The sequence below is a fragment of the Prionailurus viverrinus genome, unplaced genomic scaffold, assembly GCF_022837055.1.
Source record: "Prionailurus viverrinus isolate Anna unplaced genomic scaffold, UM_Priviv_1.0 scaffold_53, whole genome shotgun sequence".
Taxonomy (NCBI): domain Eukaryota; kingdom Metazoa; phylum Chordata; class Mammalia; order Carnivora; family Felidae; genus Prionailurus; species Prionailurus viverrinus.
The window spans coordinates 2,129,564-2,268,785 of record NW_025927616.1 but is presented as its reverse complement, the minus strand read 5'-3'; the positions used below and the strand labels follow the sequence as shown (position 1 = coordinate 2,268,785).

Here is a 139,222-nt window from a genome sequence, read left to right as displayed (position 1 = left end):
CGCTCAGCTCTGCTCCGCGCGTTTTTCCGTCCTGCCGGTGCGAGAAAGATTAGAAGCGGCGTCTGATCTGGTTCCAGCCGCTTGATGAAAATCACCGGTTCGGTGCGATTGTCGATCGGTGAAACGATGTCTGTCGTGTGTGCATCCGGACACGGTAGAGTTGGTTTTATTTCGCATTTGCCCCCAGTGGGTTTGGCGTTTTCTTGAGTGCAGTCAGAGGGAAATCCGAATGTTCCCCAGCAGCCCCAGCCTCCGTGTCCTGGGCCAAGGAGGTGACGCAGTTCCTGCTTCCTCTGATGACGCTCATGCCCTCGTGTCCGTGGCTGGAGACACCGTGTGTGTGGGAACACTTTGCTCGTTGAATTAAAATCTTCCGGGGCGCCTGGGTGGCGCAGTCGGTTAAGCGTCCGACTTCAGCCAGGTCACGATCTCGCGGTCCGGGAGTTCGAGCCCCGCGTCAGGCTCTGGGCTGATGGCTCGGAGCCTGGAGCCTGTTTCCGATTCTGTGTCTCCCTCTCTCTCTACCCCTCCCCCGTTCATGCTCTGTCTCTCTCTGTCCCAAAAAAAATAAATAAACATTGAAAAATATATATATATATATATATATATATAAAAAAAAAAAAATCTTCCTCGCTTGGGGGGGCGCCTGGCTGGCTCGGGAGAGCATGTGATCTCAGGGTCGTGAGTTTGAGCCCCGCGTTGGATGGAGAGATTGCTTAAAGATAAAATCTTAAAAGGGGGGAGAAAAAGACAGTTAAAGTTCTCACTTGGTGCAGAGAGCGTCCCCATGGGGCGGGAGGGGCCGGCATTTTCACCTCTGGTTTGCAGGGGTGCGGTCTGCGGCCAAGAGGTGAACAGTTTGCCCGTGGCCCTAGCAGGGAGGAGGCTCGCCCCGAGCGCCCTGATGTAGGGAGGCTGGTGCCATCCTGGGCAGGGTGGTGGTGAGGATAAGCGAGATGTGGAGCGTAGGCACTGCGTGAATACGGCCCCTGAGACTGAAAACTCCATCTCCCGAGCGTAGGTCTGTTCTGTGCGATCCGCTCGCCATCAAGGTGAGCGGGGGTGCTCGTCCCTACTCACCTCCGGGTGGGAGAACACCCACCCCCGTCGTCCCTGAGGCGTGAGTGTCGGGGCGGGGGGTGAGCCTGCCGCGCCCCGGCTCTTCCCCAAGGGAGTCGGTCCACGGGGGGCTGGTTCCAGGGACGGCTCCGGGTAGAAGCGGGATTCTCGGAGCGGGGCCGGGGCACTCCCCTGTTGCTGACGCCAGCTTGGAGGTGCGGCTCCGCTGATGCGCCAGGACGCCGCCGAGACCGAGCAAGGTGGGGGCCCCCGGTTGGGTCTCTGGACGGAGCCGGTCGCTCAGCCGCCTGGCTTTCGTCCGCAGGCCCAGAACGAGCTGATCTGGAACATCAAGGATGAGCTAAAGAAAGCGTGTTCGACAAATGACTTAAAAGAGCTGCTCATCTTCAACAAGCAGCAAGTGCCCTCCGGGGAGTCGGCGGTGAGCTGCCCTCTGCTGAGTGACCTCGGGGCAGCGGGGGGGGGGGGGGGGGGGGGGTGTGTGGCCACCGTCCACATGGCCACCGTTTCCAGGGCTGTGAAGACTTCTATACGTCACTCCGCATCTAGGGTTTTGGGGAGACTGGAGTGGGCCGTGTGTCTGTCTGCCTTGTGCATTCACACCACACACTTTGGCCCAGGTGCCCGGGGCCTCCAGGTGTTGGGGGAGTGGAGCCGCTTCGTTTCCCCTGGTTTCCCCGCTGGCTCTGGGGACGCCCTGGCCCTCCCTTTACTCCTCAGCCACCCAGGGGCGGGGACTGCGGCATGTCACGTGGACACAGCAGTCCGAGCTCTGCTGGGAGCCCGGGTGGTGGGGGGGGGGGGGGGGGGCGAGCCCTCCTCTCTGACCCGCTTCTTGCCGGCTTCAGATCTTGGACCGAGTGGCCGACGGCATGGTGTTCGGGGCCCTCCTTCCCTGCGAGGAATGCTCGGGCCAGCTGGTCTTCAAGAGCGACGCCTACTACTGTACCGGGGACGTCACTGCCTGGACCAAGTGTATGGTCAAGACACAGACACCCAGCCGGAAGGAGTGGGTGACGCCAAAGGTAAGGGGGGTGGTTCCAGGAGCTTAGCCAGAAAAACAGCCTCACCCCCGTCTGGGCTTGTCCACACCACGCGTCCCCACGACTGGAGTACAGCGTTCCCCAGGCTCCCTCACGGCGAGGTGGTCCTCGCGGTCTGAACGCAAGATGGCATTGTCAGGTCCATACGTTTGCAGACTCCCAAGTCTTCTAACGGGAGGACAGTTCTGTCCGATAGTGTGAAACCCTCCTGCCAAGATACCTGCCGATGCGGTGCTGCCTCTGTGCTGGGCGCTGTTCTGGACACGGCTGGGGGGGGGGGGGGGGATGGCAGATGCGTGGACGAGAGTTCCTTTTCCCGAGGCCACGTTCTTGTCTTAGTGCTGGGGGGGGGGGGGGGGTTGGGTCCAGAGTTCAAGTATCTCCTCTCGGTCTTGGTTGGTTGTTTGTTTTAATGGAGCTGCATGTCCTCGATGCAAAAAACTCACCTGGGGCCCTCGGCTGGGACTCCCTATACCCGCAGACCCGCGCGAGGTGGCGCCCGGCCGCTGGGGCAGAGCAGTGGCGCCGCCTCTGCCGGGGACTGGGCTTCGAGCCAGGTCGGCTCATCTCGCTGCTGTGCGCACAGAGGCCCGTGGGTGGACTCCGGAACCGTCCCCCGCACCCACGGCCCCCCGAGCGCCGCTCACCCCTCCCCTGCCGTGGTTACAGCCCCGCCCCGCCCCACTCTGTCCTGTGTACTCGCTCTCGAATGATTGCTCGAAATCAACTCTGACCTCATCGTTTCTTGCACCCTTAAAACCTTCCGGTGATTCCACAGGTCACGTGAAGCATTTTCCCGGTTTTTCTGAGTGTGCAAGTACTGCACACCCGCCTGTGGTCTTCGTGTTCCTTTTGCTGTCTTTGAGGAAACAATAAGGCCGTAAGGACAGGAACTAGTTTGTGCTTTATATGCCAATTGCGCGGCATTTGTGTATTTCTTTTAAGTTTATTTAATTCGGGAGAGACAGAGACCCCTTGAGTGGAGGAGGGGCAGAGAGAGAGAATCCCAGGCAGACTCCACACTGTCAGCACAGAGCCGCTGCAGGACCTGAACTTGGAGCCGTGAGGTCACGACCGGAGCCAAAATCCAGTGTCTTACTCTTAACTAAAAATCCAGTGTCTTACTCTTAACTAACGGAGGCGCCCCTCTGTCTCTATTTTTGGAGGGTTAGTTTTCGAAGCCACCTGCACGTGTAAGACGTGTTTTCAGGCCGACGGTACCTGCCGCCTGTGCGGAGTCACAGAGTCACGGAGCCGAGTGAGACCGCAGCCCGAGGGCCGCGGCCAGAGTCGAGGGCACCTCCGTAGCTCGGCCCTCCGGGCCACCCGCCTGGCTCCGTGGGCCTTCTGCGGCCTCTCCGCTGCCCTTGTCCCCCTCGAGTACCGTTCCCCCCGCCCCCGCACACACACGCGCTTCCACGAAGTCTTCAGCCCCCGGCAGTAGGGAACCGAGCACGCCACGTTCCCCGAGCCCCACAGCGCGCCGGCCACGAGGCTTTGCGTGCGCCCTGCTTTCTCGGCCCTGGCTGCCTAAGCGGGTCACCGCCTCCGAGGAGCCCGCCCTCCCAGAGCTCCTGTGTGGGTCACGTTGGCCTCGGTGGTAGAGCTCAGCTCCTGTGTTAAAGTTCCCCTTCAGGCATCTGGCCCAGTCAAGACCGACCTTCTTGCTCGGCGGGAGAAACGGTCTTGAGAACGTCGCTGTGAGACGTGGCATGCCGGGTGCCCAGTGTGTGGGAGGCGGTCTGCGTCCTCTCTTGTCCGCGGGCGTTCACTGAACCCGGGGGTAGGTAGCAGGGACGGGCCTTGAGCGAGTGACGCAGGAGCACGGCCGCTGTAAGTCGCCCGGGATGGAGACGGACCTTGCTTGGGACAGGATCCGTGGGGACACCGTCATCGGGCTCTCTGTGGCCACGGTCCCTTCTCTTGTTTTTTAGTATGTATTTTGAGAGAGTGCGCGGGGGAGGGGCACAGAGAGAGTCCCAAGCAGGCTCCGTACTGTCAGCTCGGTGCCCGACTCAGAGCTCGATACCGCGAACCGTGAGATTGATCATGACCTGAGCCAACGTCAAAAGTCCGATGCTCAACCCCCTGAGCCCCCCCTCCCCGGGTGCCCCGGCCTCGTTCCTTCCTAGGAAGGGAGAGGAATTGCCTGATTTCCTCTCGGGAAGTAATCTCTTTCCCAGTGTGGACAGTCCCCATAGGCTTTCCGTCGGGAGAGGGGCATGTGACCCTTGAGGGGCCACTTGAGGGTGAGGCTCCAGCAGTGGGCCCCCCCACCACATGGTCAGCTGATGGGGGAGGGGTTCGTGTTTCGTGTTTTATTTAAGGAAACCGCTTACGGCGTCCACGTGGCAGCTTTATCATCCACGTGGAAGCGCCAGAAACCAGTGCCATATTTGCCATAACTGTGTACTTCGTGCCGGAAGCCTCACGGCTCCTAGGTCGCTCCTTGCTGCGAGAGGGGGAAAAAAAATTGCTTTGTTTAGACGAACCGAATCCCCTTTGTTCTGTCGGGTGGTTGTTTCAACGTTTATTTATTTTTGGGACAGAGAGAGACAGAGCATGAACGGGGGGAGGGGCAGAGAGAGAGGGAGACACAGAATCGGAAACAGGCTCCAGGCTCCGAGCCATCAGCCCAGAGCCCGACGTGGGGCTCGAACCCACGGACCGCGAGATCGTGACCTGGCTGATGTCGGACGCTTAACCGACTGTGCCACCCAGGCGCCCCTGTCGGGTGGTTGTTTCAAGGAAGAACCGGTTTCTTAGCTGAACCTTACGTGATTTCAGGAATTCCGAGAAATCTCTTATCTCAAAAAACTGAAGATCAAAAAACAGGACCGAATATTTCCACCCGAGACCGGAGCCCCGGCACCGGCACCCCCACCCTCTGCAGCCTCGGCGCCCACTGGCGTGAACAGCTCCGCCCCGTCAGGTACAGCCGGGGCAGCCTCGGGGAGGGTCCCCGGGTCCCCTGGGTGCCGTGCCGGCCTGCTCCCCTTCGCCCAAGGGGGACGCTCGGGAGGGGCGCCCTAGGGAGGGCCGGGCCAGCAACCCTGTTGGGGCTTCCCGTTCTGGGGTCCGTGCCGGATACCCGAAGCGTGGGAGGGTTACTTCCCTCGGTGTCGCGCGGGCCGAGCTTTGAGTGACCATCCTTGACGGGGCTGCTTCGTCCCATGGGGTTAATGAGTGTCGTGTAAGAAGCTGCGGTTTCAGACGTGAGGTGGGAAAAGCAGAAAAGTAGTTGGGGGCCCACGTGGTCCCACCGCCAGCCTCCTGGGCCCTTGTCCCCGCACAGCCTCGCCAGTCTGCCCGGGGGGGGGGGGGGGGGGGGGGGGGGGGGGGCAGTGTCCTGTGGCTGCCCCCCTTCCCTTGCCTTGTGTTCTATCCTCTGCTTCCCTGCCGGCCCTGGGCCTCTGCCTTCATGGACTCTGCCCTTGGGGGATGCTGACCAGAGGGGAGCCCGGGCTGTCCTGTCCCCCCCCCACCCCGGGACCTTGCCGCCTGACGACAGCATTCCTTCCAGATAAGCCGCTGTCCAACATGAAGATCTTGACTCTGGGGAAGCTGTCCCGGAACAAGGATGAGATGAAGGCCATGATCGAGAAACTCGGGGGAAAGCTGACGGGCACGGCCAGCAAGGCATCCCTGTGCATCAGCACCAAAAGTGAGTTCGATCCTGATGTGGGACGGGTGTGCACGCACCTCCTGAGGCTTTGGGAACGGTGGTGAGGTGGCGCGGGGAGCAGGGAGGGGTGAGGTGCAGGGCCGCATGGGGCACTCCGAGTTGGCTCTCTTTGCTCAGCACTGTTGTCGAGGTGCTTTGTGGAGGGAAGCCAGCCTGGGTACTTGGCGAAGCTGGCATGAGGTCGTGTGCATGTTTGCGGGCCTTCTGTCCCGGCTGTGGGCTGCCGGCTGCTCTTTGCCGGCCTGGGACCCTCCCCTGGGGGACTCTGATGGCCTCGGTGCAGCCCCGGCCGCTGTCGGCTCCTAGTAACGACCGCTCAGATAGGCTCGGATTTGAGAGCGAGGCTGGGACGGCACTGAACGACGGGGGCTGCCCCTCGAGAGCAGGAGAGGTTCTCGTCCGTCCACCGGCTGGAAGCCCGGGGAAATGGGGTGTCCTGAGTGAAAGAACGAGGTAAAGCCTCGGAAGTCTCGACGAAAGGGAGGTGAGCAATTCGCCTGGTCAGCGGTTCAAGATTAGGGTCTAAGGTGCTCGCTGAACTGGGAGAAGAGTGGGTGAAGAAGGGATAACGCTCGAAAGTACTGAACGGAAGTCACCGAACTGCAGGAGGCCATACCTGAACAGAAAAGTAGCTCGCGGGCTCGACGTCTGAGTCCGTGAAGCAGACAGGACCGTGGAGCTCAGAGCGGCGGAAAGAAAGGAAAACCAGGAAAGATGGCGTGAAGGACGGCAGAGTGGCATCAGAGGGACTCAGTGCGCATTAGAGGCTCCCAGAAGGAGACCGAGAGAAAGGGACAAAGATCTTTTTGTGAGTAGGCTTCTTGCCCAGCGCGGAGCCCAGTGTGGGGCTTGGATTCGAGAGCCGGACGCGTAACTGGCTAATTCGCCCAGATGCCCCGAAAGAGGGGGAAATCTTTCTCGAAGGAATAATGGCTGAAAACTTCTCCGATCAGGGGAAGGAAACCGACATCCAGACCAGAGGGTCCAGAGACGAACCCAGAGAGACCCACACCGAGACTCATTCTAGTTAACGTGGCAGAAGTTAAAGACAGGATGCTAGAAGCTTCCAGAAAGAGCATTTTGTGTGCAGGGGAGCCCCGTGGGATCCTCAGCTCCTACCCAGGGCAGTACAGACGCACGGGTTCCCTGTCGAAACCCGAGGGGTGTTTTTCACAGAAATGGAGCAGATGGTCCTAAAATTTGTGTGGAACCACCAAGGACCCCAGAGAGCCAGAGCAGTCTTGAGAGAAGGACGAAACTGGAGGCATCGCGCTCCTCGCTTTCCGGCTGTCCCGCGTGGTACGGAGCTGGAGGAAGCAAAACCATGCAGGGCCGGCCTGAAACCTCACAGAGGTCGGTCAGCGGAGCAGACCGGGGAGCCCAGCGGTAAACCTGGCGTAAAGGGTCGATTCACCTACAGCAGAGGAGCCGAGATGACCCAGCGGGAAAGCTGGATCCCTAGCTCGCCCCGCTCACAAAAATCTCCGAGTGGATTACAGATCCGGCTTCCCTCACCTCCGTCTTGTTCGATTGCCCGTCTTCTCCGCTTCTCTGTTCAAGTCGGGAGAAACGGCCGAAGCGTTAGCGGGACGCAGACGGCAGCGCGTTTTTACGGTGTCGTGAGGCCCGAGGCCATAAAAGTCTTCGAAGAAAACCCAGGCGGTGAGCTCGGGTCTTGACTCGGCCTTGGCGACGGTTCTCTCCCACCTGACACCAAACGCAGAAACGAACCAGCGGGACTAGTGGAACTAAAAGGCCCCTGTGCGTACGGGAAACCGGGACGGAATACGGGGGCCCCCGCAGAACAGGGGAAGTGACCCGAGTCCCGCGTGTGGCCCGGTGCGTGGCGGTGCGCTGGGTGATGCGCTGGGGGAGGGCGGCCCGGCAGAGGCGGGCTCGGGGTTCCTTGCCCGGTTGTGGCGCTGCCGACCGCGCAGCAGGCGGCCCCGGCCCCGAGCGCTAGGCGACGAGGACGGGGCCACGGTGCCCGTGTCGGAGGCTCGGGCTCCGTCGACCGTGGCGTCGTGCGTGTCCCCGCTGACGCCTCGGCTGTCTCTCCCCCGACTTGAACAGAGGAGGTGGAGAAGATGAGCAAGAAGATGGAGGAGGTGAGGGAAGCCGGCGTCCGCGTGGTGTCTGAGGACTTCCTCCAGGACGCATCCGCCTCCACCAGCAGCCTGCAGGATTTGCTCTTGGCCCACGTCCTGGCCCCCTGGGGGGCCGACGTGAAGGCGGAGCCCGTGGAGGCCGCGGCCCCCAAAGGGAAGTCGGGGGTCGCACTGCCCAAGAAGAGCAAGGGCCCCGCCAAGGAGGAAGGTGAGGCTTCCCCGGCCCCTGGGTGCCCTCGCCCCCATCCCCACCCCCACCCCTCGCCCCGCCCCGCCCTGCCCTGCCCTGCCCTGCCCCTGCCGCCTCCCAGGCACTTTTTATTCGTGCTTGAACCTGTATGTCCCTTTCCAAGGCGTCAACAAATCTGAGAAGAGAATGAAGTTAACCCTTAAAGGTGGCGCCGCCGTCGATCCCGATTCTGGTGAGCGTGAGCGAGCAGGCGGGAGGCCGGGAGGCCGGGCTGGGCCACGTGGCGCCTGGGCCCTCCTGTCTCCTCGGGCTCCCCCGGTCCTGAGGACACCTGTGTTTCACGGGGAGCCTCCTGAAGGCGGTGGGTGTGAACCCCACACCCGCAGACCCTCTTCTCCCCGCGCGCTTCAGCCCCTCGGAGAGAAAAGCAGGCGCCTCCCCTCCATGACAGGTCTGGAACATTCTGCGCACGTCCTGGAGAAAGGCGGGAAGGTGTTCAGCGCCACCCTCGGCCTGGTGGACGTCGTGAAGGGAACCAACTCGTATTACAAGCTGCAGCTGTTGGAGGACGACAAGGAAAGCAGGTGTGTCCCGGGGGCGGGACAGAGGCCCTGCGGGGCTGCGGAGCCAGCCTCCCCGCCGAGAGCGCTGGTGTGGCTGGGCCTTCGGTGGGAGGGAAGCCACCTTCGCCCCAGACGGCCCGGCCCCCCAGCGTCCGGCCCCCGACTTCGGGGCACGAGCTGGCACTGCATCTCCCAAGACTTCTCACAGCCCCCCAAAGATTCCCGAGTCCTGATCCCTTCACGTGCGCTTGAAGGCTTCTTGAAGCAGATGAGGTTGGGCAAGAACCGAACCCGCTCCCTTTTGTTTTTTTTCTCAAGGTTCATTTATTTTGAGAGAAAGAGCGGGTGCGCACAGGGGAGGGGCAGGGAGAGGCCCAGGCAGCGTCCTTGCTGTCCACGCAGAGCCTGACAAGGGGCTCGAACTCACGAACTGTGCGATCGCGACCCGAGCCGAAACCAAGGTTCGGACGTGCAACCGGCTGAGCCCCCAGGCGCCCCGCGAACTTCCTTGTATCGTGTTCCTTGAAACCCCTGGTTCCTCTCGGGGGTCAGCTTCACCGTCCTTGCTGGCACACGGACGCCGTTGACCCCCGGCGCTCCAGGGGGCCTGGAAGCTTTGCTGGTTGGGAGGCAGGCCCTGTGATCACAGCGACCCCGGGCCAGTTCAGCCAGCCCCTAGTGCATCTTGGCTGGCATCTGTCTGGCGGCCCGAGGGCTCGGCATCTCCCCGTCGTTCCCGCTTTCCTCAGAGCGCTCACCCACCAAGTGAATCCCAAAGTGACCCTGAGAGAGACCAGTGGGCTCCTTAGATTTTCTGAAGAGATGAGCCCCACGTCACGTGGCTTCCCACCTCCCCTGGTGGACGTGTTTTTCTGGTGGCCCAGATTCACTGGGGCTCACAGTGAAGGGGCCACGTGGGCTGTTGGGTCGGGACGGCTTTTCAGGACAGCTCAGTATAGCGCCTCCCAAGCGTTTCCAGGGAAAGAAACGGAGCAGAGGATGAATTTCTCTGCCTTTGGGCCACAGCCCAGAAAACTGCCAGGAAGCCCCAAGTTTTCTTTGAATTCTTTGGTTTTACTTTGAAAGCGCATACAAATCTGGCGTTTGGGGTTCTGATTACGTCTTTGTATGTCGTGAAGTAAAAGTTAGGTCACGTGTTCTTTCCCCTGAGGATAGTTAAGTCCCCCAGAGGTAAGCGGCGCACCTAGGGGACCCAGTGCGTGTACCCCGGTTGACGTGGAAACGGAGAGGGGTGGTCAGGTCTGCAGGCTCGGCCGGCTTGCCCCCGTCATCCCCACGTGCCGTCCCATCCGAGCCCAGCGGTCCCAGTGTCTTCGGGCGCGTCGGCAGCGGTTGCATCTGTCGAGCCGCAGGACTCCCCGACAAAGCTTGTTGTGTTTCTCTGAGGAGCAAAACCGGGCATTTTATGTAAAAGTTGGTAAAGCCCGGGGCTTGCTCCACAAGCTTGGCTGCCAGATGCAAGTGTTTAAACTTCTAATTCTCAGTTGCATACAACATAAAGGTGCTCTGTTGTAATAGTTCCCTTTACTTCTCCGTGTTGTTTTGCGCCCAAGCAGGACGGACGGCAGGGAAGGGGAGACCCCTGAGTGTGAGTGGCTGACCCACAGGTCTGTCTGATTCCCCCACCCCCACCCCCGCCCCAGGTACTGGATATTCAGGTCCTGGGGCCGCGTGGGCACCGTGATTGGCAGCAACAAGCTGGAGCAGGTGCCGTCCAAGGACGGTGCCATCGAGCACTTTATGAAATTATACGAGGAGAAGACCGGCAACGCCTGGCAGGCCAAAACCTTCACGAAGTTTCCCAAAAAGTTCTACCCTCTGGAGATCGACTACGGCCAGGTAATTGCGGAAGGTCCGGCGCCGTCTGGTTGTAGCGAGAGGGAGGGACGCCCCGGGCGGGTGGCATCGTCACTGGGGAGTGCTGCTGGACGCTCAGAGTGAACACCGGCCCTTCCCAAACGATCAAGAGGGGGGAGCGCTCCCCAACGGAACGACGCGGCCAGCGTCACGTGGAGAGCAGAACCACACGAAGTCGTCGCCAGGAAACGCCAAAAGCCTTACGAGCGTGAGCGCAGCACGCTTACCGGCGCGGAGGGCTTGTGCGGCACCCCGTGTGTGGGACCAGCCCCCAGGAACGGGAGGTCGGGGCAGCGCGCGCAGACGGGCGGACCGCAGAGGAATCGGACGGGTCGGGGCATGCGGTCGAGTTAGTAGACACAGAAGAAGCATCTGCTAAAACCTAGCAGCCGTTCACAGGTGAAATGCACGCCCTCGAGGGTGAGGTGGAGCTTAGGTGAGGACCGTGTGCCGCGCCGTGGAGATTGCGGGTGTGGCTTCTGTCGCGTGACCTGGCTTAGGTTCCAGGTAGAGTTAAAGTGACAGTGACTTGGGCTCTGCTGGGTCATGGTTTGGGCCCCACGTTATCTCCTGACGGTTTCTGTCGTGTGTTGGTAGCTCACCTGTTCGGTCACCGGAGAGTCTTCCGTTGTGCCTTGCTGGGTAGTTTGTGGACATCTGGACCTTCGTTCTGGCAAAATGCCTTACCCTGTTTTTTATGCAGAAATCTGTTACGCTTGACCCTTGGCCAGCGTGGGGGTCGGGGGGCACAGCGCAGTCTGCCAGTGCGGTCACGGATCCACGTGAAGTTTGTTTGTGTTTATTTTGAGAGAGAGAGAGAACCTGCCCTCGCGCGCGGGGGACGGGTAGAGGGGGGAGACAATCCCAAGCAGGCTCCGCTCTGTCAGCGCACGCAGAGCCCAGCATGGGTCCGAACCCACGAACTGTGAGACCGTGACCCGAGCTGAGATCAGGCGTCAGACACTTGACCGGCTTGACCACCCAGGCACCCCAAGGGTCAGCTGCACTTTTAAAGGAAAGACGTTTCTTTTCACAGAAGGAAAGATTTATGGATAAGTAGAGATTTTGATTCCCAGCCTTCGAGGCCTGAAGTGTCTCAGATGGGAGCTCTCTAGCTTAGAGAGTGCCGTGAGCTCTCACCATTAAAAATAGAATTTATCGAAGCCTGGCAGGCTCCGTCTGTGGGGCATGTGACTCTTGGGGTTATGAGTTCGAGCCTCACGTTGAGTGTGGAGATTACAATCAAATATCTTTATTAGAATTAAACTGGTGTGTCGCGTTGAGGTTGAGATCGCAGAGATCGTCTGGCTCGGCAGTGCCCCCTACTGGTTAATTTTCCTGGTTTCAAAAATACATTTTAGAAATTTTTGAGAATGACGAAGATACAAAAAAAATCACGATCGCCCAGAATTAAGTGCAGTTAAGATCACGGTGTATGTCTTCCGTGCTCCCCTCCCTCCACGGGCACTTGTCCCCACCAGAAAATTGGAGCCTTGCCTTGCCAGCTGTGCTGAGACCACCCGCTCCTTCCCTGGACAGACCTGGAGCGTTTCCCCGCTGTCCAGGTGTGCGACCACATCGTACCTGTCTCAGTAGCTGCGTTTTGTTTGTTTCATTTAGAGAGAAAGGGAAGGTCGCATGGGGGAAGGGGGGAGGGGGGCAGGGAGAGCAAGCGGGGGAGGACAAAGAGAGAGAGGGGATCCCAAGAGAGAGAATCCCAAGCAGGCTCCAGGCTGGCAGCGTAGAGCCCAGTGTGGGGCTCGATCCCACGACCTTGAGATCATGACCTGAGCAGAGATCAAGAGTCAGACGCTTCACCGACTGAGCCACCCAGGCACACTGCCCCGCCCCAGTAGCGACATTTTAAAAAGCAAAAAGAAACTGTAAAACTAATTTTAGTACTTTATTTTCCTTTTGTTTTTCTTCCTTTTTTCTTTTGAAACTAAAGTTCTGAAATTCGCTGTATTTTTAGCCCTTGCAGCCTGTCTCAGCTCCGACTGAGTACATTTCAGAGCCAGCGGCTACTGAACGAGGCCGCGCTGATCTAGAGCAGCATCTGTTGAGGCCGCGCAGGTGGTCAGAGGTCACGGTTCATAGGCTGCGAATCGCCTGTAACTGCGCGAACGGTTACATAAACGTTTCTGTGGTTGTTCCCGTCGGTGGCGGAGGCACCGGGTTACGGAGTAAATGCAGATAAATAAGGCTTCTAACGCGTGGCCGGTTTGCTTTCTGGTGAAGTTACGAGTGCACGAAGCGTGGATCCGCCGTGTGTGGACAGCAGCGGCCAGGAGCAGGAACACGACGCGGATGACGCGGATTCCAGGATCCGTGTCCGGTGCCAGTTAGGCTCACTCAGATACTAGGGACACCGTGACGGACAGGGCGCGGTCCCTGCCCTCATTCGAAAGCGATGAGCGTTCAGGCGCTCTCCGTGCAGCGTGGTGTTGACTTAGCCCGGGTCCTCCAGGCTTTGTGCGGGAGTAAAGCTTTGTGCCCTTAGCTTCTCGGGAAGTGCGATCCCAGGGAGCGGGGGTGAGGCGGGGAGGGTGGAGGGTTCATGCAGGAGTGGGTCTGCGAGCGTGATCCTCTGGGACTGCGTGGGAGGCTCTAGGCGCTCAGCCCTGGGGTTCGGCAGCGTAAGGGGGGGGGGAGCACTGGTCCGGTGTCCCCTTGGTCTGTGGCGGGCCCTGGGCAGGTTCTCGGGTAGGAGGTGACGAGTAGGAAGGGGTGAGGGCACCAGGGGGGCACGTGTGCCTGCGGGTCAGGCTGCGCCGAGCTGGGTGCCGCCGCGGGGGTCGGAGGAAGGGTCTAGAGCGGCCGTAGGGACTTAGGGGCGCTTGGGGGGCGTCCGATCGCAGTGCTCCCGCTGCGGCCCTCCCCACGCCGTGGTTTCCGTGCCCTTGGTGCTTGGATCCCGCCACCTCTCTCTGCGGCTCGGGCGCCACCGCCGCTCCTCTTGGCTTGTCGCCTGGGGTCTCTCACCGGTCCTCTTCCCTCCAGGACGAAGAGGCGGTAAAGAAGCTGACGGTGAACCCCGGCACCAAGTCCAAGCTCCCCAAGCCGGTGCAGGACCTCATTACGATGATCTTCGACGTGGAGAGCATGAAGAAAGCCATGGTGGAATACGAGGTGACCGCGCCTTTCTTTGATCTGCGCTTTGCCCCTGGCGCTGGGAGTGTGACGCCCGGTCGGAGCTCGCAGGCTGGTACGCAGGGGCTGGCGCGGGGCCCCGGAGCGTTCGTGTCGGGAGCCCGATCCTCAGCCCGAGGCCGACACGGGGCCGCTGGCGCTCCTGAGAAGATGGTTGACTTGCTGTGAGGCCTGTGGTATGTAGGGAGCCGGCCCTGGGCCCCGTCCCCTCGCGCCAGGCCCCTCGATGCCGAGCACGCTTGCCCTGCAAGCCCGGGGTGCGTCTGCTTACGGCGAAAGAATCGGGCAGTACTGAGGAGGCTGGAGAACTTTCTGCGGGGGCCACGGGACAGAGCTCCTCCTGTTTTCAAGAAGAGGGCAGGGGTGGGTTTGCCGTGTTCCCGCTGCCCGGGGCAGGGCCGGGGGCTCTGAGGGTGCGGCCGGGTGTCCCCGTTCGTTCTCCAGCCTGGCTCCGCTTTGCCCCGGGGGTGAGCGCGGATCCCCTTGTGGGGCTCGGCCCAGCGGCTGTTCGAGAACGCGTCTCGTTCTCCTGGAGGTTCCTTGGTGGGTTTGCCAGCGGCCGGGCTGTGCCATCCCGTTCCCGTAGACCCCCGAGCCGCCTTCTGTCAGGATGGCCAGCCAGCGTGGCGGCTTGGGGACAGGCTCACGGGGTCGGGGGTGCATGAGGAGCAGCGAGGAGGCGCCCAGGGAAGAGGGTCTTGTCTCCGTTTGTTTAATGTTTTAAAAGAAGCGCCCCGTGGGTCATTTCTGGCTCCCTGTGCTCTGGTTCGTGGGATTTCTCGACTCCGGGCGGAACAGGCGTCTCCCTGGGCAAAGCCGGTTTGGGGCTGGCTTTCTCTCACACGGGAGACTCAGTTTCTCAGGAAGAGCAGGGCCCCTGGTGGGGAGAGAGCCCGTGGGGAGTGTGTGGGGAGTGGGGGGCCCGCACGGGATAGGGTCTCAGGTAGATGGGAAAACGTGGCGGCCTGGGAGCTCTGTCCCGGCGGGCCCGCCTTCGTGTCCCCTGTGGCTCGCTGTCCCGGCCGGGTCGGTAGGGCTGGGCCCCTGGTTTCTCTCGTCCCCACGGCCGGGGTGGGGGTTTTGAGGGGTGCAGGCCAGGAGACCGGTCTCTTCAGATGAGCACCAGGGCCCCACGGTCGGGGTGCCGCTCGCTTCAGAGAACCGGCCCCCCTCGGAGCCACTTTCCTCAGCGGCTTCCAGCCCCCGTTTCTGGTCGGACCGGAGATGCTGCGCTCAGTCCCATGCCCTGTGCTGGCCTCGGGGTAGATCGCCCACCTTCTCCCCCAGACCCAGCTCCGGCTGCTCAACCTCCCGGAAACTGGCCCCACCCCTACCAGGGTGGAGGGGAGAGAAGCGTGTGCCACGGGGGAAGGCCATTACTGGCCGCCGTGGCCGCCGCCCCACTTGTGCCTGGCACGTCCTCGTACCCCCGTTAGTCACCGCGGGGGCTCCGTTCCTGGGATGCCCGCTCGGCCCTGCGGGCTCAGGTGGGACCTGGGGACTCGGAAGGGTTCGGGACGCGGGAGCAAGGAGCACGGGCCCAGTGTCTCACAGGCGGGGCGGGGGGGGGGGGGGTGCCCTCTGAGGAGTGTGGTCCCTCATACAGACGGGAGAGCGGGGCGAGGGCAGGTGCGTCCCTAGATGTGGGCCCTGTGGAGCCGCGTCCCCGGTCTTCCCACGACAACTCAACACCTGTGTTGGTCATTCCCAAGGCGGTGTGAGCGGGAGTGGTATTGCTGGAAAAGTGTGTGACCTTTCGGGGTAACTGACGAAAAGGGACAGCGTCAATTCGAACATAAACGCGTATGCTCAGAAGCATGTGCTTTGGGAAAAACATCTTCCGCCGCTTTACGTTCCCACTCAGCTGGGAGCAGCCTTAGCCGTGCGGGGGGACCTCCTCCTCCCGACGGGGATTGGTGGGAGTCGCGGGGGCCGGGGGGACCTCATCCGGGCTCTGCCTGCAGCGAGCGAGATCCTTCTCGCACGCAGACCCCGGGTGCGGGCGGGGCCGCGAGCTGTAGCGCTGGGTCCCCGATCTCCCGGGAAGACGGGGCGCTTGCCCACCGTCCCGTCTCCACCGCTGAGCGGCTTTCGGAGGGAAAACGCCCCCTGTGTCCTCAGATTGACCTTCAGAAGATGCCCTTGGGGAAGCTGAGCAAGAGGCAGATCCAGGCGGCCTATTCCATCCTCGGCGAGGTCCAGCAGGTAGGCAGGGCCTCCCAGGCCTCTGCACCCCGCCTAGCAACGTCCCACGCCGCGGCGCACGGGGCTTAGGTTTCTTCAGATAAGCGTCACAAGCGTCTGCTACGTGCCAGAGGTGGGTGCGAGACTAATGAGTTAGCCGTGTTTTCAGTGATGGCATACGTAAGTCTAGAAACCGGATTAGGTGTTTGGTTCTCCCGCCTCATAAAAATGACCTGATTTTGTGTGCGCTTCGGAGTCAGGCTGAAATTGGGGGCGCCTGGCTGGCTCAGTCGTGGAGCGTGCGACTCTTGATCTCGGGGTCGTGAGTAGAAGCGCCAGGTTGGGTATAGAGATCACGAGGTCGCTCAAAATCCTAAAAAAAAAACGAGAAGTTGAAATTGTTTTGCGGTTGCTAGGAAACCATCAACCAGAGAGCGAAATGTTTTCTCCGTTTCGTTCGTGCTCATTGGACGTCACCCCTCCTGGTCCCCGGTCCCTCCCTGTGTGCCCTGATGGGCAGGGTGCAGGCCTGGCCTGTGAGGGAAGAGCACCGGGAAGCTCAAGTCGGACCCCAAGGGCGGAAAGTGCTGGAAAAGAGCCCTTGAACCGGAGCCCGTCAATCCAGCTAGCAGCTGCGCCTTAGCCCTGGCCCCTTTCCTTGTCGCCCGCCGGCTGGGACATAAAGCGTTTGCTGTTCCAGAACCCCCAGTGGAAAGGCTGGGATGCCCCGCCCCGCCCCGCCCCCCCCTGCCGTGTCTGCCGAGTGTCCCAGTGGTCCAGCTCCTCCGTGTCTGCATTTATTGAGCACTTCCTGCATACGGGGCTCTCGCTGGCATTGCGACAGTAGGGGAGCTAAGCCTTTCTGCATCTGGACCTGCGGGTGTGATAGAAACGAGTCCCTGCCTTAAAGCTGAAGGTCGGTGGGTAACGGGCTTGCCAGAGTTCATGGCGGTGGGGTCTTTCCCTTCAGCGTTTTATAGTGTAAAAATCCCAGGCGTTTCAGAAAGAGGAGTGTCTCGGGGGTGCCCGTGAGGTCGTCACCCGGCCGCTCCCGTTGACAGCTCACGTGACGGTGGGGTGTGACAGGTCCACAGGTGCACAGTTCTTCCTAGAAACGGAAATTCACGTGGGGAGGGGTCCTGTGCTCGGGGTGGAGTGGCACCAACTCTAGCTGGTCTTGGAAATTTCCGGGCCACTCCGGAGCCGGCTCGGACCTGCCGCACGCGGGGCCCTGCCAGCTGCCGCCTCAGTCCGTGTCCCCTCTGTTCCGTCCCCTGAAGGCGGTGTCCCAGGGCAGCAGTGATTCCCAGATCCTGGATCTCTCCAATCGCTTCTACACCCTGATCCCCCACGACTTTGGGATGAAGAAGCCTCCGCTCCTGAACAACGCGGACAGCGTGCAGGTAGCTCGCGGGTCCCGGCGGGGGCCCCGGGTCCGCTGGGCGCGGATGCACCTGGGTGTCACTCCCTGCCGCCGCTCCTCCGTGTCGTGACCCCTGAGGGCCGGGGGCAGTGCCGGGAGGACCTCGGGGCCCTCGCTTCAAAGTGGGATTTCTTCCCACGTCAGTGGAGACAGACCCCAGGCAAAACAGATGGGCTTTCTGCCCTGGCTGCGCCACGCGGGGCTGGCGGCAGGAGCCGCGGGGCAGGACAGCCTCTCCTGACAGCATTGCTCCCCTGCTTTCCCTCCCTGCCTCAGGGAGCCGGCCCCCGGTCCCCACCTGTCCCCACCTGTCCGTGTGTGGGGTTGGAAATGCGTTCTCACCGCAGGCTTGTAGCTTCCGGACGTCCCCTCCCCCGGGGAGCAAGCCGCCCCCACCCCACCCCCGGCATCCCGGAGGGTCCTCGGTAGTGTTCACTGAGCGGCGGGTGGGTGACAGGCTGTCCCCCCACACACACACCCAGCTGGAAGGTCCCCCCACCCTGGTGCCAGCCCGACGTGTGCCTTCTGTTCCTCCAGGCCAAGGTGGAGATGCTGGACAACCTGCTGGACATTGAAGTGGCCTACAGCCTGCTCAGGGGTGGCTCGGACGATAGCAGCAAGGACCCCATCGATGTCAACTACGAGAAGCTCAAGACTGACATCAAGGTAACAGCCCCCCTCTGGCACACCTGACCGCTGTCCCCGGGGAGCGGCGGGCCCTGAAGCAGATGGCCGGTGGCCCGTACGGAACCGTGGGGCAGCTCACCTGTAAACAGGCACCTTGGTGGCCGGGCAGCCTTCCAGGCCAGGGCCTCTGCTATAGGATTTTGAGGGGCCTTCCAGAAAGTTCCTTCTTCCTCAGTCTAGAGAGGATCTGTTTTGGACGCTTGCGTGGTGTGAACCCTAGAAGGTGACGGCAGCCGTGACAAACGTACGGTGCCGGGTCCGTGCTCTGGGGCCGAGGGACTGTGCCGCAGGCCCCTCAACTTTCGGGGGGCCGGGGCTTGGGCAGAAGAAGTCCCCCTGCCTCGGGCCCGGCAGGGTTGTAAGTGTGAGCCTGGAACGGGGTGTTTACGTCCCTGAAAAGAGCGTTTGCTTCCCGCTTGGGACAAAACGCGTCTGTAGGGCCAGGTAGAATAAGTCACCAAACGCCCCTCGATGGGTCCCGGGGGCACCTTCTTGACCGTAACGCTGTGGGCCTGGTTCTTGGTGTGGGACTCGTTCTCTATTTTAATTAAGCGGAGGGAACCAGAGTTCCTAGAACACCCAGCCTTTCCCACGGCGCGTGTTTGAAGCCGTGTGTGGCGCCTCGTATGTGGCCGTTACTCCGTCGGGGGCTCTCCGGGGTCTCCCTCGCTCTGATTCCAAGACACGATGTTCTAGGTGGTGGACAGAGACTCCGAGGAAGCGGAGACCATCAGGAAGTACGTGAAGAACACTCACGCGACCACGCACAACGCCTACGACCTGGAAGTTGTTGACGTAAGAACCTCTCCCTCCCCCGCCCGCTCCCTCCAGCGTGGGCCTGGGTGGGAAAGAATCGTCGACTTCGCCTCGAGTAATGGGAGGAAGCGGCTCGTTTGTCGAGCAGGGACAGTAGTGGTCTCACGGTTGAGGGTGGCTTCTTCCTTTTCCTGTTTTGTTTCTTTTTTTATTCGTTTTCTGTCCCAAAGCCAAGTTTGGGAATCGGGAAGTTGTATCAGACACGCATGGAGGGTCCGCTGTGGGCTCCCGTGCCTCCCGTCCCCACCCCACCGAACCACCTGTCCTACCGGAACGGGCCGCGCCCTCCGGCGGGGGGGGGGTGGGGGGACGGTGGCCGGTAGATGTGTGTTAGGCGGAGTAACAGGTGGCGTCCGTCTCCTCGGGCAGATTTTTAAGATCGAGCGTGAAGGCGAGAGCCAGCGCTATAAGCCGTTCAAGCAGCTGCGGAACCGGCGGCTGCTGTGGCACGGATCCAGGACCACCAACTTCGCCGGGATCCTGTCGCAGGGGCTCCGCATCGCCCCGCCTGAAGCGCCCGTGGTACGTGCCTGGCCCGGGGCGCGGGGGCGGGGCCTCGTTGAAGGGTGGGCTCGGGCTCCGCCACGGCCGACAGGTGGCCATTGCCAGACCCTGAGCCCTGCGTTTGACTCTCGGGAGGAGGTGAGAGTAACGGCCGACGTTATGAGGCGTTGACACGCGCCAGGCACTGAGCTGAACGCGCACAGACTCGTTGGGTTTTCACGAGAGCCCCGTGAGGTTCTTGCCCAGTTCAGAGGAGAGGAGAGGGGAGTCCGGAGGATATGTAGCGGCCCCGCGTCCCTGGTGCCTGGCCCCGGTCGGCGGTGCTCCGGATGTCGGCTGGCAGGTTTCAGTGTCCCTTTTCCAACCCTCCAGACCGGCTACATGTTTGGTAAAGGGATCTACTTCGCCGACATGGTGTCCAAGAGCGCCAACTACTGCCACACGTCCCAGGGAGACCCCATAGGCCTGATCCTGCTGGGAGAAGTTGCCCTTGGAAACATGTGAGTGAGCCTGGCCTCGGGCGGGTCTCAGAACTCCCTTGGCCACCACGACGGGGGGACCGGTTCTGGCCGAGTGAACTAGGGAGGCCCAGGAGCGCCTCACAAAACCCAGGATCGGGGATCCAGCCTGGCCTCGGGAACCGGCGGCGCCCACCTTCCTGTGCCCCGAGAAGCCGGGCCGGCTCGCGCAGACGACGGTCACCCCGTAGCGCGCACGCCCCACCGGTGTTTAGATTTTCCGTCCAAGTCCATCCCAGTTTCAAGTTCCCCACAGAGAAAATCTGGTGGGTCCCGTGTGGGTCGGGCGTCAGCCTTGATCCTGCGATGTCACACGGAAAGCAGGGTTCGGTAATGAGCTGGGGGCCTGGGGATCGTGGCCCGGGCAGAGAAGCCTCGAGAGCGGCCGGCCGCGGCTCTAGACAGACCCTCTCCTTCGTAGTGGCCCCGGAGCCGTGGTCGCGGACGCAGTCGATGCACGAAGAGCACACCCTCGCTTTCTGAAGCCGGGCTGGGAGGGAGCTCCGGCGGCGAGGGCGCGCTGGGTTCTCGGGGCGCTTGTCGGTTCTCACGTGGCTTCCCGCCGGTCAGACTGTTGGGGTGGGAGCCCTCGGGCCGTGGAGGCCGCTGACACTGACCTCTCCTGAACAGGTACGAGCTGAAGCATGCCGCGCATATCAGCAAGTTACCCAAGGGCAAGCACAGCGTCAAAGGTAGGGTGGCTCAGAAACTGCCCCAGGCTCCTGGGACACCACCGGGAGGGCGCTTTCTCCCCCCAGAAGGCTGTGTTCCCGTAGCTTGTTGTAGAAACTCCGCTCACGCTCTGTGGCTGGCGTCGCAGACGGCAAAGGAGGGTCTTGGCGCGGGCGGCAGCAGGCAGGGGCATTGGTTTCTGACCTGGCTCCGCTGCGGCTCGAGAGCGTCTCGTGACCTCTCCACGCAGTGGGGCTTGGGGCGTCTTGGATCGCGCGGCTCACGGCCCCTGATGATTTGGGGGCTCCACCTGCCAGGCAGAAGTGACTGCAGTTCTGCTCAGCAGAAAGAGGATCCCGGGGGGGGGGGGGGGGGGGCTGTTCTTGAACTCAGTAAGGCTCGTGCCCCGGGAACGTGGCGTGTAACCTACAGGCTTCTCTATCCAGAAGAAGGACAGAGCGCGGAATTTGCCTGTGGCTTTAAAACGGACGCGTAGACCCAACATAACACGGACCGCCTCTCCTGGAAACATTTTCCGCCTCTGTCCTCACAATCCGTATCACTCCGGCCTTCTCTGCAGGTTTGGGCAAGACGACCCCCGACCCTTCAGCCAGCATCACCATGGATGGCGTAGAAGTTCCCCTTGGGACGGGGATCCCGTCGGGCGTTAACGATACCTGTCTGCTGTATAACGAGTATCCTTTTCCGCGTGGGCCGTGGGCCACGCTGTCCACGCAGGGGCAGCAGTCCCTCGCGCGCCCAGCGTCCCGGGCGCAGCCTGACCGGAGACCCCGGCCGACATGCCTTCGGCGGTCCGCCCTGGGGGAGAGGGCGGGCGCTCCGCGTCCGGGGGGCCTGGTCTGCGGGGTGTGACCTTGGCAGCCGCGGGTGCTCGCTCCGTCGTGAGACCGTGTGCTCCTTGACGCGCCCCCTCCAGGTACATTGTGTACGACGTCGCTCAGGTAAATCTGAAGTACCTGCTGAAGCTCAAGTTCAACTTCAAGACGTCCCTGTGGTGAGCCCGGGGACGTGTGGCCGAGGCGCAGCCGGGGGCGGGGGCCGGTGCGCCCCCGCTCGGCGGCCGAGAGCGCGAACCTTCCTAAATCCCCTCAGAAAGGATTCTCTGTGAGCGTTTGGTCACGTGTGAAACGATGTTCCTAGCTTTTCAAACCCCTTGTTTGTGTGGGTCTGGGGGTGGGACGGGCGGTGGGGTCCTGCCAGCCAGAAGCCGGGTGGCGACAGCTGACGAGACACGAGAGGCTGGGGCCAGGTATTCGTCCAGACTAGTCCCGCGGGAAGAGCCAGGCCCGGTCAGAACGTCTGCCTTAGTGGTTTCCCCAGGGGAGGAAAGAATAATCTTCCGACACTTCTAAGCGTCTGCCTTTAGTTCGGGTTTTGGAAAAATGTTAAGCGTTTATTTTGAGGTAAAAATAAAAACTAATTTCATACTACTTAGATTTTCTTTATTTTGCATCAATTCCCTTTTTTTTTTGGACCTTTCTCCCCCCTTCCCCGCCCCCCCGTGTGTGAGTTCTGTGGGGAGACCAGGAGGAGGGAGATCAACAATTTCTTCTTATACTTAGACCAAAAAAAAAAAAAAAGTGCTTTCCTTTTCTAGAGACATGCAGACAGGGAAGCTCTTAGAATCTGTAGCGTAGAGGGGCCTGGGGGGCTCGGTCGGTGAAGCGTCCGCCTTCAGCTCAGGTCGTGATCTCACCGTTCGTGAGTTTGAGCCCCATGTGGGGCTCTGTGCGGACAGCTCGGAGCCTGGAACCTGCTTCGGATTCTGCGTCTCCTCCTCTCTCTGTCCCTCCCCTGTTCGTGCTCGCTCTCTCTCTCTCTCTCTCTCTCTCAAAAATAAACATTAAAAATAGAGCGTAGCGACTTAACAGCTGCATTTGAAATTCCCGAGCCTCCCGCAACAGCCCGTCTGGCGAGTGGAGACTATCGCTGACACCCCCAAGGGCTCGTCGTAACTCTCAAAGCGGGACCAGCTTCTGCGTTTGTGTCCGCGCGTTTGGTCTCATTCTGGCTACAGTCTGGTTACTGTTCACGGTACAAGGTCCGCGAAGACCGGAGGGGACTTGGTGCCTGTGTCCGTGGGACCCCGGAACGGCCCGGGCGGTGCCCCATCCAAGTGGCCGAAGAGCAAACCCCAGACGTCGGAAGGCGGCTTGCTTTCTCTGGCGGTGGACCCGTCGCGGGGCGGGATGTGCTGGCGGCTTGAGGCTCCGACCCGAGGGGCGTGCGGAAGTGATGCTGGGGGGGGGGGGGGGGCGGGGGAGGCGGAGGGCCGTGACACGTGGACCTCCGACGGAAGGAGAACGGGGAGTGGGCGGCGCGGGGACCGCGGTCTGAAACCTTGGGTCAGACACGGGGTCTGGTGAGGGAGACCATGCAGGGGTCCCCCGGTGTCCTCCGCGACGGCAGAGACGCGAAGCAGGTGTTCCCGGAGCTGAGCTACACGGAGCCACGGTAATGGGCTGTGTGTGGCCGGGGCTGTGTCCCACGGTAGCCGCGGTCGTGACTCCACACGGTTACCTGAGGGCCACGTGAACAAGTCAACTTGATAACAGTAGAGACCTCGACCAGCCGAAAGCCCTCGGCGCCTTTGACCAGAGGCCCGCTGCCGATGAGAGCCATTCAGTCAGGCCCGGCTTCCTGGATCCCGACTGTTCTGTGTCCTCGGCACCCCGGGCGGCCCAGGGAAAGGCAGTTTTACCCTCACAGCCCTTGATGGGACAAAGTAGTTTCAGGCTGGAGTGACTGCTCAAGGGGTTCCCTGTAATCAGCACTGGTGGTTGGTTTTTTTTTTTTTAAGGGGACGTTAGGTCTGATAGGATTTATTTATTTTTAACGTTTGGGAGAGACAGAGCAGAAGCAGGAGAGAGGCAGAGAGAGGGAGACACAGAATCCGAAGCAGGCTCCAGGCTCCGAGCTGTCGGCACAGAGCCCGACGCGGGGCTCGAACCCACAGATACTGAGATCATGCCCTGAGCCGAAGTCAGACGTTAACCCACGGAGCCCCCCAGGCGCCCCGGTCATAACTGACGTCTTCAAGAGATTTGCGTTTCGGAATTCACGTTTTTTTCTGTAAGGGAACCTGCTGTGTTCTCCGCTATTTATAGTTTGGGTGTCTTTCCTCCCTTAGAAAACAGGTCCCAACCCAGGGTGGAGCTAAGTGCATCCCGGTGGTTAAGCCTTTCACAGAAACCCAAGCGAACAGGTGCGGCGCCGGGCCTCTGCCCTCTGCGCTGCCCTCTGCCTGCAGCGGGGAGCCGTGCACACGAGCTCGGCTCACCGGCCCGACCACGCCGGTCCACCCGGTGGCGTGTGCACGCACGCTCTGGCCTTCGAGGCCTGTCCCTGCAGGGTGTCGGCCGGTGGATTCGCGGTGGCGGTTCTGCCTTGCTGCACTTGGGGGGTCGCCCCGCCGACGTCCCAGAGCCCAAGGACCGTCCCCTGAGGGAGAGGACACCCTCCCGCCAAGTCTGCCAGCCCTCACGCTGCAGCCCGCCCCCGCCGCCTCCTCCCCACATCGAGTGTCGCCGTTGAGGCTTTTGTCTCGGGAGTGGCTTCTCTTGTACCTGCCAGGTTTGTCCCGTTAACACTGCGGCATCACCCACGTTCCTGAGGGGCTTCTGTTCCCAAGGCCCCTTCCCTTAAATTCTGTGTCAATTCTCAAAAGGTTAGAGTTTGCACATTTTCTTAAGCAATGGTATTTCCACCATTTGCAGGCAAGACCTTCAAATGGCAGGTTTAGGGAGGTCTGCCGATTAACCGCACCCCACGGTTTGCCCTTTTTCCTGGCTGAGGACCAGTCTCTAAAGTGGGTAATCTGGGGGCACCTGGGTGGCTCCGTCGGTAAAGCGTCCGACTCTTGGTTTCGGCTCAGGTCATGATCTCACGGTTCGTGGGATCGAGCCCCACGTCGGGCTCTGTGCTGACGGTGCAGAGCCTGCTTGGGATTCTCTCCCTCTCTGCCCTTCCCCTGCCCATGCTGTCTCTCTCCCTCTCTGTCCCCCCCCTCTCTCTCACACACACACTCTCAAAATAAATACACTTAAAAAAAAAAAGTGATGGGGCGCCTGGGTAGCTCAGCTGCTTAAGTGTCTGACTTCGGCTGAGGTCATGATCTCCCAGTTTGTGGGTTTGAGCCCCGCGTCGGGCTCTGCGCTGACAGCTCGGAGCCTGGAGCCTGCTTCGGATTCTGTGTCTCCCTCTCTGTGCACCTCCCCACTCATGCTCTGTCTCTCTCAAAACTAAACATGAAAAAAAATGAACAATAAAAACGGACTCCTGTCTGTTGGTATCTATAAATGTTTAGGTAGGTCTGTCTGTAACCCCGGATTCCTCACCTCCTAGCTCAATGCATTTTCAACTCAGGACCTTTGGAGAACCAGTGACAGGTTCCATGTGGGGAAACGGAGGCAGGACTCCAGGTGCACTCCTGGGGGTCGCCTGACCCATGGCCCCGGTCTGGCCCTTTAACCAAGTCTTTCTCCCTCATTGACCAAAAAGATGGCTCGAGCCATTCAGAATCCCTGAACTTTATTGGTACCTACCTCTTCGAGTTGTTTAAGATTTTATTAAAAAAAAAAAAAAAAAAAGATTTTTTTTTTTAAGTTGTCTCTACACCCAACGTGAGGCTCGAACTCACAACCCTGAGGTCAAAAGTCTGACGCTCCACCGACACAGCCAGCCGGGCGCCCCCTTTGAGTTGTTTTGAGAATGGGTGTGCTGATCCCTGCGAAAGATTCGGTGTGGTTCCTGACCCTGATGCGCCCTCAGTGCGTCTCCACCGTTACCGCTGAAATCCCAGCCCAGGTCTGGCCGCGGCGTGAGTCCACGCAGGAAGCTCCGGAGGGAAGAGGGGAAGCCGGGGACCAGGACAAAGACACCAGCCCTTGTGCTTCGTAGGGGGGACTTGGACGGTCTTGGGAGGAAGAGCCCAAGGCTGTGAAGGGGCCACGGGCGCCCCTTCCATCCATCACGAAGCCTCGCCGTGACCCTGGCCCTCCCGCTCCGCCTGGCACCGTCCTCGTCTGCCTCCCCGCATCCACCTTGACTGACGGGACCAGTCCCCGCCACTGGCCTCACCAGGCCGGCCCCGCTTCCAGGAGGCAGGCCCTGCCAGGGCTCAGAATAGCCCAGCCGCCGCCTCAGCAGATGACCGGGCTAATTTTAGCCGTGTGGTGCTCACCCGGGGACCCGGCCGGGCTTTGGAGATTTGAATAAGCCGGCGCGCCGCTTTGCTCTGCAGACGGCAGCAAAGCTTTGAGTTGTTGTGACCCGCGTGTCCGCCCAGCACTTTCCCGGCATCCCAGAAAGACGGTCTTTGCGGGATTCTGTTTGCTCTGAGCCAACAAGAGCCCGAACTACAGAGCCAGCGGGCAGGGAGGCCCGTGGGGCGCTGGGGACGAGCCTGGAGCCCGAGCGCCGGTGGGGGCGCGGGGGTGGGAAGCAGGGTCCTGCCTCGCTGTGCCCGCTAACAGGCAGGCGGCGGGGTCCTTGGTGTCCTGGGCGAGGGCTCTCTCGGCAAAAGGAAAGAAGAAAGCCGATTCTCTAGCCCCCCCCCCCCCCCCCCCCCCCCGGTTCCTTCTCTGGGCCACATCTGGCCGATGGGCTGCGTTTTCCGGCCGCGGAAGGACCGACCAGGAAGAAATCGGCCACAGGTGGCAGCAAGGACCCGGTGACAACCTAGTGTGGAGTCGGCAGCTGTGGAAACTGAGGCTCAAGGAAGTAGCAGACTCTGCCCGGGGTCCCCACGCAGGTCAGAACGGAGCTGTTTTGGGGCGCCTGCGGGGGCTCAGTCGGTTAAGCGTCCGGCTCTTGATTTCGGCTCAGGTCACGATCCCACGGTTCGTGGGTTCGAGGCCTGCGTTAGCGCGGAGCCTGCTTGAGATCGTCTCTCTCCCTCTCCACCCCTCCCCCTGCCCAAAATAAGTAAACGTAAAAAAAAAAGAATTGAGCTGGTTTTTCCAGCGTGATGTTCCTCACGAGTCCCCTTCGGACGGACCCCCCCGCCCCCCGCCCCACTCCCAGAGGGTGAAGAGCCAGCCCCATGTGGCCCGGAGGCCTGCGTCGCGGCTGCCTCGGCCCCTCTCTCGGCCGATGACTAGCCCCTGGAGAACGGTGAGGACAGAGCCAATGACAGGAGAGTGAGGAGCCCGGGATCTGGTCCACGGCCTCCTCCGCTGGGTCCGGGAGCTCCTAGAAGGTGCTTCGCGGTCATCGGTGCTGGGGTTCTAATTCGGCTCCGTTCTCTGGGCTTTCCCTCCACGCTGGCCACGCGCCGACAGCAGGGAAGGAGACAGTCGCCCCCTCATCGTTCTCTTTCTCCCGAAAAAAAAGGGAAAAAAGAGACTTTTCTCCGTTGGTCCCCGGGGACTGATAGGCCAGGTCGGGCCACACGCCCGAGCGCCAGCCGCAAGGGAGGTGGATGTGGGGTGTCGGGCATCAGCAGCCTGTTTGGGCCGAGGCAGGCCCCTCCAGCAAGGACCGAGGCGGCGCACGGGGGCGGAGGGGGCGCAGAGGCGTGGGTTCGGGCCCACGTCCTCTGGGACTTCTCTGGACGTTCGAAACCACGGCTGCAGAGCATCACGAAGACATTCTGTGATTTTTTGTGAAGATGGAAACCACGGAGACAGAGCCCGCGCCCGGAACGGTTCAAGTGGCGGTACTCGGGCTAATCTCACAGCCACCGTCCGGCTTCGGTGACGCTGCCCAGGTCACGGCCAGACGCTCCTGGGACAACTGAGCTCTTATTTTCCTCTTGGTGTTTTGCCGTGAACTTGCCCCGAGGATGGCCCGTCCTCCCCTGCGTGTCTGGAGTGGGAAACCTTTGCCTGAGCAGTTCCTGGGTCCCGGTTGTCATACTGGTGGTGATTCGGTGCCACCGCGGTGCCCAGGACACCAGGGACAGTGTGACGGGCCGTGACAGGCGGTGAAGACCCCAGGGCGGGGCCGGCGGCCCTCTGCGGGCAGGGCGGGTGGTCCCGGCAGGGACTGGGCTCCGGGCAGCTGGCTAGTGGCAGACACCCGCCAAGCGAACACTTCACCCAGCACGTCTTATCTTCATCGTGTCCAACAAGCACAGCATGTGATCAAAACCATTTCGTTTTCTCCCGCTGCCCTTTGAAAGTTGTTCGGTGGGTGGGGGCGCCTGGCTGGTCGGTCGGTGGGGCGTGCATCTCTTCGTCTTGGGAGTGTCAGTTCAAGCCCCGTGTTGGGTGTAGAGATTACTTAAAAATAAAACATTTTCCTTAAAGCTTATTTATTTTGAGAGAGAGAAACAGAGAGAGAGAGAGAGAGAGAGAATGAGCGAGGGGCAGAGAGAGGGAGACACAGAATCCGAAGCAGGTTCCAGGCTCCGAGCTGTCAGCCCAGAGCCCGACGTGGAGCTCGAACCCACGAACCACGAGATCATGACCTGAGCCAAAGTGGGACACTTAAGTGACTGAGCCACCCAGGCGCCCCAAAACATTTTTTAAAAAATAGGGGCGCCTGGGTTAAGCATCCCACTTTGGCTCAGGTCATGACATCACAGTTCGTGAGTTCGAGCCCCGTGTCGGGCTCTGTGCTGACAGCTAGGAGCCTGGAACCTGCTTCGGATTCTGTGTCTCCCTCTCTCTGCCCCTCCCCTGTCTCTGTCTCTCCCAAAAATAAACATTAAAAAAAAATTGGGGCAGGGAGCACCTGGGTGGCTCAGTCAGTTGAGCATCTGACTTCAGCTCAGGTCACGATCTCACGGTCTGTGAGTTCAAGCCCCGTGTCGGGCTCTGGGCTGACAGCTAGGAGCCTGGAACCTGCTTCGGATTCTGTGTCTCCCTCTCTGTCCGCCACTCCCCTGCTCATGCCCTGTCTCTCCCTCTGTCAAAAATAAACATTAAAAAAAATTTTTTTTTAAATAAATAAATATGGGGCGTCTGGTTGGCTCAGTCAGTAGAGCATGTAACTTGACCTCAGGGTTGTGAGTTCAAGCCCCATTTTGGGCGTGGAACCTACTTATAAAATAGAATAAGATAACATAAAAAATTAAATAGTTCAGCAAGGGAACCTTTCTCCTGCCCCCGGAAGAAAAGTCCGGGTCTCTTTCTTTCCATAAAAGACAAATGGCCTTTCACACCCCACGATGACCCTGAGATTCAAACACAGTTTTGGCTTCTCCCCAGGCACTGACCCCTGACCTGGCGGGAGGTTCTCAGAGGCCTGGGACTCTTCTCAGACTGTTTTCCCTGCACACGTGCTGTGTTTTGAGGTCTCCCTCCTAACTTCGATCTTAACACCCCATTGCACACCATTTCATTCCACCCTCGCTCCAACCCTGTGACGTAGACATTACTGTCCACAGTCTCCAGGTGGGAAACTGAGGCACAGCTGAGTCACTTGCCAAAGGCCGCACAGTCACGTACACGACGGGGCTAAGTTCCGGACATGCCTTTCATTGCCCGAACCCTACAGGCCGTGCCTGACAGGCAGACCGAGCGACAACCCCCATCACCTACCCCGGCAGCCGATGAAAGTTGGGTTCGGTCTTTTGTACAAAGGAAGGATTATCGCACCTCCGAGCAATCTTCTGGGGGGGGGGGCGGGGAATGCTCTGTATCTTAGTTGTGGTATCAGAGTCACTGAGTTGCTCATTTTAAGTAGATGCTTTTGGGGGCGCCTGTGTGGCTCAGTCGGTTGAGCGTCCGACTTCGGCAAAAGGTCATGCCTCTGAATGGAGCGAGCCCCGGGTTTGCCCTCTTCTGACCTCTTCGTAGCCTGCAGGGTGGGGGGCCCGACCCGGTGACCCCCGGGGGTGAGACTGTGGTCCCCGCCACACTGCCTGGACCTGGCTGGTCCAGCCGGGAGCCCCAGACAGCGTGCCGACCCCTGTGTCCCCCTTCTTCTTCATCTGTAAAGTGGGGCTCACGGCACCTGTTCATGGAGCTCTTCCACGGACTGGTGGGTGTTTTTCCTCTCCAGTTTTCGTGACTTAGTAGATACCAAGGACTTAGATCGGTGCCCGGTACGCAGTTACTGGCGTGGGGCCACGGCAGCCAGACCCACGTGGCTTCGGAAAGTCTCCCCGACACCCGGTCATCACGGAGCCCTTCCGGCCCCCCACATACCCCTCTCGGCGGCCTCTGTCCGTGTCAAACGTTTCAACCATTACACTTGCTCATCAGATCGTCTGCATGTATTAACTTTATTACAATTGGAGTTAGATGTAGAATTAGTTCAATACCGCATCTTAGGTTTCCGAAAATCTGTGTGGTACAGCACGATGCAATTCTGTGGGAAAAACATTTAACTGTACGTGCCTAGAAGAGAAAAAAAAAAAAAGATCAAGAAGACAACCCCCCCAAAATGTAAAAACGTCACTCTCCAGCTGGTGGACTGACGGGGGATTTTTAATCTTTGGGGTTTTTCAGGGTTTTTCACAACAAGGCTTTCGATTCAGGTCATAGAAACAAATGAATGTTTTGATTTTTTTTTTTTAAGCTTATTCATTTGTGAGAGACAGTGAGTGAACGGGGGAGGGGCAGAGAGAGAGGGAGACCCAGAATCCAAAGCGGGCTCCAGGCTCCGAGCTGTCAGTGCGGAGCCCAACGCGGGGCTCGAACTCACAGACCGCGAGATCACGACCTGAGCTGAAGTCGGACGCTCCACCGACTGAGCCCCCCAGGCGCCCCAACAATGAATGTTTTTAATATGGTTGGGGAGTCTCCGTGTTCCGGCCACGCTCTCCTCGTCCCTACACTCGGTCCCCGGTATCCCAGTCTCTCCTGAGTTTTCCCCAAGGCAGGCCTGAGACACAAGACACTGGCGGGGGCAGAGGGCACCACGGTGGCTCCCTGCCGGGGCCTCCTTCACCTGCTGCCCCCCCCCCCCCCACCGGGGCCCATTAGCACCTGCGGGGCTTCATCCCCAAGAGGCTCCTGGCCCTTAGTCCCAGAACGCTGCCTGACAGAGGGCTGTGGCCTCGGTGCCCGAGACAACTCCTTCCGGGCCTTGCACCCGGACATCGCCCGCTGGAGAGACGTCTTTCTGCACTTCCAAAGCACCGTCGTCTTTTCCGACTGGGAGGTTGGGTTTTACAGAGGGAAAGGCCCACCTGGTCGAGGGTGGACCCCGAGGCGGGGGAATCGGTGAGCCCTCTGGCTGATGGAGAATAAAGGACAGCGCAAGAGGGGCGAGTCCCCACTGTGAGACCCCGACAAGCTCCAGGAGCTGAGGCAACGTCCCCCAGATGGGCCCTGAGTGCTGACGCTTACCGGCTCGCGTGATGAAAACTCTCGAAACGAAAAAGCGTCGATTTGCTCGTCCTTAATAGGGGCAAGAAGGAGCGAAGCAGGGGTGTCCGGGCCCCTCCTCCGCTCCCCGAGGGGTGGAGGGGTGGAGGCCCCCGGGGAGGGGCGAAGCCTGCGCCCAGCCTGGCCAAGGGTGTGCTGGGCCTGGGCAGTGGGAAGTCCAGAACGGAGTCCCCAGCAGAGTCCCCTTCACCTTAGAAGTCCCCGTCCTGAGTGACCCCCGAAAAGGTGGATTGAAACCCAGGACGTCGCCCGTGAGGGTGCAGTGAACCCACCGGCCCCTGGGTGCCCACGCAGGGTGATGCATGGGCACAGAGGGACCAGTGGCTGAGCCTGAACGTTCTCTCCACACCCCCTGCCGGTGCCCAACGGGACTAAGGGGCAGCACGGGGTCAACCCGGCACCTCTTCCGGGCCCCGACAGACGCCCGGACCCAGTTTGGTTGGGTTTGATTTTGAATGTTTATTTACTTATTTTGACAGAATCCCAAGCAGGCTCTGTGCTGACTGACGCGGGGCTCGAACTCAGGAACCGTGAGATCATGACCTGAGCCGAAATGGAGAGCCGGATGCTTCGACTGAGCCGCTCGGGCCCCGGGCCCCAGTTTTTAAACACCTTGGCTCCATTGATATTCTGCCCCAGGTGCTCAGCTGAGGCATTTCAAGGGCAAGGAACCACCTGTCTTAAGAGTTTTCCCCCCTTGATCTATGGAGCCACCGGACTGAGAAAGCCATTTTATATCCCGAAGCCTGTAAGCACTTCCTTCTCCGTTTCGAAGAGAAAACCATTTCGAGAAATGATTTCAGGGGTGCCTGGCTGGCTCAGTCGGTGGAGCATGTGACTCTTGGTCTTGGGGTTGTGAGTTCGAGCCTCACATTCGGTGTGGAGATTACTTAAAGATAAAATCTTAAAAAAAAGAAGAAGAAGAGGAAGAAGAAAAGGAAGAAATGATTTTATAGAAAATCTTTAAAAAGACCTAAGTCAAATGTTTAAATATAGCCTGTTCTTTGTCATTCTGAGAAACCGTCTCGGAATCACCATCTTGGAAAGAGCTCGTATTTAATGAAATGGAAAGCAAATAAATTAAGGGACTGAAATGAAATAAGGCTTCTCAACCTTGACACTATGAACATTTGGGGCTAGATAATTTTTGTAACGGAGCGGGGGCCGTTAACAGCATTCCTGGCCTCCACTCACTGATGCCAAGGGCATACGTACACTGCCTTTGGTGACAGTCACAAATGTCCCCTGGGGGGACAAAGCCACTGCATCAGATGACTGCAGCCGCGGTCAAAGCCTCAACTTCCCTGTGAATCAAATCATGAGCCACAATCACCCAGTTAAGCTGCTTCAGAATCCCTGACCCACAGAAACGGTGAACTCATAGACTCTACACGATAGGTAAAATACATAATACACACTTGATACAATGTATAACGTGCATAAAGTTCTTGGGGGTGTTTATCGTGCTGCCATAAATAATCAACTCAGCAGGCATATGAGCTGTTCAGAGGAAAAGCAGCGTCCTCACGTTTCTTCAGGTTCTCAGGAGGCACCTGACCCCAAACCGTTTAAGAACCCCGATCTGGGCCAGCCTCCCTGCCAGTGTAAAAATCCTTTGCACAACACGCCTGAGCGCTGGTCAGCCTCGCGGTGCTTGAATAGTCCACTGCCTCGTAAGGTCACTCCGTTCACCGTTAAAAAATGCGGCTGTACTGAACCGAGCCAAAGTCTGCTGCCTGAGCTCCCGGCCCTGAGGCTGACCAGTTTTTTTCAGGTTTCCTTACCAGTTCCTGGAGCCCTATCAAAACTTAGCTTCTCTGGGCCCTCCTCCCCCTCTCTCTCTTCTCCCTCCCCCCACCCCAACCCCTACTCACCTGTTGATCTGCCTTTCCTGGACTGTTTCCTTCAAGGCCCCTTTAGCGTCCGTTGGAATCCAACAGGATACTTCCCTTGGCTCCTCTGAAACAGGTCCGGCCCCACTACTTCCAAAGCCGGCCACCGTGGCTCAGAAACAAAACAGACGCAGAAGGAGAAACCACAGGGCAACGAACCTCTTCCCAGAACGCGCGCAACCAGGTGGACGCGGGATTTTCATTGGCCGAGAGCTCGTGCAGTAGGAGGTGCCTGCTGGCGCTCATTGGCTCAGGTGGCACGGCCCGGCCCACTCTCACTGGCTAACTGCACGGCCCGCTCTCATTGGCTCACCGCACGGCCCGCTCTCATTGGCTCAGGTGGCACCGCTCAGCCCGCTCTCATTGGCTCACCGCACGGCCCGCTCTCATTGGCTCAGGTGGCACCGCTCAGCCCGCTCTCATTGGCTCACCGTGCCCGCCTGGTGGGCACTCTCCGAGCAGGGAAAGGAATGTTACGACAAAAATACTGTGCAAGTTGGGGGGGGGGGGGGGGGGCTGTGATTTAAAAGAAAAACGTTTTTCTTTTTTTTTTTTTTTTAACGTTTATTTATCGAGAGACAGAGGGACACAGAGCGTGAGCAGGGGAGGGGTAGAGATAGGGGGAGACACAGGATCTGAAGTAGGATCTAGGCTCTGAGCTGTCAGCACAGAGCTCGACATGGGGCTGGAACTCAGGAACCATGAGATCATGACCTGAGCTGAAGTGGGACGCTTAACGACTGAGCCACCCAGGCGCCCCGATGTTTATTTTTGAGAGAGAGAGGCTGCGAGCAGGAGGGGGGGCGGGGGGCGCGGGCAGATGGTCCGGAGCAGGGTCTGCAGTGACAGCAGTGAGCTGGATGTGGGGCTCTAACTCATGAATCATGAGATCGTGACCTGAGCCAAAGTCAGATGCTCAACCTACTGAGCCACGCAGGTGCCCCCATAACAATTACTTGCCGATGCCTCGTGCTCTTTGGCCACCTCTGATAAACTTGATAAACCATCAAAAACAGTGGGTATGCCTGCCTGTGTGTTTCTCCATTGCAGACTGAGATCCCAGCAGTCAGGACCCATGTTCTGTTTATCTTTATTCTTCGGGCCTCCATGTACGGTTAATGAGTGTGTACACTGCACAAGGGGGATGCCCAACCAGGGGGATGAATGAGGGCTGAAATCCAGCCTGCTCTTCCCTAATCAAGCTCCACGACTGGGGGTTGTGTCTACCCAGAGGAGTGTACTTCTTCTATTTTATCTGACCTGTAAGTTCTCCTCATTCCCCAATAGTGCTCTGTGACTCCTCATCTCCTGCACATCGTGGGATCCCAATAAATGTTTGCTGAAACAGGGAATAAATCAAGGAAAGAATCAATGGACGGGGCGCCTGGGTGGCTCTGTCGGTTAAGCGTCTGACTTCGGCCCAGGTCACTGTCTCGAAGTTCATGAGCGCATTGGGTTCGCTTCTGTCAGCATAGAGACCGCTTCAGATCCTCTGTCCCCCCCCATCTCTCCCCCTCCCCCACTTGCCCTCTGTCTCTCAAAAATAAATAAACATTAAAGGAGGAGGAGGAGGAGGAGGAGGAGGAGGAGGAGGAGGAGAAAATACAACATGAGAACAGGGGACGAGAGGGGAATAAAAAGCCAGAGCTAGCGGCAGCCCGGGTGGCTCAGCTGGTGGAGCATGAGACTCCTGATCTTGGGGTCATGTGTTCAAGCCCCATGTTGTGCAGAGAGCTTACGTTAAAGAAATTAAAATTGTTTTAATTAAAAAAATACCCAGGGTGCCTGGCTGGCAGTGGAGCATGCGACTTTTTTTTTTTTTCTTAATCTTTACTTATTTTGAGAGAGAGACAGAGTGTGAGCAGGGGAGAAACTGAGGGGAGGGAGACACAGAATCAGAAGCAGGCTCCAGGCCCCGAGCTGTCAGCAGAGAGCCCGACGCGGGGTTCGAACTCATGAACCGTGAGTTCATGACCTGAGCCAAAGTCGGACGCTTAACCGACTGAGCCACCCAGGTGCCCCGAGCATGCGACTCTTGATCGCATTCAGGGTTGTGAGTTCGAGCCCCATGTTGGGTGTAGAGATCACTTACAAATAAAATCTTTAAAAAAAAAAAAAAAAGCCAAGAACTAAATATAGACAAAAATCCATATACCTCGTTGGGGAAGAAATTATGCTTTAGAAGAGGAATTCGAATAATGCAGGAAGAAATGAATAACTTTGAGAGGACAAAAATGCTGGTGGTCAACGGAGATGCAACGTGGTTCCTGGACACAGAGGCCCAAGGGAAGGATTAGAGCTAAAGGGCTAAGGTCACAGGAGGAAGACAAGTTCCAGGGCCAGGGGTGGGAGCCAGGGAACGCACAAATAGTTATTAAATACCCATGTGTTTGCTCATGCATGTGACACCATAAAGCCGAGAACGCTTGTAACCAAAGAAGCAGGTAGGTCTCCTCTCTGGAAGTGCTCCGGAGAGCACTCTGTCCTGCACATAAGATCCATGCAATAAATATGGGTGGATCAAGCAGGGCCAATACATGATCAAGGAGCCAACACAGCATGAGCGGGGGCAGGGCAGAGAGGGGGACAGAATCCGAAGCAGCTCCAGGCTCTGAGCCATCAGCACAGAGCCCAGTGCGCGGCTCGAACCCACGAACCAAGAGATCATGATCTGAGCTGAAGTCAGGTGCTCAATCGGCTGAGCCACCCAGGAGCCCCTTAGTATTATTTTTTTTAATGTTCATTTTTTAGAGAGAGAGACAGAGAGAGACATAGCAGGAGCGGGGGAGGGGCAGAGGGAGAGGGAGACCCAGAATCCGAAGCAGGCTCCAGGCTCCGAGCTGTCGGCACACAGCCCAACGCGGGGCTCAAACTCATGGACTGTGAGATCGTGACCTGAGCCGAAATTGGACGCTCAACCGACTGAGCCACTCAAGTGCCCCTATATTTTTAAATTAATCAATGAGCACCGTGAAGAAGCTTTACTAGAAGAGAGACTTTGCAAAGCTTGTGCTCTTTCTGTTGACAGACCGGAGCCATTCCAGCCACGCTGGGATGAGAAACATAAGTTTACTGGCTGTGCGATCCCAGAAAGTTCCGTAAACTCTTGGTACGTTAGTGAAACGAGGGATAATAACACCGCTGCTCTTGATGGGTTATACGAATTAAGCGAGAAAAGTGTAGGTAGCGTGAGCTAGTGACTAATGCGTAGCGGGTAATCTGTAAATGGTAACGGCTGGTGATTATATAAATGCAAAATAACCATTTCCACAGGCGCGCAGAGAGTCTAAGGCTTAAAATCAAATGGGCCAGAAAAGAAGGAAACAAAATAACCAACAACTACCAAATAACAACGAAATAACCAAAGCGAGCTACTAGTAACATTTTGGTACATTTCTTTCTGGTCTGGTTTTTTTTTTTTTTTTATGTTTATTTTTTTATTTTGAGAGAGACAGAAAGAGCACGCACGCATGCTCGAGTAGGGGAGGAGCAGACAGAGGGACAGAGGATCTGAAGCGGGCTCCGTGCTGACAGCACAGAGCCCGACATGAGGCTCGAACTCATGAACCGTGAGATCATGGTCTGAGCCAAAGTTGGCCGCTCAACCAACTGAGCCACCCAGGCGCTCCAGTTAGCAGTTTTTATGTTCCTTTTTAAATTTTTTTAATGTTTATTTATTTTTGAGAGAGACAGACAGACTGCAAGAGGGGAGGGGCAGAGAGAGAGGGAGACCCAGAATCCGAAGCAGGCTCCAGGCTCCGAGCTGTCAGCACGGAGCCCGACGCGGGGCTCGAAACTGCAAACCGTGAGATCATGACCTGAGCCGAAGTCGGGCGCTTAAGCAGGCGCCCCTCTGGAAGGAATTCCTTAAAATCCACCTTTGATTCATTCTACAATATGTTTGGAGGTCTGTCCACGTACAGTCTCTGAGCTCTTTCTGTCATCTAGCCCTTGGGTCCTGCAGAAACGCCCGTGTTGTTGGGGACTGAAGTGACCGTCTGCTCGGGCACTGTTCCTCTCCACCCTGTTCTGTGATCTGCAGGCCCGTGGGCACCGTCTGATTCACCTTTGCTCTCTCGTCTCCAAGCAAGTACCTGGCGTCGGGGCGGGACCCAGGACGTGCTGGCCGAATGCGTGACCGAGCGGGGATGCGGGTCTCAAAGACCAAGGAGGTCATTTTTTTTTTTAATTTTTTTTAACGTTTATTTATTTTTGAGACAGAGAGAGACAGAGCATGAACGGGGGGAGGGGCAGAGAGAGAGGGAGACCCAGAATCGGAAGCAGGCTCCAGGCTCTGAGCCATCAGGCCGGAGCCCGACATGGGGCTCGAACTCACAGACCGTGAGATAGTGACCTGAGCTGAAGTCGGAGGCTTAACCGACTGAGCCACCCAGGCGCCCCCCAAGGAGATCATTTTAACACCATTCGGCCAGCCTGGTTCTGAAGTGGACAGCTTCTCTCTTCTATTTTTGCTTGCGCACACACAGCAAAACTGAATCATGCCCAGATTATGCCATTCATTTTTACATGACCTTGGCTCATTTCCCCCAGAGGGACGTTTTGGGTGCTAGACAGGTGCACACTAGGGATCAGATGGCCTGGTTAGGCATCCTAGGCCAGCACTTACGGCCCATGCCCTTTGAAACCTCTTTGCCTTTTTTTTTTTTTAATTTTTTTTTCAACATTTTTATTTATTTTTGGGACAGAGAGAGACAGAGCATGAACGGGGGAGGGGCAGAGAGAGAGGGAGACACAGAATCGGAAACAGGCTCCAGGCTCCGAGCCATCAGCCCAGAGCCCGACGCGGGGCTCGAACTCCCGGACCGTGAGATCGTGACCTGGCTGAAGTCGGACGCTTAACCGACTGCGCCACCCAGGCGCCCCATCAAACCTCTTTGCCTCATACCGGAGTCCACATCCCACCTGCAGAGCCTAGAGAAGCCCCCTTTTCAGTTTCGACCCCAGCATCACCCCCTCCGAAGCCTTTCCCGACCCTAACTACGCCCCCCACCCCACACGGTGGGCATTGCGTCCTGTGTTTGCACATTCTGTTTGCTCCCGTCCCGCTCACTGGATGGGAAGCTTCCAGCAGACACGGCCTTTTCTATCCTCCGTGCCTTGTACTTAGGACGTGCGCCATAAATGTGCCTTGAATGAAAACGGATGTGATCTGGGGCAAGTTACTTGACTTTTCTGGGCCTTGGCTCGTCCAGCTACAAAGTGGTGATAGTGACACGTGGGATGTGAGTGTCCTCCCTGAAAACGTATATTCGCTCATTCAACGTGAGGGCTTCCTTATGTCGTGCCCGCATCATCCAGATCCAAAAATCACTGTCTTCCCTTCAGTCCCCTCGTCCGGCATCTGAGCTGACCCGTGGCTCGCCTTAACGAAGAGGATGTGGGCAGAAGTGACGCTGGGCCAGTCCCAGCCTCCCGGTAGCTTCTGCTGTTGTGTTCTTGGAAGCACTGAGGCACCAGTAAGAAATCTGGTGCTTCTGGGGCGCCTGGGGCGGGGGGGGGGGGGGCTCTGTCGGTTAAGCGTCAGACTTCGGCTCAGGTCATCCTCTCACGGTTCGCGAGTTCGAGCCCCGTGTCGGGCTCTGTGCTGACAGCTCGGAGCCTGGAGCCTGCCTCGGATTCTGTGTCCACCTCTCTCTCTGCCCCTCCCCAGCTCCTGCTCTGTCTCTCTCTTGTTCTCTCTCTCAAAAGCAAACATTAAAAAAAGAATCTTTTTTTTTTCAAAGAAATCTGCCTCCTGCTGGAGAGGCCCAGTGTGGAGACAACCTGGAGGGGGAGAGGCCCTGAGCCTGAGCCTGCCTGGGAAGAGGGTGGGGGTCTCATAATTCGATAATCGAATGTACCACAACATGATTTTACTTAACTCTACTAGAAACATCGACCAGAGAGCCTCAGCTCTGAATTACAAGAAAACCCAGACGTAGGATCCTCATGCTACTAGATCAGTGAGCTGAGGACCACCCAGCGCCCCTGCTGATGTGACAGCACGTGTATCTTCCTGGGGGGCAGCGAATAACGGATACTGTCAGTGTTTACTCAGGAAGAACAGAATTATCCAAAAGCCAAGCGGAGACCTGACACATTCCGGGAAAGGTGATCTCAACAGAAACAAAGTCATGTTTACTGGAGTTGTTGTCTTTTTTTGTTTTGCTCACTGATCGAGGGTGTCCTTGCACGCCGGGGACACATACGTGACCTGAAGGGATAGTCCTTCTGGGTTAGAATCCAAAAGCCACTGGGTTGAGCCGTCCAGTCCTTCCGGTTTGGAAGCTGTGGTGACAAGAAACCCCTCCTTGGGTCGCTGTGGTCTCGTGGGCTCCCCTCGTGGATGTCCCCCCGATTCCTGTAGAAAATTCTGGACAATGACAGTGTGTTCGTGTGTGTGGAGGGAGTAGGTCTTTCCACTTTCCCTCCCTATGGGATAACCTATCATAACGTCTTCATAGTCTGTTACACGAGGTACCTGGTGGAAGAGATTGCGTTATTCCACGTTATTCCTTCGAGGAAGTGTTGTTTTTCCTTAGTCCGGGCTCCGTGTCACAGACTGAGAAACAGAGACCTTCATAAGTCCCCTGGGGTCCACTGAGCATAGTCTTTAGAAGTCGTGTCTCAGGAACACAGCAAACACCATGTGGCTCCTCCTGGGTACAAGTTAGGGGAAGGGGACACAGGAGAGGGGGCAGGCGGCTGGTCTGCGTGCTGGGATGTGGGCCCGCTGTCTTACCTGTGTGGCCTCACGCAGAGCTCACTTCAGCCCTGGGAAATGGCTTCAACGATCCCTTCTCTGTTGTGTTTCATTTTGTTTGAACCAAACAACACTTGGGGTGCCTGGGGGGCTCTGTCGGTTGAGGGTCCGACTCTTGATTTCGGCTCAGGTCATGATCCCAGGGCCGTGGGATGGAGCCCTGAGTTGGGCTCTGCGCTGAGCACGGAGCCTGCTTGGGATTCTCTCTCTCTCTCCTTCCCTCTGCGCCTGCCCCATTCACACTCTCCGGTGAAATAAACTTAAAAAATAATAGTCAAATAAAGTTGCCCGGCAGAGTGTCTTTGACTTTGCATTTCCATTAAGTGGCTTAGAAAAGCATTCTGTAAAAAGTGACCACCAAAGATTTTCAATGGCAAAAAAAAGCCAAAAAGTCCAAAATTAAGGTTTTTCTTCTAACAGCCTTCTTGAGATAGAATTCGTATACAAGTCGCCTGTTTACGAGGTACAATTTTAAACAGTTCAATGGTTTTTGGTAGAGTTGTGCCAACATCACTACAATTTTAGACCCTCCCCGTCACTCCCAGAAGAAACCGTATTCCCTTTCCCAGTTATTCTCAGTTCTACCTCCCCACCCCCGCCCAGCACCCATCCCATCAATGATCTGCTGTCTCCGTAGATTTACTTATTCTGGACATTTCTTATAAATGGAGTCATACAGGGACGCCTGGGTGGCTCAGTCCGTTAAGTGTCTGACTCTTGGTTTCGGCTCGGGTCACGATCTTGCGGTTTGTTGAGTTCGAGCCCCGTATCGGGCTCTCTGCTGTCAGCACAGAACCCGCTTTGGATCCTCTGTCCCTCTCTCTCTCTCGGCCCCTCCCCCACCCGTTCTCAATCAAAAATACCTAAATAAATTTAATATAAATAAATATATGGAGTCGTGCAATACGTGGTCTTTTGTGACTGCCTTCTTTCACTTAGCATGTTTTTAAGGTTCGGCTATGTTGTAGTACGTATTAGTACTGAATTTCTGAATAATATTCATTATACGGACATAGCTTTTAAAAATAGCTGCTTTTATTATAAAATAAGAATTTCACTGTAGAAAAGTGATAACAGATATAAAGAAAATAAAAATCACCCATAATTCCACCATCCAGGGATAACCACCATTGGACACCTGTTGTTCTGGATTTTAGTTTATGCATATATATTTGTAAATGGAATCATACTGTGTGCACTGTTTCTGCAACACGGTTTTTTTTTATCGTTGTAAAGTGTGCATAATCTACATTTTACCATTGTAACCTTTTTTTAATTTGTTTTTTAAAAATGCTTATTTATTTACTTTTGAGACATAGCATAAGCAAGGGGGATGGGGCAGAGAGAGAGAGAGAGAGAGAGAGAGAATCCCAAGCAGGCTCTACGTCATCAGCGCAGAGCCCGACATGGGGCTCGAACTCACGAACTGTGAGATCAAGACCCGAGCCGAAACCAAGAGCTGGACGCTTCATCGACTGAGCCACCTGGGCGCCCATAAAGATTTTAAGTAATCTCTATGCCGAACGTGGGGTTCGAACTCACAACCCCCGAGACCAAGAGTCGCACATTCCACGGACTGAGCCCCCACCTGAACCACTTTTAGGCGCATGGCTCAGTGGCGTTCCGCACATTCACACTGCCCTGCGACCGTCACCACCGCCATCCACCTCCAGAACGTTCTCATCGTTCCAAACTCAGTACCCGCTGCACGCCAACCCCGATTCCTCCCTCCCCCTGGCAACCACTGTTCTCCCTCCTGTCTCTGTGAACGTGTCGACTCTAGGTACTTCGTAGAAGGAAATCCTCCAATATTTTGTCTTTTCGCAACTGGCTTATTTTACGCAGCATAATGTCTTCAAAGTTCATCCCCGTGGTAGCATACTTGAGAACTTCTCTGCTTGTGGAGATCGATATTCCATTTTGTGTCCACACCACGTTGTTTATCCACTCGCCATCGACGGACCGTTGGCTCGCTTCTGCCTCCGGACTACTGTCTTGACTACTGTGAACAGAGCCGCTACGAACACGGCGTACAAGTACCTCCGGTCTTTTGGGGGTACGCCCAGGCGTGGAACTGCAGGATCATATGGAAATTGTGTGTGTAATCTTTTAAGCAACGACCACAGAGGCCGCGCCATTGTACATTCCCCTCCGCCGCGGACAGGAGTTCGAATTTCTCCACGACTTTGCCAGCGCGTTTTATCTTTTTGGTCCTAGTCACCCTGGGGGGTGTGGAGGGGTATCTCATTGTGATTTTGACTAGGCAGTTGAGCATCTTTTCATGTGCTTATTGGTCTGTTATATCTCTTTTTGGATCCTTTGCCAGTTTGGAATTGGGTTGTCATTTTATTATCAAGCTGTAAGGCTTCTTTATACATAGTTTGGATATACGATTTGCAATTATTATCTGCCACTCGGAGGATTGTCTTTTTGTATTCTTGATCCTGCCTTTTTTTAAGTTTTTATTTATTTATTGGCGGGGGAGGGGCAGAGAGAGAAGGCGAGAGACAGAATCCCAAGCAGGCTCTGCACTGTCAGAGCAGAGCCCAATGTGGGGCTCGATCCCAGGAATCATGAGACCATGACCTGAGCCGCAATCAAGAGTCGGACGCTCAACTCACTGAGCCCCTCGGGTGCCCCGCGATAGTGCCCTCTGACGCATACGAGTTTACACGGCAATCACTCAGTGTTTGATAAATGGGTGATGGGACTGGAAAGACTCAAACCCGGTATGTCTAAAATGTAGCTCTATTGACTTTTCTTGTGTTGTATTTTTACCCAGAGTTTTTGATGAGTTTAGTGTCCTTGTCCGAATGTTAGTTTTTCTGTTTCTAATGGAGGCAATGACAGCCTTGTGATGGGTGTGTTACCGTCACACCCCCGGGGGAGAAACTGAGGCAGGGAGAGAGTGGACCAGACTCCTGATTCCCTCACCTGGATGTTGTCCTTGAGCAACTTTCCAGCCGATGACTACAAACTCTCTTTCATAAATATCCAATACAGAAGCTCACTGAGAATAATAGTTTAGTGCCTTGCTTGTGGTCACGCAGCTAATACGGGTAAATCTGGGACTGGGATATAGCTTCAGGCTTCAGACTATGAGGAGACTCATTTACGGCTTTTGTTTAAAATGCAGATTATGGGGCGCCTGGGTGGCGCAGTCGGTTAAGCGTCCGACCTCAGCCAGGTCACGATCTTGCGGTCCGTGAGTCCGAGCCCCATGTCGGGCTCTGGGCTGATGGCTCGGAGCCTGGAGCCTGCTTCCGATTCTGTGTCTCCCTCTCTCTCTGCCCCTCCCCCGTTCATGCTCTGTCTCTCTCTGTCCCAAAAATAAAAAAAAAAATAAATAAAATAAAAAATAAAATGCAGATTATGGGGCGCCTGGGTGGCTCAGTCGGTTGAGCTTCCGACTTCGGCTCAGGTCATGATCCCACGGTCTGTGAGTTCAAGCCCTGCGTCGGGCTCTGTGCTGACGGCTCGGAGCCTGGAGCCTGCTTCGGATTCTGTGTCTCCCTCTCTCTCTGAACCTCCCCCGTTCATGCGCTCTCTCTGTCTCAAAAATAAATAAACATTTAAAAAAATTAAAAAAAAAATAAAATGCAGATTATCAGCTCTATATAGAAAACCTGAAAGACTCCACCAAAAAACTTCTGGAACTGATAAATGAATTGAGTAAAATCGCAGGATAGAAAATCAATGTGCAGAAATCGGTTGCATTTCTATACACCGATAATGAAGCAGCAGGAAGAGAAAATAAGGAAACAATCCACTTACAACTGCACCAAAAAGAATAAGATACCTAGGAATAAACCTAACCAAAGAGGGGAAAGACCTGTACTCTGAAAACTGTAAAATACGGATATGTCTCGGGGCGCCTGGGGGGCTCAGTCGGTTAAGCGTCCGACTTCCCCTCAGGTCCTGATCTCACGGCTCGTGAGTTCGAGCCCCACGTTGGGGGGGCTCTGCTCCTAACCCACTCGCATTCTGTCTCTGTCTCTCTCAAAAGTAAATACACATTAAAAATTTTTTTTAGGGGCGCCTGGGTGGCACAGTCGGTTAAGCGTCCGACTTCAGCCAGGTCACGATCTCGCGGCCCGTGAGTTCGAGCCCGCGTCAGGCTCTGGGCTGATGGCTCAGAGCCTGGAGCCTGTTTCCGATTCTGTGTCTCCCTCTCTCTCTGCCCCTCCCCCGTTCATGCTCTGTCTCTCTCTGTCCCAAAAATAAATAAATGTTGAAAAAAAAAATTAAAAAAAAATTTTTTTTTAAATAAATAAAATACGGATATGTCTTTATTGAAAACACAAAGAAACAGACTTTCCATGCTCATGGAAGAACAAATGTTGTTAAAATGTCTATACGTCCCAAAGCAATCTACACATTTCATGCTACCACGAAAATACCAGCAGCATTTTTCACAGAGCTAGAACTAACAATCCTGAACCTCGTGTGGAACCACAAAAGCCAAAGTAATATAGGGAAAGAAGAAGAAAGCAGGAGGCATCACGATTTGGGACTTCGAGCTGTGTTACAAGGCTGTAGTCATCGAAACTGTATGGTACCGACACAAAAACAGACACAAGGAACAGGACAGAAAACCCAGAAGTAGACCCGCAACTATATGGTCAACTAATCTTCGACACAGCAGAGAAGAATATCCAGTGGGAAAAAGACCGACTCTTCAGCAAATGGTGCTGGGAAAACTGGACAGCGACACGCAGAAGAATGGATGTGGACCCAGTTTCTCACCCCACATATAAAAATAAATTCACAAGGGACTGAAGACCTAAACGTGAGACCCGAAACCATAACATCCTACCAGAGGACACAGGCAGTAATGTCTCTGCTGTCGGCTGTAGCAACGTTTTTCTAGATGTTTCCTGAAGCAACAGAAATAAAAGCAAAAATAAGCTACGGGACTACGTCAAAATAAAGAGCTTCTGCACAGCGAAGGAAACAACAAAACTGAAAGGCAGCCTAGGGAACGGGAGAGGATATTTGCAAATGACATACGAGATAAAGGATATTCACATACACACACCAGGGAATATTATTCAGCCATAAATAAAGAATGAAGACTTACCATTTGCGATAATGTGGATGGAGCTAGAGTGTATTATGCTGAACAAGTCAGAGAAAAAAAAATACCATATGCTTTCGCTCATTTGTGCAATTTAAGAAACAAAACAAACAGGAAAAGGGACAAACCAAGAAATAGACTCTTAACTACGGAGAGCATACTACTGGTCACCAGAGGAGAGGTGGTGGGGGACGGGGGAGATAGGACATGGGGATTAAGGAGGGCACTTGTTGTGATGAGCACTGGGTGATGTCCGGAAGTGTTGAATCACTATGCTGTACGTCTGAAACTATATAACACTGTACGTTCGCCATCCTGGAATTTTAAAAAATGATAGTAAATAAAGTTTGAAAAACAAGAACTGGGGCGCCTGGGTGGCTCAGTCGGTTAAGCGCCGGACTTTGGCTCAGGTCCCGACCTCCAGGCTCGTGAGTTCGAGCCGCCTGTCGGGTTCTGTCCTGACAACCTAGAGCCTGCTTCGGATTCTGTGTCTCTGTCTCTCTCTGCCCCTCCCCCACTCTCGCTCTCCCTCTCAAAAATAAATTAAAAAATAAACATTAAAAAAATTAAAAAACGAATACCAAACTGCAGATTATCAGAGGCAGGGCCTCAAGTTACTTAAACAGCAGCCTTGCGTTGGTCCAATGACACTCTGACCACAGGTTTACTTTCCCAAAGGTGGTTTCCCTCACTCCTCTACCTGCCTGCTCTTCCCTTCTCAGATCTGACCTCTTAAACTCCTCTCCACACTGACATGACTTTGACAAATAGGGATGCACGCCTTTCGACTTCTTAGAGGGCCCATCAGAACGTGTCTAAGAAGGCACAGGAGGGGTTAAATCAGTGACCTAAGGATTATTTTCTAAAACTGAATTTTTCACCCTGCCTGCTCACACTCTGCCCCCTTCCTACCCCCCCCCCCCCCCCCCGCAAGCCGGCAGCACCCTGTTTCCAAGGCGCAGGCTGGTGGTGATACTCAAGCAAAGTGGCAGCGACAGCTAACATTGGAGTCAAAATGTGTCGCCAACTACGAGAACGCCTTTATCTACCGGCTCGTTTAATCCGCAAAGCAACCTTGTTATTATCTGCACTTGCCAGGGGCGAGTGTGACCGCACAGAGACTTAAGGTAAGGAACACACCAGCCGGGGATTATACAACCAGCAGCCGGAACCCCAAGCAGGTTTTCAGGGCCCCGGAGCCCATCCTCTGAACCTCTAGCGGGACTCGTGCAGGCAGGCATCTCTCCCCTCTCTGGCCGGCCTGCCACCACCACCACCACCGCCCCAACGAGACTGGACTGGTTTCCAAGACTGCCACCTTGTCACAGGGCCATCCCTCGCCCCCATTTTCGTTCTCCAACACAAATGCAAGCATGTCACCCCTATCTTGGCCAAGCCCGCTCCCCCATTGCCCCGGTGCAAGTCCGAGGGCTTCCTCGGCCCGGCCTGTCGACCACGCCTCCGCTTCTAGTCCCTGGAAGTCACCCGTGTCGTCTTTCCATTACCCCTTCTGCCCACCCCTCCCCCACCCCCACGACCCCCGGAGGGAAAGGCTCGGGGCTCGTTGACTTCTGTCACATGCGCTGTGCACCGGCCACGGTGGCGTATCGCTGGACCGTGAGACGTGTCCCCCAGCGGCACGGGCTCTCTCATCGGTGTCCCGGGCACACTCCCGGGCAGGGGCCCCGCCACCCTGCCGCGCCGCCGCCGCCGCCGCCGCCGCCGCCTCGGGTCGCCGGGCCGGCGATGCCCTCCGCGCTCGCCGCGCGGTGTCGCGACGAGCAGAGCAGCCGCCCTGCGGCGGCGGCGGCCCGAGCGCCCAACGTGGCCGTCCGGCCGGGGCTGTCCCGCGGGCCCCTCCGTCCGCAGCGGCGCCCGCGGCGGGGGCCCCGGGAGGGCCGGGCCGGGCCGGGCCGCGGCCGCCTCCCCGCCCCCCCCGGCCCCCGCTCCCCAGGCCCGCGCCCGCCCGGCCGCACCCCTCCCCGGCCCGCCTCAGCCCGCCGCGCCGCGGGCAGCGAGCGCCGCATTCGAACCTCCCTCGCAAAGACAGTCTCCGCCCCACAATGCACCGCGGCGGGCAGCCTTTGAAAAAGCGGCGCGGCTCGTTCAAGATGGCGGAGCTCGACCAGTTGCCTGACGAGAGTGAGTAGCGCCTCCGAGCGCGCCCCTGCCTCCCGCCGGCCGCCGCCGTCCCCCCCGCCCCGGGCCGCGCCGGCCGGGGCGGGCGGCCGTGCCCTCCGCCGGGCAGGCGGGGCCGGCCGCCGGGCCCCGCCGCGCTCCCCCAGGGCTCCCGCCGCCGTGTTGCCGCCGCGTCGCCGCCTTTGTTATGGTGCCCGTGTGTGTGTGTGTGTGTGTGTGTGTGTGCGCGCGCGTGTGTGTGTGCGTGTGGGTTTCTGGGGTGGTGTGAGCGCCGGGCCCGGAAACCGAAAGCCCGGGGGCGGCGGCGCGCGCCGGCCGGGGCGGGGGGTGGGGGCGGGGGCCGCACGCGGGCCGCGGGCCGCGGGCCGCGGGCCGGGTGGGGGAGGAGCGGCCCCGGGCCGCGGGGGGCCGTCCTCGCCGCCCGCCCCGCTCGCCCGGCGGGGTTACGTAACTCGCCCGGCCGCGGCCGCGAGGGCCCGGGGCCGGGGAGGGGGCCGCCCCGGCCGGGCCGGGCGTCCTGCCGCGGCTCCTGCCTCTGCGGGCGCCGCCGGGGGATCCCCCGCCGTCCGCCCCCCCTCCCCCCGCCTCCTCCGCCTCCTCCCCCTCCTCCGGCGTGTCCACCCCTGGAAGTGTTTCCGTGTCACAGCGCTGGCCCCTTCCCCCGGGACCACAGGTGGCCGTGGACCTTCCCGGGGGCGCGGGGGGGGGGGGTGGCGGGGAGGACCCGGGCCGCCCCCACCCCGCACACTGCCCCGTGCGCGCGCGTGCCCTCCTCCACGGCCGGGAGCATCGCGGCGCGCGCCGCCCTCCGCCCCCGTGACCCGGGTGGTGCTCGCCCGCGGCCAGCGCCGGAGGGCGCCAGGCCCGTGCTCGGGGCGCCGTGGGACGCGAGGTGGGAATCCGCGGCGCCGTCGTCTGAAGTCGGCGGGGGGGGTGGGGGGGGAGGCGGTCGCTCGAGTCGGTCGCAGAAGGGCCCCCCGCTCCCCGTCCGGTGCGTGCGTGCCCGCCCGCGAGTCGCGAGGGTCCCGGCGGAACGGAAGCGGGTCCCCGTCGCCGGGCGCGCGGGACACGTGGACGCTTGTCCCAGGAGGGCGGCGCGCAGCCTCCTCCGTGCTCTTCGTGGGGGTCGCGGCCTCCGACCGCGTCGCGGAGTTAGGAAAGTTGGAGTTGCCCCACTGGCGGAAAGTTGTGTGGGCAGAGTCGGAGTCGTGGGTTTGTTGTGGGCCCAGAACCGAGTGCCCGCGGGATCGTGGGGGTGCTGGCCCCCGCCACGGGGGGCTGGAGTGACTGGGGAGCGGGGTTTTCAATGGTAACGTTTGCTAATTGCAGCAGGTGGTCAGGTGTGGCTGTACACCCCCCACCCCCCCCCGCCCCCCGCGTTGGACGTGGCGCAAGGGCAGACCTGCCCTGAGCGTTGTTTCCGGTTTGGAGAGGACAGGGATTGTGGCGACGGACGTCCCCAGGTGAGGGTGGGCCTGCCCGCCACGTGCCGGCCACCCGGGAGTCCCTTGCTCTCTTGGGGACCGGGGTGGTCAGCGCGTGTCAGGAGTCACCACCACCGGACCTGTGATTTTGAAGGCCGGTCCTTCTGTTGACATGAGATGAGGGGTGTTTGGGGCGGCTTTCTTGTAACTGTCATTTGGAATATTTGCTCGTCACCCTTAAGTATTTATTGAGGACCTACTAGGATTCTTGGTAGAGACTTGGGGGCCGTAGGTACCAGGATTCAAACGCCAGCGACGCTCTCTGACTGCGTCACCATCGTTCGTGTCACGTTGTGACCTCTCCGGGTCGCAGGGGTGCACATGGGCCGTGCACCTGTGTGCGCGCAGGGACGTCTTGTTTAGCGAGACCACAGCTTGCTGCAAGCAGGGACTGCCGCCCTCGTTGGTCACACGCGGTGCCACGTGTCAGGTGGATGTGAACACTTGATTTACGTTGAATTGACGCGCTACTAACGAACCTGGAGAAGATTGGTGGGAAGTGATTTTCAGTTTGATGCTGGAAATAGCAGGTTTCTTTGCCAATTTGAGTCGAAGGGACTGGCCAATGCATTAGCCGGGAGCCAGTGTAACGTTACCAATAACGAAAGCTGCCATACGCGTACTTGCTGTGACCCAGATGCTCCTGAAGTGCTCGTTTCGGTTGACGGAAGTCCTCTCGCCAGTTCCTGTGTGCGAGGAAACCCAGGCCTCTCCTTGCAGCCGCTGCATATTTCACATCTGCTGTCGGATGTGAAATCCTCAACGTCAGGGGTTCAGGACCGACCTCATAGTCCCCCGCCCAGGACGAAGTCCTCCCAGTAGTTCCTGCCTTAATGAACAGCTCCCCCCAGCGCTCATGAAAACTTGGGCACTTGCGTCTTCCACCTCCCATGACAAGGACCTGACCACGTCTTGTAACTTTCACCTTCTCCCCATCACCTGACACGCCCGTGCACCAATCCCTTCGGCCTCCCGGCCTCCCATTAACCCACTGCCCGCCCCTACCCTGCAACCTCCAAGGGGTCAGAGCAGTCCTTCTAGAGGGCATGTGTCATCCTGCTGCTGGGGACACTATCACAGCCACGGGGGCCTTTGGACTCTGGCCACGCCCACCTCTCCAGCTTCGTTTGGTACCACTCTTCTTCTCCTACTGTCCCCCCCCCCTTTTTTTTTTTAAGTTTATTTATTTTGAGAAAGAGAACGAATGGGAGAGGGGCAGAGAGAGAGAATCCCAAGCAGGCTCTGAACTGCCAGCTCGGAGCCTGTCTCAGGGCTTGAACCCGTGAACTGTGAGATCATGACCTGAGCCAAAATCAGGAGTCGGATGTTTAACCAGCTGAGTCACCCAGGAGCCCCTCATCCTGTCCCTTTGAGCTAAATTTGACCTTTTTCAGTCCCTGTACTCACCAGGCTTTCTTTTTTTTGCAAGGCCTTTGCACAGGCTCTTCTCACCATCTGGAATGTTCTTCCTTTCCCTCGCTTGCAGCTGATGTCTGTTTATCCTTTACATCCTTTACCCCCAAGCTTCTTGAGAAAGTTATTTTGCATCCTCCCGGACAAGGTGACACCTTCTTATGAAATCTTTTTATTCGGTCTTGTAACTTCTTGCTGGCAGTGGTCACAGCTGTGGCTTTGCGTCTGTCCATGAGATTGGTTGGAAGCCCCCTGGAGAAGGCACGGGTTCTGGTTTTCTTCCTGCTTGCCTTTCCGGTTCATGCCTGACACCTGCCTTACTTCTCTGACCCTTTCCCATGACCTGCTCCCTGAGCACAATGGCCTTTGCCCTGCTGCTCCTTGAATGCTCTAAACGCCCTATCTCAGGGTTTTTGTACCTGGTATTTCTTCTGCCCAGACCCACTGCTTTGACCTCCTGCTCCCTCAAGACTAGGCCTTTTTAGATGTTACCTCCTCAGAGAAGACTTCCCTCAGCACCCTATGTGAAGTACCCCCCCCCCCACACACAGTGAGATCACTTTGTTTCCTTTATGACAACTGCACATATCATTATCATTTCCTGTACTTGTTTATTGTGTGTCTCTTCCCACTAGACTGTAAGCGTGCTGAGAGCAGAGGCTCTGTCTCTTCCGGCAGCTGATCCCAGCCCCTGGAATGGTGCTGCAGGAGGCATTCGGTGAATACTTTGTTGAATGAACGAACGAACGAACATATTCAGCACATATACACACGTACAGCCCGTGTCCTAACTTCTGTGCACCAGCCTGTAAAATCCATGTGCTTAGCCTAGAAGTTTTTTTTTTTTCTAATTGATCAAAGTAATACTAATGATAAGCACGATATAAAAATTAGCCATGTGCTATGGGCACTGTTCTCTGAGCACTTTCACATACGGTAACTCGTTTAATCCCTGTTTCACAAATGAAGAATCAGCAGCACAGAGAGATTAAGTAAATTGCTTAAGGTAACACAGCAAAAAAGTGGCAGAACCAAGATTCAAATATAGCTAGTCTCGATGTGTGCCCTTAACCGTTATGCTATGTGGCCCCTCGAAAAAGAAAAAAAAAAGGCTAAAAGGGGTAGGTCAGAATCCCTAGGACAGAGTCTTACCTTCACGGAGCAGGAATGGATATCCTTGAGGCTCGCACCTCTTCCTTCAGATCTCTGCTCAGATACCACCTTCCAGAGCAGCTAACTGATCACGAGCACCTCATGGAAACAGTCTTCCCGCTCCCACCCCCTGCCCACGTTCCTGATATCCTGCCCCCCCCCCCTCCCCGCCCAGTGCTTATCACCACTCGATGTATCTGTTCATCTCCCCTCCTTAGAATGTGAAGTGCATGACAGTGGGGCCTTTGGCTCTTCTGCGTTGCTGTTGAAGCCCCCGTGCCTAGAGCAGGGACCGGGGGGGTGCAGTCAGCACTCTGCGTATTCGCCGGGGGAGTGAATGCTCACTGCTCTTTCCAAAACCAACCAGATTCTCTTGGCAGCCAGGTGGATACGTGCCCTGTCCGCCAGCTGCTTCCCCTTCATGTTGTGCTGCGTGAGGCTTTTTAGCTAGACTTTACGGCCTCGCTCCCTCACTTCTCCCCCATGCTTCTACTTCCGCTGTCATTAAACCCGGCTGCTGTTTGGAGGCTGTTAAGGTGTCCTGTTACCCACCCGTTCTCCACATCGAGGCGAGAGAGTCGAGTGAGAGCAAGAGTGGCTTTGGTGTTGATGGCTTGTCTGTTTCTACAAGCCTCTCTCGTCCTGCCTGCGGAGGAAAAGTCGGCTGAAGTTCGGGATCTGAGCTGCGTGAGAACGTTTCGTAGCCAGAACTGCCGTACCTTATCCGTGGCTTTTCATTTCAAGTCTGTTGTCCATTCGTACGAGTTGTGAAACATGGCTGCTTCTTTCTGTTAAACAACAAGGAGAATGACTCTGCCTTCTCTGATTTTTTTTTTTTACCTAGTTCATAGTCCTCTTTCTTACTTTATCCCCCGAGATCATCCTGTATTTGTTTTTGTGTTTTAGGAAATGCCCTAACAGATCGGCTCCTTAAAGATGTTTATACACATTTTGACCATGCCATTTAAAATTTTGTCTTTTCTCAGTGCAGGTAAATGACCAAACTTTTGAATACCTTAACTGCTGCCTGATTGTAGATTATATTCCATCAAACCTAAATGGATGTCACAGTAACTGAGATGAGAAGTAGCTGGTTCTAAAATAAAACAGACTTATGGGCGCCTGGGTTGCTCAGTCGGTGAAGCGTCCGACTTCGGCTCAGGTCATGATCTCACGGTCCGTGAGTTCGAGCCCGGTGTCTGGCTCTGTGCTGACAGCTCAGAGCCTGGAGCCTGCTTTGGATTCTGTGGCTTCCTCTCTCTCTGTCCCTCCCCCACGCATGCTCTCTCTCTCTCTCTCTTTCAAAAATAAATAAACATTAAAAAAAAATTTTTTTAATGAAACAGACTTAAAAATGAGGAATGATATGTAATAATTTGACTATGACTATAGTAACAGAAAAAAAAGGTGTTCTCAACAGTTTTGTTTTTGTTTTTAAAGTTAAAAGAGGGAGTTTTTGCTCATCCGGAATTCTGTGAAAAGTTTCTATTCTGGAGCAGAGAAAGGGTTTTCCTGTTGATTTTTCAACATTGAGATAAAATTGATACTTAACATTGTGTTAGTTTCAGGAGTGCAACATCATGACTTGATACATGTGAAGTGATCATCTCACGGGTTAGTCAACATCCATCACCACCCGTGGTTACGCTTTTTTCTCCTTCCACGAGCACTTTTCAGATCTGCTTTCTTAGCAGCGTTCATGTTGCTGTGCTGTGCATCACATCTCCAGCGTTTATTTCTCTTAGAGCCGGAAGTTAGTGCCTTTTCGATACTTCTGCCCATTTTGCCCACACCCCCAGCCCTCGCTTTTGGCAACCACCAAACTGTTGGCTGTGTCTGTGAGTTCGGGTGTGACTTTTTGTTTGTTTTTAATTTTTTTAATGTTTATTTATTTTTGAGAGGGGGGAGGGGCAGAGAGAGAGGGAGACACAGAATCCGAAGCAGGCTCCAGGCTCCGAGCTGTCGGCACAGAGCCTGATGCGAGGCTCGAAATCACGAACCGAGAGATCGTGACCTGAACCGAAGTCAGACACTCAACTGAGCCACCCAGGTGCCCCTATTATTCTGCAAGTGACCCGGACTTCTTTGCAATATACGCATCCAGTTCTGATACTTTCAATGTAGCGCGCTCCCTGCCTCATCAACATGTACTTCCCTGTGGTTTCTCCGCTTCCGCTCGCCCCCAGCGCCCGCAGGACAGCGACCAGAGCCTGGAGGCCGGCTGTTTAGAGGGGGCTGAGGGTTCCCCGCGACAGAGCCCCTCGGACCTTTAGTAACAACAGATTCTGGGTGTGTGAGGAGCCTCCGGGTTATTCAAATGCACACGAAGGCGTGTTTTCGTCAGAGAGCCCTCCAGCTGTGTGCCAGCCCCTCTGGGCTGCTCTGACTCCAGCTGGGGAGTCCTGAAGGGTGCACACACCTGCATTCTAGACTCCCAGGGGACCCCCTGCCTGATTGACAGTCCCGCTGGATCCTTTTCACCTTCTCTTTTCTCCACTCCGCTGCCACTGCTGATCTTGGCTTCAGTCAATGGCCGTGTTCCTTTCTCTTTTCCTTCTCCGGCACCAGGACGCTTCCGGGTGAGGATCCCAAATCCCTCTGTGCCGACGCTTCTCTGCCTTCCCTCCCCCAACTCTCACAACTTCCACAGGACTCCCGATAGCTCTCTCTAGCTTGTCCTTACTTTGCCTGAGTTCTGGCCTGCAGCTGGGATGGCCCGCTGGTTCTTTCTTTCTATTTTTTTAATGTGTGTTTATTTTCGAGAGAGAGGAGTGCAAACGGAGGAGGGACAGAGAGGGAGGGAGGGGGGAAGAGAGAGAATCCCAAGCAGGCTCTGAGCTGTCAGCGCAAAGCCTGCCGCGGGGCTCCATCCCAGGAGCCGTGAGATCACGACCTGAGCTGAAATTGAGAGTCAGACGCTTACCCGACTGAGCCCCCCAGGTGCCCCAGCTCTGGTTACCTCTGATTGCACACCCCCCTGCCACTTCAGTCTCTACACCCCTAAACCAGATGGGCCACTTTCGCCCTGTAGCCAAGTTCTGTTTCTCTCCTGTCGATTCTGAAATAACACTGATTTGTTTTCCTTGCAGGCTCTTCAGCAAAAGCCCTTGTCAGTTTAAAAGGTAAGATCATAGCGCGATCCTTCAGGTATGGCATAAGGTGGAAATTTAATTCATTAAATTAATGGGGATACAATGTTTCTCTTTTCTTTCTAAATTAGGCTTCATTCTAACTTTTAAGTATTGGTTTTCACTGATGAAATTTTAAATTCATAGACTGTTATAGGAGAATTGGTCCTTGGTTGTTGGAAATTACTAAGAAATTTTTTCCCCTGGGGTGCCCGGCTGGCTCAGTCGGTAGAGCATGTGACTCTTGATCTCAGGGTTGTGAGTTTGAGCCCCACAGTGGGTGTAGAGATTACTTATGAATAATAAAATCTTAAAAAGACATAGAAAATTTTTCTCTAGAATTATTGATTACATAACTTTTTTATAATTTGCAGGTAATCTCTACCCCCAATGTGGGGCCCAAACTTATGACCCCCCAGATCAGGAATCACACACTCTACCGACTGAGCCAGCCAGGTGCCCCAAACCCCAAGAACTTTTTAACTAAACATTGCAGACATCATAGTAGAGTGAAAGCATTTTTTAATTAAGGCTTTTAAAAAATGCTTATTTATTTTTGAGAGAGAGAGAGAGCACAAGTGGGGTAGGGTCAGGGAGAGGGAGACAGAGAATCCAAAGCAGGCTCTGAGCTGTCACCACAAAGCCTGACACGGGGCTTGAACCCACGAACTGTGAGATCATGACCCCAGCCAAAGTCGGGTGCTCAACCCATTGAGCCACCCAGGCGCCCCTAGAGTGAAAGCATTTTATTGAACAACTGTGCTCAGCTGTATTTTTGCATGAGTTTATTTTTTAGGAATCTTGCCTTAAAAGTAATAACGTAAGTCTCTTGAAATAAAAGAATGATAGTACTTTTCTCGGAAGAAAAGTTGTACATGTTCCTTGGTCTTGCTCTTTCTTTCTGCACGTACACTGGCCGCCCCTCTTACTGTAGTTTGTTTCGAGATTTTGCTTGAGCAGGATTCTGCCGGGTAAGTAAATCCTGAACCAGGCTATGCTCAGAGTACTTTTAGTACTTGTTCAGTACTTTTAGTCTTTAGAGCTACTGTGTTGTGTGTTGTGTCGGTGATTTTCCACATTAAGTCCCGGCTTGAGAACGCTTGTGTCTACGACTACCCTGATGTGTTTGCCTGGCAGGGTCAGCCCCACTCTGCCTTTTTTGTGCTTCTTAAAATGTACATCTGAAAAAAGTATTCCGTTATTCTTTTCCTCCCAATATTAAAACCATTTCGCTTTCAAAAAGTACATGTACAAGTGATATATTTCTTACAGAAAACGGTTAGAAAATGCTGATGAGCACCTAGAAGGAAATAAAAATAACTGTCTCGTGTGTATTCATCCTAGTTTTCTGTGTCTTTATATAAACATATCCTTTTTATAAAAATTGAACTCGCTGTCTTTATTTTCATAATCTCTCTCATCAGTTACCTGATCGGATTGTTTCCGGTTGCAGATAGCTCTGAAGACATTTCTTTGAATCAAGGAAAACAGAAACACCCACACGTTTTATTTTTGTATATCCAGGGTTTCACGTATCGAAGCAGGAAACGTTTAGAAATATACTCTAAATTCAAACTCAGAAGCTTTTTCCATTTTTCCACTGCCTGTTTTCAATCAGATTGTGCTTCTTATTCTTAGCAAATTAGAATGAAGGCATTACTGAAACACAAAGAAAGAAACCACACATATTTTAATAGGAGAATTTAATACTTTCAAGATTCAGTGCCTTGTCCAATTATGTAGCGCTTGACAAAAAAAAATACGGAGGAGATCTTTCATTTGTAATAAACCAAAATTACTATGCTCAGTATATTTTTTCCATATTGGTAAATATTTCAGATATATTGCTGTTAATAAAAAGGCAATGTTTGTAGTATAAAATCCTTTGAACTTAAATCTTATTAGTAATAATTACTTATTACAGAGGGAAGCTTATCTAACACACGGAATGAAAAGTACAGCTCTTTACAAAAAACACCTGTTTGGAAAGGCAGGAACACGGGGTCTACTGTGGAAATGGTAAGGAATTAGTGTTTCTTACTCTTTAGAATATGATAGCTAAATTGTCTGTATTATTGTCATGTGCAGATTCTTACAGGACAGCAAGAGTTTCCCAAGGTTTTCCCCATCTCCAGGCATTTGAGTCTTTAAGTGTCATTGAGTAGTATACGATCATACTCCATCAGTAGCCTTTGATAATCTGGTCATCAGGCGTTTATTAAGCAATTGCACTGTCTTTAGTAGGCAAGATGAAAAACGAACAAACAAAAAACCACACACACCAACCTCTGATCACTCCAAATCATACTTTATTTAGAATACAGAAAATTTCACATGCTCCCTGCAAAAAGATATAGAAGTAAGTGGTAAGCTCTCAAAATCTCACGTAGGTCAAGGGTAAGTACAGGTATGATAGAAGGGACTTCCTGCCAGGGCTATGGAGTGTTAAGACTCTCGGTGGGTTTAATCTCAAGGCCCGGCACCTCTAGCCTTGACTCTGTTGGATGCTGGCCATATGCTGTGAACCCTCTGTGCCTACCTCCCTTCCAGCTGGGCGGGAGACCGTGTCCAGTGCTGGGACAAGGATTTGAAACAGGATGTGGGTACGATCGGGATATTACTTCTGTTGTCCTTCTCTGTTGCTGAGGCCTCCGAACCCAGGGTGGACTGTAAAATTGTTCGTATTACTGACCCTTAAGCGTATGATGTCTTTTGGGCACTTAAGCCAGTTAGTTCTGGTTCTGTGGTCTAGTTCGGTTCTCCGGGCACTTATCAGATACCCGAGATAGGAATCTTGTGCTTTTGTTCACAAATGGAAATTCGGGTAACAGTTCTCGACAGAGTGTCTAGTATGTTATTACACGTTTCAGTTGAGTCTCTCGCGTGATCTAGTAACTTTGTCCAGCCCAGCCCTGTGCGGCGGACGCCGTATGATACACCCCCTGCTGTCAATCTGAGCACTGGCACGACGAGGTCTGGAATTGTCAGAGCTTACTTTCCTCTTGCACGTTCAAGGCTTCTAAGGCCACTTGGGTTCCAATTTTACTCATCAGCTAGGTGTTTGAATTGTAAACAGATTGCGTCAGTATGCACGTCACTGCTTTGTAAATCTAAGATCAGTCACGTCTGACTTTGAGCGCTTGGTATCACCGACACTCCATCCTTCCAGCCTCAGCTGGATCACCCAGGTACAGGATTAGATTTTGGAAGAAAAATGAGAAGTGTTCGGTCTTTTTATTAAAGAAACAAATTTCTGTCCTAGCCTTTCAGAAACTCAAAGCGAAGTCGACTCTTTTCTGACGAAGACGACAGACAAATAAATACCAGGTCCCCTAAAAGAAACCAGAGAGTGGCGATGGTCCCGCAGGTACGTGTGTCACGAGCATTTTGTTCACGGGAAGGGAGGCGAGCAAGTACTCACGTGATCAGGTTTATTTTTATCATTCTGTTACGTCTCAAGCAACAAGTTCTTCTTCTTAAGTCAGCGCTCCAACTCGGCTCCTGTATTAGTGACCTAGAAAGGCCATTCTTTTTATTGGTGGACTTTTTCCCAGCGTAGAAAGCCAGACCTGTCTCACAAACGCACACTTGCAAGCATGGAGAGGAGAGTGGACTGAAAAGAAGTAGGATTTGGTACTAGGGTGTCAGTTCGGAGTTTTGTAAGGCAATGAGAGGGGAGAAAACATTTTACTTAATGACTGGAAAGTACGTTTTGTGTGTGTGTGTGTTTAAACGTTTATTTTTGAGAGAGAGAGCACTCACAGGCAAAGGGCAGAGAGAGAGAATCCCAAGCAGGCTCCACGCTGTCAGCCCAGAGCCTGATGTGGGGCTCAGTCTCACGAACCATGAGCTCATGACCTGAGCTGAAACCAAGAGTCAGGTGATGAACCGACTGAGCCGCCCAGGCACCCCAAAAAGTTCAGTTTTTGAAGTATGATGTGCTATCCCGAATTGGATTCTGGGACAGGAAAAGGACATTAGTGGTAAAGTCTGTAGTTTAGTTAATACTGTTGTGCCACTACTAATGTCTTAGTTTTGACAAACCATGGTTATGGAAGGTGTTAACATTAGAGCTGGGTGAGGGGCATATCTTTGCAGCTTTTCTGTAAATTTACAATTTTTCCAATCGTTAATTTTTACCTCTACCTGTTCCCTAGGTCTGCTTCCCTCAGTAACTAGTGACTGCTGTCATGAGTTTGATTATCCTTTTAGGTCTTTATAGGGCTTTTCTAAAACTTTAAATAGGTGTTCACAGAAAATATGTGGTATTCTTTAATGTTTCTGGTTTTAAAATTCTATTTGTAGTATTATTTTCATGATAACATACACATCATTCTGTAATTTAGTTTTTCATTTAAAAGTCTGTTTTGGGGGTGCGTAGGTGGCTCAGTCAGTAAAGCGTCTGACATTGGCTCAGTTCATGCTCTCGTGGTTCGCGAGTTCAAGCCCCTGCATCGGCTCGCTGATGTCAGCACAGAGCCTGCTTTGGATCCTCTGACCCTGTCTCTTTGCCCCTCCCCGACTTGTGTGCGCTCCCTCTCTCTCTTTCTCTCTGAAAAATAAACAAACGTTTAAAAAAAAAAATTGGGGCACCTGGGTGGCTCAGTCGGTTAAGCATCTGACTTCGGCTCAGGTCGTGATCTCACCATCCGTGAGTTCAAGCCCCACATGGGGCTCTGTGCTGACAGCTCGGAGCCTGGAGCCTGCTTCGGATTCTGTGTCTCCCTCTCTCTGCCCCTCCCTTGCTCACGCTCTGTCTCTCTCTCTCTCTCAAAAATAAATAAAGATTAAAACAAATTTTTTTTTAATTAAGTCTGTTTTTGAGATTTGGCCATGCTGATTGATTGAGGTAGATGATAGGTAGACCTCAGTGTTTGGTTTCTTTTTACCGTTACATATTATTGAGCCTTACGATACCGTAGTTTATATGTTCTCTGGCTTACGGGCATTTAATTGGTTTCTAAGTTTTCACTAGTACAGATAATGGTGTCGTGAACACCTCAGGCCTGTCTGTATAAACTTGCAGGTGTTTTTCTAGGACAGATGCCTGACATGTGAAACTGCCAGATCACAGGATGTGCACATTTAAACGTTTTGTTTGGTTTTATTTGCTTTTAATTTATCTCCAAGTTACTTAGCATCTAGTGCAATAATGATTTCAGGAGTAGATTCCAGTGATTCACCCCCCACGTATAACACCCAGTGCTCATGCCAGCAAGTGCCCTCCCTAATGCCCCTTCCCCGTTTAGCCCACCCCCCGGCCACAGCCCCTCCAGCAGCCCTCAGTTTGTTCTCCGAATTTAAGAGTCTCTTCTGTTTTGTCCCCCTCCATTTTTATATTCTTTTTGCTTCCCTTCCCTTATGTTCATCTGTTTTGTCTCTTAAAGGCCTCATATGAGTGAAGTCATACGGTATCTGTCTTTCTCTGACTAATTTCACTTAGCATGACACCCTCCAGCCCCATCCCCGTGGTTGCAGCAGTTAAACATTGCACAGCAGTCCCACCTCGTTCTCAGAGGCCCCGTGCTGGCTGGTGTGCTCTCCCCACAGCCCGTCCCGGTGCCTGTTTCCCCAGCGCTTGCTGCTCCGCATTTAACCAAGCGTCTGATTTTTGCCGATCCGATGATAGCATCTTCCTGGTTTTCGTTGGCATTTCATCTGTGAGTGACCTCGAGTACTTTTCACATAGGTTTAAAAATGATTTCTTGGGGCCTCCTGGGTGGCTCAGTTGGTTAAGCATCCGACCCTTGATCTCAGCTCAGGTCTTGATCCCAGGGTCACGATCCCCGTGCGGAGCTTGGTGCTGGATGTGAAACCTACTTTTAAAGATAAATAGGGGCGCCTGGGTGGCGCAGTCGGTTGGGCGTCCGACTTCAGCTCAGGTCACGATCTCGCGGTCCGTGAGTTCGAGCCCCGCGTCGGGCTCTGGGCTGATGGCTCAGGGCCTGGAGCCTGCTTCCGATTCTGTGTCTCCTTCTCTCTCTGCCCCTCTCCCCTGCATGCTCTGTCTCTCTCTGTCTCAAAAATAAAAAAATTAAAAAAAAGTTAAAAAAAAATTAAAAAAAAAGAAGATAAATAAATGAATAATCAAAGAAGAGAAGAGGAAAACGATTTCTTTCCCGTAAACTGTCTTTTTTCCTATTTTCTGGTAGACTGTTGATCATTTTCTTATTCGTTCATAAGATTTTTTTTTTTTTTTTTTTTTAACGTTTATTTATTCTTGAGACAGAGAGAGACAGAGCATGAACGGGGGAGGGTCAGACAGAGAGGGAGACACAGAATCCGAAACAGGCTCCAGGCCCTGAGCCATCAGCACAGAGCCCGACGCGGTTCGAACTCACGAACCGCGAGATCATGACCTGAACCGAAGTCAGACGCTTAACCGACTGAGCCACCCAGGCGCCCCTCATAAGAATTTTTTATATGCTAAGAATATTAACCATTTGGCCTTTTTATATTGATTGTAATTTTTCTCAGTTTGTAGCTTATTTTTTTGACTCTGTTTCTGCATTTTTTTACCATGCAGGACTGAAAAAAATTGAAGGGTCAAATACAACTCTTTCCTTTTAGCACTCCCTGGGTTTATACTTACTCGGAAAGATCTTCCTTAGTCTGACATTTATAGTTTTTGAATTCACGTGTATTTAATTCATTTTTTTTTTTTTAATGCTTCAATTTTCACTTCATCTGGGATTTATTTTGGAGTAAGGGATTAGGTGAGACTGCAACCTTGATTTTTTCCAGAGGACTACTTAGTGTTCCTGGTCTCGTTGACTGAGTGGTCCATCACGATTTAAAATGCTGCCTGCATCCGGCTCTTGGCCGGCTCAGGTCATGATCTCGAGGTCGCGTGATCCAGCCCCCTGTCGGGCTCCTCGCTGGGTGTGTTGGGATTCTCTTTTCTTCCTGTGCCCCTTCCCTGCTCGCGCTCACTCTCAAAATAAATAAATAGGGGCGCCTGGGTGGCGCAGTCTGTTAAGCGTCCGACTTCAGCCAGGTCACGATCTCGCGGTCCGGGAGTTTGAGCCCCGTGTCAGGCTCTGGGCTGATGGCTCGGAGCCTGGAGCCTGTTTCCGATTCTGTGTCTCCCTCTCTCTCTGCCCCTCCCCCGTTCATGCTCTGTCTCTCTCTGTCCCAAAAATAAATAAACGTTGAAAAAAAAATTTAAAAAAATAAAAATAAATAAATAAATATATGTTAAAAAATTAAAAAAAAAAAATTAAGATGCTGCCTGCATGACAAGCTACGTTCCTGTACATATTTGGGATTATTTCTAGACTTTGCATCTCTTTCTGTCTAGTATGTCCCTGTATGTGCCAGTGTCAAATTGTTTAATATGCTTTTACATAGTGTTTTCGTATCTGGTAAGATATTATTACATATCCTTTTCTTAGGTTCTCAAAAGTATCCTTGCACGTTTTTTTTTTTAAGTTTGCTTATTTTGCGAGAGAGAGAGAGAGAGAGAGAGAGAGGGAGAGCATGAGTGGGGGAGGGGCAGAGAGAGAGAGGGAGAGAGAATCCCAAGCAGGCGCTGCACTGTCAGCGTGGAGCCCGATGTGGGGCTCTAACTCACGAACCGGGAGACCATGACCGGAGCCGAAATCAAGAGTCGGACGCTTAACCAATCGAGCCACCCAGGTGCCCCTTCTTGCACAATTATTTTTCCATAGGAACTTTAGAATCACCCCGACTAGGAGAAAAATTTTGTTGGGATTTTTATTGGTTTCACACTAACATGAATTACTTTATGTCCTATGACGTGTTTGTAACACTGAGACCGTCCGTCCTAGAACTGCTGGTAGGTTCCACTTATACGGGCCGTGGTGTTCCTCTGTAGACTTTACAGACTTTTCCATGTTGATCTTGTACATTTCTTCATGGTATTCCTAAGTATTTAATACTGTTGTGCTGGTCATTTTTGCTTTCATAAACAGGATATTTCCCCTGTTTTATTATCTAACTGATTCTCACTTATGCAGAGAAAAGTACTGATTTTTTTTTTTAAGATACTGATTTTTCAGAAATGTTTATTCAGAGAGAGAGAGCGAGTGAGCACAAGCATGAGTGGGGGAGGGGCAGAGAGAGGAAGAGCGAGAATCCCAAGCAGGCTCCGCACTGTCAGCGCAGAGCCCAACACAGGGCTTGAATCCACGAACTGTGACATCATGACCTGAGCCAAGACCAAGAGCCAGTTTTTTTAACCTACTGAGTCACCCAGGCACCCCTTGTTTTGTTTTTCTGTTTATCTATTTTGAGAGAGAGCCGCAAGCGGGGGAGGGAGAGAGAGAGAATCCCAAACAGGCACCGTGTTACCAGTGCCAAGCCCAGAAACTGTGAGATCATGACCTGAGCCAAAGTCAAGAGTTGGACGCTTAACCGACCGAGCCAGCCAGCCCCCCAGGCGCCCCTAGGATACTGATTTTTGCACGTCAACTTTGTATTCGCCCGCTTCGTTAGATTCTCTTACTATTGTCAGTGACTACAGTTGATTTTCTTGAGTTTGCTAGGACAGCCATATCGCCTACAAATAACGATTTTTGTCTTCTCCTTTACAGTTTTTATTCCTCTTACTGGGTAATTCCATCAAAACAACGTTAAAAAATAGTGATAGTCAATACCTTGGTCTTATCTCCCATGTTAGTGACCGTGGTTTTAGCACTTTGACTTTGACTATGATGATGACTTTTGGGTTGGAATGAGGAGAAATAAGTTTTACAGGTTCAGAAGGTGTCCATCTGTGTTTATTTTCTTGGTCAGTAGAGCCAAAGGTTTGTCCGTTTTGTTGATCTGCTCAAAGAACTTTTGGTTTCATCATTTGGTCTCTTATTTTTCTATTTCATTTCTTTCTGCTCTAATCTTTTTGTTCCTTGTTTTTTTTAACTTGTTTTATTTTTTATTTTTTAAAATTTACATCCAAATTCGTTCGCATATCGTGCAACAATGGTATCAGGAGTAGATTCCTTAGTGCCCTGACCCATTTAGCCCATCCCCCCTCCCATAACCCTCCCATAACCCTCAGTTCTCCATATTTATGAGTCTCTTGTGTTTTGTCCCCCTGCCTGTTTTTATATTATTTTTGTTTCCCTTCCCTTATGTTCACCTGTTTTGCCTCTTAAAGTCCTCATATGAGTGAAGTCATAGAATTTTTGTCTTTCTCTGACTAATTTCACTTAGCAAAATACCCTCCAGTTCCACCCACATAGTTGCAAATGGGAAGATTTCGTTCTTTTTGATGGCCGAGCAATACTCCATTGTATATATATACCACGTCTTCTTTATCCATTCATCCATCGATGGACATTCGGGCTCTTTCCATACTTTGGCTCTTGTCGATAGCGTTGCTGTAAACATGGGGGTGCATGTGTCCCTTCGAAACAGCACCCCTGTATCCCTTGGATAAATGCCTAGTAGTGCAATTTCTGGGTCGTAGGGTAGTTCTACTTTTAGTTTTTTGAGGAGCCTCCATCCTGTTTTCCAGAGTGGCTGCACCAGCTTGCGTTCCCATAATCTTTTTTTTTAATCTTTTTTTCATGTTTATTTATTTTTGAGAGAGAGAGACAGAGTGTGAGCAGGGGAGGGGCATAGAAAGAGGAAGACACAGAATCTGAAGCAGGCTTCAGGCTCCGAGCTGTCTAGCACAGAGCCCGACGTGGGGCTTGAACCCACAAACTGTGACATCATGACCTGAGCTAAAGTCAGACGCTTAACCGACCGAGGCACCCAGGCGCCCCTCTGTTCTAATCTTTATTTAATTTTTTTCTTTCTGCCTGCTTTCGGTTTTCTTTGCTCTTCTTTTTCTAGCCTAAGGTAGGTGGAAGAATAGGTTATTATTATTATTTTTTTAGACCTTTGTTCTCTTCTAATATAGGCATTTATTCTATAAGTTAACCCCCCAACCACTGCTTTAGCTGTATCACTTATTTAACTATTGGTACGTTGTGTATTTTCATTCTGTCTGCTTCTACGGAGATTTTTTTTTAGCGAATGTTGAATTTTATCAAATGTCTTTAGCACCAATAGAGGTGATCATATGATTTTTATTGTTTTAATTCATTAATAATGGCAGGCTGTGTTAATAGTTTTCTTATACTGGACCGTCCCCACATTCCACTTGATTGTGTTGTTCCATTCTTTTGATACTGTGATGTCGTATCTGGCAACTTTTTTTTTTTACGCTTTGAGAAAACTGAGATGTCATTGGTGTATAATGTTATTTATATAAGTTTCAGGCACACAACATAATGATTTGATATTTGTGTACATGGCAAAACAATTACCACAATAAGAATAGTTAACACATCTGTCACTGTAGTTCCAAATTTTGTTTCTTGTGATGAGAACTTTTGTTTAAGTTTTATTTATTTATTTTGAGAGAAGGAGAGTACTTGTGTATGTGTGTGCATGGGAAGGGCAGGGGCCGAGAGAGAATCCCAAGCAGGCTCCGTGTTGTCAGCACAGAGCCTGATGTGGGGCTCGACCTCACGAACCAGGAGATCACGACCTGAGCCGAAATCGAGAGTCAGGCACTTAACCGACTGAGCCACCCAGGCGCCCCTCTTGTGATGAGAACTTTTAAAATCTCTTCTGTTAGAACCTTTCAATACTCAGGACACTATTTACCACAGTCACCACACTGTACGTACATGCCCATGAGCACTGACTTCATAACTGGAAGCTTGTGTCTTTTGACCCCTCTCCCCTATTTCAGTCCCCCCCCGCCCCTCCCAGGAACCACCAGTCTTTCTGTATTTATGAGTTTGGTTTTTGGTTTTTTTGTGGTTTTTTTGGTCTGTTTTGTTTTTCAGGGAGTTTTTTTTTAGATTTCACATATGCGTGAGATCATACGGTGTTTGTCTTTCTCTGACTTACTTCACTGAGCATAATTCCCTCAAGGCCCATACGTGTTATTGCAGGTGGCAAAGTTTCATTCTGTTTTTTATGCCTGAGTAATATTCCTCTGTGTGTGTGTGTGTGTGTGTGTGTGCGCGCGCGCACGTGTGCACATGTGCATGTGAATGTGCATACCCACCACATCTTCATTACCCTTCATCCATTGGTGGACACTTAGGTAGCTTCTGTGTTTTGGCTGTTATAAATACTACTACAGTGAGCATCGGTGCAAATATCTTTTCAAGGTAGTGTTTTCGTTTTCTTCAGATAAATACCCAGAAGTGGAATTACTGAATCAGGTTCTATTTTTTTTTAATTTTTTTAATGTTTATTTACTTTTGAGAGAGAGAGAGAGAGGGAAACAGAACACAACTGGATGAGGGGCAGAGAGAGAGAGGGAGACATAGAATCGGAAGCAGGCTCCAGGCTCCGAGCTGTCAGCACAGAGCCCGACGCGGGGCTCGAACTCACACACCGCGAGATCATGACCTGAGCCGAAGTTGGACGCTCAACCGACTGAGCCCCCCACACGCCCCAAGGTTGTTCTACTTTCAAATTTTTTGAGGAACCTCCGTGTTTCCCATAGTGGCCACACCAGTTCGCATTCCCATCCACAGTGCAAGAGGGTTCCTTTCTCTCCACATCCTCGCCAGCACCTGTTGTTTCTTGTCTTTTTTATAATATTGGCCACTTTGATAGATGGGAGGTGATGCCCCACTGTGGATCTGCCTTTCCCTGACAATGACTCCTGTTGACCTTTTTGTGTACCTGTTGGCCATCTGTATGTCTCTGGGAAAATGTCTCTTCATATCGTCTGCTCATTTTTTTTTTTTAATTTTTTTTTAATGTTTTATTTATTTTTGAGACAGAGAGAGACAGAGCATGAACGGGGGAGGGGCAGAGAGAGAGGGAGACACAGAATCGGAAGCAGGCTCCAGGCTCCGAGCCGTCAGCCCAGAGCCCGACGCGGGGCTCGAACTCACGGACCGCGAGATCGTGACCTGAGCTGAAGTCGGATGCTTAACCGACTGAGCCACCCAGGCGCCCCACGTCTGCTCATTTTTTAGTTGGATTGGTTTTTCTGCCGTTGAGTTGCATGAACTTTTTATATATTTTGGATATTGACCCTTGATCAGATACACAATTTGCAAATATTTGCACCCATTCTGCAGACTGCCTTTTCGTTTTGTTGATGGTTTCCTTTGCTGTAAGGAAGCTTTTTAGTCTGATGTGGTCCCACTTGTTAATTTTTGCTTTTGCTGCCTTTGCTTTTGGTATTAAATTAAAAAAAAAAAAAATCCTCACCAAGACCAAGCTCGAGGAGCTTACCGCTGACGTGTTTTCCTAGGAATTTTATGGTTTAAAATCTTACATTCAAGTCTTTAATCTGTTTTGAGTTTATTTTTGTGTGTGGTGTAAGAAAGACAGTGGTCCAGATTCATTCTTTGACATGTGGCCGTCTCGTTTTCCCAACACCATTTGTTGAAGAGACTGTCCTTTCCGCATTGTGCATTCTTGCCTCCTTTGTTGTAAATTAATTGGCCATATGTGCATGCATTTATTTCCGGGCTCTCTATTCCGTTTTATTGATCTACGTGCTTTTATGCCAGTATGATACTGTTTTGATTACTGTAGCTCATAGTATAGTGTGAAATTAGGGAACGTGAGGTCTCCAGCTTTGTTTTTGTTCTTCCTTCTCAAGATTGCTTTGGCTACTCTGGATCTTTTGTGATTCCATAACATTTTCAGATTGTTATACTTCTGGGGAAAATGCCATTGGAGTTTTCATAGGGATTGCATTGAATTTTAGATTGCTTTAGATACAATGGACATCTTTTTTAAGTTTATTTATCTTGGGGAGAGAACGAGTCAGGGAGGGGCGGAGAGCGAGAATCCCAAGCAGGCCCCTCGTTGACAGCATGGCGCCCGATGCAGGGCTTGCTCCCATGAACCGTGAGGTCATGACCTGAGCCGAAACCAAGAGTCGACACATAAATTGACTGAGCCACCCAGGTGCCCCCATAGTATGGACGTTTCAACAAATATTAATTCTCCCAGTCCATGAGCACGGAAGGTCTTTCCAAGCATTTTTAACATTCTTGCAAATGAGTGATATTTTTTTGAGATTTCCTTTTACTATACTTTGGCAGATTTTATTGTTACGCTGTCTACATAAAAATAGTTGGGAAGCTCTTTCTTCCTTGAGTTGAAGCATTTTGATAGCACTCGTGCTGTGGTTTGATCGAGATTCACCGGTGAACCTTCCGGGCCTAGTGCTGTGTGCTTGCATTTTCTCTCTGTGTCACACTTCTCTTCTTCCTGTATGTAGCGCAGTGCTAACATGATGGGGACGATCACGTCACCGTCCTTACCAGAATAGGTTATGAAACTGGAGGTTTTACCTTTGTAAGAAATAATCAGAGTGCTTATTTTATTAAGTAATAACAGAAAATGTTGTTGTTGAACCTTTTCGAGTACTTAACCATAATCTGCCTTCTTACACGTGTCTTTAATGTTACAGATGTTCATTTTTATTCGATGGACCTGTAATTAATCTCTTTTTATTGTGTAGAAATTTACAGCAACAATGTCAACACCAGATAAGAAAGCCTCACAGAAGATTGGTTTTCGATTACGTAACCTACTCAAGCTTCCCAAAGCACATAAATGGTGCATATATGAATGGTTCTACTCAAATATAGATAAGTATGTATCCGGCTTACATCGTGAATATCGAACCAGAAATTGAACTTTTTCAAATGTTATAAGCCATCCTCTTTCCTATAGGTCTGTTTTGATTCTATTTTTTCTGATTTCCTTTTTCTGTTCTCCATTCTAGTTTTCCCCTCCCCCCTTTTGCAGAAGTTGTTACACATTTTTATGAAAAGTCAAATGAAAGTATAATTTCTGTATCATAATTTACAAAGACTGTGGAGTGGATACCCTAAAACAGAGCTCCCTTATTTGTAATGAACCAGATGTGGTTTATAAATCTTGAGATTTTTTCTTTTTTTAGAGAGTGAGAGAGAGAGAAAGAGAGAGCAGGAGAGGGTGAGAGAGAGAGAGAAAGAGAGAGAGAGAGAAAGAGAGAGAGAGAGAGAGAGAGAGACAGAGAGAATGAATCCCAAGCAGGCTCTGTGCCCAGCTCAGAGCCCAATGCGGGGCTCATCCCACAACTGTGGGATCATGACCTGAGCTGAAATCAAGAGTTGACACTTAACTGACTGTGCCACTCAGGCGCCCCAGATCTTGAGATTTTTAAATGCTAGTATATTGGGGCACTCCCGCCTGACTCAGTCAGGAGAGCATCCGACTCTTGATCTCAGGGTTGTGAGTTGAAGCCCCATTGGGCGTGCTACTTAAAAAACATGCTAGTATATTGGTAGAGAAGCAGTTACTAATGGTAGAAATGATTCAGTGAGATTTTTAAGATAAGCTTTTTATTTGGGACATAGTATTTATATACTTTAATTATACATAAATGTTTCAATAGAACATAGAGATCCGGGCAAAATCCAATTATTCAACAATAGTAACAATAGAAACAATTCTGAATTCTTATCCATCCTAATCGAATCGGATCTGTGCTAATCACTGATGCTTGCTCTGCTGGCTACTTATCTTGACTTCCCCTTCCTGGTTTCTAAACCAGTTGCCTACACTGCAGTGACTCTCGTGGATGGTCATATCTGACCCTGAAACTCCCGTGTGATTTGATTGCTAAGTCTGGTTCCTGGTTTCCCAAACTCACGAATGATTGTTTTATTTTTGGCCACAGCTTTTTCCATAGGCTTATGACACTCCCAGGGTGTCCTGGTGTGATCGGAGTTCTTCTGGAATTTCCAGGAACTGGTCTGACCCTCTCGAGTCCTCCAGTTTTCTAAAAATGATTTAATATCTAAGAGGACTCCTTGGTGTTGGCATTGCCTTTGGGGCGGAGATACTTCGTAGCCGACGTTCATCCTCCCAAGATATAATGACAAATGCTAGGCTGCTTCCCAAAGGATACACTCTCATGTGAGATCTCACAAAAAGCAGTGTCTCCTAGAACCTCAGGCACAGACCTGTTTCACAAGTAGCTTATAGCACTCGTGGTTTCCCAGACTTTCACAAACACCACTTTTGGTTTAGCGCTTTGAATCTGTGCCCATTTTATACGTGTTCTGGGTAGAAGCATAAGATGACACTTGGTGATTAGTATAATGTTGAAAATTGGAAAGCGTATTTTGAAATTTATGCGTCTGAAGCAGCTTGTTGTATATTAACCTTTAAAATACCATTTCTGTTTTACAGACCACTTTTTGAAGGCGATAATGACTTCTGTGTATGTCTGAAGGAATCTTTTCCCAATCTAAAAACAAGAAAGTTAACAAGAGTAGAATGGGGAAAAATCAGGCGGCTTATGGGAAAACCACGGAGGTAAAAATAACATTTTTATTTAAAATAAAATCAATAAATCACTCGATAGTATCATTACACATTGGTTTTTTTTCATCTTCACAAGGACTGATACTGGAAACCTAACTTTTCAGAATAATTGTGTGTTAAATATATCCTGTTAACCAGCCTTTGTTCAGATGACAGGCTTTGAACATACTTTTTTTTTTTTAATTGATTATTTTCTTAACTATTTGGCAGGGGGCCTGTTATTCGGGGAGCGAGCTCTAGTGGGGGAGGGGCAAAGAGACAGGGACACAGAGGATCCAAAGCAGGCTCTTTGCTGACAGCAGAGAACCCGATGTGGGGCTTGAACTCCAAAGCCATGAGATCATGACCTGAGCTGAAGTCTGATGCTTAACCAACTGAGCCGCCCAGGTGCCCCTAATTTTTTTGCTTTTTAAAAAACATTTATTTTGAGAGAACACAAGGGCGGTAGAGGGGCAGAAAGAGAGGGAGGGAGGGAGGGAGGGAGGGAGAGAGAGAGAGAGAGAGAGAGAGAGAGAGAGAGAAAATCCCAAGTAGGCTCTGGGTGCCCGACTCGGGGCTCGATCTCAGGAACACTGAGATCATGACCTGAGCTGAAATCAAGAGCTGGATGCTTAACCAACTAAGCCACCCAGGTGCCCCCATCTGACTCTTGATCTCTGCCCAGGTTGTGATCTCAGGGTCATGAGTTCGAGCCCCATGATGCTGGGCTGCCCACAGTAGGGAAAAAAAAAAAAATTGCTGACACATCTTAAGAGTTCTCTTCAACAAGAAAAAATTTTAACTGTATATGGTGACAGATGTTGACTAGGTTTATTGTGGTGATATTTTTTGCAATATATACAAATATCGAAGAATTCTGAGAGCACCCCCGAGTGGGGGAGGGGCAAAGAGAGAGAGAGAGAGAGAGGGAGGGAGGGAGAGAGAATCCCAAGCAGGTTCTGTGCTGTGCTGTGCCTGATGTGGGGCTCTATCTCATGAACTGTGAGATCATGACCTGACATCAAGTGTCAGACATTTAACCACCTGAGCCATGCAGGTGCCCCAAATTCCCGCTTTCTGTACAAAATTTGAAATAATGTGGTTCTCCCAATTTTTCCCTTGTATACCTAAAAGTTATATAAGGTGTTATATGTCTGTTATACCTCAATAAAATAAGTGAAAGCACATTCTATCTCAAAAAAACAAAACCCCAGAAAGAAAAATCAAGTGAATCTATCTGTTATTTTCTGAAAATTGCTTAAAAAACATTTTTTTTTTAGGGGCGCCTGGGTGGCTCAGTCGGTTAAGCATCCAACTTCAGCTCAGGTCATGATCTGACGGTCTGTGAGTTCCAGCCCCACGTTGGGCTCTGAGCTGGCAGCACAGAGCCCTACATGGGGCTTGGACTCCAGAACTGAGAGATCATGACCTGAGCCAAAGTTGGACACTTAACTGATTGAGCCACCCCATCACCCTAAAACTTACTTTTCATGTGACATTACTTCTTTTCCAGTTTTATCTTTCTTTCTAACACATTGGAAAACCTTGTATTACTTTTTTTTTTTAAGTTTATTTATTTTTGAGAGGGGGAGAGAGCACGAGCCGTGGAGGGGCAGAGAGAGAGGGAGACACAGAATCCGAAGCAACTCCAGGCTCCACCCGACATGGGGCTGGAACTCACGAACCGTGAGATCATGACCTGAGCCAAAGTCAGACGCTCAACCGACTGAGCCACTCAGGCGCCCCGGAAAACCTTATATTACTTTTGAGTGAAATTTTGAAATTTGGGGCACCTGGCTGGCTTAGAGGAGCACGTGGCTCTTGATCTTGAGGTGGTAAGTTCGAGCCCCTGATGTAGTATAGAGATTACTTAAATAAATGAAACTTTAAAAATTTTTTTGAAATGTTAGGTGATGAGTTCTGATATTCTCTGCCTATTAGAGGCACATACAAGATTTTTTTCACTTTACTTTTTAAGTTTATGTATTTTGAGACAGAATGAGAGGACATGTGTGCATACGCAGGGGAGGGGCAGAGAGAGAGGGAGAAAGAGAGAATCCCAAGCAGGCTCCTCACTGGCAGTGTGGAGCCCACCGCGGGGCTCGAACCCACTAACTGCGAGATCATGACCTGAACCGAAGTCAGACACTTAACCAACTGAGCCACCCAGGCGCCCCAAGACTTTTTCACCTTAAATGGTGGGAAAGTTCAGGGAAGGCATGGAAATATAAAGTGACTTGGGCAAGTAGAAACAGAATTTAGCTTCAATGATTTTTTAAAAAAATTTTTTAATGTTTATTTTTGAGAGAGAGAGAGAGACACAGTGCAAGCAGGGGAAGAACAGAGAGAGAGGGCGACACAGAATCCGAAGCAGGCTCCAGGCTCTGAGCTGTCCGCACAGAGCCCGACGTGGGGCTCAAATTCATGAACTGTGAGATCGTAACCTGAGCCAAAGTTGGGCACTTAACCGACTGAGCTACCCAGGTGCCCCAGTTTTAATGATTTCTATAGTTAGCGATGAAACACAAGGAGAACTTTTAATGGAACTGGTAGTATTTTATCTATGTATTGAAAGGTCACATTGCTGATATGTCTTTAATATTTCCCTCCTTTGTAAGAACAGAATTAAAATGAAATGGACCCGTGTGTTTCATCCTGGTAGTTTTTGGTCTTTGGTAATTAATTCCTTTAGGCCATTTTGGTACAAAACTGTGACTTTACATGTTTGCGTAAATTGAGGTTCTTGTTTCTAATTATTGTCCATCAGGATCATATGTTAGTCACTTTTTCATTGTTTTCTTATAATTCTGTAGCTTAAGAGTGTCGTTGAAATATTTCTCATTAACTTATTCCGTTACCTTTCTATAACATTGCTTAATGGTTTAGTTCTTTACTTCATCAAAGTTAATTTACAGTTGAAATGAAGTCTTTATTTTCAACAAAAGTTTGTAGTTTTTCTTTTCTCTGAGGAAGTCAAGGTACAATACATATTATTGCTACAATATACTTCTTAAAATACCCTAAAAAAATGATAAAATGCCAGGAAGAAAATGTGCAATATACAGATGGTGAAATGGGAAGATGTAGTTGAGGTTTGATAAGAAGACTTAAGGTTCTAAGTTAATCTATAAATTCAAATCAGTCTCAATAAAAATATCAGTAGAACTGGGGCGCCCAGGTGGCTCAGTCGGTTGAGCGTCCGACTTTGGCTCCGCTCATGATCTCATAGGTCGTGAGTTCGAGCCCCACGTCGGGCTCTGTGCTGGCAGCTCAGCCTGGAGCCTGTTTCGGATTCTGTGTCTCCCTCTCTCTGACCCTAACCCACTCGCATTCTGTCTCTGTCTCTCTCAAAAATAAATAAACATTAAAACAAACAAAATCATTGGGACTTTTTTTTTTAAACTAGATGAACTAATTCTCAAATTCAGATTTAAGAGAGGTGAAATCAAGCAAAAAGATCTAGGAAAAATCTGAAGCAGCAAAGTAACTATGCTTACCAGATATTGAAGTCGATTACAAAGTGATCATCATTAACAAAGTATAGTAATGGCATGTAAATAGACGGGTTAAGAAAAGAGAATCCAGATAGTGTCACAGATGTCTCTGGGAATTTAATGCAGAATAGCAGTGGTTGCCTCTCAAATACATGGAGGGAGGAAGAGGCTAAATTATTTACTTCATGGATATTGAGACCACTCTAGCAACCTAGAGAGAAAAGAAGCCGGTTTCATAATTTTTATTTTATTTTATTTTTTGAGAGAGACAGAGCATGAGCAGGGGCGGGGCAGAGAGAGAGGGAGACACAGAATCCGAAGCAGACTCAGGGCCCTGAGGTGTCAGCACAGAGCTGGACGCGGAGCTCGAACCCATGAAGCGCGGGATCATCCCCGGGGCTGAAGTCGGATGCTCAACCGACTGAGCCACCCAGGCGTCCCTATATGATTTAAATATTTTTAAAATGAGGGGCGCCTGGCTGGCTCAGTCAGTAGAGCATGCGACTCTGGATCTTGGAGTTGTAAGTTCAAGCCCCAGCTTGGGTGTAAACATGACTAAAAAATTAAAAAATCTTAAAAAATGAAACAGTAAAACTGGTAGAGAAATTTATGGGAGAGTTTTGCTTAATCTTGAGTGAGAAAGGTCTTTCTAAGAGTCCACAAAGCTAGGCACCATAAAGGAAAATATCAACAAATTTAGCTGCATAAAAATAACATTTCAGGGCCGCCTTGGTGGCTCAGTTGGTTAGGCGTCTGACTTCGGCTCAGGTCATGATTTCGTGTTTCCGTGAGTTCGAGTCCCGTGTCAGGCTCTGTGCCGACAGCTCAGATCCCGGAGCCCGCTTCGGATTCTGTGTCTCCCTCTCTCTCTGCCCCTCCCCGACTCATGCGTGCACACACTCTGTCTCTCTCTCTCCCTCTCTCAAAAATAAACATTAAAAATAATAATAACATTTTGCATTACCCTCTCCAAAAGAAACATGAAATCAAAAGACAATGACAAATATTTATAATTCTTATCACAAAGCCCAGTTTCCTAATATGTAAATAACTCCTGTGAGTCCATAAGAAAAAGTCAAAAAATCCATGATAAAAATGATTATAAACAGTACACAGGAAAGAAGAAAAAATGGATCTTGTAAACACATGAAAAGAGGTCAGTCTTACTCATAGTAAGAAATGGAAAAATCAGAGTATGCCAGGATACTGGTTTTTAGTTCGTAAAGCTTTAATATGTTATGTTGGCAGGGGTATGGTGAGTGGTCACGCTTGCTGGTGAGAGTAAATTTAGACAACCTCTGTGGAGGGCAGTTTGATAATCTCTCTCAGATTTACAAATGTCCATACCCTTTGACCTAGTAATTCTACAACGTTAGGTTACAGAAAAGTCTGTACCTGGGTGTTACCAATTACAGTATTGCTTCCAGTAGCAAAAGATTGGCAAAACGTGAATGTCCAATAATAGGGGAATGGTTCATTCAAATGTGGTATCTCAATATAGTAAACAACTTGGAAACCACCTAACGTAAACCAAAATAAAATCAGAGATCATTCCTTGTGTGCTGACTTGGAACAGATTGCTAAGATACATTAAGAAAAGAAGGCAGAGGGGCGCCTGGGTGGCTCCGTCGGTTGAGTGCCCGACTTCGGCCCAGGTCACGATCTCACGGTTTGTGGGTTCGAGCCCCGCGTGGGGCTCGGTGCTGACGGCTCGGAGCCGGGAGCCCGCTTCGGATTCTGGGTCTCCCTCTCTCTCTGCCCCTCCCCGCTCATGTTCTGTCTCTCTCTGTCAGAAATAAATAAACATTAAAAAAAATTTTTTTTAAACTTACGAGATTAAGCTTACCAAGTATTGGTGAGGCTCTGGGGAAACTTGGAATCCTCTGTGCTATTGATGGGAACATAAAATGGTGCAACCACTTTGGAAAACCGTCTGATAGTTTGAAGACCTCTTTAGAGAATTTAGGTTCACAGCCGAATCGGGAGGAAGGTATAGAGATTTTCCCATATACCCCCGGCCCCCACAGAGATGCAGCCTCCCCCGTCCCCAGTATCTCCCACCAGAGTGGGTTGATGGGTTCATTCCCGGTTTTGTACAGTCTACGGGTTTTGAAAAACGTACACTGACATATCTACCATCAGGATGTCGGAGAGTATTTGCTCTGCTCTAAAAATCTCTCGCACTTCAATTAGTCATTCCTCCCCCCACAGTCCCAGCTACTGGCAACTGACCTTTTTATTGTCTCCAGAAGTCTCCATTTTCCAGAGTGTCATATATTGGAATCACACGGCACGTAGCCTTTTCAGATTGGCTGCTTTCACTTAGTGGTATGCATTTCAGGTCCCTCTGTATCTTTTCTTGGCTTGCCAGTTCATGCTTTTTGTTGGTTTATTTTTTAATTTTTAAATCAAAAAAATTTTTTGAGAGTGCACGGGTGGGGGAGGGGCAAAGGGAGAGGGAGGGAAAGAATCTTAAGCAGGCTCCACGGTCAGCGCAGAGCCCAATGTGGGCCTCGATCTCCCGCCTGAGATCGTGACCCGAGCCGAAATCCAGAGTCTGACGCTTCACCGGCTGAGCCACCCAGGTGCCCCAATCGTTCATCCTTGTTAGGACGTCTCGGTTGCTTCGAGTTCTGGCAGTTGTGAGTAAAGCTGCCATAAGCGTCTGTGTTGAAGTTTTGGTGCGGACGGAAGTTTCCACCTCATCCGGGTAGATACGAAGGAGTGTGGTTACTCGAGGGTATGGTAAGAGGGTGCGTCGTTTCGCGAGAAACCATCTAACCGTCTTCCAAAGCGGCCGTGCCGTTTTGCGTCCCCACCTGAAGGAAGGAGGGTTTCTGTTCCCCATCCTTGCCGGCGTTGGGTGTTGTCTGCGTTCCAGGTCTTGGTCGTTCTAATAGGTGTGTACTAGTGTCTCATTTAATTTGCATTTCCCCGATGACACACGATGTGGAGCATCCAATAGGCTTATTTGTCATCTGTATGTCTTCTTGGGCGATAGTTGGCTTCTTTTGTTTTTCGTTTCTTTTTTTTTTTTTAACGTTTATTTCTTTTTGAGACAGAGAGAGACAGAGCATGAACGGGGGAGGGTCAGAGAGAGGGAGACACAGAATCCGAAACAGGCTCCAGGCTCTGAGCTGTCAGCACCGAGCCCGACGCGGGGCTCGAACTCACGGACCGCGAGATCGTGACCTGAGTTGAAGTCGGACGCTTAACCGACTGAGCCACCCAGGCGCCCCATGGTTTTCGTTTCTTGAAAAGTTAAGCAGACACTGACCATCTGACCCAGCCATTCCACTCCTAGGTATTTAGTGAAGAGAAATTAAAGCAAAAATGTATACAAAAACCTATCCACAGATGTTCGTGTCACCTAAGTTGTAATCACCCCAAAGTGGAAACAGCCCGACTGTCCACCACTAGGTGAACAGATAAACGAGTTATGACACACTCGTGGAGCAGGATACTGTTCTCCAGTAAAAAGAACGAACCATCGACGCCTGCAACAACATGGATTACTCTTGGGGTAATTAGGCTGAGTGAAGGAAGCCTGACAAAAAGAGTTGGTACCAGATGATTTCATTTATATGAAATTTTAGAAGATAGAAACTACAATGACAGAAAGCAACTTGGTGATTGCTTGAGAAGCGCGGTGTAGACGGAGAGAGAGTAAAGTACCACGAGGAGACTTTGGGGAGTGATTGACGTCTGGAAATGTTCGTTATCCTGTCTGTGGTGATGGTTTCGTGGATCTGTATTTTGTGGCATGAAAGCTGTGCTGAAGTCACTTTGGTTCATCCCAGTGTTTGAGAATAGAAGTATGGCAGGCCTGGGGGGCTCTGTTGGTTGAGCGTCCGACCCTTGATTTCGGCTCAGGTCGTGTTCTCGCGGTCATGGGACTGAGCCCCGTGTTGAACTCTGCGCCGACAGCAGGGAGCCTGCTTGGGATTCTGTCTCCCTCTCTCTCTGCCCCTCCCCTGCTCGTGCATGCGTGTGATCCCTCTTTCTCTCTCTCTCTCTCTCTCTCTCTCTCTCTCTCTCTCTCTCAAAATAAATAAACATTAAAAAAAAAAAAGAAGAGGAAGTAAGGCCCTAAAGATAAGAGTAAACTCAGTGTTTATGCTTCAAGGCAGGAAGTATGATTAAACATTTACACAGTGGTGAGCCTCATCTTTAATTCTGTATTGGTACGCTCACTGGGTCACAAGGAAGATATCTTGTTCTGCTGAATAGAATATTGTAATTGAATTTGGTCCCAGGAGGAGACCTGGGATCCAGATGCCGTGGTGTCAAAGGATGGTGAACCAATCCTCCTCCTTTGTAGGAAAGGACGGTCTAGACTCGCTCGTATGTCTTTGAGTCTTGCAAGGTCCTGTTTTTAAAAAGATCTAGATAATTTACTTTGAAGAGAAACAATGACTATTTCTAAGAGCCTGTTTTTGAACAAATTCCTCAAGAGAGGAAAAGAGGGCACGGTGAGGTGGATGGTCTGATGTCAAGTTTCCCTATAGGATGGTTATCAGTTTATATGGTTTTTGTAATTTATTCTAGATGTTCTTCTGCATTTTTTGAGGAAGAGAGATCAGCATTAAAACAGAAACGGCAGAAAATAAGACTCTTACAACAAAGGAAAGTTGCAGACGTTTCCCAGTTCAAAGATCTCCCAGACGAAATCCCTTTGCCCCTGGTTATCGGAACCAAAGTTACAGGTGAGTGAGCACAAGTTCATTACTGGTTTGATTTGTAAGGTTTCACCGTGCCGACTGCTGGCCGCTAGACACGTGGCTTTTAAATTGAGAAGCTTACGCTGTAGCTCCGTAGTAACATGCGGTACAAGGTACTGTTTGTTCGTCTATGACGTCCCGTTTTAAACCACTTGGGGAAAAGCGTACCGGTTCGAAGCAACGTCTACTACGACGTAAGGCGGAGCAAACTGACACGAAGACGAAATCGACAGTTCACTGGGGTCCCTGCAGCTGTACGTTGTTTACATTTTGAATTTCTACATTATTCCGTCTTTGGCTTTCACATCATCTGCTTGCCTTTCTAACCACTCTTCGGTGGTTAGCTCACAAACGCGTTGTTCTTGCGCTCTTTGGCTTTGGGGATAGTCCATTTCTAAGGACTGAATAAACGAAATTATTCAGTAGGTAGTTGGTTCAAAGTTTTATTTAAGGATCTAAATTCTGTCAGTTGGTGGATATGATTCTGTGTATTCTTTTTGGTTACAACGTGGAAGGAAAGTAGCACCGAAGCCTCAAGTTTAAGGTAATTCTTCATAATGTGGTAAACTAAAATCATAACTTATGTAATATAAAAAATAACAAGGTGTTGAGTGGGTAGACAGATCAGTGACTGTACTGAAAGGGTTTTAAAAATGGTTGGATTTATCAAGGAACGTTTTCTGGGGGAAACGTAACCTCGAGTTACGTTAATATCACTTTTTCTAGTCGTAGAAGTGGTACGTATTTCCATGACGCTGTAGAGAGGAGTAATTCCGAGGAAAGGTGGATAATAGAGAAGAGCCTATGTGGTGCATATGAGATGCATACAAGGAGGTGAACGGATTTGGTCACGACTTGCCACGACAACTCACCACATACAAAACTTACCAATGACCTCTCTCCCGACAAAATTGGTCTGGGGGTGAGGCTGGCAATGAAGTGAGGGATCTCGAAAAGTCTTGAAAAGATGCATTAGTTCTAGGGGCGCTTGGGTGGCTCAGGCAATCGAGCGTCCGACTTTGGCTCAGGTCGCGATCTCGTGGTCCGTGAGTTCGAGCCCCGCGTCGGGCTCTGTGCTGACAGTTCAGAGCCTGGGGCCGGCTCCGGATTCTGTGTCTCCCTCTCTCTCTGACCCTCCCCGTTCATGCTCTGTCTCTCTCTGTCTCAAAAATAAACAAACATTAAAAAGCTGCTTCAATAAAAAAAAAAGAAAAAGAAAAGATACATTGGTTCTAAAAACCCCATATAAAAAAGCACAGATACAAATTCTACAGGGTAACTACAAATCAGAGAAGCGTTGAAAAGAATAGAGTAACACAGAAACACAGGACTTTTTTTTTTTCAGTGTATTTATTTCTTTAGAGAGAGAGTGTGCACACACGTGTGCAAGCAGAGGAGGAGCAGAGGGAAGAAGGGAGAGAGAGAATCCTGAGCGGGCTGTGTGCTGAGAGCAAAGAGCCCAGTGTGGGACTTGATCTCACACATAAACCAGGAGAACATGACCTGAGCTGAAACTAAGAGTCAGATGGACACTCACCCCAGCCACCCAGGTGCCCCCCAGTTAGGAAATCTATAAAAGTCAGTTATTTCAAAATTTTAAGGACTGGCAGAATTATTTGAAGAGACTGAGAATTTTATAGAGGGTCTGTGAGTAGGTGTTGTCATGACAGCGGAGAATAGGTTGGACTGGATGTATGAAGATACGAGAAAAGTGTGTAGGAATCCATTGCTGGGGCTCTTTTTTTTTAATGTTTATTTATTTATTTTTTTTTTTTTAATTTTTTTTTCAACGTTTATTTATTTTTGGGACAGAGAGAGACAGAGCATGAACGGGGGAGGGGCAGAGAGAGAGGGAGACACAGAATCGGAAGCAGGCTCCAGGCTCTGAGCCATCAGCCCTGAGCCTGACGCGGGGCTCGAACTCACGGACTGCGAGATCATGACCTGGCTGAAGTCGGACGCTTAACCGACTGCGCCACCCAGGCGCCCCTAATGTTTATTTTTTATTTGAGAGAGAGAGAGAGAGAGAGAGAGAGAGAGACATGTACACAGGTGGGGGAGGAGCAGAGAGACGGAGAGAGAGAGAGGATCCGAGGCAGGCTCTGCACAGATCCTCTCTCTCCCCGCCTCTCTCCCACTTGAGCGCACACTCATTCTCTCTCTCTCTCTGCCCCTCCCCTGTGTGCTCTCTTTCTCCCTTTCCCTCAAAATAAATAAACTAAAAAAAAATAAAAACTGCTAAAAGGCATACCTGAAAAACCAATAAAGAAGTTAGTTTGGGGAGTGCCTGGGTGGCTCATTTGGTTAAGCGTCCGACTTCGGCTCGGGTCGTGATCTCGTGGTTCGTGGGTTCGAGCCCCGCGTCAGGCTCTGTGCTGACAGCTCGGAGCCTGGAACCTGCTTCCGATTCGGTGTCTCCCCCTCTCTCTCTCTGCCCCTCCCCGGCTCACACTCTCTCTCAAAAATAAATAAACATTAGAAAAATTTTTAAAAAGAGGTTAATTTTGAAATTGTAACAAGTAATTGAATGAAAAGACGACGGGAAAGAAAGGACGGGGAAAGAAAAAACAGGGGATAACTAGAAAATAAAGAGCAAGATGGTAGGCTCAAGTCTCGTCCTGTTTTCATTATTTTAAATGTCAATGAACTGAACACTATACTTAAAAAGTAGAGACTATCAAACTGGGTTTAAAAAAAAGAAATGCCCGGGGCGCCTGGGTGGCTCGGTCAGTTAAGCGTCTGACTTCACCTCAGGTCATGATCTCACAGTTCATGGGTTTGAGCCCCGCATCGGGCTCGAGCCTGCTTGGGATTCTCTCTCTCCTTCTCTCTCTGCCCCTCCCCTGCTCACTCTCTATCTCTGTCTCGTTCTCTCTCTCTCTCAAAATAACTAAATAAACATTAAGAGAAAGAAAGAAAACAAGAAAGAGACTCAGCAGTCACCGTGACCAAGGGTTTACATAGGTGCCCGCCACCTAGCATGTTCTGGAACTGGACCCCCCGAACGAAAGGAGGTATGCCACATCAACCACGTTGTTGGCGCACACGGTGTAGGTCCAGTAAACCGTCTTTGTTAGTGTGGGAACAGTGGGAACGCTGGACATTCAAGTTCCCGGATGCTAACCTTGCAGACAGGCCTTTCTAAGGAGAGCAGTCTTAGGCCTGGTGGGTTCATCTTTTCTGAACAGCATCGTTGTCTTTTTTTTTTTTTTTTTTTTTTTTAGTTAAAGGGCTCCAAGTGTTTCACTTGTGTATAATAACCAAAGTTCTTCTGTTGACCTTTTTTTTTTTTTAATTTGGGGTTCAAAGCAAGACTTAACAATATTTCCCCCTCGTAGGGGCACCCGGCTGGCTCAGTCGGTACAGCATGTGACTCTTGGTCTTGGGGTCGTGAGTTTGAGCCCCATGTTAGGGGTAGAGATTATATACATACATACATACATACATTTTCCCCTGGTAGATCTAGGATTTCGTTCATGTATCAAATTAGTGATCATCATTATAGGTGTTCTTTAAAATTTTTTTGTTTCTCTCAACCTAAAATAAAGTGCATGCTTTGTGTGATACTATAATAGACAATAATACTATACTTCCTACGTTAAAAAAAATTTTAAGTTTATTTATTTTTGAGAGCGAGAGAGACAGAGCATAAGCTGGGGAGGGGCAGAGAGAGAGGGAAATACAGAATCTGAAGCAGCTCCAGGCTCCGAGCTGTCAGCATAGAGCCCGACGCAGGGCTCGAACCCACGAACCACGAGACCATGACCTGAGCCGAAGTTGGACGCTTTACCGACTGAGCCCCCCAGGCACCCCCCTGTACACTTCCTACATTTTAAATCACATGTTTAGAGCAGTTTTGTATTTGACAGTTTGTTGTATCCTTCCAAACAGTGTGATGCCTTTTCGTCTCTTTTCCCAGCACGATTACGTGGTGTTCATGATGGTCTCTTCACTGGACAAATAGATGCCGTGGATACTTTCAATGCCACTTATCGAGTCACTTTTGATAGGGCAGGGCTCGGGACCCACACCGTCCCTGACTACGAAGTCCTGGTGAGTATTTCATAATACACGCACGTTTATGCCTTTAAGGACGCTCTGTAGAATCTTCTTATAGGCCGTTTTGTGAGGGACTCCAGATTCCAGGTTACAGAGGAAGAGATCCCGGGGGGTTTGGCCCCCGGAGCAGAACGATATCAAAGTCTTTGACGTTCCCGGAGCTAACGTCCTTCCCCACGCAGCATTCGAGTGTGACAGCACTAGTCACTCCTCACTGAACAGTCTCGGCCACAGAGCACTCTTGGTCCGGCTGCTTCACTAAAGTCTACTCCTCTTGCAAGAAGATTTGAAAAACACGAAGTAACATCTTGCACTTTAACATTTGTTCTCCTCTTTTAGCCTCAGAATTGTGCACTTTTTGTATGGTGAAATTAAGACGGAAGTACGTGAAGTAACTTATTCAAGACCCTAGAGTGGGCCCTGCCAGGCTGAGACCAGGATCCAGGCCTTTTGAATTCGTGATACAGTCCTTTCTACTACTAGACCATTACTTCCTGATCGTGCTTGATTTAGCAATGCCTTGAGAGTTCTACACCTTTCTGATGAGTCAACATAATTTTAAGAACTCAGACAACTCTGCAATCTGATAAAGTTTTTATAAAGTGAATAATTAACTGTTCATAACAGTTGGTTTCCTCTGAGCCTCATGGGAATTAAATTATTCACTCTTGACCTCCCTTTTTTCATTTCTTTTTTTTTTTTTTTTTAATTTTTTTTTTTTTCAATGTTTATTTATTTTTGGGACAGAGAGAGACAGAGCATGAACGGGGGAGGGGTAGAGAGAGAGGGAGACACAGAATCGGAAACAGGCTCCAGGCTCCGAGCCATCAGCCCAGAGCCTGACGCGGGGCTCGAACTCACGGACCGCGAGATCGTGACCTGGCTGAAGTCGGACGCTTAACCGACTGCGCCACCCAGGCGCCCCTCCCTTTTTTCATTTCTATTATAAATGTGATTTTTAGGGGTTATGAACTTAAATTTCAGAGCACCTGAGTGGCTCAGTCACGTGAGCGTCTGACTGTTGATTTTGGCCCAGGTCAGGATCTCACAGTCATGGATTGAGCCCCATGTTACTTCTGTGCTGAGCTTGGAGCCTGTTTGGGATTCTCTCTCTCTCTCTCTCTCTCTCTCTCTCTCTCTGTCTCTCTCTGTCTCTCTCTGTCTCTCTCTCTCTCTCTCTCTGTCTCCCTCCCCCTTCCCGTCTGCCCCCTCCTCTGTTTGTGCACTCTACCTCTCTTTCTCTAAAATAAAAAAAAAAAAAAAAAAAAAAATCAAAATTTCTTTGTCTCCTTAGTGCAAAGAGAGAAGAATCTTCCTTTTCTGATTTTTACTTTTTTTAAAAATTATGACTGTTTATCCTGAGGACTTCCTTACCAAACATACTTTTTAGAAAGGAGAAATACGAGAGAGAGAAAGTTTGGACTATCCATAGAGCGACGTGCCCCAGCCTTCAGGTTTTTGTTTTTGTTTTTGTTTTTTTCTTTAAAGGATGCAATCTTTCAACCTGTCCTTTCAAAAAAGGGAAATTGCCTGTCTGGTTCATTAATGTAATTTGTAATGTGCTTTATGAGACCACCCACACATTTCTCCCTGGCCAGATAAGAGGGGACTGGACTGGCAGTGGGTGGCAGGGAGATCGCCTGCGGCACTCAGCAAGCACAGGTGGCCACAGGACACTTTCATATTAATCTGGGATTTTCTGTTTTGATCCTTTGGTCTTTTCCTTAATTGTTTTTTCCATTCAGCCTTTTGATAGCAAAGTAGTTTGGTTTTTTTTTTTTTGTTTTTAATGTTTTTATTTATTTTTGAGGCAGAGACAGAGCACAACTGGGGGAGGAGCAGAGGGGGGAGGAGGGAGGGAGGGAGGGAGGGAGGGAGGGAGGGAGGGAGAGAGAGAGAGAGAGAGAGAGAGAGAAAGAGAGAGAGAATCCCAAGCAGGCTCCTTGCTGTCAGTACAGAGCCCAATGCGGGGCTTGAACTCACAAAGGGTGAGATCATGACCTGAGCTGATCTGAGCCACCCAGGTGCCCCAGCAACGTAGTATTTTCACACTATGACTTAAGGTTTAGCCCCCTGACCTCTGTAGGATAAAATATTCTGTGATGAATCCTGGCATATGGGCTAGTGCGTCTCTCCAGCTGAAACGTAATGTTTATAAAGCCGAAACAATTGGTAAAGTTATTCGAGTCTTGTGTACTCCTCTCTTTTCTCAAAGAGTAATGAGCCCCACGAGACGATGCCAATTGCTGCCTTTGGACAAAAACAGCGGCCTTCTCGGTTTTTTATGACGCCACCACGGTTACATTATACTCCTCCTCTCCAGTCACCGATTACGGTAAATATTTTTTAAATGGCATCTGTAAGTGATGCCATCATAAATGATTCTTACGCATGTGAGTTGCATTTGTATGAAATACACATCTTTGACGGCACCTTCAGGAGGTGGCCGCGTTATCTTAAGTCGTCAGTTAAATGAGTACATAGTCGCTTCAACTCTATGCTTCAGCTCTGTATTTTCCTTTTTGTAAGATTTGTAACGTAATATCCATTAAAATAGGAATTACTTTTATCTAAAAATAAAATGCTTTCTTTTGAACCGTCAGTGGTTAAATGATTCCCTTTTGTTCCCGTAGGATAATGACCCTTTACTAGGACAGTCACCGTGGAGAAGTAAAATTTCTGGCTCTGACACTGAGACGTTAGGCGGTTTCCCCGTGGAGTTCCTGATCCAAGTGGTAAGAACTGCTCAGAGTAGCTTGGCATGCTTCTGAAAAACACTCAGTGTCTTCTGTGTTGTTAAAGCTGAAAATTTGTCGATGACCAAATAGTTTTCCTTTTTTTTTTTTTTTTTAAATCATTGTGTTGTTTTTAAGAACTCTTGTTATTTCCAACAAAGCTGGAAAGTAAAAGTCACAACAGGCAAAAAAAAGACTTAGAAGTCGTCTTTGTTGAGCTTTTCTTAGGTTTGGTTCTTCCTATTTTGCTGTGTTAGGGCCTCTAACATTACAGCATATGCTCTGTCACATTCTGAATGGTTAACTTAATAACTGGTTAAGTGTGAGGGGGTTTTTTGTTGTTGTTTATTTATTTTGAGAGAGAAAGAGTGCAAACGGGGTAGGGGCGGAGAGAGAGGGAGAGGGAGGGGGAGAATCCCAAGCAGCCTCCGTGCTGTCAGCACGCAGCCCGACACGGGGCTCGATCCCATGAACCAAGAGATTCATGATCTGAGCCGAAATCAAGAGTTGGACACTTAACTGCCTGAGCCACCCAGGCACCCCAGAAGAAGAGGGGTGCCTGACTCTTGATCTCAGGGTTGTGAGTTACAAGCCCCATGTGGGGCATAGAGATTACTGAAAAATAAAATCTTAAAAAAAAATAATAAAAGAAGCGGTTAGGAAACCAAGAGTCCGACGCTTAACCACTGGGCCATCCAGGTGCTCCTGAAGGCTTGTATTTAGTGACCTCAGCGCATCCCGCCGCCGTCAGCTGAGCTGTCCTGATGCATCAGGTTGCTAAGTAGCGATCAGACACTGAGACATGCAAGCCCCACCTGAAGCGAGTGTAGAATCTTCTGTAGAACAAGATTCCCGAAGAGCCTGATTCAGAAGAATGCAATGAGCTGTTTTCTTTGAATATGCCATTAAATAAATGATTTACTTGTAATCATAGTCTAATAATGTTTGATTTGTTTCTCTTCCTTTTTTGAAAAGAAAAACCACTTTGGGTGGGGGTAGAGTAAAAAAAAAAAACAACAAAAAAAAACAACCAAATGTCCATAACATAATTCGTTAAAATATTCAATGTTCCCACTTGCAAAATTGATGTTATTTTAAGGGAAAATTGTGTCATTTATGTGGGTATGTATAACGGTTAGTATTCCTTGATCATATGTTCACAAATAGGACATGTCATTTTTTAAAGAACTTCTTTCTTTTAAATAGTGGAAGTAAAAACAAAGCTAATATGTCCTATTTGGACGTGTGTGTGTGAGAGAGAGAGAGAGACAGAGAGAGAGACAGAAGAGAGACAGAGAGAGAGAGAGACAGAGAGAGAGAGAGACTGGCCAGCAGAGGGAGCCAGAAGCTAAGTACTACTGCACTACTTCTAAAGCATTGATATTTTTAGTAATGCTTAGATGTTTGGTTTCAGTGCTTAATCTTAAAATTCAAAAACTAGGTGTAAACCTCCATTAAAACACTAATTTCATTATTATTTTAAGCTATCTTAAAGGTAAAAGTTCTTTTATGTACTAGTCTTTTGTGTTATGTAAGGTTCCATGAGACGCAGGTTGCTCCTGTTGATATTAAGCTTTGAAATATATACATATTTAAGTGATCTCTCTGCCCAGAGTGGGGCTTGAACTCATGACCTGGAGAGTAAGAGTTGCACCCTCTACTGACTGAGTCAGCCAGACACCTCTGAAGTAGATCTGTTTTTATCTTCTTCTGTTCTGAATATTTTTTCTTATGACAAAATAAATACTAAAAAATTTGGCAAGTTTTCATAATTCATAGTTTACAATGAATTTTCTTTTCGAGGGAACTTTTTTAATGTTTATTTTTGAGAGACAGAGCATGAGCGGGGGAGGGGTAGACAGAGAGGGAGACACAGAATCCAAAGCAGGTTCCAGGCTCCGAGCCGTCAGCACAGAGCCCGAAGTGAGGCTCAAACCCACAGTGAGATCATGAGCTGAGTTGAAGTCGGGCACTTAACCGACTGAGCCCCCCAGGCGTCCCTCGAGGAGACTTTTTATTTCCTGGGGTTAGGGACTTTGAGGAATCTAAAGAGACTGGTCTGCTTTTTCAGAGAAGACTCAGTTTTGAAAAGAATTCAAAGGAAACGTCATGATTTTCTATCAAAAGCAAACACCACAAAACTGAAATAGAGGGGCGCCTGGGTGGCGCAGTCGGTTAAACGTCCGACTTCAGCTCGGGTCACGATCTCGCGGTCCGTGAGTTCGAGTCCCGCGTCGGGCTCTGGGCTGATGGCTCAGAGCCTGGAGCCTGCTTCCGATTCTGTGTCTCCCTCTCTCTCTGTCCCTCCCCCGTTCATGCTCTGTCTCTCTCTGTCTCAAAAATAAACGTTAAAAAAAAAAATTAAAAAAAAAAAAAACTGAAATAGAAACAAAAAAGGGACCCTTGCCATCTTTTACTGCTTCCAACTCTAAAGAATCACACGTAGTTCCATGAAAATCCAGCACCTTGGAGGAGAAGGGAGGCCTGTCCAGAGATCTAAATACAGTCACTAAATACAGTCTGTCCCATGACAGTCCTGGGGCATGTCTTACCAGCACCTCTGCCCGGATCAACTTAGAGGCCAATTTCTTAGGGCGCCTTAATGATGAAAATGTACAGACTTAAAAGAAGTAGCTTCGTTTACTACGTCTCCGTGTGCCCGTCCACCAGCTGGCTGGTCCGATATCATTGCTGCTCCCACCCTCGTCTCCCTTTTGCATTATTGAGAAGCGGACACTAAATCTCGTATCCTTTATATGTAAATGGATTCGTTTATCTCTAAGAGATAAGGGCTCTTTTTTTCTTTTTTTTATAAAAAAAATTTTTTTAACATTTATTTGTTATTGAGAGACAGCATGAGCAGGGGAAGGGCAGAGAGAGCGAGGGAGACACAGAATCCGAAGCAGGATCCAGCTTCTGAGCGGTCAGCACAGAGCCCGACTCGGGGCTGGAACTCACAAGCCACGAGATCATGACCTGAGCCGAAGTCGGACGCTCACCCGACTGAGCCACCCAGGCGCCCCGTTGTTTTCTTTTTTTAAAAGAAACGCAACTAAGTTGTGTGAGCTCAGTTGGGTGACCGACCAACTTTGGCTCAAGGCGTGATCTCATGGTTTGTGAGTTCGAGCCCCGTGTCAGGCTCACTGCTGTCAGAGCAGAGTCCACTTCGGATCCCCTGTCCCTCTCTCTCTCTCTGCCCCCGCCCCCTCTCGCATGCACGCACATGCTCTCCCTCTTTCAAAAATAAACATTAAAAAAAAATAATAATAATAATAACAATTAAAAGACAGAAAAAGAGGGGCGCCTGGGCTGCTCGGTCAGTGAAGTGTCCGACATCGGCTCAGGCCGTGATCTCACGGTTTGTGGGTTTGAGCCCCGCATCAGACCCTGTGCTGACAGCCCGGAGCCTGCTTGAGATTCTCTCTCCGCTTTGTCCTTGCGTGCGCCTGTGTTCTCTCTCTCTCAAAATAAATACACTTTAAGGTCGTCGAATGTTCTTTTTCCCATACGACTTGTTGAAGAAACTACTTTTGTGGGAATTTTTTGTTCTGACAGGACACCCGCACATTTTCTATGTTCCTTTATGTGACGTGGCCGCGGTGACGATCAGTGCCTCGATGTAACCGTTCATTAGCATCTCGGCGTGGCACTGCTCTCGTTCTGTCAGTCCATTTTTGTTTATTAACTGAAATAGCTTTATAAAGAAAAACTTCCCCTAACCTATTATCCAGTTACCCGATGATCTGGTTTATATGGTTTGTATAGGAAGACAGGGTAAACACAGGATTCTTTCTCTTTGTCTTCCAGCTTATAAAATGATGAGTTTGGTCACTAGCATTCTCCAGTAATGATTAATGGTTTTACGGCATCGGTTTGAACTCCTAAGTTTCAACATATTTGTGCTTCCATCCATTGAAGGGGTTGTTCTTATTGGTCCCTGAATTGTCCCATGTTGGGCCAATGAAAGCTTGTTCAGGCTGACTGCTTAGTCCTTTCGACATGTCCTGGTTACAGTGGATTTTTTTTTTTTTTAATATTTTGCTGCCAGCCAATCAGATTTATAAAATAAAAACGCCTGTGCTACATTTATTTATTTTGAAATGCCAAAATCTGCTAAAATACCATAGTTGAGAAATTGGTAATTTGATGTCTCTTTTACTTAAATGCCGCTGTTTATTCCAAAACATGTCTTTGTCTTTGTCCGTAGACCAAATTATCGAAAATCCTCATGATTAAAAAGGAACATATCAAAAAATTAAGGGAAATGAACACCGAAGCAGAAAAATTGGTAAGGATGTTTCTCTTTTTTGTTTGCTTGTTTAATTTTCAAATGGTGGGGACTTCTGTTATCTGAGGATGTACAGATTTTTTTACAGACGAAAACCTTGAGGTAAATGTTATTGTTAAATCCTCATTTGCTATCTTTATCTCTCGTTGTACGGAACACAGCCGAGCAAATTGTCAGTGCAATGCGGTTCATTACCCCAGACCTCATTATGCCACCGAGTGTCCAGCTGGACGGGATTAATGGGTTTGCTGGGTTCGTTGACAGTTTGCGTGAAGGTAGGCCCCCCTAGCGTTGGCACCTCTGACTAAGGAAGTCGTGTTAACGGTGGTTATGAAAAGTGATCCGGAATGAATAAAATCCAGAAATACATAAATTGGCATATTCAGATTATCTTCACAGTGTTTATATCCTGTTCTGTTCATCTAATCGGTCCAAAAATGTGAGAGTCCCCATTTTATTCATAGGAGAGAATTATCAGAGTTTCTTTAAAAATGTAAACACTTCGCTAGGAAAGTGTTTGAAGTATACTGGAAGTCATAACTTGCTTATGGATTTATAGGGTGGCAAATAGATTTCATCCCAAGTGCTGTCTCCACCTGATTGCACATGGTCTTGTGGGAATTTGGACGTAACGGCGAACTCGTGACCGGCCTGGGCGAGCACTGTAGCTAGTTACCCAGCTCTGCAGGAGAGGGAGTCAGCGTCACCCATCCGTCTCTAGTGTGTGCGGGCAAACGCATGGACAAGCGATACCCGAGTGAGAGGGGAACAGTCTTCTTTTAGGATGATGGGATTTTTTTATCTGAACTTGACTTCGAATTTTCTAAGTTGAACCTCCGTTTTATGGAATTGGAAACTGAAGACCGAAGACGTCAAGGGATTTCAGTCTAAGATCATCTGCTGCTTGGTAGTACAAATACCAAAACGGGCTTCTGGGTCCCAGCTTAACTCACTTAGGTGCAATATGACGTTAGTATCGACAGAGACAGGGCTTATCAAAGAGAGCAGAAAATTAACCGTAGCATTTTGCCGTGACACGTCCTAACCATAAACTTATGTGCACCTGCTTCTTTCCTGCTGGACTCTTAATTCTTAGTCTTGGTTTCCAGCAGCTCTACCCCTGCCCTTTTCGCTACGCTCCCCCACTGCACCTCCTCTGATCACTTCGTCATCTCTTCCGTCTTTATGCACAATCAAGTCACTTCACTTCCGTGTCACCAGCTAGGACTTTCCCTGCGTCTGCGCTCCACACCTTGAACTGACTACTGGGCTCGCCTTAGCCTGCTTAGCGCTCCCTACTTCGAATGGAGGCCCGATTGGATGTCGGCTTGCTTCTTGGCATGAGAGAACTTTTTAGAAGTCGAGATGGCTTGATATGTTTTATCGTTAGTTTTGTTTGATTTATGATTAAAAACAGTTCCCATTATAAAAATCCAGTTATTGTAAGACTGACGACAAAAACCGTGGTTCTTTTATTAAAAAAAATTTTTTTAATGTTTATTTTTGAGATACAAAGAAACAGAGCATGAGAAGGGACAGGGCAGAGAGAGAGGGAGACACAGAATCCGAAGCAGGCTCCAGGCTCTGAGCTGTCAGCACAGAGCCCGACTCGGGGCTCGAACTCACAAACTGTGAGATCATATCCCGAGCCGAAGTTGGACACTTAACCAACTGAGCCACCCAAGTGCTCCAAGATTTTATTGTTTTATTCCCCCCCCCCCCAAGATTTTATTGTTTTAAATGATGTCTCCACCCAATGTGGGGTTTGAACATACAACCCCAAGATCAAGAGTTGAATACTCTACCGATGGAGCCAGCCAGGTGCCCCAAATCAGTAGTTATATTTAACATTAATAAAGTTCAAGCCCTGCATCAGGCTCACTGCTGTCAGCGTGGAGCCCACTTCGGGCTCTTTTGAACAAAAGGCAAAGATTGCCAAACTGGATGAAAAATAAAACCCCAACTCTATGATGAACGCAAGAGACACATTTAATATTAAAGGATCCTGAAAATATAAAGTTTTAAATGTATGAAAAGATATACAGGGCAAAGTTTTAAAATAACAGAAGGTCTGACAGCTATATTAATATCTGACAATAAAATTCAGGGCAACAGATATTGGATATAAAGAAGTTTGCTTCTTGATGAAAAGTTATAATTTCAAGATAATAATTTGAAACTTATATGTACCTGATGATGACTTCCAAGTACATAAAGAAAAAATTGACCAAATTCAAAGGAAAAGATAATCCCACTCTATAGAAGGACAGTTTCCATAGCCCTCTTAGTAACTAATAAAACAAGTAGTCAAAAAATCTATTCAGGAGGGGTTCCTGGCTGACTCGGTTGATAGACCACGTGACTCTTGATCTTGGCTTGTGAGTTCAGGCCCCACATTGGGCATAGAGCTTACCCTGCATCGGGCTCTCTGCTGTCAGCTTTAAAATGTGTCTAATAAGGATATAGATTTTAACAACACAGTTAACAGACTCGATCATGCTGGCATGTATAGAATATTATACCTACCAGCTATAGGGTACCTATTATTTTCAAGTTCACATAGAATATTTACAAAATTTCGGGACTTCTGGGTGGCTCAGTCGGTTAAGCATCCACCTTCGGCTCAGGTCACAGTTCTTTGTGTTCAAGCCCCACGTCGGGCTCTTTGCTGACAGCTCAGAGCCTGGAACCTGCTTCGGATTCTGTGTCTCCTTCTCGCTCTCTGCCCTTCCTCTCCTTGTGCTCTGTCTGTCTGTCTGTGTCTCTCTCTCAAAAATAAACATTAAAAAACTTTTAAAAAATCATTAAAACTAAATTCTGTTTCTACTTGCCCAAGTCACTTTATATTTCCACGCCTTCCCTGAACTTTCCCACCATTTAAAGTGAAAAAGTCTTGGGACACCTGGGTGGCTCCATCAGTCTGACTTCGGTTCAGGTTATGATCTCATAGTTAGTGGGTTCGAGCCCCGCGTCGAGCTTCACTCTGCCAGTGAGGAGCCTGCTTGGGATTCTCTCTCTCCCCTTTCTCTTTGCCCCTCTCCCACTCTCGCTCACTCTCCTGCCTCAAAATAAATAAATAAACTTTTTAATTTTATTTATTTATTTATTTTAAAGTTTATTATAATTTTTGACAGAGAGAGAGGCAGAGAATGAGCAGGAGAGAGGCAGAGAGAGATGGAGACACAGACTCGGAAGCAGGCTCCAGGCTCTGAATTGTCAGCACAGAGCCTGACGTGGGGCTCGAACTCACAAACTGCGAGATCGTGACCTGAGCCGAAGTCGGATGCTCAACCGAGCCACCCAGGCGCCCCGATAAACTTTTTTTAAAAAGTTCTTGAAAAAAAGCCCAGAAGCTCGAATTGTTACCAAGAGGCAGATGGGAAAGGAAAGAGGCCTCGGTTCTTTTCTCTGCCACAATGAAGAATTGGAGGACAGCAGAGCGCAGGTAGAGCAGACAAGGTTTTATGAAAGTCCGTTCGTGGGGAGGAGCGCGCCAGTCCGCAGAGCCCACAGCCTGACAGGCCCTGATAGTGTAATAACCAGCCGACTCCTCCTGTCCTTTCCCGGGATGTGCTCGAGGGGCACCTGGGTGGCTCAGGTTAAGCGTCCGACTTCAGCTCAAGTCGTGATCTCACGGTTCGGGAGTCCGAGCCCCTCATCGGGCCTGCTGCCGTGAGCGTGGAGCCCACTTCGGATCCTCTGTCCCGCTTTCGGCCCGTCGCCTGCTTGCGCTCTCTCAAAAATAAATTCAAAAACCAAAGCCAAACCCAAGATGTGGGGGAAGTGCCTGCACGGAGTAGGAAACCGCGTCATTTCTATCCTAGAGGCGCAGGTCAGGTAAGGACAAGCGCTGCTCTCTGCACAAGGGCAAGACGCTTAACAGACAGCTCTTCCTCTGCTGGGATGTTGTGACCGCGCACCGACTCCTAGGTGGCTGCGCTGCGGTGCTCCCTGTCAGGGACGTCTGAGGCCCGCCCTCCCGTCGCCCGTGCCTCCCTTCCTGCCTCACGGAATGAACTGCATATCCAGAGGCTCCTCCATTACGTATCCAAGAAAATTTAATACGGATACGATATTAACGACATACCAGAGTTGACAAAATGGCAAAACTCCTTAGACATTAAAACATTCCTCGAAGGGGTGTCTGGGTGGCCCAGTTGGTTTAGTGTCCGACTTCAGCTCAGGTCATGATCTCACAGTCTGTGGGTTCACGCCCCATGTCTGGGCTCTCTGCTGTCAGTACGGAGCCTGCTTCGGATCCTCTGTCACCCTCTCTCTGCCCCTCCCCTGTTCTCGTGCTTGCTCGCTCGCTCTCTCAAAACAAAATTAAAAGAAATTAAAAAAAAAAAAAAAGAACATTACTCAGACACCCAGGAAGTCTGATGACGTCCAAAGAAAATATGGCACTTCCATGGGCATAAAAAGATGAAGCAGACAGTGACTGATTTTAGGGGATCTCCAAGTGGTAACAGATCGACAGTCTACTCACATTAATATCTTGATTGAGTCTCACAATGCAAAACTCTCAGAACATTTAGTAAAATCATTCCAACTGGTAAACATAACCTGGGCATTGGTAATAATATGTTTCAAACACACTCACTCGGGATTCCCGGCTGGCCCGGTCTGTGGAGCGTTCGGCTCTTAATCTCAGAGTCGTGAGTTTGAGCCCCACGTTGGGCATAGAGATTACTTAAAAATAAAATCTTCAAAAATAAATAAAACGTATTCACTCATTATGTTAATGTTACAAAAGCACTAGCATTTAAACATAAACCTGGCATTCAGGTTCATGGGATAAGATCAAGGCACGACGTATCAGATTACTGTAGAATGATACGTTTCCCAAGGAAGGAAAAGCCTAAATCACGTGTTTACTTAGAGAATCGAATCTTAAATTGTTTAGGGGCGCTTGGGTGGCTCTGTCGGTTAAGCATCCGACTTCGGCTCAGGTCATGATCTTGCAATTCATGGGTTCGAGACCCACGTCGGGCTCTGTGCTGACAGCTCAGAGCCTGGAGCCCGTTTCGGATTCTGTGTCTCCCTCTCTCTCTGCTCCTCCCCCGCTCGTGCTCTGTCTCTCAAAAATAAACATTTAAAAAAAAATGTTTATAAAGAAAAACTTAAATGAATGCTATTGCAAATTGTGTGGATTTTTGGAGAGATGCGAACTATAAATAGTATCAGAAGTATGTTCGGGAGTGTTTTTGATACCCGTCTTTGTCACAGACAGATGGATTTATACGCAAAGTACCTCCTTTGTGGGGTGCCTGGGTGGCTCAGTCAGTTAAGCTTCCAGCTTTGGCTCAGTTCATGATCTCATGGGTCTTGAGTTCAAGCCCCGCTGTCATTAGCACAGGCTCGCTGTCATCAGCACAGAGACCGCTTCAGATCCTCTGTCCCCCCCCCCGCCCCTCCCCCACGTGCATGCTCTTTCTCTGTGAATCTCAAAAAGCAGTAAATAAAACAGAAGAGCTGTTCTTTAAAAGAAAGGGAATATAGCAATTTTTCCAGAATTATGAATTACAAATTTTCTGAGTATACGTTCCATTTATGCCATGTAACTTGTTTCTTTATTTTTCTCTAAAGCTTCAAGTTAACAACGTTAAACTAACTGAACATTTGCTAACCCCTCCTGTTTTTAGCACCAGTGACGGGTGATTTTATCTTCCCTATCCCCACCCATCCTCCACCTTAACAAATATTTAATTTCATTAATTTAATTTGGAAGTTGAAAGCTAACTTAAGTTTTATTTTTACCAAAATATCCCGAGTAGCTTCCTGTTTCTCACCTCAAAGGACTGGACATGCTATTTTGTTCAAAGTATATTTTCTTATGGAATTTACAAGGAAAATAGAATATTGGTCTGAGAAAGTCTCCTTTGATGTTGGAAAGCTTAATCTTTTATCTCAGACTTTACTCGGCAAAAATATGAACTCAGAAGTTCAAACTTTCTATTTGTAAAGTGATTGAGATTATTATTTTTATTACTTTATTTTTGTTATTTATTTTAGATTATAATAAGATATTTAGTCACTTTTATTTTTTAATGTTTTATTATTTATTGTTGAGAGGGAAGAGGGATAGAGATGGACAGAGAGAGGATCCCAAGCAGGCTCCATGCTGTTAGCACAGAGCCTAATGTGGGGTTTGAACTCACAAACAGTGAGATCGTGGCTTGAGGTGAAATCAAGAATCCGACACTTAACTGACTGAGCCACCCAGGCGCCCCAAAATATTTAGTCACTTTCATAATCCAACAAGGACAAATTTCTCAATCATATACCTTGCTCAAATTATGTAGTATATTAACTCGGGGAAAATTTGTCTGAGGTGGTTCATTTCAATATGCCTTTTCTATTTTGGGTTCTTTGAATATCTTAAAAATTTACAGAGCATTCACAAGCTAATAGTGCACACGGAATTTATTAAAATAGGTTTGAATTGCTTCAGCATATATAAAAGTGGATGTTGAACCAACAGTCCCACTTTGAAAAGATGCCTTACCCTACATGAGTAAAGATGCGTAATAATCCAAGGAGGTCCAGGAAAAGGCGTCTGTCCCTGAGAATTCTGTCGGAACCGTAGTTAAAACCTTGTATCAGTGGTTCGCCGAGTGATACGCCCTCCGTGCTGCTTCCCGCTCTCTTTTCCACCAACTTTGGAAGTTGGTTTTCCTGCCCAGAATATGTTGTCGGAACTGTCTTGCCATGCTTTAGTCCTCTTTATTTGGGGGGTTGGGGACCTCTGCAGAAATCTGCTTCCCAGTTAACCAGCCTTCAAAGTATAATCCATTTTGCACATCACACCCAACCTGCGTGTGGCAGCCTGACTGATTGATTATGGGAGCCGGTGGTAGAAAACCATGTCTGATTATAGTAAATATTTAAAAGGTCAGGGTTTTGTTTTGTTTTGTTTTGTTTTTTTAATGCAGCTTTACTGATACCTTGCATACACCCATTTATAGGAAGTGGACAACTGGTTTTCAGTTCATAGTTCAGTTCATGGCTTGTGCAGACATTCTCACAGTCCGTTTCAGAATATCTTCATCACTCCCGAAAGAAACCCCGTTTATTTTTTAGCAGTAACTCCTCATTTCCCCTCAAAAGCCGCACCCCCTGTACCTCGCAACCGCTAATCTGATTTCCGTCCACCCGTTCTGGACGTTGACGGTGAACGAATCATGCGACGTGTGGTCTTTGGGGACTGGATTCTTTGCTGTGGGCCCATGTTGTGAAGGCCCATCCGCCTGGTGTGTGCGTTACCGGTACCTCTTTTGTTGACAAATAACATTCCGTTGTGTAGACTCACCCCGTCTTCCTTATCTGTTCCTCGGTCGCTGCCACTCTCGGGCTGTTACGAGTAAGGCTGCCTGAAAGCTTATGTATAAGGTTTCACGTAGACGTGTGTTGTCGTTTCCATTGGGTCTTTGCCTAGAAGTGGAGTCGCTGAGCCACGCGGTAGCTCATTTAAGCTTTTGAGGAAGTGCCAGGCTACTTTCCAAAAAGAAGACCGATTGCGACGCAGTTTTCCTTTTATCTGTCCGGAAAGCGGACAAGGTTGTAAGAGTGTATGTTATCAACCTTTAAATTAGAAAGTCGCCTTAGATGTTTGTTGAAAAGACTAGCAGGTCCGACTCTTGAAGATCATCATTTATTCAGAAAAAAATTTAAATGTAATTCACCACATTAAGAGAGAAAAGAGAATCCCTAAGAGCATCTCGATAGATGCCGAAAAGCTGTCTTACAAAATTAAACATCCCTCCCTGGGAGAAAAATAAATACTGTTATCAAACTGGGAATAGAAAGGATATCCCCAAATCTAACGGAGTATTTACCAAAAAAACTTAAAGCAGATATTATACTTACTAGTGAAGTGTTAAAAACTTTCTCTTTGGGGAGAAAAAAAAACTTTGGTGTCTGGCTGGCTCAGTCTGTAGAGCACGTGACTCTTGATCTTGAGGTCATGAGTTCAAGCTCCACATGGGGCATAGAGACTACCTAAAAAAATAAACAAAAAACCTTTCTCTTTAAAACTGGTAAGGGGGTGGGGGGGGGGCGTGCCTGGGTGGCTCAGTTGGTTAAGCTTCCGACTTTGGCTCAGGTCATGATCTTGTGGTCTGTGGGTTCGAGCCCTGCATCAGGCTCTGTGCTGACAGCTCAGAGCCTGGAACCTGCTTCGGATTCTGTGTCTCCCTCTCTCTCTCTCTCTCTCTCTCTCTCTCTGCCCCTCCCCTGCTCGCTCTCTCTCTCTCTCTTTCTCTCTCTCTCAAAAATAAATAAACATTAAAAAAAAAAAGATACAACTACAAGAAAATAAAAGGCAAGCCACAGAATGGAAAGAAATACTTACAGCACATATAATTGACCAAAAGCTTGCATCCAGAATATATGAAGAACTATAAGTCAATAAAAAAAGACAGAAATAGAAAACAGGAAAGAGAATTGAATAGAGAATATTCAAACTTACAAAAGATATTTGAAAAGGTAATAGAGAAAATGCAGATTAATACCACAAAGAGAGACGACTCACAACCTCTAAAGTGGCTAATATTCAAACACTTAAAATACCAAAGATCGGAAAATACGTGAAGCAACTAGAACTTTCTTATTCCATCACTTTGGGAAACTCTTCGGCTCTGTTTACGAAAACCAAACCTAGCAGCACTATTATCAGCCAAGAACTAGAAGCATCCCTTTTGCCCAGCACCAGATGGGACGAGTCGAACGGCTGAATGCCTCCTATTTCTACAAAGGAATACTGTGCCGCGGCGAACGAACTAACTAGGGAGATACACAGCCCGTGGATAAATCCCACGGTGTTGATGGAAAGAAGCTGGGAACAAAAGTATATACTGTGTAACTGTGTTTTCTATAAAGTTCAAAAGTCAAACTGTGATGTTTGCTGTCAAGGTTAGGTTGCTTTGGAGAGAAAAGAGAAGGGATTGTAAGGTGACGTGGGTCGGGGGCTTCTGGGGTGTTAGTGGTTTCTGTGGCCGATCTGGGTGGGTTTTTCCCATTACTTCCCCAACTTTGTTGAGGTACAATTAGCATACAGTGAGCTGTACCTGTTTAAAAAATGTGTGTTTGATCGGATATATGTGTGTGTGTGCATATACACACACACCCATGAAACCATCGCCACAGAGGGGATTACAACTCCCCTCCCACCAGATTTCCCCAAGTCCTTTGTGATCTATCCCTCCCGCTACCCCAGGCTCCAGGCAACCACCGGTCTGCCTTCTGTTACACAGATTAGGTTGCATTTTCTAGAATTGTACGTAAACAGAATCATTCAGTATATGTGCTTTTCTTTTTCTTTTTTTGCCTGGCGTCTTTTATTGGGTGTAATGATCTTGATTCATCCACCTGGTTGTGTGTTCCATAGTTCGTGCAACATTCCGTAATTCTTTTTATTGCTAAGTAGGATCTCACTGTGTAGATACAGCACAATTGTTTCTCCATTTGCCTGTTGAGGGGTGTTTGGATAGTTTACATTTTTTAGCTATTACAAATTAAATTGAACCTTCTCGCGAACTGTGAGATCGAGCCCCCCAGCTATCAGCACAGAGCCTGCTTGGGAGTCTCCCTCTCTGCCCCTCCCCCACTCTCATATATTCATTCTCTCTCTCTCTCTTTCTCTCTCTCTCTCTCTCTCTCTCTCTCAAAATAAAATAAACTTGAGGGGCGCCTGGGTGGCGCAGTCGGTTAAGCGTCCGACTTCAGCCAGGTCACGATCTCGCGCTCCGTGAGTTCGAGCCCCGCGTCAGGCTCTGGGCTGATGGCTCGGAGCCTGGAGCCTGTTTCCGATTCTGTGTCTCCCTCTCTCTCTGCCCCTCCCCCATTCATGCTCTGTCTCTCTCTGTCCCATAAATAAATAAACGTTGAAAAAACAAAAAAAAAATTTAAAAAAATAAATAAACTTGAAAAGAAATGCTGAGTTTTATATAGCATGAAGTTGTAACTGAAAGGTCTCATTCTGGCAGTCAGGGAGCCCTCAGCCTGCCGTACAATCTAACAGTTGATACATCCTGTTACATACACAGACTTGCAAAGTTATTTTCTGTTCCAAAAAGAATTTTAAATATTTTCAATAGACCGTTAAGAAGAAAAAGTTGAACTCTCCCACAGTGTGTGATTGAAAAATAGAGGTGCAGGGGCGCCTGGCTGGCTCAGTCGGTGGAGCACGTGACTCTTGACTCGAGTTCAGGCCCCGTGTTGGGCGTAGAGATTATGTAGAAATGAAATAAATATTTAAAAAAGAAAAACAGAGATGGAAAACACGAGAGAAAAATTAAGAGACGGCCAACCAGAAGGCCCGTGGAACATCAGAAGAGCACAGAGAACGTGGCGGGTAGTGAGCTATCCACACAGGGACAGAAGAAGACTTCCCACCGTGGGGGAGGAAGACAGCCAACTCATTATGAGTTTTGTTTTTTTTTAAGTTTATTTACTTTGAGAGAGACTGAGAGTGTACAAGCAGTGGAGGAACAGAGAGAGAGGGAGAGAATGAATCCCACGCTGTCCGCGTAGAGCCCGACACGGGGCTCGATCCGACGAAACCAGGAGATCATGACCCGAGCTGAAAACAAGAGTCAGATGCCCACTCGACTGAGCCCGCCGGGCGCCCCTCGTCGTGAGGTCTTCACGTTGACTCTGTGGCTTTCCTCCCATAGCCGCAGTTGTAGGCTCAAAGATTCCGCATCTTCTGTGTGGTAACTGTTTCGATATTTGGAGGCAGCTTACACCTCTTCTGTCTTCCTGGTCCTTTGCAGACTGAAGAGTCTCCCATCAGATTTGTAAACACTTCACGTAAACGTTGGCAAATGTGTGCAGAAGTAGGCGGACCGCTCTACACCGTAGGTGGGGGCGTAAGTTCCAGTTCTGGGGCGTCATCGCGGAGGACAGTCAGGTGCACAGAGATGCGCATACAAGAGTGTTCTCCGAAGGATAGCTCGTAAGAGCAACAAAAGAAGAAAATGTAAATGCCCGTCTGAAGGCCATCTGTCAGATGAATCCTGACACGGTTTCCCTACCTGAGCACTGTGTAATTCCTAAAAGGAGCGAGTTAGATCTGCCTATATCCACATGGAAAGCTCTCCAAGACGCATTACATTGGACAGACTGTAGGACAATATTCCATTTTTATCGGATTCCGTTTTTGTAAAACTGTGCATATGTGTGTATGAAACGCCTCGAAAAAGTGACTGGAAAGCCACACGCCAAATTTGACGAGGTCCACCGCGGAGGGCAGCGTGGGGTGGGTGGGCACAGATAAGTGATGGGGTCTTTCTTGTTACGTTCTATTTTTGTATTGTTCTGTTCTGTCCCAATGAGATGTATTGATGAGCTACTTGTGTAATAAATATTTGCCAGTTTAGTTTAAAAGATCCTTTTCCCGGGGCACCTGGGTGGCTCAGTCAGTTAAGCGTCTGACTTTGGCTCAGGCCATGATCTCCTGGTTCGCGAGTTTGAACCCTGCGTCAGGCTCTCCACTGTCAGGGCAGAGCCCACCTTAGACCCTCCGTCCCACTCTCCCCCCCCCCCCCCCACCTGCACACGCGCTCTCAAAAATAAGTAAAATGAAAAGATAATAAATAAAAGATCCCTTTCCCTTGAGCCTTTTTTTATACAATATGATTTTGGATTTTTTCACAATTCTGCTTCCTCTCCTCTGGATATTCCAGTTTGCCTTATGATGTGGGGCCCAGATAGGCTATAATATTCCAGATGAAGTCACACTGGTACCATATGCTTGCTGTGCAGGTTGACATTAGCCTTATCACAGGAGCGGCTTATATAAATTTATGGCCAAAACTCCCACACCCTTACACACGAACTGCTCTGTCTGCTATCTTATCCCCTAAAACATTCTGCGTCTCTAGACGGTTGCCTTGGGCCTCGGCTCAAAAGGCACACAAGAAAATCATTCATTACTTTGTTACCAGACCTTGTTTTTGACCAAAAGTTGCATTAGGTATTATGTTATATAGTTCAACTTAATATCTGACTCTATGCCTCACTTTATTCATGTAGACCTAACTCAGTGTCAAATTTGTGCTTAAAAAATTTTGCATTGTAGGAGGCACCTGGGTGGCTTAGTTGGTTAGGCGTCCAACTTGGGCTCAGGTCATGATCTCTCAGTTTGTGGGTTCGAGCCCCGCATCCGGCTCTGTGCTGACAGTTTGGAGCCTGGAGCCTGCTTGGGATTCTGTGTCTCCCTCTCTTTCTGCCCCTCCCCAGCTTGCGCGCTCGCTCTCTCTCAAAACTCAATAAACATTTAAAAAAAATTTTTTTAATTTGAATTGTATGTGTAAAACCTGAGTAAATGTATTCTATTTAAAAAATTACCACTCTTCTTGAATTTGATGTTTTTTCTTCTTTTTGTTTTTGTACATCTAAGCACATATAGTGTATATACTATTAAGCATTTGGGGGTGGGTATATTTCGAAATAACTGTTATACTGCATCGTATTCCGCTCTCACTTCATAATACCAGGGAATGTGGGCTGTCCTCTCCAATGCCAGCTATTGTAGGATTCTGGCATCGATTCTTACATCGTTTAGTCTTTGTGGCTGAAACACAAATAGCTCATTGACTTCCAGCTCAGGTCACGAGCTAGCGGTTTGTGAATTTGAGCCCCGTGTCGGGCTCTGTGCTGGCAGCTCGGGGCCTGGAGCCTGCTTTGGATTCTGTGTCTCCCTCTCTCTCGGCCCCTCCCCTGCTCATGCTCTGTCTCTGTCTCTGTCTCAAAAATAAATAAAACATTAAAAAAAAAATTTTTTTTTAATTTTTTAAAGTAGGCTCCTGTCCAACGTGGAGCTTGAACTCATGGCCCTGAGACAAGAGTCACACGCTCTGTGGGCTGAGCCAGCCAGCCACTCCTGTGTACATTTTGGTGTATGTATGTAAAGTCCTCGTATGTCTGTATTTAAATGGCTCATAAATACACCGAACACCGAAGTTGAGGATCAAGGCCTTTGACATCCTGCAGTGAATTCTGTGCAAGAAGATACAGAGCCTTTAATAATTCTGATATAGATTAACTAGCTGAGTCTGCCAGAATACACTCTTCCCCTCAAGAAGAGACCGGGTCAGGTGCTTGGCGAAACCCCACACCGTGTCCTCGGTCACCCCCAGTCCACCCCGACAAGGAGATGCAGTTTAATTTACCGCGGCCCGTTGACCCTTGTATTCTGTCAAGTGCGGGTTCTGGGGGTCGTCCACTGGGCCTAACTACACAAAACCTGAAGCCGAGGAAGGCGACGCGGTTCAGGAGGCACCAGCGGTAAACTGAGTCGGAGGTCCTGCCGAGGCCTCGAAGCTCGCCTCCACAGTGCTCCCTTCCCTGCTCTCCCTGCAACATTCTCCCCCCGCCGCACAGGTCCTCCCTGGGGAGGGGGGGGGCCGGGGGGGTTCACCCCCACCCCCCAGTCGCCTTCGGGTCCCGCATGCTTGCCGCTTACTGGCTGTGCACACGGGGGGCGCAGATCCCTCCATCTGCGGGATGCGGCTAAGCACGGTGCCCCGCTCGGGGAGGCGGGGGGGTTGTTGTGAGGATCCAGGGAGACCCCGTTGGACACCTAGGGCAGCGTCCGGCGCGTCGTCATGGTCACTACGCACACGTCACCATCTTCCGCGTCGCGTCACGTCACCTGCGCGTTACTCGCGTGGGCTTCCTTCCGCCTCGGGGCTCTCGTCGGTAAGGTGGCGGGGTCGCGCGGCTGGCCTCTGCGGTTTCTGTCTCCCAGACCATTGTAGTTCTGCGATCTGGGCCTCGTGGGCGGCCCGGGCCTGCTTCCCGCCTTCCCTGTGCTTCCGGGACGGGACGCGAGGTCCGCCCTCCGGGAAGTCCTGGAGGAGACGCGGCTGCCTCGGCCTGGCCCGTCGAAGCACCTGCGGCCGGTCCAGCGGGCGGGGGACGGAGCAAAGGCCACGGCGGCTCACGCTTCCGGGTGGGGGGCAAACACGGACGAGGGCACGGCGATTGCACCTGCCGCCGCGAGCATTTTCTGTGTGCGAGGCGGTGCGCGGGCACGCGCTTTCCCGTCATCGCCGGGTCCTCCCGTTAGGTAAGTATTCGTATGGTCCCCGTTTGGCACACGAGGAAAACAGCACAGAGAGGTTAAGGAGCATGCCTGAGGCCGCACAGCGAGCAGGTGACAGTTGAGATTTGAACCTCTGTCGTGTGATTCCGGCTCCCGTGCTCTTAACCGGTGTGCTACATTCAGTTGATTCCAGATGGAGAAGAATGGAGTTCCCGTAACCAGAATACTTCAAATGAGTGTATGTGGGTGTTTTTTTTTTTTTTTTTACCAACTTTTTTATTTTGAAAGGTGGCAAACTTAGGAGAAAATTGGAAGACAAGTGAAATGAACAGGTATACAGATTCAACAGTTCTGCTTCATGTAACTTATTCTCTGTCTTGGGGCTCCTGGGTGGCTCAGATGATTCAGCATCCAACTCTTGATTTCGGCTCAGGGCATGATCTCTCAGTTTGTGAGTTCGAGCCCTGCGCCAGGCTCTGTGGTGATTTAAAAAAAAAAAAAAAAAAACCTCTCTCTCTCTGTAAGATCTTTTAAAAAAAAAAAAAAAGGTAAAATCTTGTCATTTGCAACAATGTGGATGGAACTAGAATGTATTATGCTAAGCAAAATAAGTCAGGCAGAGAAAGACCTACAGTTTTACTCATATGTGGAATTTAAGAAACATAACAGATGAACGTAGGGGAAGGGAAGGAAAAATTAGATAAAAACAGAGAAGGAGGCAAACCATAAGAGACTCTTAAATACAGAGAACAAACTGAGGGTTGCGGGCAGGGTGTGCGGCGGGGAGGGATGGGCTAAATGGGTGCCGGGCAGGAGGGAGGACACGTGTTGGGATGAGCACTGGGCGTTGTATGCAAACTGATCAATCACTGGTTTCTATTCCTGAAATCAACACTACACTGTGTATTAACTAACTTGAATTTAAATAAGTAAAAATTTTAAAAAGTAAATGGCAGGGGAACCTGGTTGGCTCAGTTGGTTAAGCGTGTGACTCTTGGTTTCTGCTCAGGTCATGATCTCACAGTCGTGGGATCGGGTCGCGACTCCATGCAGAGCCTGTTTGAGATTCGCTCGCCCTCCCTCTCTCTCTGGCCCCTCCTGCGCGTGCTCTCTCATTCTCTCTCTCAAAACAAACTTAAAAAAAGTAAAGGGCAGATTTACTCGTAAGAGGAGTCTCCTAAATAACGATAATGCCGCCGTCACACACGAGAGGTACGATGTCAAGGAAAGAAAATGTTAATAAACCTTAGTTTGGGATCAGTCAGATCTCCAACTACATCAGCGAAACCGCGCTGCTCAAGGGCGCCCGGGTGGCTCCAGTCGGCCAAGTGTCCGACTCTCGATTTCGGCTCAGGGCCCAGCATCGGACTCCACACTGAGCAAGGAGCCAGCTTAAGATTCTCTCTCCCTCTCCCTCTGCCCCTACCCAGATCTCTCATTCTTTCTCGTGCCCCGCCCGCCCCCGCCCCCCCTTCTCGGAAAGGAAAGGAAAGGAAAGGAAGAAATTGCACCGCTCAAAAAAATCCTTACCAGAACCTGATTTTCGTTTCTTGCAGAAGTCCTACTCCATGCCCATCGGCATCGAGTTTCAGCGGCGGTACGCGACCATCGTCCTGGAGCTCGAGCAGCTGAACAAGGACCTCAACAAAGTCTTGCACAAAGTCCAGCAGTACTGCTATGAGGTGGGGACTTTGTAGGAAATCGCTGAGGGGCCCCCCTGCGCTCTTTTAGTTGAAGCTTAACGCGGGTTACCTTCACATTTTCGAAAATTCAGACTAAGCCATTACCTTTACGAGGCCCGTTAGCAAAACCACGTTTACGTACGTTTTTACTTGTTCCGGCGTCGGTTTGAAGAGTGCTCTACGCACAGGGAGCTATCAGTTCTGTTGGTTTTTGTTTGAGTCACAAATGTTAGAGCTCTTGAAAAAAAATTCAGGAAAATCAAGAAAAATGATTACTGAATTCTGCTATCCCAATACTATATTTTGGTTTATTTCCCCTTCGTCTTGTATGTATACCTCTGCCTCTTCTCACAAGGTTATGGTCCTGCTGTGTATACAATTTTGTTTCCTCCTCTCAGCTTTGCATTAGAACTGTGGATTCTCGAACTTCCAGTATAGAGAGCATAGGGTTATTTGTGAATTGTTACCACGTATGTAAATTCATGCATATGAAGGCAGTTCAACAGCGTCACCTAAAATTTGATTTTCTTTTAAAAACTTTTCTTAGAGTTTATTTATTTATTTTGAGAGAGAGCACACGAGCAGGAGGGGTTGAGAGAGGGAGAGAGAGAGAACCCCAAACAGACACCGAGCTGACAGCACGGAGCCGGATGCAGGGCTCGAACTCACAGACCATGAGATCATGACCTGAGCCGAAACCGAGAGCTGCTTAACACACTGAGCACCCCAGGCGCTCCTTAATTTTGATTTTCTTACCATACGGTAGGAATTAAACGAGGTGAGTTTGGAATGCTCCCGCGCTCGCATTTTTATGCTTCCAGTGAGCCTCCTCCACTTGTGATGTGAGATTCTGCACCACTTAGCCCTTTATCGTGCCGGCCTCCAGCGAAGTCCCACAGACCCGCCTCGGGCCATGTTACCAATCCCCCTGCACTGACCGTAAGGACGTGCTCAGTGGTTGCCTATAACCGACCTCAGTACATTTTGCTCGTTCCTCTGGCCCTCCGTTACCATTTAGTTTTATTTTCCTGCTGGTTGTCGCCTATGTGACACCGCTCTTTGGTTTCGTGATGTGTGCCGGGCCTCTTGTGATAGGCTCGTGTTCCCAGGGAAGCAGACTGATTTAATTTTCACAAAGCTCTTGAGGACATACAGTATTGATTTTAAAATAAGAACAGAGAGCACTATGATTAAGCAATTCTGTTCCCAGTATATACCAAACAGATTTGTGAACTTGTATTTACCCAAAAGATCTGCGCCGGAACGTTCAGAGCATCTAAAAACTTTAGAATTTTTTTTTTTTTTTTAATTTTTTTTTTTCAACGTTTATTTATTTTTGGGACAGAGAGAGACAGAGCATGAACGGGGGAGGGGCAGAGAGAGAGAGGGAGACACAGAATCGGAAACAGGCTCCAGGCTCCGAGCCATCAGCCCAGAGCCCGACGCGGGGCTCGAACTCACGGACCACGAGATCGTGACCTGGCTGAAGCCGGACGCTTAACCGACTGCGCCACCCAGGCGCCCCAGAATTTTTTTTATTAGAGACAAGGTTACTCGTTGCGGCACTCCTGGTAATTGCCAAAGATTAGGAGAAAACGTAAATGCCCGTACACAGGGAATTGGCTGAAGGACTTAGGGCACGTCTGCACCGTGGAGTGCCTGCCGTAAGAAGCTTCCTGTTCGCCCACATGGATGATTTCCAGGCTGGGCTCCGTGAAAAAAAGGAAAGCACGTGGAAGTTACTAAGTGTTACCCTTGGAATCAGAAACACGCAGGAGTAGAATCTACGAGTAACGGCGTAGTTTTTCAAGAATAAATGCAGGAAGGACAGACCGGAAACCGATTTGGGGACGGGGTGGGGGTTGGGGAGGGAGGAGCGGTGACATTTCTTTGCGTGTCTGTTTCCTCAGCAAACACAGATGAGCTCGGCTCTAAAATGGACTAGAAAAAGAAATAAACAAACCTAACCATATTCCAGAGGAGAAACAGAAACACTGACGGGGGCCAGAACAAATCCACATAACCTGAACATAGTATTCTGACTATATATACTCTTAGGCTGAAGGTAAACCGAACTTTAAATAAATCCTGAACTCCAGTGAGTAAGGTTTTTTCTCGTGGCGGTATGGGTTCGCAGTTCTCAAACTCTGCATTCCAATGGGGCAGATGGGTAACGAGGTGTATTGTGGGTGACAGAAGCCCGCTGTCCCACCTGCAGAGAAGGCTACGGCGAACCCTGTGGCGTTAAATCAGAAGAGGAAGAATCGGTCTGACTCCGTGGTTCCCTTTATTTATATGACATGGATGTAAGTGTGCGTGTGTGTGCGCACGCGCACTGAGAGAGCCCGGAGGCAGACACCCCGACAGCAGCGAGCACCCCCAGCACCCGATCTTGGGTTCCAAACGCTACTGTCCACAAATAGCGCTCCTTGAAAAAGAGCCTGCTTCCAGAGCGTGGGCAGAGAAGGTAGACGAGCCCGGATCATCTTAGCGGGCAAGGAAGTAAAATGAGCCCCCTGGGGTAAGGGAACATGTCCAGCGGAACCAGCCGGACAGGGTCCCCACTGGCCAAATCTGGGACAGTCTGGGCTTCGGCATAAGTAATTATACTGAGAGATTATAACCTTTTGAAGAAAGTAAGAATCTGTGAGTCCACACTAATATTAACTAATTAACCAATTAACTTTTAAGGAAAAGTTCTTGTAGGCAAATGCCACCCGATAAATGTGGAAGGAACAGTGAGAGAAGGGTATCGCTCGGCAGCCGTCCTGGTAATAACCGGCAAAGGCGAGAATCGTCCGTAGACGCGAAAACTGGAGGGTGAAGGTTTGCCGAGGATCAGGGTCTTTACGTAGCCTCAGAATCCCCCTTCACAAGTACTTACTGATCACACGGGAAATCCTGTGCCGCCGGGAAGTCTGGCAGACCCCTAACTACCTTAGCCAAGTGTTCGGAGGTAACACCACCAGCGGTTGGACACACCCACGTCCAACCGTGACGCCCCCGAACCGTGACGCCCTGCGTGGGAACTCGGTGCCACTTTCGTGGTTCTCCTCCCCAAAGTGCGTAACTTCCGTCCAATCACGAGGAAACGGACAAACCCACGGCGAGGGACCGTGTACAAAATAATTGGCCGCTACTCTTCAAAAATGTCAAGGCCATGAGAGAGAAACTGGTCCAGAATAAAGGAACCTGCAGAGACATGACGACCACATGTCTTCGGGGGGGGGGAGGGGGGGACCGGCCACATGTAGGACACTTGAGACGGTTGAAATTTGAATGCGTTCTGTTAGGAGTATGGCCTCGCATCAACATTGAATTTCCTGATTGTGGGGTGCCTGGGGGGCTCAGTTGGCTTAGCGTCTGACTCTTGATTTCAGCTCAGGTCAGGTTCTCACGGTTCGTGAGTTCGAGCCCTGTGTCGGGCTCTGCGCTGACAGCTCAGAGCCTCCTTGGGATACTCTCTCTGCTGTCCACCTGCTGCTGCTCTCTCTCAAAATAAATAAATAAACATTGAAAAAAATTCCTGATAGTGATAGTTGCACTATGGGTATGTAATAGAATATCCTTTACTTACAAAATGCAAACTGGGAGTGCTTTGGGGCAAAGAGGCACAGTGTTTGCAGGTTATTCTCAAATAGTTACAGGGGGAAAAATTACACGTTACACGGAGAGAGACCAAATAAATGTCACACGGAACAAACCACAAACAGCGTCTCTGGGTAGAAGGTTCTCGAGGGTTTTCTATTCTGTTCCTTCTTAGAAGTTTGAAATCAGGGGCGCCTGGGTGGTGCAGTCGGTTAAGCGTCCGACTTCAGCCAGGTCACGATCTCGCGGTCCGTGAGTTCGAGCCCCGCGTCGGGCTCTGGGCTGATGGCTCGGAGCCTGGAGCCTGTTTCCGACTCTGTGTCTCCCTCTCTCTCTGCCCCTCCCCCGTTCATGCTCTGTCTCTCTCTGTCCCAAAAATAAATAAAACGTTGAAAAAAAAAAATTAAAAAAAAAAAAAAGTTTGAAATCATATCAATTAACAGTTACCAAGAATATAAAAGAAATTGGGGGGGGGAACTGTTAGAGAAGAAAAATTTCTAAGGTAGGAGTAAGGACCATTTTCGTTATAAATGCTAGTTTTACAAAAATCCGAATCAGAGGGTGCCTGGGGGGCTCAGCTGGTTAAGCGTCCGACTCTTGATTTCAGCTCAGGTCGCGATCTCACGGTTCATGGGATCGAGCCCCACGTTGGGCTCCGCGCTGACGGCGTGGAGCCTGCTTGGGAGCCTCTCTCTCCCTCCCACTGCCCTTCTCCCACTCGTGTGCACGCCCTCTCTCTCAAGATAAATGAATAAAGTTTATAAAAAAACCATCCGACTCTGAAAACGGCACAAACACAGATTACGGCCTTATGAACAACGTCTTCTGCTTGAACCCTCGGTTCTCAGCTCGCTCCGGACCAGGGCCTCCAGCCCGCAGATCAGCCAACAGACATGCGGCGAAGGTGCGAGGAGGAAGCCCAGGAGATCGTGAGGCACGCCAACTCCGCCGCCGGACAGCCCTGTGTCGAAAATGAAAACCTGACGGACTTGATCTCCAGGCTGACGGCTATCTTATTACAAATTAAGGTAACTTTGGGAGAAGACAGGTCCTAAATTTTGACAGCTACACAAACAACTCTGCTGATGTGTTGCTGAAAAATTATAATCTACAGATTATATCCGATGCTTATTTTTGTGTCTTCGAACCGTGATTCAATTAAATTTTGAAATATCTTTCCTTTTAGTGTCTAGCAGAAGGAGGAGACCTGAACTCCTTTGAATTCAAATCACTCACAGATTCACTAAATGACATCAAGAGGACAATAGATGCTTCTAATATCAGGTAATTCGTTAGGCCCGAATCCCTCTTGTAAGTGCACGGTGCCTCCCGGCGCAGGTTTTAAGAATCAGGCGTGTAAGTTTTGGCCTTTCAATAAATTACAAAAGAGCCGTCAGTTCTGTGCCATCTATTGACGGAACAGAAATGGGACGTGCGTTTTGCGGAGGAAGGAATCCGAAGACGCGCACCGTGTGGACCTGGGCGGGGTGGAGGCGCCTCCGAGGCGATGGTCCCCAGAGAGAGCGCCTTCACCCCCCTTCCCCCCCCCCCTTCCCCCCTACCTTTTCACTTCGTCCTGCGGTGGGGGTGGGGCCGCTGGGGTCGTAGCCCGCGTCCCGGGGAGATTCAGGCCTTCCTCGGGGCCATGTCCACAGCCCGCTCTTCAACTCCAGTTCAGCCCTTCCTTCTCTCAGAAGTCTTGTCCCGACGTGGTGAGATGGCGCAGCTCACCGCGTTTCTTCCTTCCTCAGCTGCTTCCAGAACAACGTGGAGATCCACGTCGCGCACATCCAGAGCGGCCTCAGCCAGATGGGGAACCTGCACGCCTTCGCCGCCAATGACACCAACAGGGACTGAGCGGAAGACGTCGCGGCTCCGGCCGCGGGGGACCCGCTTCGGAGTGTTCCCCCCCCTCCCCCGGCTCCCAACCCCGACTTACGAGTTACGGGTCCCGGGACGCGGGGGAGGCCGAAGCTCCAAACGAGGCACTTGAGGACCCTGGGCCGCCTGGCCCTGCGCCGCTGACCAGCTTCGTGCTTCTTTGCCTCTTCCCGTCCGGCTGCAGCAGCATCGCTTACGGCACCTGCTCGGGGGCGGGTATCTTTCGGCTGAAAACGTCCGAACGCTTTTTTTAACCGCATGAACTCAGCCCGACACACACGCAGGCGGCGCCCGCCGCGGAGAGCACGAGACACGGCCTTGAGGCGGGTGGCCCGTGGCCGTGTGGCGGCGCCAGCGGGGAAGCGACGGCCCGGGCTCCCGCAGCAGCCGCGCACCCTTGGGTCGTTGACAGAGCGCGCCCTCGAGGCGCGGAGGCCCGGTCTGCAGGAAGCCGCTGGAACGCGGGTGGGAGACGCGGGCTGGGCCAGCAGACGGGATGGACGGAGCGCGACCTGGGCCTGCACGTCATTTTCTAGTAATAAATATTTTAATTTATCATAATTTATAAAAGAAACCTCTGTTGTTCGTCTGTCGAAAGAGAATGAAGGAGCAGGAAACAAAAGTGCTCGCAAAATGGCTACATTTCGGCAAGTGGATTTGGTGGGCCTTTTCCCCGCCACGTCAGGGCAAAAAGTGCTGTGATGAAATGTATTTCAGAAGACTGACGACACACTATTTTCATATTTTGTTTATTTGCACAACTCGAACCAGATTCCTGGTTAAAATCCAACCGTACACGATTTATAAAGTCAAAAGATTTTATAAGGAAAACGCATATAATAACCAGTGCAACGAAATGCAGAAAAAAAAAAGGTTTGTATTCGGTCGTGGGGTTTTTTTGGTTGTTTTTTGTTGTTTTTAAAGGAAAACCCTGCCTACGATGTTAATCTTGTACGAAGTGTGTATTTGGAATTTTCTTTGTTTTAATATAGAATATTATAAAGTCAAAAGATAATAAAATTGTTTTCAGATTTGGAGTTTAAGGTATAGCTGTAGAGGTGACTTTGATTCTTTTAGCTGTCCCATAAAATAGGACTTTTTATATGTTGATGTATAATAAGACTAAAACCAGATTATTTTCCATTTGAAAGTTTTGTATAGTTTAAAAATGCTTCCCTATTCTTTGTTGGTCTTGTGCCACTGCAAACCTTTAGTGCAGAGTTTATATTTAGCTAAACAGTTATGTTAATTAAGAAATGCATAAATCCTTTATTCTTAATATTTGTAATTCTAAATAAATTGATCTATGAAAAGTAGTATTGGCTACCATTTTCACTTAACTGATACAAGTTGATAAGTATTCCTTCTACTTAAAAAGTTTTGGGGCACCTGGGTGGCTGTCAGTTAAACAGCTGACTCTTGATTTCAGCTCATGATCTCCCGAGTCATGAGATCGAGCCCCGCATCGGGCTCTGTGATGACAGCTGGGAGCCCTGTTTGGGATTCTCTGTCTCCCTCTCTTTCTCTCTCTGCCCCTCCCCCACTCATTCTCTCTCTCTCTCTCTCTCTCTCAAAAATAAACATTTAATTTTTTTTAATGTTATTTATTTTTGACAGAGAGAGACACAGCATAAGCGGGGGAGGGGCAGAGAGAGAGGGAGACACAGAATCTGAAGCAGGCTCCAGGCTCCCAGCTGTCAGCACAGAGCTCGACGCGGGTCTCGAACTCACAGATGGCAAGATCGTGACCTGAGCCGAAGTCGGACACCCAACCGACTGAGCCCCGCCAGGAGCCCCTCAAAAATAAACATTTAAAAAATTTTTAATAAAAATAAATTTTAAAGAATTGTAATTCCCACGAAGTTATATTTTAGGGGAACCAGTGCAGATTAATTACCAAGTCCTTTTGAATTGCGACTCTGTCCAATAAGACTTCAAGGGAGGGGTTTTTCCATCTCTGCAAATCTTTGAAAAACATTAAGCAAGCAAGTTCTTGGCTTTACTGTAGACCTAGTGAATGGTTGGTTTTTTTTTAATTTTTTTTTTTTTTAACGTTTATTTATTTTTGAGACAGAGAGAGACAGAGCATGAACGGGGGAGGGGTAGAGAGAGAGGGAGACACAGAATCGGAAACAGGCTCCAGGCTCCGAGCCACCGGCCCAGAGCCCGACGCGGGGCTCGAACTCACGGACCGCGAGATCGTGACCTGGCTGAAGTCGGACGCTTAACCGACGGCGCCACCCAGGCGCCCCATGAATGGTTGGTTTTAACCTATCCTGCCTAGAATTATGTAAAACATTTTTTACTTGTTTCCCCTGCGCTACCTAAGACTGGTCACACGTAAACCCCACCTGGTCGTAAACGCACGTATCTAGGGGCGCCTGGGTGGCTCAGTCGGTTAAGCATCCGCCTTTGGCTCAGATCATGATCTAGCGGTTCATGAGTTCGAGCCCCGCGTCGGGCTCTGTGCTGACAGCTCGGAGCCTGGAGCCTGCTTTGGATTCTGTGTCTCCCTCTCTCTCTGCCCCTCCCCCACTTGTTCTCTCTCGCGCGCGCTCTCTCTCCCTCTCAAAAATAAATAAATAAACATTAAAAAGACCGCACGTAACTAATTAAGCAGTGCCCAAGTGCTGGTGGCAGGAACTGTGCCTGAGATCGTATTTGAGTTTGATTTCTGTTTCGGGAAGAAGAAACCTCAATCATTCAGAGTAGTCATTTGGGGTCCGTTGTACGTGAATTTGCGCGACGCCGCTGCCGCTGAGCACGAGCTCCAAAGAGAGCCGCGGAGGCCGGAGGGAGCTCACAAGCCGGCACACCGCGTGCTTGCGGGCTCGGTTCTGAGCTCCCCTCGGTTGAGTTCCGGAAACCACATTCCCTCGCTACCGTTGAGAATCTATCAAAAGATGCGCCCACTGAATCCTTTCTCTCGAGGGGCACCTGGGTGGCTCAGTCGCTTAAGCGTCCAACTCTTGATCTCAGCTCGGGTCTCGATCTCGGGGGTCACGAGTTCAAGCCCTGCACTGGGCTCCACGTGTAACACGGGGGGGGGGGGGGGGGGGAGGAGTCTTTCTCTCGAATGCACGCACTTTCTGAATCCTCGCCATTACCACTTGTCTCGCCCCGCCCAGCCACCGTCCCCACCAGCCCGGAACCGGGAGGTCACCCCCCCCACCTTCTCTAGCATTCCACTCTGCCCCCTCAACTGCAGCTTTCACCAGGTAAGAGTCTTAAAACACAGAACCGGTCATTTTCTCTCCATCTAAAGGCTCAGGGCTCTCTAGACAAACTCAGAACTCTTTTATAAGCCACCAAAAGTCACCGTTGGTCTGACCTCTAACAACTTCTCCTGCTCCTTACCCCGCAGGGCCTTTGCACGTGCAGGTCCCCCTCCTCACCCTGCTAACTCCTGACCATCCTACACTTCAGTTTCTCACGGAAGCTTTCCTTGACCACCACGCACCCGTCTCCGGGGCCCTCGCATTTCCAGGCCCTCATAAAGCGCCTGTTCGTAGCCAGCAAGTGTCTGTGCAGTGAACAGACAAGTTTCAAAAGCGCTCGAAACGACATGAGTGTCACTAGAGAATAAGCATACGGTTTTCCGTGAGGATGGCTTTGCAAGAGGAGACTACTCACTCAGAAGCAGAAATTCTGCACGGGCTGGGGGGGTGGGGGGGGGGCCTTTAAGCCTATCACGTGATCATTAGTCCTGACGGAAAAGGCCAGGCCGACACAGGAGGCATTATTCGGTGGTGGACAGATGGGTGGACTGAGTCCTGGCCCAGTTCCTTGCTCTTTCAAATCCTACCAGGGTGCCTGGGGGGGGGCGGGGGGGGGGCGGGGCTCAGAGGGTTGAGCATCCGACTTCAGCTCAGGTCACCATCTCACGGTGCGTGGGTTCAAGCCCCACGTCGGGCTCTGTGCGGACAGCTCGGAGCCTGCTTCGGATTCTGCGTCTCCTTCTCTCTCTGCCCCTCCCCTGCTCATGCTGTCTCTCTCTCAAAAATAAGCATTAAAAATTGCTTTAAGTCATTTGAAAAAATAAAATTAAAGTAAAATATAGTCCCTACCTTGCATGACAGTTGGAAGTCAGTCTCATAACGCCCATAACACAGCAGCTAGGGTCTCATAAGAGTTCGAGAGATATAGACTAATGTTCTTAGAGGTCCTAGGCTAAGCATCCGACTTCGGCTCGGGTCACGTTCTCCCGGTCCGTGACCGAGCCTCACTCACATCGGGCTCTGCGCCGAAAGCATGGAGCCTGCTTCCGGTTCTCTGTCCCTCTCTGCCCCTCCCCTGCGCTCACTCGCTCGCTCTTAAAAAAAAATAATAATAAACATTAAAAAAAAAAAAAACAACTCAAGTCTGCCACCAAAGCCTGAACTGTCTCCTGATTGCTTCTCGGAGGGGATGTGCTGCTCGGAAAAGCGCAAGTCATTTGAATAACACCTCTGAAAATTAGGGCAACTGGCGTGGAGACGCTGAACACAGCTCAGACTATTCTAGTAACGTCGAGACTGCACAGCCTACACACAGACCTCACCCCCGGCCACCGCCTATACGGTCTCCATCGGCCCTCAGGAGGGTGCAAAGCCTCCACGTACCAAGACGAGATTTTGATTTATCTCAGGCTAACTTGCAAATGGTAATTTGCACGCATTTCTTTTAATATTTACTTATCTTTGAGAGAAAGAGAGACACAGCGTGGGGGCAGGAAGAGGTACAAAATCAAGATCAGGGGAAGGTTCAGACTTGGGGGGAGGAGGGAGCCTCGAGCGTTTAAGAGAGAGAGGGGGGCTCATTTGGTCCCCCACGGACAGGAGCGGCCCCGAGAAGGTCGCGCACTGTCCGGGGGTGACCTTCCGACCCGCACAACCGCCCTGCTGGCCAGAGACATCGCCTGCTAGTCTGGGAAGGTCAGCGGAAGGTCTTTCCCATCTGGTGGCCCTGGAGGCTTCTCCAGGCTTCTAGGGAGAGTAAGGTGTGTCCCCTTTGCCTCCAGCCTCCAGCTCCTGTGGGCTCGGCCCGAGTCCGCCTGTGCTCAAGAGTTTCCAAAGGCAGAAAAGATGTGTTCCTCCCAGGAGTCCAGCTTTGAACCGGGGCCTTCAGAGAGGGGGCAATAGGTTTCAAAACGCTGACCCTGGCAGTGAGGGGCAGAGATGCCCTCTCCCAGCCTGTGGGGATCGGGTGGGCAGGTCCCATCGGTTTCAAGAGGCAGCTGGGGCTTTAGGCATTTCGCTTCGCTCCCCTGATCAGCGCGGAGGAGGAACAGCTCCGGCCTGGCCGAGGGGTGACAGGGTTTCCCGCTCTGACGCCGCGACTTGGCCCGTCTATTCTGGAACCACACCTGGAAGCGGGGAGACAAGAGGGGCTTTGGGCTGGAGTCCTTGTGCCATGATGGCCTCCACCGTCCCCACGTTCCAGGGCGGCGGGCCCTAGCTCCCTGCTCCGGGACCCCCTGGGTTTCAGAAAGCCCTGGGGCCAGCCGATGGGTCGGCGTTCAGAGCCCCCCGCTTTCCCTGACTCACCACTGCCGGGTGCCTGGGCACCCTACGGGGATATTTGCAATAAGAAATAGGGTCACGGAAACAGAAGGGCTCAGAATTTGAGGATAAAATGCTTCTAGGCTTAAACAGGAGAAGAATTGGGGGCCCCTGGGAGGCTCAGTCAGTTACGCCTACAACTCTTTGATTTCAGCTGCGGTCACGATCCCAGGGTCTCGGGATCGAACCTCACCTGGGACTCCGTGCTGAGCGTGGGGCCTGCTTAAGATTCTCTCTCTCTCTCTCTCTCTCTCTCTCTGCCCCCCTCCCCCCTTCATGCTCTGTCTCCCTCTCTCTCCCTCTCAAAATTAAAAAAATTAAAAGACAGGCATTAAAATAACTTAGCAAATCAATTCCTGAAAAGTACAGCCCCTCATCAAATCAATCAAGAAGGCACTTTGCTCTGCGGACTCCACCGCTGTGGACAAATTTGCTGCTCACGGTGTCCCCACCAATCCTGAGGGTGTCCTGCTTAGGAAGCCTCCGGGGCGAACTGCTGAGACCCACAGATCATTCCCACCCCCCCCCACCCCACCACCCCCCACCCCACCACCCCCCACCCCCACCCCCGGGGATGCGCAAAAGCAAATCCGCTCCTCCCAGCGCTGAGATGAGGGCTCCCGCTTAGACCTGCGTTTGGACGCAGGCCGAAGGGCAGGGGCCTCATCACCCCCGAGCCCCCCGGGTTCTGATCTAAATGTGCAATAAACGCAGCCGGCTCCAGGGAGCCGCCCGGGCTTCAGGCTTTACCCCGAGATTCCAGACCCAGTACCGGCCCAGAGCGTGGCCTCGGGGCTCCTGGGGGTGACTCGGGGAGTCGCTTGGCCCTGTCCCAAGGACCCTTCTCCCAGCGGGGGAACCCCAGCCGCGCCTCATCGGTCTCTTCCCGGAGAACCGGAGAAAGAAAAAGTATCCAAGGGCTCCCTCTCCCCCTCCCGCTGAGGACTCGGCTTTGGCCGTTTCGAGGGGCCCCGAGCGTACCCGACGCCCGAGGCAGGCGCTCCGCCGCACGCCCGCCCCGGCTCGCCGCCCGGGACCCCGAGGCTCCACGTCCCCAGCCCCCCCACTCACCTGGATCCGGGACTCGGGGAGCAGCGTGAGCGCGGCCAGGCGCTCGCGCAGGTGGATGTCGGGGTACATGGTCCGGCGGAACACGAGCTCCAGCAGCTGCAGCTGCTCGGCGCTGAACGACGTGCGCTTGCGGCGCTGCGACGGGGCGGGCGGCGCGGGGTCCCCGCCCGGGAAGCCCGCGAAGGGGCCGGGGCGCGGGGGCGGCGGGGCGGCGGGGCCGGGCGGGGGCGCGGGGAACGCGGCGCCCGCCCCGAAGCCGAGCTCCCGGGACCCCGCCGCGGCCATCGCTGCGCCAGCCTGTGCGCCGCCGGGGGGCGCGGGCCGCGGATATAGGGCGGGGGCCGGGGGAGGGGCGGCGGCGGCCTCAAAGGGCCGGGCGCGCGGAGGCCCGTGTCCCCCCGGGGGGGCGGCCCCGCCAGACGCCGTGGGAACCGCCGCTTCCGCCGCCGCGCGCGCGCGCGGGGGGAGGGGAGGCGCGAACTCGGGCCGGGACCCCCGGAGACCCCCGCCCGCCCTCCGGCCCGCCGCCCCTACCCCTGCGATCCCCGCCCGCTGGCCCCCCTCCACCCTGGAGACCCCCCCTCAGCCCTCTGGCCCGCCCCCCACTCCGGCGACTCCCACCCGCACCCCGGCGACCCCCGCCCCCCCCCAACCCTGCGACCCACCCCGCCGGCGACCCCCGCTCTCCCGCCCGTCGCCGCAATCCACATCCCCCGGGGCCGGCCTCCCACTCGACCCTTGGCCGCCGTCCGGCCCGCGGCCTGGGACGTGTTTATTTACCACCCCCCCACCCCCCCGCCCGCGATGTGCGAGACCCTGTGCCTGGTGGGCCAAGCAGCCCGGCCCCTCGCTCCCTGACGCGCCCTGCATCCGCCGGGGGGGGGGGGGGGGGGGGCGCGGATTAGGGGGCCGCACGCCCACCCCTTGGGCGGCGGGGGGAACCAGGGACGCTGGTGGACGCGGGACCCCGCCTTCCCGGACGTGCCCGCGGGTGGGCCCCGTTAGAAGAGGCCGTTTCACCGGGACTTGCGCTGTGGTCGTGGGTGGGTGCCTCCCCTGCAGGGTGAGGGGCGCAGGGCCCCCGCGCTGGGGCAGGCGCTCCGCGAACTCAGGTCGCCCTGTGGGAAGAGACGGGCGTGAGCCCCGGGCCTCCTGCCCCCGCCGTGCGAGCCCTGATCCCACCAGGACCGCTCTCTGTGGGCAGGGTCCTTCAGGGCCCCGTGAGGCCACCCCCGGAAGACCTTGGGCGTCCCGGACCTTGGATGTCCCGGACGGGCTTTCCAGGTGTCCGGGCAGAAAGACAGACTGCGTGCGGGGAGGGACGGGAGCCCTGGGCCCGATTCGCTCCTGGTGGGCGGTTGGGGCGGCAGGGACTGTGTGTCCAACCCTTTGGGCTCTCCCAAAGCGGGCAGCCCTCTTCTCCACCTACCCGCCCCACCCCTCCTCTCTCGGTCTCCCTCCCCCGCCCTTCCTCTCCCTTCCTTTCCTGGATCTTGGAGTCTTCGGGCAGAGGGCAAGTGGACGGGAGGTCAGACCCTCTGACTGTGCTCGGTCCTTCTTTCCTGAATCGTGGGAGGCTGTGCTCTACTGAGTTCCTATGCCGGGTTTACAGATCAGGAGATAGTTCCAGAATCCAGAGAGGCCCCGAGGACTCCCAAGCCGGCCTCCACAAGAGACTCGGGTGCTCACTGGTCAGTTCCCCTGCACCCTCCCACGGGAGGCCGACACGCCCATCCCCTCCAGTCTTGGGGGGCGTCTTTCAGGCCCCTTGGGCTCATTAGGTTCCCCGTCTCAGGCAGTGATGATGGAGCCAGATCCCCGCAGCCCCAAAGTGCCCTGGGTGTAGCTGCCCCCTCCCTCCCCCCGGGACCGGGAGGCCAGCCTCCGAGGAAGGCCGAGCTTTGCTGGCTGTGTGGCCGCCGAGGTGAGGTTTTACAGTCCCGGGTGGCCCAGCCAGAAACTCTGCCCAGGGTCAGGAGTCACAACGATCCCGGGCTGTGTGGACGCCCCCGCAGTCCTGTGTCCCAGCCCCATCCGTCTGAGGCACCTGCTCCCTGTGCCCCCAGAGGACAGACCCGCCCAGAGGGACGAGGTGCTGCCCGTGGGTGGTCTTTTCTGCTTTTTGAACTGGCAAGAAATGCCAGCATTCGGGCCGCCTGGGGGGACTCAAGTTGGCTGAGCGTCGGACTTGGTCGTGACCTCACAGCTGGTGGGTTCCAGCCCCTCCGTCCATCTGGGAGCCTGGAGGCTGCTCCGAATTCTGTGTCTGCCCCTCCCCTGCTTATATGCCTTCAAGCGCTCTCTCTGTCTCTGTCTCTGTCTCTGTCTCTTTTTTTCTCTCTCTCTCTCACAAATAAATGAACATAAAGAAAAGAAAAGAAAAGAAAAGCCAGCATTCAGTTTGCAGCCTGGTCATCCCGCACACTGACTAAACAATCATTTTCCTTCATGACTTTTCTGGAAGGCTCGCGGTATATCCCCCGTGTTGAAACAAGATGGCAGCCTTTCTCTCTCTCCTCCCTCTGCTCTCAATGAGGTTTTAATTGCGTGTGCTGGTATTTACCTGAGAAATAACCTCGGTGGGGACACAGTGGAAACCCGGGATCGCGATCGGGAATGAGGGGTTGCGGAGGGAGACTTTATCTTACACCTGCTGGTGCTGCTGTATTTTTGTTTTTGAACTGTGCATATGTTGGTGTTATACGTATATTTTGAAAACCTAGGTTTTTTGAAGGTATTTTATTATTTTTTCAAATGTGTCACTTATTTTTGAGAGAGCACAAGCCGGGGGGGGGGGGGGGGGGACAGAGGATCCAAAGGGGACTCTGCACTGACAGCAGTAAGCCTGATGTGGGGCTCGAACTAACGAATGGAGAGATCAAGACCTGAACTGAAGTCAGACGCTCCACCAACTGAGCCACCCAGGGGCTCCAAAATGAAGTTTTTGATGAATAAGTGGCAATGTGGTATTCCGGGTTGGATCTGGGTTTTTTTTGTTTTTTTGGTTTTTTTTTAAATCAAGTCTACACCTGGGGAGCCTGGGTGGCTCAGTTAAGACGCCCGACTTCGGCTCAGGTCCTGATCTCACAGTCTGTGAGTTCGAGCCCCCGCGTCGGGCTCTGTGCTGACAGCTCAGAGCCTGGAGCCTGTTTCAGATTCTGTGTCTCCCTCTCTTGCCCCTCTCCCCTGCTCTTGTTCTGTCTCTCTCTCTCTCTCTCAAAGATAAATGAACATTGAAAACATTTTTAGAAAATAAAAAAAAGTAAAGTCTACACCCAACGGGGGCTGGAACTCACAACCCAGATCACATGCTCCACACCGACCGAGCCAGCCGGGTGCCCTGGGTTGGATCCTTAGAAAGGACAAAGGACATTAGTGGGAAAAACTGGTAAAATCTGAATGTTTTTACAAAACTGTTAGAACACGGGAAGCAGAGGATGCACGTAATGTATCTGGAACGAGATACTGTTTCACCGTGGGAATAGATTTCCCGGTTCGGGATTTGCGCTGACCAGCGTTAGGAAGCTGGAAGCTTCTACACATCTCATCTGATGTGTAGCCGTTCGCTGAAAATTACAGGCTTCCCGCTCCCCTTCTGTTTGCCAGGCACGTCTAAACTCCTAAGTGTTTTTGCCAACCCCGAGGTCGGGATCCCCTACCCAGTTATCCTGTTGAAGCATACGATGAGTGTTTTTGTTAATTCTTCTATACCCGTTTTTGGAAAACAGAGAGAGCCCCATCCCTGGCAATATCTTTTAAAAAAAAATCATTCTGGTGGGGCTCCTGGGGGGCTCAGTTGGTTAAGCGTCCGACTTTGGCTCGGGTCATGATCTCGTGGCTCGTGGGTACGAGCCCCGCGTCGGGCTCTGTGACGACAACTCGGAGCCAGGAGCCTCCTTTGGAATCTGTGTCTCCCTCTCTCTCTGCCCCCCTCTCCCCCGCTCACACTCTGTCTCTCTCTCAAAAATAAATACATGTTAAAAAAACTTTTTTGAAAAACAAAATCATTCCGGCAAGTTATTTGCTCCAGGCTCCGTAAGGCACTTTCCGTCTACCAAAGCCAGTTTACCAGTTCTGGAATGGCTACCCTGAGGTTCAGGGTTAGCCCAAGGCAAGGGCCACGGAGATCCGGGGTCGAGGTTCCCCCCCCCATCCACACCTGGGCTCCGCCCACTCACCACTTGGCCTGCTCAGGGCTTGGGCCCTTATTTGCATTTGGTGTGTCGGTCACCCCTTGTCGAACCAGAAGGGGTGGGCAAGGGGAAATAGATGACCCACATCCAGGAAAGAGAAGTGAAGAAGAAAGAGAAAAGCAATGAGCTAAAACAAAAACAAAAAAGGATCGCGATCTGCAGCAGCCCCAGCGGGCAGGCGGGAGCCACTCGGGGTCACTGTCCTTCCTTTGCATCCTTAACCTTTCCCCCCACGGCTCCTGTCCTTGACGCCCCCAACATCACAGACTTTCCTCTCCAAGTGCTAAGTACCCTCTTCCCGGCTTTGTTGTTCAAGTCAGGCCCTCCACGCGGCCCTGAGAGCCGCCCCCGCCCTGCTCCGGGGCTGGTGTTTATTGATCAGAGACCCAGGAAAAGGAGGGTCGATGGCTTCTGCTTCCACCCTGAGTCCCTTTGATCCTGGCCTCGCTTTGATTTCCCCTCCTCTCGCTGCCCTGCCCGGCCTCTTCAGTTCCTGAAGTGTATTCTGGAAACAGAGGTTACAAGAGATTGAGAGACGACACCCCCCCCCCCCCAAAAAGGTATTAATGCGCCAGGAAAGCGATAAAAGGTTAAGGAGCCTCTTTTGTTGTTTGGTTAGCGCCAAACACATTCCAATCACAGCCTCCAAATCGCTTTTGAACTCGACACACAGGTTGAGTTGTTTTGTTTTTCTTTTTTTCCTTTCTTTCAGTTATTCCCACCCAAATCCTCTGGGTAGCGTCTTTCTCCACCCAGACTCACAGAAGCAAGTGAAGTTAAAAAGAACCCCTCCACGCCGGAGACAGAGAACCATAGGTTTTCCAGGTTTCTGTCCACACGCTTGATAACAAAGAACAGAAAAGACCGGCAGCAGATTTGGCCCTCGCACCCGACATTTGTCTACACCTGTCCCTGCAACACGCCTGTTGAGCGCTTTGAATGGGGCCTGGTGCCCCTGAGCTCGTATCTTGCTTAATTTCACGGTAACTGATTTCAATAGAAGCGGCCTCTCGTGGCTACAGGCAGCTGACAGGACGGCTCTTAAATCATCACCCAGCAAATCCCTCTTCCCTGAGAACTGTTTACAAAGACGTATGCAGGTGGCTCAGAATCGCCCGCTGGGTTTGAATTCTAGACTCTCCTTCTCCGTGGCTGGAACAGAACTCTGGATCGTCGAAATGACTACCTCGGTTTCGTCCCGGACAGTCTCATACAGATTTGGCTGAACGGTGTGTTGAATATCGCTGTAGCATCCGTGCACGGTCTTCTTTTTATTATTGTTGTTTTTTCTTTGTTTTCTGAGACAGAGACAGGGAGCCAGTGGGGGAGGGGCAGAGAGAGAGGGAGACACGGACTCCGAAGCAGGCTCCGGGCTCCGAGCCATCAGCACAGAGCCCGACGCGGGGCTCGAGCTCCCCGGAGTAACCGAGGACCCACTCCGGCCTTGGTGTCCCGGCCGGCAAGAGTATTGGGTGTGTGTTCCCAAAATGCTTCCTTTTGCTGGATATTTTTGCCTCTAACAGAGGAGAGACATCGTGCGGGTAAAATACAAAGCCAAGTTGGTCCAGTCAGACGCAGGCTCCCGGTGGGTGTGGGAGATGAGCCGCTTTCCAGTAGGTACTGTTCCATTTTCGTTGGTCCCGGGAGGGACCTCTCGGCCTGTGGGCGTGTAGCTGTCAAGGCCACATGAACTTCCTGCACTCTCTCAGGGGAAGAGCCAGCGACACAGGCCCCTTCTTTCCGATTGCGCCCAGCGAGCCCGGAGCGCCAACCCTGAGCCGGGCACTGCGCTCCAGGAGGGAGAGGAAGCTCTCCTCGCCGCTGGGCCTTCCTGGTGAGCAGCCGGGCTGCCCGGCCAGCGGGCCAAGTTAATCCTGCATTAATAAAGCCCACCCAAGCGCCACTGACCCAGAGCAAACTGACCCTGGGGAGCGGGGGGTGGAGACTCAGCCCGCTCCCTCATAATGCCCAAAATGTGCTTTCGCTTTGGGGCGTATCACCTGAACAAAAACCCTGCCAGAGAGGGGGCCCTGCTTTGAACTTGGTTGACCATTCCAGGATTGTTTAAACTCATCCACGGGCAGACTGTGGTCTCCCCGCGCCACTTCCAGTGCAAAGGAAAAAGAAAAAGAAAAAAATGCTCTGTGGAGAAATGGCACATTCCAGGCCAGTATTCCAGAGTCTGGAATATTTAGTCATATCTGCAGAGGACAAAAGTATTCAACACTACTGAGGCATTCTCTCGAGGAAGAAGTCGAAGAGGCCCCCGCCGGTCAAACAGGACAAGTGGAGCGCCAACAAGAATAACAAAAGCAATAGGTTGCAACACATCGAACATGTTAAAGTCCATTCTTTCGTGATGGTCATAAAAAACGAAACTGATCACGTTCGGCCGGTTCTAGGGAACAATCCCTTTATCTAAGAGCTGGCAGGCAGGGGCGCCTGGGTGGCTCGTCGGTCTAGCGCCCGGCTTCGGCTCAGGTCATCACCTCGCAGTTCATGGGTCTGAGCTCGGTGGGTTCTGTGCTGATGGCTCGAAGCCCGGAGGCTGCTTCGGATTCCGTGTCTCCCTCTCTCTTGTCCCTCCTCCGCTCCCACTCTGTCTCTCAAGAATAAATAACACGTGTAAAAAAGGTTAACAACAACAAAAACAACAACCTGGTACACAAAGTGTTTATCCTGCCTTTATCTGTACGACTGTACATCTCAAGGTACACAGTGGATAAAGAGAAGGCCCTCGGGACGCAAGCGCTCTGCCGACACCCAGACGTGGAAATGCTCTGATCAGCGGAGAAGGAATGACAGAGGTACACAATCCTCATCTTGCAACCTTTAATGAAGGCGTGAGCCTGACAGCGATCCTCATGGCTGCTAGCTGTCCTTCCTTGTAGAAATATACACCACCACCTCGGAGTGAGTCATTCTCCCCAAAATAGAGATCCAGAACGTAAGCCGGCGATTGGAGCTCGCCACCGGGTCAACAGAAGAACGGGGAGCAGTAGCAGGTCACGAAGCGCCACAGGGACACCGTCAACAAAGCCCAGACTGTGGGAAATTCAGGACAAACGTCAGCCTCTTCATCGAGTACATTGGAGAGAGAGAAAGAGGGGGGGGGGGGAGAACCATCTATAGACCAAAAGGGACCAAAGAGCCCTGTCAACTCGATGCAATGCTGGGATCCTGACGTGAACAAACCCCCCCGTAAAAATTCACTTCTGGGGCGCCCGGCCGGCTCAGTCGGTGGAGCTTTGGGACTCTGGGTCTCCGGGGTGGTGAGTTTGAGCCCCACATTGGGCACAGAGATGACTTTAAAAGAAAGTTCATTTCTTCGACCAATGAGGCATTTCGACATGAGCTATGAGAAGATATTAGGAAATTGGGGTTAACTTTTTTTGTGTTATGAGAGCGATTCTGTGTCATATTTTTGCCACCCCCAACCCTTTCGTGTAAAACCTCTTCCGTGCTTGTGTGCAATGTACACATATATGTAACTGTTCAGGGAAACTATACACGCGTGGTTTTTATACAGACAAATCTTGTTTACCTAACCCGAAAATAGTTTTTTTCATGTCTATTTATTTTTGAGAGAGAGAGAGAGACAGAGTGCAAGCAAGGGAGGGGCAGAGAGAGCGGGAGACAGAGGCCGAAGCAGGCCCCAGGCTCTGAGCTGTCAGCACAGAGCCGGACGCAGGGTTTGAACCCACAAACCGCCACATCGTGACTTGAGCCGAAGGCGATGCTGAACCCACTGAGACCCCCAGGCGCCCCGTACCGCAGTTACCCTGAAACTCTTGTAATCTCCCATGGGTTCTAGGCTTGGGAGGACTCAGGATAGGCCCAGGATGCCCCAGGGCATTTCCCCAGCCGCTCCCCCCAACCCTTCTGGGAAAACCCTGCTCTGAGAGCACCTGAGGGGAGGCTGAGTAGGGGGGCTTGCCGGGATGAGGAGTCAGTCTCTCTTACTTGGGGTCCGTGAGGCACCTTGGACCTGAGGGCTGGGGTCTCAATCTCAGACTCTAAAAGGCCTCTGTTTCGGCCCCACGGCTGCTCCTGGCACTGAGCCCAGCTCCGTGTCCTCCCCACGCACATGGCCTCGTCCACGCAGCCACCCCAGCTCCAGGCCTGGGGAGGACGGCTTGGCGCTCTGTCCCCACGAAGTGTGGGTGTCAACCCCCAGAAGGAGCCCTGGCCCCCAGACCGGTTGGGGGTGGGGTGGGGTGGGGAGGGCTTCTGCGGGGTCCTCCCGGCCCACCTGACCCGGATCGCGAGCACCTGCCTGCCCTCCCTGGGGACCCTCAGAGTCTGGGTCTGGCTTGTCCCCCCTTCCCGCCCCCAACGCAGTATCTGGAACCCGCAGAGGCTCAGGGCGCGGTTCATCATGAATAACAGGCGGGGGTCCGCAGCGTCCCTCGTGAGTGAGCTCGGGCAGGTCCTGCCGTCTCGGGGTCCAGGAACTCCGACAGGAAGCCCTGATTCTCGGACTTGTCTTCACTCAGTCCCTTATCACTTGTCCGATCCGGGGCAGGCCCCCACCCCTCAAAGCTTTGCTTTTCTCGGGCTGCAGTGTCTGGGGGAGCAGAGGGGCTTACCCACCAGGGGGGCTTCCTTGGCCGGAAGTGCCGGCCAAGGGCAAGAGAGGGCTCTCCAAGCCGGAAGTCCGGGCCAACACGCGCGGTAATGAACACGCACCGGAACACGGCCCTGGAGGTCCCGATGACCCCCGACGGCGGTGCTGGAGGGACCCTGTGCGCTCTCTCCAGCTCTGCCCACCACCCCCCCCCCCCGCCCGTCTGTCACGTCTCACCAGCTGCCCTGCAGTGTGTCCTCAGCTGTGTTCACCTGGGCGCCCACCTGGCCTGCGAGCTCCCGGCGGGGCAGGACCCCAGGTGTGCGGGGTGGGGGGGCGAGGGGTGCTCTGGGGCCAGCTCAAAGGGTGCACGAGGGCCGTGAGCCCCCGAGGGTGCCGCGGTGAGGATCGCTGAGACAGAGGACACGGGGAGGGGGGGTATCCGTGCAAGAGCAACCGTGAGGTTCACCGTCTCTTTCTAGAAGGCTCCATGGGGTCTCTGTCAGCCCCTGTACGTCTATGTCGCGAGGAACTGACCCGGGTGGTGGTGGGGGGGCTCAGCTGGGGTGACTGACAGCCGCCCCCCCCCCCCAGCCTCCGTGTTGCCAGCAGGGAAATGGGCGCAGCGGTACCCGCCTGCCACCTTCTTCCTGGAGGTTCTCTGAGGCTGGAAGCTTCTCGGGGCATTTTCAAAGGCTCCGATGAAAGGCGCTGGTGGGATGAAACGTTCTCGGGGCCATAGGAAGTTTCTCGCAGTTTTGAAGCCTTGGAGGCTGCAGGAAGTGGTCAGTGACGGGTACTTGTGAAGCCCCGGAGGGTGATGAGGGTGGAGAATTAGCAAGCGGATTGGATCGGCCACACCTGGGGCGTGAGGGGCCCTTATCTGGGAGGAAAATCTGTCATTTCCCTGGGGGTGGGGGGTTTGGGGTAAGTGTCGAGGCCCCTGGGCCCACAGGGTGGAGGCCAGAAAGGCAGGGCCTTGGACAAGGCCTGCCCTTCCTCGGGGCCTCAGTTTCCCCACGTGTGAAAGGAGAATGACTTTAAAACCCTGACTGCAGGCTGCGCCCCAACTCTGCTGCCCTCCCTGGCTTGGAGACCCCAAGTCAACACGCTATCCCCGCCCGGGGTATGCTTGCAGGGGTGCTGGTTTGAGTCTCACCGGGTCCCACGAGGGGCTCTGGACCTGCCCTGGGACCTTGCCGGGCAACAAGGATTCTTTGCTGGGCCACGCTTTAGTCTGGCCCCTGAACCTTCTCCCAGCCCCATCTGGAAACTTCTGGGTAAAATCCCAGTGTTAGAAAGGACGCTGCTGGGTCAGTTTGGCAGGAACACGCCCTCCCTCCCCGCCTTGTGCCGCGATGTTCTCCACTGTCCCCAGGTGATCTCTGGCCCCCTTGGCCCTGCCTCCCGACAAGGATCCTGTTGGGTCATTTCAGCCAGAACCCCCCGCACCCCGCCCCCTGCTATAATTCAATGTAATTTTAGTAATGACCTTTCAGTAATCTTTCCTGCACTGCCCCACCTGCTCGTTGGCTGTACCCCCACTTGCCCGTGCGGTGTTCCCAGATGAGACCGATCTCTGTCCCTCCTCTGCAAGAGTCCATTGTATCAAGATCGTCCCGGGGAGTCTGAGTGGCTCAGTCAGTTAAGTGTCCGACTCGGCTCAGGTCATGATCTCTCAGTTCACGAGTTCGAGCCCCGCGTCCGGCTCTGTGCTGACAGCTCGGAGGCTGGAGCCTGCTGCGGATTCTATGGCTCCCTCTCTGTCTGCCCCTCTCCCATGCGTGCTCTCTTCTCAAAAATAAAGCTATTACAAAAAAAAAAAAAAAAGATTGTCCCGAATAAAGTCTGCCTTTCCACTTTTCACAAGTGTCCTGCTAAATTTTTTCTTTACCGCAGAGTCTGGCCACTTGGAACACACCGTGCGGGGGCCTCCTGACCCAGAACGGCCCTCAGGCTACAGGAAATGGGAGAAGAGTAAGTGATGTGTTGGGAGTTGCAGGGACAGAAGGGACAGACAGAGGTGGCCAGACACCCAGTAGGTTTTTCTTTTGCACCAAGTGCTTTGGCCCCCGGCCCCCTCCTTCCTGTTGCTAGGATCGCTGCCTGCCCCTCCTCATTTTCCAGAATCTTCCCTCCCTTCCCCCCCCGCCCCTCCCCCCGCCCCCACCTCCACGTCTGAGGCTCTGTGGCCGGCCCTGAGCGATGCCCCAGGCCCGTGTCACTTCATACAACAAGGCTGCAGTGTGCAGTGGACAGAGGCGGCCCTCGACTGCCCAGACAGCCACCTCCTAGCTACCTGTGTTGCAGGTGCATTTTCATCCGAGGCCTCAAAACCTTAGGACTCAATACGTTGAGCTTTTAGTCCAAAATCTTTACTTAGTTTAGTTTTATTTTAAAAAAACTTGTTAACATTTATGTATTTTTGAGAGAGACAGAGACAGAGCGTGAGCAGAGGAGGGGCAGAGAGAGAGAGAGAAGGAGACACAGAAGCTGCAGCAGGCTCCAGGCTCTGAGCTGTCAGCACAGAGCCCGATGCGGGGCTCGAACCTATGAACCAGGTCATGGCCTGAGCGAAGTCGGACACTCAACCGAGCGAGCCACCCGGGTGACCCTACCTCTCTGTATAGAGCAGCACTCAAGCCTGTAGCCTAAGCCCAGTGCTGACAGCTGGTTAAAGTCCTCGTAAGAATACAGGCGGATCATGGGGCGCCTGGGTGGCTCGGTCGGGTTGAGCATCCGACTCTCGATTCCAGCTCAGGTCATGATCTCACGGTGTCCCCCGTGTGCCTGCCTTGAGCCTGGCGCTGGGAGGACCGTGAGTGAACACGGCGCTCGCATTCTGATGGAGAGGAAAGAGAAGAAACAAAATAAGCGATTGATGATACAACAATTTAGCATGGCATACCCACATGGCTTATTAGAGGTGCTACAAAGAAACAGTGGGAAGGAGGAGGGGGTGTGCGGAGCCGATGCTCTTGAACGCAGGGCAGGGCCCCCCAGGGAGAAGGCCACACTGGATAACGACTCCCGGGTGGTGGTGGCCGTGGCCACCTGGGCAGGGACAGCCCGCAGCAGGCCCTGGGGACAGCAGGTCCAGAGTATGAGGTAGGAGGCAGGGGAGAGACGGGGGGGGGGGGGGGGGGGGGGGGGGGGTGACAGCGGGTGGGGGTGGGGGCTCCAGGATCGCCCTGGGCGGTGATCTGTGACAGCAGCCACTGATTGCGTCCCCTTGTGCTGAGCTCTGTACTCACTGCGGTCCCTGCTGGAACATTCTCTACTCGAAGCCCCGAAGCAGCCCCGGGGTGGTAACTACATTCATCGGCCGGTTTATTTGCCCTGCTTTCATGGAGGTGATATTCACGCAGCATGAAATTAACCACTTCTGAGCGTCCGAAACAGTGACGCTTTGTACACGTGCAGCCGTCCGCGGTCTCCTGCGTCTGGACACGTGGTGTCCTTGGCCCCGAGGAGACACCCCCCCCCCCCCACCCCGGGCCCACTCCCCAGTCCCGCTCTTTCCCTCCCCCAGCCTCTAACAACCACCGACCGGTCTGTTGTCTTTCTCTGCCGACTTGCCTCTTCTGGGTATTTCATATCATGTGTGACCTTTCGCGACCGGCTTCTTCCACTTGGTGCAACATTTCCAAGGCTCACCTAACGTGTCTCCTACTCCGTTCCCTTTTATGGCTGGGTAATATCCAGTTGTGTGGACATCACTTATTTCACAGGTAAAGAAATTGGGGCTTTGGGGATGGGATGGAATAACTGACTCAGGCCTCGCTCACCCAAGGGGCTTACCGGCCAAGGCTGGACTTGATTCTGTGTCTCCCACTCTCTCTGCCCCTCCCTTGCTCATGCTCGCTCTCTCTCTCTCTCTCTCTCTGTGTCAAAAATAAATTTAAAAAACATTAAAAGAGGAAAAAGAAATTGTGTTGTGAAATGGCATTTATCGCCATGAGGGAACAATATATTGCTGAGTGGGAAAAGCAATGTTCGTGACAACACAATACGGGAAATACACCAGTTTCTACAAACAAAGAAAATACGCACACGTATATTCGCAGAAAAGCTTCGGGAGGGGGCATCTCCCAGAATATTAACTCTGCTTATTTTTAGATAAGGAAGGTTATAGGTTGCACTCACTTATTAAATCTGGGGCGGGGGGGGGGGATCCACCAATAAATGCTGCTTTAAAAATCCATCAGTCAGTTGGAGGACTCCCCAGAGAAGCTGCCCCAGAGGCCACTTGCTGCCCTCACCTGCATTTCTCCTCCACGGACAAGGAGAAACCGCTGCGAAGCTTCTCCCAGAGCCGGGAGGATCCTTCTCTGCAGGAAATCCAGGAAGGTGGGGCGCGAGGTGGGGACAGTGGGTGGGTCAGCAGAGCTGTGGGGACTTTGGATCCAGTATGGCTCCTCCGGGTGGCTCAGTTGGCTGAGCGTCCGACTTCATCTCAGGTCACGATCTCGCGGTTCGTGAGTTCGAGCCCCGCGTCGGGCTCTGCACTGACAGCTCAGAACCTGGAGCCTGTTTCCGATTCTGTGTCTCCCTCGCTCTCTGCTCCTCCCCCACTCATGCTCTGTCTCTCTCTCTCTCAAAACTAAACACATTAAAAAAAAAAAAAGTTAAACAGGGGCGCCTGGTGGCTCCTTCAGTTAAGCATCCGACTCCGGCTCAGGTCATGATCTCCCGGTCCGTGAGTTCGAGCCCCGCGTCGGGCTCTGGGCTGACAGCTCGGGTTCTGTGTCTCCCTCTTTCTCTGACCCTCCCCCGTTCGTGCTCTATCTCTCTCTGTCTCAAAAATAAGTAAACATTAAAAAAAAATTTTTTTTTTTAAAGTTAAACGTACTGTCATGGAAAGAAGTCCCCCAGGAGACTGTGGCATGAACAAAGCCAGTTGCCGAACAAGATGTGCACGAGAGGCACATTTGTGTGCAAATACACATGTGCCCGTGTATTTGCAGATGCACAGAAAAGAATGCAGGGAAAGAAGAGTGCGTGAGCAACTCGAGTCTCTGGGAAGCAGGCTTCTCGGGTGGGGGAGGGGACTCCTACGCTCCACCTTCCACCCTTCGGTGCCGCGGGAATACATTGTCACCACCGATCCGTGTTATTTTGCGGTTACTCACAAAGTAAAGGCATTAAAGAGACGTTATAGGTATACATTCGTATTTTGTATTTGTTCAGATACAACGTACATGGAGATGTACCACTTGTGCTTAGTATTAGGAAAGACTCACAAATAAAACGGGCAGGGAATGAAAAGAATGGGCAAAGACTGTCCGTTCCCACAGCCCTGCCTCCCAGACAGCCTAAAAAATTCCTTTTCAAATAAACAGATGACCCTGATATACGGCCCTGTGCCGCGGGGACACTCTAGGTACTTATTTTAAGGTCCTTTATAACGGAGATTTTATTTGATTATCACCCTGATGTCTGCCGGAATCCTGCAGTCTGACACCTAGAAGACAGCCCCCAGGTCCCTGCTCTGGGGGCTCGCTCACCACATTTTCCTGGATATCAGGACATCCTGCTGTTTGAAGATATGCGGTGTGATGGGGCTGTTCTTCGGAGGTTCTGCCTCTGAAGCCTCACAGGCGTTTCTGTTTTTCTCGGCCTTGGGGGACAAGCAGCCTGGGCGGGTGAGGATCCGTGGGCGGGGCTGGGGACACTAGGATGTCTGTCCTGCCAGGCTCAGATCCTTCCCCCAGACTCACTTCCTGCGGCTGGACAGCTGTGGAGACCACAGGCCAGTCGGCGATCCATCGGAGCCCAGGACCTGAATTTGACCAGTGAACACGGTGAGCGGTTTGCACACTTTGAACCCACGCTAAAATTTCCGGGGTGGTATCGACATCTACACTAATTTCTCTCCAGTTGTTCGCAATTTCGAAAATCCTATCACCGACCGCAGCCCCCCGCGATCCGGCTGCTTTCGTGGCAGATGCTTTCCAGGCGTTTCCGCGCACGGACGAAACCCTGGCCCGCTTGGCTGTTACCCCGGAAGTCACACTTAAACGTACAGAGTTCTTTAAGACCCGGCGCAAAAATGATTGTGCAGATATGTTCTTTTACCTCGGGATTTTTTTTTTTTTTCAAATAGTAAACGGGATACCAAAAATGATCCATTTTATAAGACGCTTTGGGTCTCGTAAGGTTGAGATCCACGGCCCTCGGACCTCCAGGCGCATCAGAACAGGACCACGTCTGTCTGCGCCCGAAATATATCGCCCACTAAATATTCGTTGAGTGAATATCTCAATTACGGCAATAATTTGGGGAAGTTGCCACCAGCCCCTTGCTCTGTCCTGTGCATGTAGTAAGTGACTGTTACTCTCCCTCCGCAGAGCGGATCCTGGGGATGTGTCCTTGCAACCCCAAGATCAAGAGTTGCACGCACCACTGACTGAGCCAGCCAGGTACTAAATTCCACTTAGTGGATGTATATATCCCCCTTGTCCCTTATGGTGTAGGGGCGCCCGGGTGGGTCAGTCAGTTAAGCGCCCGACTTCGGCTCAGGTCACGATCTCATGGTTCGTGGGTTCGAGCCCCGAATGGAGCTCTGTGCTGACAGCGTGGAGCCTGCTTGGGATTCTCTCTCTCTCTCTGTCTAAAAGTCAATACAGAAACATTACAAAAAAGTGATATTAAAAGAACAGACATTTACGAAGAATTTATTGTGCCAGTGTGGTTGTGTGTGTTGACACACGCCTGGTAAGGTACGATTATTGTCACTTTGTGGCTGTGCCACTGAGGCCCAGAGTGGTTATTTAACATGCTCGAGATCACACAGCGAGAATGGTGGGAGAACGGGCTCCAGAATTGTACGGACCGGCTCTAGGGTCTAGCATATTTAGTAACCATACTCGCCCGCCTTCGTCCTATTATTATAAATCTCCCTGACCCTCTGTTTCCTCTTCCGTGAAATGGGTTCATAATACCTACGTCACGAGACTTTGAGGACTAGATGAGGCAAGGCACAGGAAGTGCTTGGGGCATGGTATGTGCGAAATAAATTCACCGCCCATCGTGAATATCCCGGGGGGGGGGGGCTGTTTATCCAGATGGGGGTTCCAGGGCCGGGGTGTCTGTGGACAACCAAGGTCTTGCAAGGACGCATCGCCTTGAGCAACACCCATGATCCGCTCTGCGCAGGGAGAGCGACGGCTGGTGGCGGCTTAGGCTCTGTGGCAGGGACGTTCGGAGCCCCGAGAAACTGTTAGCAGTGTTAGTTGGCTGAATGCAGGGGCCCCACAGGCCGCTAAGACTCCGGGGGTACAGGCCGACCGGGGCTGGAGACACAGCCAGCCCTTCGGGCTGAGGAGTCGGACAGACCTGACCACACACGGAGACTTCTCCACCGGCTCTGTGACTCAGTTTCCTCATTTTACTGATTGAGTCAAAATTTTAATTTATTTAAGTAATCTCTACACCCAGCGTGGGGCTCAAACTCACGACCCCGAGATCTCAAGTCACATGCTCTACCCGTCGAGCCCTCCAGGCATCCCCCAGTTTCCTCGTTTTAATATAGGAACAAGGGGACTTATTTCAAACAGCATTTTTTTAAAAAAAAGTTTATTTATGTATTTTGGGAAGGAGAGAATGAGAGAGAGGGAGAGAGAGGATCCCAAGCAGGTTCTGCACCGTCAGCGCAGAGCCCGACGCAGGACTCGAACTCACGAACCGTGAGATGGTGACCTGAGCCGAAACCAGGAGTCAGACCGCTTAACCGAAGGAGCCACCCCTGAAGGGGAGTTCTTTAGCACAAAGAATAGACAATGAGGTACCAAACGAGTGTTTACTTAGAAAGAGAAATGACACCCCGATGACTGCAAATGTTAAAAAGAGCTGACCCGTAGGGCAAAATTCAAATGACACGGGAATCGCGGCTGTCATTCCTGTCGCTTGACTTCCTGAGACACCTCTTCACTTATTTTTCTTCCGACTTCTCTTTTGGCTGCATGTCCCTTGTCTCCAGGCGATAACAATGTCCTGTGGAGAGAAAGGAAAGATAATTCGGTCCTTCCTCCAGCATGGCTGATAGGCTCTTGGTTTTCACATCCTTCATTTAGGGGAAGTGTCACCGTGCTCGGTGTCTCGCCCCCGCCCCTCCGCGCAGAGCCCCGGCCTTTATTCTGGCTCTGCGGAGCCCAGGCGGAGCCACAGAGGCCGTCGCCACCGACGCCCCCAACCTCCTGCGCCACCTAGGCGGTGGCCACGGGGCCGCGGGGCTGGGGCCGCAGGGCTGAGTCCGCAGCCCGGAGAGGACGGGAGCGCAGGGAGTCCACCTGCCACCGCGCTCCCGCCTCCGGCCAGCAGGTGGGGCTGCGGGGCCCTGAAGTTTCAGCATTAGTCTGAGCAGCTTTTTAACAGGTCCTTGAATCAAGGGCCTCCTCTCCTAACCAGCTTCTTCCTACTGTCAGTGGGGGGTACTACTTCGTAATAACTATTTATTACTATTATCATTACCATCATCACCACCATCATCATAATTATTATTATTATATGGATTTAGCATTTGCAAGACGGGAAGAATGTACCCCACATTGCTAACACTGGTTAGATCTCAGTAATGGGGGGCTGCCTAGGTGGCTCAGACAGTTAAGTGTCAGACTTCCGCTCAGGTCATGATCTCCCTGTTCGTGAGTTCGAGCCCCGCATCGGGCTCTGTGCCCACAGCTCGGAGCCCGGAGCCTGCTTCGGATTCTGGATCTCCCTCTCTCTCTGCCCCTCCCCGGCTCGTGCTCTGTCTCTCAAAAATAAATAAATGTTAGGGGCGCCTGGGTGGCACAGTCGGTTAAGCGTCCGACTTCAGCCAGGTCACGATCTCGCGGTCCGTGAGTTCGAGCCCCGCATCAGGCTCTGGGCTGATGGCTCAGAGTCTGGAGCCTGTTTCCGATTCTGTGTCTCCCTCTCTCTCTGCCCCTCCCCCGTTCATGCTCTGTCTCTCTCTGTCCCAAAAATAAATAAATAAAAAAAAAGTTGAAGAAAAAATAAATAAATGTTAGAAAAAAAATTTTAAGCAAAGATCTCAGTAATGGGATTATGGGAGATTTGTTTTTAAAAACACATACTTAAAAAAATTTTTTTAAACATTTATTTCTTTTTTTAAAGGATTTTTTTTTCAACGTTTATTTATTTTTGGGACAGAGAGAGACAGAGCATGAACGGGGGAGGGGCAGAGAGAGAGGGAGACACAGAATCCGAAACAGGCTCCAGGCTCTGAGCCATCAGCCCAGAGCCCGATGCGGGGCTCGAACTCACAGACCGCGAGATCGTGACCTGGCTGAAGTCGGATGCTTAACCGACTGCGCCACCCAGGCGCCCCTAAACATTTATTTCTGAGAGACAGAGGGAGATGGAGCATGAGCAGGGGAGGGGCAGAGAGAGAGGGAGACACAGAATCCGAAGCAGGCTCCAGGCTCTGAACTGTCGGCACAGAGCCCGACACGGGGCTCGAACTCACAGGCCATGAGATCATGACCTGAGCCGAAGTCGGACATTCAACCGACAGAGCCACGCAGGTGCTCCTAAAAGCACATACTTTAAAAAATATATTTATTGGGGCGCCTGGGTGGCGCAGTCGGTTAAGCGTCCGACTTCAGCCAGGTCACGATCTCGCGGTCCGTGAGTTCGAGCCCCGCGTCGGGCTCTGGGCTGATGGCTCAGAGCCTGGAGCCTGTTTCCGATTCTGTGTCTCCCTCTCTCTCTGCCCCTCCCCCGTTCATGCTCTGTCTCTCTCTGTCCCAAAAATAAATAAACGTTGAAAAAAAATTAAAAAAAAAATATTTATTTTTATTTATTTTTAAAAGAGAGAGTAGGGGAGGAGCAGAGAGAGGCGGACAGAGGATCCGATGCAGGCTCTAGGCTGACAGCCCAGAACAATTTTGACTTTTTTCCAGGTAAAGAGACAGAGGTCCGGAAAGTGAGTCTAAGGTCACAACATCTAAAAACTGACAGATCGAGGGGCACCTGGGTGGCTCCGTCCATTAAGCATCCGACTTCGGCTCAGGTCATGATCTCATGGTTCGTGAGTTCGAGCCCCGCATCGGGCTCTGTGCTGATGGCTCAGAGCCTGGAGCCTCCTTCAGATTCTGTGTCTCTTTCTCTCTCTCTGCCCCTCCGCTGCTCACGCTGACTCTCTCTCAAAAATAAGTAAACATTAAAAAAAATTTTTTTAGGGGCGCCTGGGTGGCGCAGTCGGTTAAGCGTCCGGCTTCAGCCAGGTCACGATCTCGCAGTCAGCGAGTTCGAGCCCCGCGTCGGGCTCTGGGCTGATGGCTCAGAGCCTGGAGCCTGTTTCCGATTCTGTCTCCCTCTCTCTCTGCCCCTCCCCCATTCATGCTCTGTCTCTCTCTGTCCCAAAAATAAATAAACGTTGAAAAAAAAAATTTAAAAAAAAAATTTTTTTTAAAGAATTATCAATGATGGGGTGCCTGGGTGGCTCAGTCGGTTGAGCGGCTGACTTCAACTTGGGTCATGATCTCGCTGTCCGTGAGTTCGAGCCCCGCGTCGGGCTCGGTGCTGACAGCTCAGAGCCTGGAGCCTGTTTCAGATTCTGTGTCTCCCTCTCTCTGACCCTCCCCCATTCATGCTCTGTCTCTCTCTGTCTCAAAAATAGATAAACGTTATGGGGCACCTGGGTGGCTCAGTCGGTTAAGTGTCCGACTTCGGCTCAGGTCATGATCTCGCGGTTCGTGAGTTCAAGCCCCACGTCGGGCTCTGTGCTGATGGCTCAGAGCCTGGAGCCTGTTTCAGATTCTGTATCTCCCTCTCTCTCTGACCCTCCCCCGTTCATGCTCTGTCTCTCTCTGTCTCAAAAATAAATAAACGTTAAAAAAAATTAAAAAAAAAAAATAGATAAACGTTAAAAAAAATTAAAAAAAAAAAGAATTATCAATGATCAATCAGAATTATCTCTTCAAACCCTCCAGGCAGGATGCCATTTTCTTTCTTCTGTATTAGGGAGTTACAAACACGAATACATGCCCATGGTGGCCACGCAGGTACCACTGTAAAAAGATATTGGTGCAAAATGATCAATCACAGCAAGGACGGTGTCCCTCACGACTGGCTGGGGCGACTGTTGCAAACTTAGAGCACATGTCCCTCCTCAAGGAGGCAGCCTCCGGTCAGGGTCATCCAGCGCCAAGGGCAGGCACAGATCTGAAGGCGGTAACAACAACCAATTCAAGCTAACAACCTCGCAAGCCTCATAAAACGCTTCTATCCTGTGACAGGGGCTGTGGGGCTCCAGAGGCATGACCTTGGCCCTCCCTGTGCTTGCAGTCAAGGAGTACAAAATAATTATCCCCACTAAAGCGTTCTGTGCGACTCAAGCGCAACATTTATGGAGTACTGATTATCACAGAGAAAGCAGGAAACGCACGGAGTTGAACTCAGTCTCTGGGAATCTAATAACATTTCGCAGAGAAGGTGAATACCGTGCGGAGGGAACAGAGGGAAACGTTGATCTGAGGGAGGAAACTTCTAAAAGAATTTCAGAAATGGTAAAACTGGGACCCCTGGGCGGCTCAGTTGGCTGGGTGTCTGACTCCTGATTTTGGCTCAGGTCATGATCTCATGGTTTGTGGGATCGAGCCCCATGTTGGGCTCTGGGCTGACAGCTCGGAGCCTGGAGCCTGCTTCGGATTCTGTGTCTCCTTCTCTCTCTGTCCCTGCCCCCCCCCCCCCCCCCCCCCCCCGCTCACACTCTGTCTCTCCCTCTCAAAAATAAACATTAAAAATTTTTTTTGAAAGAAAAAAAAAGCCTGCTTGGGATTCTATGCCTCCCTCTCTCTACCCCATGCTCTCTCTCTCTCAAAATAAATAAACATAAAAAAAGATTATTCAATATGTTAAACTCCAAAACAGTAAAAAAAAAAAAAAAGTCAATGATTAGTTTATCAGATTTTACCTGTCCATCTTCCTAGGTATGTTCTATAGGTTTTAATGCTTATACTGTTTTTTTTTTTAAATCTTTTTTTTTTATGTTTATTTTTGAGAGAAAGTGAGAGAGAGCGAGTGCCGGGGGAGGGGGGCAGAAAGAGAGATGGGAACAGAGAATCCAGAGCAGGCTCCGTGCGGACGGCACGGAGCCCGACGCGGGGCTCGATCTCACAAACCCGGAGATCCTGACCTGAGCCGAAGTCCGATGCCTAACCGATTGAGCCACCCAGGCGCCCCTATTTATACTTGTTAAAAAAAAAATTTTTTTTTCAGGTTACGAAAGGAATGCTTATCGCAGAAAACTCAGAAGACAGAATCTGTATTTCCAAGAAGAATTCTATTTACTTGTCACGTGACAGTTACTGGATACTCAGGCTGGAGCAGTGAGCCTAGCACATCAAGGAAATACAGTTGGGACTTCTTGGCGCTTTGGCCATGTAATATGAATGCGAATAAATATGTAATATGTAATACGAATAAAGATCCAGGCTAAGTGGAAACAAGTCACTGGGGCTCAGAGTAGCAGAATGAGAGTCCCCTACGGCTAGAGGCGGCTTCACCATCAACGAACGAAGCTCGTTCCCAAGCCCGCGCGCACACAGGCCCTTCCAAGGCCGCTGCGGTATTTTCGCCTGGTCCAAAGCTTCTGTCGAAGTTTCTAAAACAAGATACGTAAGCCCACTGTCTCTTTGCGTCCTCCCTTCCCTCTGTCACTCCTCCGCGTTAGAGGGTTCAGGAATGGGACTTTCTGGGGACCTGGGGACGATGATTAAGGGATACCTTTAACTGGAGCTCTGTTAGACCAGTGCTCACGGTGGCTGTAGGAACGGCTTTCTGAAATACACCTACTGCCCGTAATGTCAACTCAGCCAGCACCGTGTCACAAGCGTGCAGGGCCAGGGGGCAGAGGAGCTCTGTGACACCCGGCACAGAAAATACATGGGCAGTGGGGGACCGAGGCGGGGGGGGGGGGGACAAGATGTGAAAGGAAATGAGAAACTGGTCCACAGGAAATCCTCGTAACCGTCAAGAGGAAAAAATTATTGGTGGAAGAATCAAGTCTCTCAATGCCTAATCTCAAATGCCCAACCAGGGCGCCTGGGGGGCTCAGTCAGTTAAGCGTGTGCAACTCTCGGTTTCAGCTCAGGTCGCGATCTCACGGTTCGTGGGTTTGAGCCCCGTGACGGGCTCTGTGCTGAATGCTGAGCCTGCTTGGGATTCTCTTTCTCTTCTCTCTCTGCCCCTCCCCTGATTGCACTCAATCGCTCTCTCAAAATAAACATTAAAAAAATAATAATAAGGGGCGCCTGGGTGGCTCAGTCGCTCGAGCGTCCGATTTTGGCTCAGGTTATGATCTTGTGGTTCACGAGTTCCAGCCCCACGCCGGGCTCTGTGCTGACACCTCAGAGCCTGGAGCCTGCTTCAGATTCTGTGTCTCCCTCTCTGTCTGCTCCTCCCCTGCTCATTCTCTCTCTCTCTCACAAATAAATGAAACATTAAAAAATTGAAAAAAAATAATGGAACATATTAGAATTCTTGGGTTTACGGGATACAAACTCCTACTCTTTCTTACTACAACGAATCTGTCTGTAGTTGAAGTCACATGTTTTGTTTATCTTAATGAATCAGAACCTGTCTTAACGGAGCAGACAAATCTTGTTCTGAAAAACACTGGGAATCCACCAAAAACCATACGCAAAATGCCATTCAAGCCGCCAAACATCCCTGAAATATTAGAGCTCAGATGTGAAAGAAACTCGATACAGGTTTTTCCAAATTTGACAATAATCTTTAAAACAATACACTACACACTAATAACAGTAATGACGCGAGAAACTAAAACATAAACAATAATACACTTTTTTTTTTTGGCCTGTCAAAGTATCTACGACTTTATTTTTCATTCTCAAGATAGTTAACATACAGTACAGTCTTGGCTTCAGGAGTAGAACCCAGTGATTCATCGCAAATGACACCCAGGGTTCATCCCAACAAGGGGCCTTCTCAATGCCCATCACCCATTTTCCCCACCCCATCAACCCCCGGTTTGTTCTCTGTATTTAAAAGTTTCTTATGGTTTGCCTCCCTCTCTGTTTTTATCTTATTTTTCCTTCCCTCCGAATAAAAAGGTTTTTTTAAAAAAAATATTTATTTTTGAGAGACAGCGCGAGTAGGGGAGGGTCAGAGAGAAAGAGGGAGGCACAGAATCAGAAGCAGGTTCCAGGCTCTGTGCTGACAGGTTGGGGCTCGAACC

General features: G+C 51.5%; 3 protein-coding genes and 1 long non-coding RNA gene across 19 annotated transcripts in view; 2 read left to right on the top strand and 2 right to left on the bottom strand.

The window, feature by feature from the left end:
* The window catches only part of PARP1 (poly(ADP-ribose) polymerase 1), a 38,936-nt gene extending 16,984 nt beyond the window's left edge, over positions 1–21,952 (top strand). Inside the window, exons 6-23 of one of the 2 annotated variants that reach the window (XM_047848123.1) lie at positions 1,385–1,501; positions 1,929–2,105; positions 4,911–5,055; positions 5,647–5,787; positions 7,882–8,124; positions 8,270–8,338; positions 8,558–8,690; positions 10,334–10,529; positions 13,548–13,676; positions 15,819–15,902; positions 17,162–17,284; positions 17,842–17,970; positions 18,688–18,786; positions 19,177–19,329; positions 19,684–19,811; positions 20,460–20,521; positions 21,082–21,196; positions 21,439–21,952. In XM_047848123.1, the coding sequence (XP_047704079.1) occupies positions 1,385–1,501; positions 1,929–2,105; positions 4,911–5,055; positions 5,647–5,787; positions 7,882–8,124; positions 8,270–8,338; positions 8,558–8,690; positions 10,334–10,529; positions 13,548–13,676; positions 15,819–15,902; positions 17,162–17,284; positions 17,842–17,970; positions 18,688–18,786; positions 19,177–19,329; positions 19,684–19,811; positions 20,460–20,521; positions 21,082–21,196; positions 21,439–21,520 (2,325 nt within the window). In that variant the 3' untranslated portion in view covers positions 21,521–21,952. The remainder of the gene's footprint in view (positions 1–1,384; positions 1,502–1,928; positions 2,106–4,910; positions 5,056–5,646; positions 5,788–7,881; positions 8,125–8,269; positions 8,339–8,557; positions 8,691–10,333; positions 10,530–13,547; positions 13,677–15,818; positions 15,903–17,161; positions 17,285–17,841; positions 17,971–18,687; positions 18,787–19,176; positions 19,330–19,683; positions 19,812–20,459; positions 20,522–21,081; positions 21,197–21,438) is intronic. The other variant, XM_047848124.1, reaches the window with a different exon arrangement.
* A 4,624-nt stretch (positions 21,953–26,576) lies between these two features.
* On the bottom strand, positions 26,577–33,059 carry LOC125159615 (uncharacterized). Of its 2 annotated transcripts, none has more exons than XR_007149845.1 (3): positions 32,677–33,059; positions 29,009–29,809; positions 26,577–27,772 (listed from the first exon to the last, which is right to left on the bottom strand). It is a non-coding gene; the product is annotated as an uncharacterized LOC125159615 (long non-coding RNA). The 2 variants fall into 2 exon arrangements; XR_007149844.1 differs by having other exon boundaries at positions 26,577–27,745.
* A 13,515-nt stretch (positions 33,060–46,574) lies between these two features.
* On the top strand, positions 46,575–119,801 carry LIN9 (lin-9 DREAM MuvB core complex component). 12 transcript variants are annotated; one of them, XR_007149847.1, is made up of 17 exons: positions 46,589–46,676; positions 53,812–53,844; positions 55,775–55,869; positions 57,113–57,217; positions 67,313–67,446; positions 69,034–69,159; positions 77,190–77,347; positions 81,282–81,415; positions 83,637–83,756; positions 84,055–84,156; positions 88,364–88,444; positions 104,051–104,176; positions 108,613–108,792; positions 108,951–109,048; positions 109,516–110,169; positions 113,166–113,170; positions 119,789–119,801. XR_007149847.1 is itself a non-coding variant. In XM_047848128.1 (15 exons), exons 1-15 carry the CDS (start codon positions 46,598–46,600, stop codon positions 109,619–109,621), a joined length of 1,677 nt encoding a protein of 558 aa, XP_047704084.1. In that variant the 5' UTR covers positions 46,575–46,597; the 3' UTR covers positions 109,622–110,961. The 12 variants fall into 12 exon arrangements, 11 of the variants coding, with proteins under 11 accessions (XP_047704084.1, XP_047704089.1, XP_047704094.1 ...); XM_047848128.1 differs by lacking the exons at positions 113,166–113,170; positions 119,789–119,801 and having other exon boundaries at positions 46,575–46,676; positions 109,516–110,961; XM_047848130.1 differs by lacking the exons at positions 46,589–46,676; positions 113,166–113,170; positions 119,789–119,801 and adding an exon at positions 47,254–47,346 and having other exon boundaries at positions 109,516–110,961.
* On the bottom strand, positions 114,342–116,541 carry MIXL1 (Mix paired-like homeobox). 3 transcript variants are annotated; one of them, XM_047848139.1, is made up of 2 exons: positions 116,257–116,541; positions 114,342–115,013 (listed from the first exon to the last, which is right to left on the bottom strand). In XM_047848139.1, the coding sequence occupies exons 1-2, from the start codon at positions 116,539–116,541 to the stop codon at positions 114,684–114,686; spliced, it is 615 nt and encodes a 204-aa protein (XP_047704095.1). In that variant the 3' UTR covers positions 114,342–114,683. The 3 variants fall into 3 exon arrangements, 2 of the variants coding, with proteins under 2 accessions (XP_047704095.1, XP_047704096.1); XM_047848140.1 differs by having other exon boundaries at positions 114,342–114,989; XR_007149849.1 differs by lacking the exon at positions 116,257–116,541 and adding an exon at positions 115,936–116,057 and having other exon boundaries at positions 114,903–114,989.
* Positions 119,802–139,222: the final 19,421 nt, after the last annotated feature.

What these genes read in the sequence shown, in the direction of transcription:
- LIN9 (XM_047848128.1), top strand. Translation starts at nt 46,598, where the DNA reads ATGCACCGCGGCGGGCAGCCTTTGAAAAAGCGGCGCGGCTCGTTCAAG. An exon ending in CTTATGGGAAAACCACGGAG is followed by an intron (nt 69,160 to 77,189) that starts GTAAAAATAACA and finishes AATTTATTCTAG; the next exon opens with ATGTTCTTCTGCATTTTTTG. An exon ending in TATCGGAACCAAAGTTACAG is followed by an intron (nt 77,348 to 81,281) that starts GTGAGTGAGCAC and finishes CTCTTTTCCCAG; the next exon opens with CACGATTACGTGGTGTTCAT.
- MIXL1 (XM_047848139.1), bottom strand. Translation starts at nt 116,541, where the DNA reads ATGGCCGCGGCGGGGTCCCGGGAGCTCGGCTTCGGGGCGGGCGCCGCG. An exon ending in TCCCCGAGTCCCGGATCCAG is followed by an intron (nt 115,014 to 116,256) that starts GTGAGTGGGGGG and finishes TCCAGCCCAAAG; the next exon opens with CCCCTCTTGTCTCCCCGCTT.